The sequence below is a fragment of the Tachysurus vachellii genome, chromosome 13, assembly GCF_030014155.1.
Source record: "Tachysurus vachellii isolate PV-2020 chromosome 13, HZAU_Pvac_v1, whole genome shotgun sequence".
NCBI lineage: Eukaryota > Metazoa > Chordata > Actinopteri > Siluriformes > Bagridae > Tachysurus > Tachysurus vachellii.
In genome coordinates this window covers 16,978,710-17,122,888 of record NC_083472.1, presented here as the reverse complement: position 1 = coordinate 17,122,888, position 144,179 = coordinate 16,978,710, and the positions used below count along the sequence as shown (strand labels likewise).

At 37.4% G+C, this 144,179-nt stretch overlaps 7 protein-coding genes and 1 long non-coding RNA gene across 14 annotated transcripts; 3 read left to right on the top strand and 5 right to left on the bottom strand.

Annotated features, from left to right (window-relative positions):
- The first annotated feature begins 41,728 nt into the window (after positions 1-41,728).
- frmpd3 (FERM and PDZ domain containing 3) lies at positions 41,729-63,431 on the top strand. Its single transcript, XM_060884819.1, has 15 exons — positions 41,729-41,825; positions 43,167-43,321; positions 43,653-43,755; positions 43,935-43,980; positions 46,488-46,592; positions 50,492-50,599; positions 53,393-53,524; positions 53,714-53,833; positions 53,916-54,052; positions 54,534-54,660; positions 55,381-55,470; positions 55,551-55,730; positions 55,819-55,954; positions 57,882-58,727; positions 59,088-63,431. The coding sequence occupies exons 1-15, from the start codon at positions 41,785-41,787 to the stop codon at positions 61,841-61,843; spliced, it is 5,082 nt and encodes a 1,693-aa protein (XP_060740802.1). The 5' UTR covers positions 41,729-41,784; the 3' UTR covers positions 61,844-63,431.
- On the bottom strand, positions 54,321-73,985 carry znf711 (zinc finger protein 711). 4 transcript variants are annotated; one of them, XM_060884813.1, is made up of 10 exons: positions 73,680-73,985; positions 72,579-72,670; positions 72,376-72,473; positions 71,639-72,094; positions 71,341-71,496; positions 70,981-71,124; positions 69,524-69,661; positions 67,509-67,652; positions 66,403-67,419; positions 54,321-54,649 (listed from the first exon to the last, which is right to left on the bottom strand). In XM_060884813.1, exons 3-10 carry the CDS (start codon positions 72,452-72,454, stop codon positions 54,633-54,635), a joined length of 2,151 nt encoding a protein of 716 aa, XP_060740796.1. In that variant the 5' UTR covers positions 72,455-72,473; positions 72,579-72,670; positions 73,680-73,985; the 3' UTR covers positions 54,321-54,632. The 4 variants fall into 4 exon arrangements, with proteins under 4 accessions (XP_060740796.1, XP_060740797.1, XP_060740794.1 ...); XM_060884814.1 differs by having other exon boundaries at positions 54,321-54,646; XM_060884811.1 differs by lacking the exon at positions 54,321-54,649 and having other exon boundaries at positions 65,352-67,419; positions 73,680-73,984.
- Positions 73,986-75,225: 1,240 nt separating this feature from the next.
- Positions 75,226-94,443, bottom strand: zgc:66447 (SLAIN motif-containing protein-like). 4 transcript variants are annotated; one of them, XM_060884818.1, is made up of 11 exons: positions 94,232-94,443; positions 93,804-93,846; positions 91,131-91,669; positions 85,960-86,099; positions 83,376-83,507; positions 81,772-81,912; positions 80,106-80,390; positions 79,210-79,350; positions 76,595-76,892; positions 76,015-76,101; positions 75,226-75,835 (listed from the first exon to the last, which is right to left on the bottom strand). In XM_060884818.1, exons 3-10 carry the CDS (start codon positions 91,658-91,660, stop codon positions 76,056-76,058), a joined length of 1,713 nt encoding a protein of 570 aa, XP_060740801.1. In that variant the 5' UTR covers positions 91,661-91,669; positions 93,804-93,846; positions 94,232-94,443; the 3' UTR covers positions 75,226-75,835; positions 76,015-76,055. The 4 variants fall into 4 exon arrangements, with proteins under 4 accessions (XP_060740801.1, XP_060740800.1, XP_060740798.1 ...); XM_060884817.1 differs by having other exon boundaries at positions 75,226-76,101; XM_060884815.1 differs by lacking the exon at positions 76,015-76,101 and having other exon boundaries at positions 94,232-94,442.
- Positions 94,444-98,949: 4,506 nt separating this feature from the next.
- On the top strand, positions 98,950-103,805 carry LOC132855657 (uncharacterized). The gene is made up of 3 exons (XR_009649358.1): positions 98,950-99,128; positions 100,540-100,613; positions 101,104-103,805. It is a non-coding gene; the product is annotated as an uncharacterized LOC132855657 (long non-coding RNA).
- A 686-nt stretch (positions 103,806-104,491) lies between these two features.
- On the bottom strand, positions 104,492-108,860 carry tmsb1 (thymosin beta 1). The gene is made up of 3 exons (XM_060884791.1): positions 108,707-108,860; positions 106,520-106,629; positions 104,492-104,959 (listed from the first exon to the last, which is right to left on the bottom strand). Exons 2-3 carry the CDS (start codon positions 106,617-106,619, stop codon positions 104,919-104,921), a joined length of 141 nt encoding a protein of 46 aa, XP_060740774.1. The 5' UTR covers positions 106,620-106,629; positions 108,707-108,860; the 3' UTR covers positions 104,492-104,918.
- Positions 108,861-110,020: 1,160 nt separating this feature from the next.
- LOC132856153 (solute carrier family 25 member 53-like) lies at positions 110,021-116,714 on the bottom strand. Its single transcript, XM_060885608.1, has 2 exons — positions 116,598-116,714; positions 110,021-111,741 (listed from the first exon to the last, which is right to left on the bottom strand). The coding sequence occupies exon 2, from the start codon at positions 111,737-111,739 to the stop codon at positions 110,843-110,845; it is 897 nt and encodes a 298-aa protein (XP_060741591.1). The 5' UTR covers positions 111,740-111,741; positions 116,598-116,714; the 3' UTR covers positions 110,021-110,842.
- A 4,326-nt stretch (positions 116,715-121,040) lies between these two features.
- prps1b (phosphoribosyl pyrophosphate synthetase 1B) lies at positions 121,041-132,769 on the bottom strand. The gene is made up of 7 exons (XM_060885435.1): positions 132,439-132,769; positions 130,540-130,723; positions 126,050-126,148; positions 125,826-125,950; positions 124,097-124,270; positions 122,851-123,010; positions 121,041-121,891 (listed from the first exon to the last, which is right to left on the bottom strand). Exons 1-7 carry the CDS (start codon positions 132,558-132,560, stop codon positions 121,799-121,801), a joined length of 957 nt encoding a protein of 318 aa, XP_060741418.1. The 5' UTR covers positions 132,561-132,769; the 3' UTR covers positions 121,041-121,798.
- A 7,651-nt stretch (positions 132,770-140,420) lies between these two features.
- On the top strand, positions 140,421-143,635 carry kctd12b (potassium channel tetramerisation domain containing 12b). Its single transcript, XM_060885931.1, has one exon. The coding sequence runs from the start codon at positions 140,928-140,930 to the stop codon at positions 141,768-141,770; it is 843 nt and encodes a 280-aa protein (XP_060741914.1). The 5' UTR covers positions 140,421-140,927; the 3' UTR covers positions 141,771-143,635.
- Positions 143,636-144,179: the final 544 nt, after the last annotated feature.

The window sequence follows — 144,179 nt, the reverse complement described above, 5'->3', positions numbered from 1 at the left end:
GCATTGTGCTCACTTTGTCATAATTTGTGTTGCCACAATAAATAAATAGATACTGTATATAAGGGTGATATATGCAATGAAACATTTCTCTTTTTTGTTACCGCTGTTTGTTTGGTACAGAGCTTTATGGTGATGAATTATCCTGCCATTAAAAATGACAGCATTAAAAATTAAAGCTTTGATTCAAATGAAAATACTTTGAATGGATTAGAAACTTTAGGATTCATCTTGTTTACTAACATTTAAATTAAAAGAAGGCACTCTGTGTGCATTCCTTTGTAACTTTAATAACCTGCTTACTATATAGTGGAAAATAATTCTTTCTTCTTAAATCCGTTTTTTTTCACAGTATTTATTTTAGCACAACCTTGTATGCTTGTTTGTTAGTTTGGCATACATAACAGTTTCTTAATTTGTAAAACATCACCAATGGAGAGGCGATCCAGCCAGTGGATAGAGAGGGAAAAGGTCACGTCATGAAATACAGTAGTGTTTAATGTCATCTTATAGACCTTGAGCAAATGAGGGATTACAAGCATAACATTTCAATTTTGTTGAGTGAAGACTGAAGGAGTCATCTGAACATTAAGCTTCATAATATGCACACAACCTTACATAAAATTTTTGCTTTGAATGCTGGGTCTTACCAAAATAAATAATATCCTTTAAACAACATAATACAACATGAATACCATGTCAATGAATAATAGCTTATATTTATTATCCAAATTACTCCACAACACAGTCATTTAATTTACAGTCTCTTCCCGATGGTAAAAATAGTTCTGCTCATCTGTGGCAGTTCAGTGTCAATTCAAAAATTATCATATGTCACAGGGTTGAATTTTGGCTTTTCTGATGAAGTTTCATAAACAGAAATGATGCCTATTTTTCCCCTATCTTCTACTTCATCACTTTTGTTTACTTTTTAAGTAAAGACAACCAAATCAATGTATCTTTCATGATATCCTTGATGCATGATACACATGTGACTGATACGACTGATATAAATACAAATAGTCTATGACTATTAGTTAATGTCTTTTAAAAAAAGAAGAAAAACAGCTGCTGATTAAGTTTCATAATCTAGACACTCTGAGATGTATTGGCACTGGTCCCAGATAATTCAAGTTTTTCGAAAACTAAATGGAGTGGCAGTCTTCACAAACACTGTCTGAGTTGGCAGCATCTCTAATGAGACATCATAGCAGGTGATTGACCACCCTAATTAACTGCTGTATCCCTCACACATGATAATGAATTAATTGATTAATTTATATATATAATTATGGCTGGGCTTTTCCTTTCGAGTATTCTATTTTTGCCTTAAAACAGGGATTAGACGAAACACAGTAAAGCAGCACTGATGAGAAAATGTATGCATATTTGGTTTTAATTCTACTTTCTAGTGAGAGGGAATAGAGCTTGAAGGCAAAGAGAAGTCATTTCTTCCCTGGGGACAGGCTAGCCTTCCTGACACTGGATGTCTTTACATAGCCCCAAAACACTCCAAGGCAGTTTCACTCCATGGATCTTATGTCAGTAGGCTTGTAAATTGAGTATGTGAGAAGTTAGACACACAAGAAAATAGAAACAAAACACACACAGACACACTCAGACATGCACAAAAGCACACTCAGAAACAGAGACATGGAAAGAATTGGAAATCAGAAATGACAGAAGTGAAAATGTCTATTTCACACTGACTGAATCATTTTTATACACCTTTAGCAAAATGTTGATAATGACTGATATCTCTAGAAATAGTTTGCTTATGGGCACCTTTCAATAGTATGTCAACATATAAATTACTCAACAGTAATTTTCTGCAGTTGGGAATTATGTAGAATATGTTTAAGAAATCGTGTACACCTTTTGCTTGAAATCAAGTGCGAATGTTAGACAATAAGATAAAAATAGTTGAGAATAAAAAAATATATGCATAACATTGAGATATAATATAAGTTTGTTACAGTTCAATACTGTGTAATAGCTTGCACCCACACCAGCCCTTTGCAGATAAGATTGGACACCTCTGAACTAAAGGCATATAGCATAATAGCTTGCATACAGTATTATCTATAGATGAGGAAATTGATTTGTGTCCAGTGCAGATAATGCATAGCTGTACAATTATGCACAAATAAAAAGATGAATTAAAGTGCAGATTTGACTGCTGGCTGCCTGGAGTAATGACCTGTGAAAGCATTACTTCCTGCAGCTGGGCAAAGGCATTCTGCCTCTCAACATACTCCTCTGCCCCAGTGGTGTTTTATAGAGTGGGTGTGAGGGGTTCTTCGTGAACATTTGCCAGCATCACTCTCACTGCAACCATTTCCACTATGTCCAGTTTAGCTCCCAGGTCTGAGCCGGCCTTTCAAATGATCTTGTCAGTATGTCTGTGCTCTTCACTGAAATGCTGCAGTTCCAGCACAAACATAAAAGATTGTCTCAACACCACAGACTCATATAAGGTTCTCAGAAAACAGCCCTTCACATTAAAGAACCTTATCCTCCTGAGGACATAGAGTTCTGGATTTGGACCTTCTGTATAGCCTGTTCAGGTTCACGTCTCATCCCAACAGATCCAGTCCAATTCCCCACCCACATCTGTCTTGAAGTGACTGTATCTGGTGTGACATCAATGCTACAGGTCTATGGTTATTTAATTTCCTGGAGTTCTTCAATGCAGGAGCTTTTCCAACATACTGGGACCCTCTGCAGTCTCAGGTGCTGATAAGGCGGAATATGAAGGTGATCATCAAGGCTACCTGTATTTCCTGATGTATGATATGTAGATGTAGAGATCTGGGTGTGGAGGGGAGGGTAAGACGGTGAGGACTGGCCATCATTTTCAGCACAAGAGGACCCAAAGGGAGGGTACAATGCAAAGATGTCATGGACATGCCTATTTGATATGTGGCCAAATAGCAAACATACTGAAGAAGGTGTTCAGCTCATTTGCCTTTATACAACTCTCCCCAGCCTACTGATTTCGGGGCAGGCTGTATCCAGACACCTTCATCCCATTCCACACCTCTTTCACCTTCCTCTTTGAAGATCACTCTCACTTTTCCTCCTATAGTCCTCCATCCTCTCTCTAATCTTCACTAAATCTTCCTATGAATACTATTCATGCTATTCCTGTCACCTGCTATAAAGTCTTCTTCTTGCTCAGACAGGCATTCAGGGAAATATTGCCCCAAGGTTTGTTGTTTGCTAAACAATGCACCGACTTAGGTTGCACAGCAATGTCACACAGAAATTATAAAGTCTCTCAGACCCTCAAAAACCTCAGCATGGTGTTCACAAAGAACATCAGAGTCAGTTGTTTCAAAGCATCACTTCAGAGTATCCATAGCCTCAGGAGACCCCTTTTTGACTGACTTGGTCACCACAGGTTGCCTCAATACAAAAGGTTTCTACGGAGACCTTAAGTGCACCAGTTTGCAGTCCAAAGTACAGTACAGCTATATGCTTTACTCTATGCATGATTACTTAGAGGCTCACAATAAGTATTTTATAAACATGCATGTAACACAACATGTAAAGGCATACAGTTTCATGCACAACAGAAAAAAAATACTTTATAATTATACTTCCAAAGTCAATAATTATACTACCTAATGCAATGTATTGTCTGATTCATCTCTGATTTTGCATAATATTTAACCAAGAACTAATATATCAGCAGAGATCAGAGAAGATACCAGTACAAATAATTTTCCTTAGTCCATTTTTCTCCTAGATATCTCTTAAAAAACTGCAGTCATGAACAAGTGTGCTTGTGTGTAGGCAGTAAACACAGACCTCAGGGTACCTGTAGTGCAATACAACCTCTCCCTGCCTATTTTAGCACCACCTTTGGAACTATATGACGTGGCATGCTGGGAACAGATATATAGTGACTGTGTGTGCTTGTACTGAGGTACAATTTTTCTACTAGATACAGTAGGTATCTAATTTGGCAACTCGGTGAATGATATATAAGTATGAGAGATATTTATTTGATACATATACAATATAGCTTTATGTCATTATGTCATTATGTATTATGTTTGTACCACAATGTTCTCATAGGACTTTAGGTTTAGTTATGTTAGATGTACTTTCCAGAGGTGGGAGTAAGTCACACATGTGCAAGTCACAAGTAAGTCTCAAGTCTTAACCTTCAAGTCTCAAGCAAGTCCGAGTCATTTTTTGTGAGAGTCAAGTCAAGTCAAGTCAAGTCACTGCTTTATGTCAAGCAAGTCAAGTCAAGTCGTAGCTTGAGTCAAGCAAGTCACTGGCAAGTCATACAGATGTTTGATGATTTAACTAAATGTATATATTAAACAAAGTTAAATCTACAGTATTTATGAACTATGAGAGTTTTATTTGCAACAAAAATGATTATATGCATTTATTTTTAAAAGGTGTCCACATACAGGTGAGTTGTAAATACAGTAAAAATCTAAAAATGAATAAGAATACAAAGAATAAGATGTAAATGTAACTGAAATAAGGCCAACGTAAAAGCATGAAAAGTTTCAATATGCCTCAAACATGGCAGAAGACCATGGAAAAGTAGATATATAAAAGTACAATGGTTTCTATGCAACCAAATGGCATTTTTTGAACAGGCATTCCCTTTTAATGGGACATGAACACATCCTTAAATTAGATCCTTCCTTTTTAACAACAGAATAACAACAACAATCATGTCAACCAAAAAACGTAAATTATTGAATCCCACAAACCTTGAGAGAGAGAGAGAGAGAGAGAGAGAGAGAGAGAGAGAGAGAGAGAGAGAGAGAGAGAGAGATGATTGGAGTGAGTGTAATTTATTAATTAAAGGGATAGTTAAAATGAAACTAAATAAATAAAACGTTCCTAAAAATGAAAATTCTGTTATCTTTTTCTCACCCTCATGATGTTACAAACCTGTATAAATTTCTTTGTTTTGATGAACACACATAGATATTTTGAGGACTGTTTATAACCAAACCATTCACGAGCCCCATTCACTTCCATAGTGAAAAAAAGAATACTATGGAAGTGAATGGGGCTCATGAATGGTTTGGTTACAAACATTCCTTAAAATATCTTCCTCCGTGTTCATCAGAACAAAGAAATTTATACAGGTTTGTACCATCATGAGGGCGAGAAAATTATAAAATATTTTTTTTTATTTTTGGGTGAACTGTCCCTTTAAATTGAATGTGTGCGCGTGTGCATGCTAGACAAGAATATGGCTCTGCTTGCAACTCTGAAGTTTTTTATATTTATATTTATGTTTTATATATATATATATATATATATGCATCCCCATAAACGATCCATACGCTTTTCACACAAAGCCTAACACTGAAGACCAATTATAAGTGCTACTGCAAAAAAGCTGACATTTCCACATAAACGGTGACCAACCATTTACACTACATGGCGCTTACAAAAAATTTAATTTGATAGAACTTTGTCATTCAATTGTGAGCGATGTGGTCGCATACTGCTGTTCTTCTCTTCTCATCTTGCACAAAATCCCAGTACCCGAACTTAATTATTTTTGGTGTAGCGCCTTCCATGTTTCGTCACGACTGTTAAGGTTTATTAGTTAGTGCGCGCGCTCCCTCTGCTTGCCTGCTGCGTCACGTGGTTATATTACGCTCTTGCGTGCGTTTAAAAACAGATTTAAAAACAAAATAGACAAAAAACAAGTTATTTCGAGTCATTTAACTCAAGTCCGAGTCAAGTCTCAAGTCATGAATGTCAAGTCAAAGTCAAGTCGAGTCTTTTTTTAATATTTGTCAAGCAAGTCTCAAGTCTCAAACTTGCGACTTAAGTCCGACTCGAGTCAAGTCATATGACTCGAGTCCCCCATCTCTGGTACTTTCCTTTTTGTCTCACTATTATAGCCTCAGACTTTTTTATTAACCAGCTCATAATGTCTGTGTAACTGCAATAACTTCAGTTCTTCTTCTTCTTCTTCTTCTTCTTCTTCTTATTATTATTATTATTATTATTATTATTATTATTATTATTATTATTATTATTATTATATTTATTATTGTTGTTTTTATTGCTGTTGTTTTTATTGCTGTTGTTATTATTATTTAAAAAAAAGCTACTGAACTTCAATAACTACACTTTATTTAGAAACATGTTGAAAAACAGGCTTACTATTAACTTTTTATATCTTAACATTATTTAATTCTAGAATTTAGATTTGTAAATTCAATTAAACAACGCTTTTATTAAAGCCACCTGTGCTAGTCTGCATCAAAGATTATTAATGACCACTAATGGACTGAGTTTGCTGAGCCTGCAAACCACCATGAAAAAGATCAACTTCTTTGGAATCAGGAGGAACATGTTTAAATGAATGCATGCACATTCTTTTCTAATTAATTCAATGCCTGAGTGCACATATCTAAATAAACATTACTTTTTCTTCCTTTTCCATCAGTATTATTTTTTATGGATTTATTAGGTTTACATTACAAACATCCAATTAAAATGCAGATATTTTTGAAGTGTATAAAAATAAGCATCATATAAGCAGCAAAATGGGAGAATGGTAAAGGGAAGAGTTATGAGCAAGTAAAAACACTGACTAAATAGATAAGTCATTGACAAGAAATTACTCACAGATCCTGCACATATACCGTACCTGGTATATGAATAAATTTTAGTTTGTTTTTGTCTTTCTTCCATTTGGTTAATTCTATTAATAATTTCCTCCTATGCTTATATTTCTATTTCAACCCAAATCCATTCCAACTGTTTATATAGTTTTGCACCATTATATTTAGTTAACAATTCAAAGGAAAACTAATTCACACAGGAAAAGCTCCAACGTAGTTTGTCGGTCACAGCGGCACAAAAAGAGTTTGGTTTCAGTCTGGCTTCTAACATCAGGGAACAGTCGATACTGTAACTGCCTTGTCATTAACACTGTTTCTGTTATATGAAAACTTCATATCAAACAGCAGTTATACAGGATACAATGTTCTTAACATCAGTTAACAGCCCCTCACTGAGCAAACCAAAGCAGCAAACCCCTATAAAAACATCAGTATGTTTTTTGAAGTTGAACATGTACTTCATGAAAGAGCATACTCCACAATAATAAACCTAAGCATTTGGGTTCTGAACTGTGTATGTGTGTGTGTGTATATATATATATATATATATATATATATATATATATATATATATATATATATATATATATATATATATATATATATATATATGTATGTATACAGTATATACACCAAGCTATAACAAAAAAAAATAATATTCTACCCTATCCCCCAACTCACAAAATAGAAGTGTGCAAATTAATAATGCTAACCACTAAAACCACTATCTATTACTAACCACGAAAAAAGCTCTAAACAAACATTTTCCACTTTTGGAACTGTACATTTTTTGAATTAGCTTTATTGTAGTCATTAAATAAAATATCTACAAAATAATAGGTTTGCTTTCAGACAAATACTTCAATAATAAGCTGAGATTTCAAGCTAGTTGGCAAATTCTTAAAATATCTTAAAAGAGATAGTATTTTGAGAGTTTATTGCTTTTTCATTACCTAAAAAAGAAAATCAAAAACTATATCAGAATGTTTTAAACATACTTTTTGTTATGACCCTAACTGTGCTTAATGGTATATAAATTGTGACATTTCTACAACTATTAGGAACTGGGAGCTCAAGAAAGCTTGTGTCCTATCATGTCAGAGAGAGTTAGTTGAAAATATAAACCTAGATAATGAGCTGGGAATTTGCGGCGAGCCAGATTTATAAACTAAAAAAACTTTTCAAACAGCAGCATGGATGAACCAGGAACAGTAAGACTCTCCATACTAATTGGACTGCAACTCATAGCAGTAGTCATGAGGGCATTGATGCTTTGTTATGTCACTTCAGAGGTTTGATAGCTGATAGAGGTTTGCTGCCTGTATTTTATTTAAATACAGTCATACATATATTAAGCATAGAAAATTAAGCATGGTAATATTTGCAAAGATATACACATACTGTATATACTGTAAATAACAGATGTATATTGTGTTTCCAGAAGGTGCCTCCTTGTGTGTATGAGAGAGATTCAGTGATGCATGAAATAAGCTTTCCTCTAGAATGAGGGGAGGGGGTGATTGCTGATATCTCACACTATTTCTTAATTAAGACCATACCGCTCTCATATTCCTCCTTTTTCAGTCATCAAGGTCAGTCAATTTCCATAGACACAAATTTCCATTAAAATGCTAAAACATCTTGGAATGGACAAATCCTGAATGAGCTAAGATTATGTTAAAAAAAAAAAAAAAAAAAAAAAAAAGATTCCCACTCCAATTTAATCATCTTCAAAAAGAAATGATGACAATCTCAGGTTGTGCAGAGTGTTTGCAAGTCTGTGCTGCTGTAATTGTGCCCGGGTGTTTAGCTCTAGCATGTTGCTCTGACATAGTGTGGGAGTTGCATGAAACCACTAGCAGATAGACAGAACATCAGCATTAAGTATCTGTCTGTTACACTTCATCCTCATTTTTCCTCAGGGAGAAAGGCTTGTGCTATATGACTGTGGCAACATTTTGAGACAATTTTGCTGTCTCAGGCAGTTTTTTTATTTATGGCTAAATTACATGTGACTTGCACAGTATGACAAGGTAATGATGACAATTGCATTACATCATTACATTATTACACCACGCTGTAAGAGTTCACATAAAAGTTTTTGGCATGTCAGAAACAATGCCTTTAGTTCAGACGTGTCCAATTTTATCTACAAAGGGCTGGTGTGGGTGCAGATTTCCATTTCCATTTCCGTTTTAATCAGTTTATATGTGCTTTAAATACATGGGTCTGGCTTCTGCTTGGTTGGAATGAAAACCAGATCCTCATTGTTCATCTTCTTTGGCCTATCCTTTCCTTTTGAAGTTTCAGTGCATTAAAGAGCATATACTGCTTTCAGATTAAGAATGCTAGTGGTAGTATTGATATTTACATTTCTGTGTGAGTACCTGAATTGTGACGTGTCCTACAGACTGAGCTTTGTTGTGAATCTATTTTCACCATCACATTTGGAGATCAAGTCATTCAGCATGAGCAGAAGACAAAAGACAAGATTTCTCTTATTTTATATTGTAAGCAAACAGGGCCTGCTCTAGCATTTGGAGGTCCAAGCAATATATGAATACAAGAATAAATAAATCATTAATATATTAATTGGCATTATGTAAAATATACCTGCATTAATTATTGCATTCATAACTAAATTACAGCCTGTAATTGCTGTAACAATTGCACTCTCTATATAGTTGCTGTTAACTGATTAGTGCTCTAACTATTCAGATTTAACCCAAAGTGTGCCTAAATCTGTTTGTTTGTTTTTTGTTTTTTGTGGCACAATGCAATTCAAGAATTGGGCAGACTCAATGTAAGGCAAGAGAAAACTGTGCTAATTGCTTTGTGTTAAATAAACAGTCACAATTAAGATGTAGGTATTGCGTGTTAATTGGCTTGTTTCCTCATTCTCTTGCTTCTTCTAAAAAACACACATCTGCAACAGTTTATTTTTGTGAAATATGAACCTTGCCCCGTGCCCTCGGAAAAACACTAGAAAACACAGGAAAAGAGGAGGCATAAAGGCCACCATTTCAGCATTATCTGTGAATTTTAGCTATGACGGTTCATCAACCTCAGCCATGTATTCATAATTGGTTTCAACTAGAGATGTGCATGGAACTGTTTTTGATTCTGTTTCACACACTTTTTTTGTTTGTTTGTAACAGTCTATGATAGGTTTAGATGAATTAATTCAACACAACCTTGACTATGCAGTTACTAAGGATGAAAGCATGAATGCAATAATTGCAAGCTAATGAATGTGGTCCTACAAGCTTCTTGTCCCACAAGTTTCTTATCACACCTCTTGAAATGAAATCCCTATCGCACAAGTAACTTTTTTCTTATTCCACATATTTTTATATGTATTTGTGTCTGCTTAGAACACATTATCTGCTCACTCCAAATCACATATTTGTATTCAGAGAGAGTGATAAGTGTGTGTTGCAAGACCTGAGCTATATAGCTATATAAATTTCATCCATACTGTATTATAATCATGCAGACATAAACCTTTGCCTGCACTGTTCAAAAGGCAAATATGAGAAAATAAAAATATCAAATGTAAAAATTTACAGTACAGCTTATCTATACGTAGTTAATACAAGGCTTCACAGTACACACATCTTTGTAATATAAGGAAGGCATCTATAACTGTTTTTACTAAAAACTGTTGAACTGATTCCTATAAACAAATCTTTTCTACATTTACTTTGTAAGACCTTTTGACCAAAGAGTTAGATAATAATTAGTGAATTTAAGGCAGCAGTACCAAGCAGATATATGCACTGTCAATGCAATGGTTTCTTCTGATTTAATAATTAAATTAAATAAGTGCCCAAAAAGGTAAATATGGATTATTAGCTGAATATGTGATAAAAGGCTGAATTTAGTGTTCACAGACCAGCAAGTAAATGTTTTGGCTAGAGAATGTGATTTTAGGCAAAAATAAAAAAACTCTTCATGTATTGAGTCTAGGCCACTTCATTGGAGCACAAAGACAAAATCCTTCCACAGACCTCTATTTTCCACCCTAGGCTTAGCAACAGCAGCCAGCTTCTGTCAGCCAGCAAAGAGTTGGCAGTAGCGAATGAAACGTCTCGCTCTGCCTCCTGCAACCACAACGTTTAACTCAGTGAAAAACATTCATGTGAATGAGAAAGATGAGGATAGGAGGGAGGTATAGAGATGGAAAGGAGAGCTTTGCTGATAAACACAATGTTTATTTTCCGTGACAGGAGATGCTAATTATCTGCGCACATCCAGGCTAATGAAGAAATCAGAGTTGCATTAGGGGGAGTATTGGGGTGGAGGAGGTTGTATGTTGCCGGCCTCAGAGACTTGGTACAATCCGGTCTCCAGCTGAGTTTCTTCTTGTCATAATGCTTTCTAGCATATTACCTCCTAATGAACCCAATAGTTTCAACCCAGTAGTGTAGAACCCAAGGCACAGATGTTGAAACCCTGAGGTGAGTACTGTTATGGTATGAACATGACAAAACCAATTAGGCTTGTGTTGCAATTTTGACACATACTGAAAGAATCTAGATACTTATAATAAAAAGTTAAACATTAGGACAATATTACAGTGCTGTAGTATTATTAATTTGTTTACTTTGCCTTTTGGCATCACTTCAGAAGGCTAATTAGTAGCAACACTTTATGTCTTGGGGTGACAATGTTGAAACTCTTATAGCAATCTAGCTCTACCAGTCCAGCTTAATTCAGTCAGGACCACTTGAGTCAAAATAAAGACAATTCTTTGACATATATTTAAATTTTTTATTTGCAAGCTTATAAAATTTACATTTGCCGGTATGGCTCTGTTCTGAATTCCCCATCCTTTTCATGAGCTCCATGAAAGCTAGTCAGGGAACAGCAGCAGCTTCGTGGGGGGACAATCTCCCATTTAACTGGGAAAGCAGCAAGACAAAATCCCCCATTTAGAACAGAGCCTGCATCAGTGACAACAGAATGACACTGATTAAGATAAACACAAAGTTTCAAGGAGGAGCTAGTGGAGGAGGTGGGTTGCAGCAATGCAGAGGAAACAGCCAAGCAGACAGACTGAAAAATTTAAATAGGGCGCCCTGTTTGAAAGGGACCAATAGCACGCTTAGGAATCAGATCAGCTGATGGGCAGGGTTAGAAAATTGACATCAGCTGATAGCCAAGCTTGACTATGTGGCCTGCCTGAACTGACGCTGAACGCTATATAAATATGTTATATATTAATGTAATCTTTCTACAATTGAAATTCTCTTGCAAAAGAGAAACATCAGTTGCAATAAGCTATAAGAATTGTATTCTGTATTTGCTGCGTTCTCTGAGCAGGATGCTATAACTACTTGAAAAACATAATGTAGGATCATCTAACGTCACATATATTGCTCACTACTCTACAAGTTCTGTAAAGTTTGGATTTTAATCATTTAAGTATTAAAATCATTTTTTTTTTTTTTGGTATATTGTTTGCTTGTTCATTTGTTTGAACAGGTTGAATCAGTTGCTGCATAGTCCAGGGAAGTTTAACTACTGTGACCTAGACCTAACACAGAGTCAAGTAAAAGATAAATCTTTTAATTTACAGTATGTCTTGTCATGTAGCATGATGCTATACAATTCTATAATTTTCAGACTCAAATTGTTGAAAAATGGGTTTAAATTATTGTAAGTGCTAAAAAGACACAAAGACTACAATATGACATGCTTCACACTGGTTTAGATTTTCTCTGGATCTATCATTCCAGCCCTCTGAGGAAATTCATTCATTCATTCATTCATTTTCTACCGCTTATCCGAACTACCTCGAGTCACAGGTAGCCTGTGCCTATCAGACGTCATCGGGCATCAAGGCAGGATACACCCTGGACGGAATGCCAACCCATCGCAGGGCCTCTGAGGAAATTATAAACTGAAAACTCACATGACTACCCTTGTGGCTATATACATATAATGGTTACTCAAAATTAGAGTACAGACCTCAAGAAATAATTGTCATGCTGTAACAGATGTGCTGCCAGGAATTAATTCTGGGTGGGTGGGGATGAGGAAATAGGCAAAAATCTGTTCATCTGTTCAATTAAACTGATAAATGTAACATCATCCTGGATTTTGGGCGTATTCCAAACATTGAGTGGTGCTGGTGGTATTCAGAATTTGTTATATTATTATACATTGTCTTGCAATATTAATAATGTTCATAGGCATGACATTATCTTAATGACAGGTCCACCCATGCATAAGCATTTGGAACTGTCATAAAATCTTTCACACACAACATGCCTACTATTCAAGGGCAAAATATTTTCAAATAATTAATTAATTAACAGAAATCTTGACTGTGTATTAAAAGACATTTAAAGGTTTCCCTTTAAACCACTAAGTGTATCATTAGCATATGTTTAGGGTCATTGTCCTGCTGGAAGGTGAATCTGACCAGTTTTCCAGTCTCTGCCAATGAAAAGTGTCCCCACAGCAAAATGCATTAACCACTCTGCTTCACTGTGGGAATAGTGTTCTCAGGGTGCTGGGAATTGTTGAGTTTGTGCTACACACAGAGTTTCCCAGATGGCCAAAAAGTACAATTTTAGTCAGAGAATCTTCTTCCATGTGTTTGGGGAGTGTTTTTTTGGCCACTCTTCCATAAAGCCCAGCTTTGTAGAGTGTACAGCTTAAAGTGGTCCTATGGGCAGAAACTCCCATCTCCGCTGTGAATCTTTGCAGCTCCTTCAATGTTATGTTTTGATGTCTTTGTTGAATCTCTGAAAAATGCCCTCCTTGCACAGTCTGTGAGTACTGTAGTAACAGTAGTCACTGTAGTACAGTACTGTACAGTACTGTAGGTGGCTGTCTATTGCCAGGATTGTAGTACGTGCCATATGCTTTCCATTTTGTTATAATAGATTTAATGTTGCTTAATGGGATGAAGTTTGGGATATATTTTTTTAAACACTCAAGCCTGATTATTTCTCTACAATTGTCTCAGGAGCTCATTGGTCTTTACGTTGCCTGTTCAGTAGTGTTGCAGTGTCCTTTAAAAACAACAATTTAGACTATTATGTTCGGTCGATTACATAAAATCTAAATAAAATTCAGATTTAATTCCAGGTTGTAATGCACAAAACAGGAATGACACCAATGAGGGTGAATACTTTTGCAAAGGCACTGTACACACTGTTACCAGCTGATTTGATCAGCCCTCTGTTCTTTTGGTGCATTTAATAAATGAAACTGATGAGGCAGTCAAGCACTTTATTTCTCACACATTGAATTCTCAGAGCCCCAAGCCCACCTCTGCCATCATTATGAAAGCATAAATTCAGATTTGATTAACAGAACCTTTCATTGTTATGTACAGTACACAATATGTTAATATGATACATGCACATATTCTTCAGAGGTGCTGCTTTGTTAAAGCCCTCAAAAAAGAAGGGCTTAAGGATAAGATATTAAAAATGTGATTTGAGAGATTTGCACAAATGAGTTATGCAGTTTGGCATCTTATGTTCAGAATCAGTTAATTACAAGTTTAAATTTTGAAGTGTTCTCTTAATGAGTTGAAAGGCAATGTTGATGTTTCACAATATGGTGGAATGCATGAAAGTTTGGTTTGTGGTTGGTGCTAATTACTGTCACATTGTTTACACAGAGCCTTTGTGCTACAGAAGGAAATCTGAGGAAACTGCTGAACTGCATGCCACATTGATCAGTTAATGCTTGATAATTTGCCTAATCAAAAGTGTCCTCAAAAATCTGCAACACAAAACACTCAAACATTGTAGGTATCATGTTTTCTACTCATGTTGAAAGTAGATAATAAAACACACCAGTAAAATGAATATTGATTTCCTGTTTTTTCATCTTCCCAAAAGTGTACTTATAATTTTTATTTTTAAAAAATCAGTTAATTAAGAAATTAGGAATGAAAAAATTGTATTGAAATCTTACAGTTATTAAGTTAAGTAAAGTTACCTCATACTATATTTCTCATGACTTTATTTATATAAATTCCAGCCAAATAACAACTCTTTGGAATACTTGAAAGAAAGTGGACTATAAACTTTTATGTTCAACATTTTCTGTGTTTCTTAAAACATATTTGTACCAAAATACTATATAATGAATGGTTTGTATATTTCAGGTCTTTAGTTCTTAAACAATTATATTGGTTTTTTGCCTGGACACTTGCACTGTGTGGCATCTCTCCTCTCTGACAGAAAAGCGTGAGATCATATGTCCCTGAATCTCAGTAGTGACAGTACAAACCCAATTACCTCACACTTTTCTGTTTGCCAAGCTAAATGCGTTAATGAGATGCTGTGCCAGTGCCATTTTCATGAAAAAGCTGGGTATTGAGTTTCCTGCTTCTCACACACAAGCTCATTAGTGTTAGCACACGTATATATGTGTGAGGGTGTGTGGTGTGTGCGTATCAACTCTGGGGCAAGCCAGTCTGCTCAGCCTGCCAGATAATTGTGCAGTGGCAGGCTGAGTACTTGGTATTCTCAGCACACAGGAAGAAAACATACAGCCCAGATAAGGCCATTTAAAAAGGCCATCCATCACCCTCTGTGCTGTAACATTCCTCCAGACAGCCAAGACTTTGCCAGGACCCAGAGAATGTCACACAACCTACATAGTGCTATGGAATGTACTAGAGTTATGACCTGAAATTACAGTGCAGTTCAGGTTGTATGATGGGTTGCCATATGCATTATATCAACTGAGATACTCTTTAGTCACAGTATGTCAATATGGATATTACCATGACTCCAGACTGCATCTTGTTAGAAATATTTGTTGAAACAAAACTGTGAATATCACCAGTAGTCAAAAAAACATAAATATGATAAAAAAAAGTCTCTGCAAAGTGGTTTTACCGTAATTCCACAGATTTTAAAGATCACTAAATTTATTATATCTTTGTCTCTGTCTCACAAGTCTGATATTCACATTTTTCAACAAAGGGATTATTTTAAATAATTATTTTAAAGCAAGGAATTCAACTGGATTATGTGAAGGTCCAGCTACATAAAATCTCTTGCTTACTAGATCTAGATTAGAAGCTCAAATGACCATATGGCAACAATAGTTAGTTTTTGATTCTTAATCATTGGTTATGAGCATATGCACATGTGAAGTGGTTACATTTAGTCCAAATCACCATGTGACTAGCAGCATGTCATTTATTCTGAACCTGAGCATTTTCTAAATGTCTCATTCTGGTTTTGTCCATAGCTTTTCTTGTGTAAATGTAGAAAATGTCTCTGTAAACTTTAATAATTTACATAAATGCAAATACACATGCTGACCACAACAAGCCACAAATTCATCTTTTAGCTGAGATTTCATCAATAAGCACATTATTTCTGATTAATGTTCTGATTGGTAGATCCTTAGAGGCAGTTTTCTTATATTTTATAAAGCTGACGTCTTGAAATTTGTCAATGGAGGCAAAGCCTTTGTATTCTGTACATGTCTGACTGCAGGCAACACCACATAATTTGTAATCTTGGTCTATATGTTCTATGAAGGCAATAACTTTCCAGCAATTTAATCATTTTTTTCTGCAGTAAGAGGAAAAGCCGGTATATAACACTAGAGCTACTGAGTCCAGCATGCATGGAATTTGAATTGAAACAGTGACAAATTGAATAAATGTAATATTCATTTAAGGGTTATTATGTACAGAAAATTGAAATTCTGAAGCCAAAATTGAAATCATTAAAGATGAAGCAAGTTAAGCTTTTAAAAGGTCCATGCAAGTGCATGACTTTGCAGTGCATATATATTTTATGTTGACTTTCTCAGTACAAATTAAATGAAATGAAACACTTTATATGACACACTAGTTTTTCTAACTAAAGCATGAAATCTGTAATTATGCACAGCTGATATTGCAGCGCTGCATGCATGATTTTACATGATTCAATTTTACTCCACTAGACCTTAAACAATTCCTCAATTTTTCAGATGTGAGAAATTTTCCACTTTCCCATTGTGTCTTGCATCTCAGTGCTGCTGCATGTTCAGGGTAACCATATAACTCCATCACAAGTCAGCCTGTCACCTCACGGCTCAGCTATTATGAGCTGTGCTCAGAGTGTCAAGCAGTGGATGGTTGCCTGCCAATCATGTGTGGCCGAAGTTGACAGTATAGTCTGCCACAGTTCATGAAGAATGCTGGTCATGCATTTGCCAAGGAGAAGAGCCATGAAATGTGTTAAAAGCTGAATGGGAAAGAAGACTGCTCATGTCATTCTCACTCTCAATAGCATTATTAACTGTGACTTTGCTCTGAGAATCTGCATCATTTTAATCTGTTCTACACCAGTGCTTTACAATACTGTCACACAGAGCCATCATGTAGTAAACAAGATGGACAATGATAAGAGCATTCTGGAATGGGAAATCTACAGTCCTTCTCACCATTATTGGAACCCCTTTATTTTTTTGTATAATCTGTGCAATATCTTTAGCAATAAATGAACATGTACAGTACCAAAATTATATCATCAGGATTTTTTAATTGGAGGTCCAAAGTAATTAAACAAAGAATATTGTTTTTCAACTTGCATATAGTAATTTCAAAGAAGAAACAGGAAAAAAAAGGATTGGTAGCAATAAAGACACCCTTCCTTAATATTTGGTTGCACACCCTTTCGCAGCAATGACAGCCTTCAAACGTTTCTTGTAGCCATCTGTAAGCCTCTTGCATTTCTCTGCTGTTATTTTCTCCCACTCTTTCTTTGCAATTTGTTCAAGCTCTTGAATGTTTGCAGGGTTATTTTTTCCAATGGCAAATTTCAGCTCATCCCATACATTATCAATGGGATCTCATTGCTGGCCATTTAATAACAGTCATTTTTTTTCCTTTTCAACAATTCCTTGATGTTATTGGATGTGTGCTTTGGATCTTTGTCTTCTTGGAGGATCCATGATCTTTGACTCAAACCAAGTTTTCGTAGACTAGGTAGGATATTTTGCTCCAAAATCTCTTGGTAATTCTCTGATTTCATGATTCCTGTGATACCGTCAAGGCCTCCGGTACCAGACACAGCAAAGCAGCCCCACAGCATTATGGATCCTCCACCATGCTTAACTGTTGGTAGGGTGTTCTTTTCCTTATAAGATTCATTACATCGTCTGTAAGCAAACTGTTGGTGCGCATTGCCAAAAAACTCTATTTTTGTTTCATCTATCCACAGAACATTTTCCCAAAATGATTGTGGTTTGTCCAGATACCCTTTGGCAAAGACCAGCCATTCATTTTTATGTCTTTTCTTCAGCAATGGTGGTTCATTGGCCTTTGCCCATGAAACCCTGCTTGGTTTAGTGTGCGACATATAGTACTTGTTGAAACCATGACCCCAGATTGGCCTTCAGGTCTTTGGATGTTAGACATGGTGTTTTTTCCATGATTTGCACCAACCTTTGAAGAGTTCTTATCAATTTTCCTCTTTTCCCTACGTCCAGGGAGGTTCTTGACAGTTCCATGCTTGGTAAACTTCTTAATAACATTGTCTACTATTAAAACAGGGATACTGTATCTTTGGAGAAACAGACTTATTTGCCTTAATGAACAGGGAGTATTGTGGCTTTTTAAAACACTGAAGTCATCATTCAGTGGATAATTTTTGTCACATACAGTAGGACTGACAATTTATCAGAGGTGATTCTCATTTGTGATTTACACAGGTGAATCAAAATGTATTTTCATACTGATTTGTAGTAAAGGGTGCAGATACCAGTTACACAGCAAGATTTAAGTTTTTAAGTTTTTTTCCTCCTATTGTTTTTCTTTTAATTGTTTATCAGCTTTTTTGTATCAAACACAAGTTCTCTGTGGAAAAAAGTTGTTTCACTTGATTCATTTTTTCAGGAGATATTTTACATTATCTACATAACCATCAAGGGTGCCAGGGGTGATGAGCAGGACTGTACATCAGTCATTGATGTGGAATTTGTCCTTTCGTACATTTCAAAGTACATTACCTTCTTTTCCTTTTCCCCCTTTCTGACAACTAGCATTTGTTCTACTATTATTCCTCTATCATTTGCTGGTGCAAAAAAAACACTTATTCTCTGTGACAAATACATAGGCTTACTTGGTTTCTTCCATTTGCTCACCCCTTGGAAACATTTGTTCAGCCCTTGATTTTAAAGATACAACAGAGAGCTAATAGGAGTCGACGCTGCATTTAATTTGCTGTTTCATCAGTTGGACATGATTCTGCTGTGGGCATAAACCGCCGTGAGCTATGCTTCTCTCATCACTATTCTAATAAGGTGCTGCTCCTGTACCTCTACACCCTGGAGTGATTAAGCAATCCATATCTATCTGTCATTTATATGTGATTTACTAATGCAGGAGCAGTGCTAACCCAATAAAACACTGCTTTCTCACTGGGTAAAGTGGACTGTAATGAAACGAATAACTCTCAGCTCTGGTACTGTATATATCTTCCATGATTCAGAGGGACGATTAGCTCCAGTTTCATCAGGTGCTTGGGTTTGGAGTTAAGCATTTGTCAAGTATATTACACAATGAATGTATTGTAGGACATGCACAGAAGCTAAAACAGAATTTTTGTGAACTGGAAAATATGAGAAAACAAGATCAAAGAGATTCAGTAATGCTTAATGGTGCATTTCATTTAACCTGATCACATGAGAAATTCAACTGTAAAAAGGGAAAAATTAAACCTTATTTTTTCATTTGAATGATCTGGAGAATATCAAAATATATTCAAATATATCAAATATATTCCCTGTGTTCACATGGGCTTCTTCTGGGTTCTTTGGTTTCCTCCCACCTGCAAAATGCCAGTGTGTTACTGTAGCAAGTCACAAATTGCCACTACTGTATGTGTGAAAGAGCAGGTGTGTCTTTGTGTATGGTGCCTGCAATGGACTAGCATCCTGAGTGTTGGTTACTATCCTGGGTTACTGTTTTCCTCCCACTGTCCAAAAACATGTAAGAATGTGGGTTGATGACCCATGTGTAAATGAGAGTGTATATAGTTCCATGTGGTGATGTATTCCCACTTCAAACCTAGTTTTCCTGGACTTGGATTTAATGCAGCAATGACCAGGAAAAAATAGTTACTGAAACGAATGAAATAAATGAATGATACAATTTTGAGTTTATTGTTCACTGGAAGGGAATGATACAACATATTTTCATAGATAAATAACCAGTTTTAACCTTATTTTTTCATGAGTCATAGCCAATAACTGACACAATACAATCTAACTTCTTGCAGTCAACCTTTCAGTGTGTTTTGTTGCTGATAGCTGCTGCTCAGAAGGGTCCCATAAAGTTTGATGTAGTTGATTTCATATAGATAGTCTAATGATTGCCCCTACCAAGTACATATGATGCTTAATATTCATTGTTCTTCTGTAAATCATAAATAATATTTTTTTTTTTAACTGTAGACTTGTACCTAAAAACCTCTGCTGTAGTCCTAAAGACCTTGATGCTCATAATGAACAACACACTCATTACTGTTTGACATTATTGTATGTAATTGTGGAAGCATAATGACATTATAGAGATTCTTCCTGTAATCAAACACACTCCTTGTTTACTGGTTATATAAAGAACATAATAATGGTATATTGTGTTCATTGAGAAAGCTTGCTGATTGTTATCTTTTGTGTAGATCATTTTTATTGTTATTGGCTTATAATGTTTGACCCTTGCTTTTGGACCGTTTCTGTTTTTTACACCCGTAAAAACCTATATAAACTTCTTGCACATGAAAACCTACACTCTAGATTGTGTAAATCACAAAATTATTTGCAATACCACCCATACGACGATGAGTTTGGTTTCTCTAATCTCACTAAGCATGTCCTTGACAATATTGCTGCTTTTGAAAATGTCTATTGTTAAAGATGCTATATAATATTTTTAATTGATGTGGTGAGTTACAATTTACAAATCTCACCATGTAAGTGAGATCCTTAAAGAAAATCAGGGTCAATGTATCCTCTGTGTTGGTATTGCGCCAGATTGTGTTTTTTAGTGTAAGACAACAACAGTGTACATAAACAAGAAACCTAAAACTCCACAGGTTGGAAGTCTGCCTCTTCCTTCTCAGATTTTAGACTATACAAAACACTAATGTAAATTGCTGTTAAAGCATCTTACCATATATATTTTATAAGCATTCATGACAAGTGATATCAAATCTGTCTCATTATACTTCTCTCCATGTCCATCAAACAACTGATGAGTGAATGCACCATAGATTATTCCAACCAGTTACCTGTAACAGGATTGCTTTCCCATTAATAATGTAAGGTTGTGGGTTCTATATGAAGCACGTTTTATTTTTCATTCATTCATTCATTCATTTTCTACCGCTTTTCTACCGAGTTTTCTTTTTCTCTTTTGACAGGAGGGAATTAGTGTTGGGTCCATGGTGAACTCGGAGTTTGCGCTGACTCATTAGTTCATCAGGAGCTCTTGGTTGCACTATTAAAAACTATTGTAGTAAGGACATTATTTACATTTACATTATTTACTGCCCAGTGTACTGTCCAAATAAGGGTGGGTTACCTGGTTCCTCTCAAGGTTTCTTCCTCAAATCATCTCAGGGATTTTTTCCTTTCTGCCATCACCTTCGGCTTGCTCATTAGGGATATGGATAGATATATAGTATTTTAAATATTAAATTAATATTTTAAAATTAATTTTAAACTTTAAATGTATGTATTCATTTATTTCTTTTCTTCTTATTTTTTTCCTTATTATTAATATATATATTTATTTCATTTTTTTTCTCTCTTCTGTTGAATTTGAATTATAGTGAATATAGTGCCATGTTCTATCATTTTGGTGGCAATAAACAAGGTACATAAAATAAATCATGAATTATTGCCATAATGGCTCACTTGCTACCCTTCATTGAACCGGTGCTTTATCAATGACATGTTCCTGGACATGCTAGAAAAATTACCTATATAAATGCCATTCTTATCTAGTCTCTTTACCTCAAAGCCATGCCCATCACATAACTGCTCAAGTAACTGGCCCAAAAAACAATGGTCTGGCTCACCACCAGGGACCTCCATCAACCCCATATGTGAAAAAGTTAAGAACCCGGTACATCTGCCTCTTGAAGGTCATTAAGCAAGTATATGAAGATAGCTACAAGCTTGAATTTCCCCGAATCCCATCATACCTGGCAGCCCATACCTTGAAGAACCATCATACGTAGTCCCATAGTCAAGTCAAGAAGCTTTTATTGTCATTTCAACCATATATAGCTGTTGCAGTACATAGTGAAATGAGACAACGTTTCTCCAGGATCAAGGTGCTACATAGAAACAAAGACAGGGCTAAAGACTTGTAAGTAGTCTTAGCCACATAAAGTGCAACTGTGCAACCTGGTGCAAACAGTGCAGGACAAGACAAACAAGACAGACAAGACAGTGCAGGACAAAAGACAGTGCAGGACTAAAGACAGTGCAGGACCAGACAGTGCAGGACAAGACAGTGCAGGACAATGACAGTGCAGACACAAGTTACAAGACAATACAAAAAGTACAAAAAATGCAGTACACAAAAGACAATAAATAGTAAACAGTCACAGAAACAGTCACAGAAACAGCGCCGACCGACCAGTGTTAATACTGTATGTGTTAATATAGTATGTGCGAAATGGCTGAGATATTGTACAGTATGTGCAAAAACGGCTGAAATGTTGGGACAGTTTGTGCAAAAAACAGCAGACAAGGTGTGCAAAACAGCATGTAAACAGTTTGCTGGATTGTAAGCAGCATGTAAACAGTATGTTGTGTCAGTGTGTGTGTTTTGTGAGGGTCTATGCAGTCCATACAGATGATGTGTGTGTATGTTGTGCTCAGTACAGTACATTTCAGTTGTTGAGAAGTCTGATGGCTTGTGGGAAGAAACTGTTACACAGTCTGGTCGTGAGGGCCCGAATGCTTCGGTACCTTTTTCCAGATGGCAGGAGGGTGAAGAGTGTGTGTGAGGGGTGTGTGGGGTCATCCACAATGCTGTTGGCTTTGCGGATGCAGCGTGTGGTGTAAGTGTCTGTGATAGAGGGAAGAGAGACCCCAATGATCTTCTCCGCTGTCCTCACAATCCGCTGCAGGGTCTTGCGTTCTGAGATGGTGCACCAACATCTTCCCAGCCACCTCACCTGATCAGCTCTACATTGAGAGCCAAACCTCATAATTTTGATCCTGAACTCCTGTCATACAAACAGCTAGTTCAAATATCTCAGTAGGAGCAGATGATTTACAGTCCAGAGGAACAATGCCAGATAAAAGTGCAGGGGGATGCTCTTACTCACAATCACCAGATTTCTGGTTGGGCATACAAAATAATCTTTACATAGTAGATTTTCACTTACTGTACACACACTTCCACTTGCTCTGCATTTCTGACATTATTGAGACTGTTATCCTGTGTTTGCATATCTGTGTTGACCCGACTCTTGATTTTGACTTTGCCAAGTTTGTCCTGTTTTTCATTGCCCTCCTGACCAATGTCTCTTGACCTCAAACTTGCCTGCTGATTTGGATTTGTTTGCCTTTTTCTTCTCCTTAAAGTGTTATATTGCATTCATATCCATTTCCACATCTCTTATAAATAGCAATAAATAGTTTGGAAAACAAAGCATTGCATGACATAAAAAGACTTTAATGTTTCTAATTTTATTCTTACTGCCCTGTAAATGGGCTGACAATATCTACTGTTCAATATCTACAATATCTAAACATATCTACTAAGTTATGTGACCCCTGACAAGTTATTTGCTGACAATACTAAAAAGCATACATTTTTTTCATGGTTTGGAAAATGGATATTTGTGCTGTACCCACAAATATAGTGATTAGCAGAGGTCAAAAAGTCTGCCTCCACCACTGCAAACATGTTGGGGGATTTCAAATTGAACAACAGAAAAGAGTTCAACTTCAATCGTCAGTAGTTTGCAAGTACGAATCCTGATGATATCGGAGCCAACAGGGGCTAGAAGCCATATAGAACAAAATTGGGCATACTCTCTTCATGGGAATGACATTAATCGTAAGAATTTGACAGGAAGGAATTTGTGTTGGGTCCATGGTGAACTCAGAGTTAACGCTGACCCATTAGTTCCTGAGGAGCTCTCGGTTGCACTATTATAAACTGTTGTAGAAATTAAATTTTTTACATTTACATTATTTACTGTGGTGTGTCACCCATGTATATATATATATATTCCTTTTATATATTTCTTTTTTTTATCTTCTGTTTCTATACTTCTGTAAAGCTGCTTTAAGACAATGTGAATTGTTAAAAGTGCTATACAAATAAATTTAATTGAATTTCAATTAACCTGCACACCTGTAAGCTCCTTAATGGGGAAGAGGTAATCCTTCAGCATGAGCAGAATTTGAAAAAGATACAGTAGTCTTCATGTGCCTTTGTGAAAAAAAGTGTTTTTCTTAAAGGCAGTTGGTAACTTTCATGTTAGGGAAGACCTTGCTAGTGGGTGGGAAATGGTAGATGACCAAATCAAACCATTTCTAGATGGGATGAAAAAAAGGAAAAAAAATATTGTAAGACTTTTTTTTTAGGCTAGGACAGAGAAAATACAGTGGAATGGAATTAACCCAGGTCCCCATGTAAATTGAATCCTGTCTGAATGCAGCTGTAGTCTGAATTAAGAATTATTCCCTATACCATCTTATACAAAGTAAATGAGTTGTGAAAGGTCAGCTGTGAAATTGAGACAAGTCTAGGCTTTTGGGAAGAAAGTGGGTTGTAATGGAATAACAATTTTTTAGTAAAAGTGGAACTATAGTAAGAAATTACTTTTCTAAACAATAAGCAGCATGGGTGTGGGTATAGTTTAGCACTGGGAGGGAGGTGCTTGGAGACAACCTAGAGGGATGAAGACAAATGTGGTCACATGAGCCCTGTTGCCTATATATTTACAGTATGTGATATCTCTTTCCTTTGGCATATTATAATCATATTATTGTACATCTGGGTGTATATAAAACACTTCAAAGACAAATAGCTTGATTCTGTTGGTCAGACATTCCATGGCATGTGTCATAATAAAAATGTCAGCTGGTTATTCAAGTATCCTCAAGTATCCTCTTTCCCATATCCAAAAGAATTGGTATGGATCTCATAAAGCTATTAGATGAGCCAGCAAGGTGACATCGCATAGACTTTATGGACTATGTGACATGATCTCAGTTGTATGTCAAATTGGAAAATAGCTTTAGTCATAAAAGATAAATGTTAATCTTGAAGCAGTGCGTCTGAGGAAGTTTATATATGATTGGTTTAGCTAAGTTTACCTATGATTATATTATAAATGATTATAAATGTTTAGAAGGTCTATAATTTGCTGTCTGGGAGGTGCCCCAGGATCCATGGTGTTTTTTTTTGGGGGGGTCTTTATATAGAAGTAATAAAAATTACAGACAGGTATACCCAGTATAAATGAAGTTTGTTGCATGCTGGGTATGAAGGCTAAACACACTTATCAGTCAGATATTAATTGTCAGACATCATGGAAATATTTGCTAAAAAAAAAAAAAAAAAAGCTTAGAAATAGGCATGTCCCAGTGAGACAATTTTCACCAGAAGATAAAGAGCTTGTATTCTTCTACACCCCATATGAGAAAATTGAGGAACAGAACTATGCAGCATTGCGACTAGACAGGCTAATAGATTTACCACCTCAATCACTTGAAACAGTGGAGAGAGGCAGTTCTTGTTGCTCTGGCAACAGTAGTGGCAGAGAGAGATGAGTAGCAAGAAGAGTGTTTAATAACAATCTAGTTCCAATCCAGTACCACATGGAGACCATCTTTTACCAGATATCTGAGGCTGTCGAGACACAAGCCAAATTGTTTTGTCTTTTCTCCAGTGTTCAGGTGAACTGACCAGAGAGAACATCGCACTGAGACTCCTGTTATTATTATTATTTGCAGCCAGACATATTCTATATCTTTCCTAAAAACAAAAGAAAAGTGGTTTAAATTGGGGAATATGCTAGAGAGGGCAGTAGTAGCAGCCCAAGGTGGATAGAGTGTTAATTTCTGCATTGATTTCTAAAATGTGAATGCAGGCTTACACTTTTTATGCCTATCCAATGCCTCATATTGACAAATTCTTAGATTGGCTAGGAATTTTCTCCACCCTAGTTTACACCAATTTAACAGGCCACAATAATCTCTCTTGGCTTTTCAGTGCACATTTCAAAACCTGGACCAGATGCTATGGCTCCACAGTGTAGATGCCACTGCTTATTTACATATTATTGACATAATAGCTGATATTAATGATTGGCAGTGGCACAAAAGAACAATGGCACAAAAGAGGCCAGTCCTTGCGATGGTATCTAGTTTCATGGTATACTGGCATAGTGTATGATAGTGTGCAGTCAATAGAGCTGCCTTGCTGTGCCACAAACAGACTGGTAGAAGGTCTCCAGATGGGTGCAAACATTAAAGGACCTGATCTTCTTCCTGATCTTGATCTACTGCCACATTGAGCAGTAGATGGTTCCTCAACCACTCAAAAAAATGGTTACCACTTCACAGCTTATCTGGTCCTTATTCTCAAGCTTCCTAAATATTATTAATGGAGGACTGCTGCTTCATATTAGCAACAACTTTTTGGATTTAACTGACTTCACAGGCTAGGGAGAGTGATGGTTCCCTGGCTTACATCTGTAACTAAGGAATTCAGCAAAAAAGAACATGGCTTAGAATAAGTTTAGCATAGGACAAGCTAAACAATAAATAAATAAAAAAAAAAAGCTCTTCAGCAAAAATAAAAATGAATAAAAAGGAAAATAAATGTAGCTAGCTTATAAGGGAATGTTTAAAGATTTAAATCAAATCCAAAAAGAAACACTGACTGCAATTTGTTCAAAGCATTTAGATTATCTTAAGAAAGTTCAATGATAATTTTAACTAAGTCGAGTGCTGATTAATCTCATCAAATAATCTGATCTGCTAAAAAAATTGTAATCAGATGATTTTGCAATTATTTTACAGGCCAACTCGCTATTTTAAATTTACAAAAAACATTTGTTTATGATAGAACAAGCATTACTACAGTTTATTGTATCTTCTGCTATTGTTGCAGGGGAGATAATTATTTTAATTCTTTTTAGCCTTGTAAATAGTGTTACTGACAGTGCTAAAAAAAAATTCTCAAAATCTCGTATTCAGAATCGATTAGGCTTTTATCACAGAAACATTAACAGTTCATACAATCTCACTATGCTATCCTAATATAAGGATAGGAATACAGTGATGGGCTAGAAAGGACAGCAATGAAGAGACTTTACTACAGGTGCAGAGTAATACATGGTCATTATATGTACTTGCTTGTGAAGGTTGAGGAGAAAGGCAATCATATTAATATTTTCTGGATCAGTCAGTCTACCAGAGACTTGGCAGGAAATACATTTCGTGTTGTATGTAAAGGACAGTGTAAAATTGGTCTTCATATAAATGGTAATACTTATATGTGATATAAGAAAATAAAATCAAATGTGTAAGTAAATTTGACATGGAAATTAAATTAAATTAATTAATTCTTACTTAAATTGCTATTGAATTAAGACAATGAAGATTAACTTAAAATACGTATTAAAAGAGTTTATTATTAAGGGTTAATGGTGTCACACCCAGAGGAGTGTGAGGAAGACAGACCCAGATGCAGGATAGCTTCAAATAAATAGGTTTAATAACTTAAAATACAAAGAACAGGAACAAAGATGAAAACTACACAGGACATACTGTATACAGAAGCACATGGCCAAAAGTCCGGGCTGGACCGTAACAAATGGAGTGTTTTCTTGTCAAAAATTAAATGTGCCTTGGGCAATTAAAAACACTGGTGTAATAAAACAACTGATATTGGTTTACATTTATACATGTTTTTCATTCCATGTATGTCATGACAAGCAACATCACTAATATGTTGATTTCCAAATGCAATCAGGGCAATAAAGGCACTGTTGGAAAAGTAATTTATAATCGACTCTGACTAAGCAGTTGTGATCAGTTTGAGTTAACTGAGTTTGAGTTCGTACATTTTAGGGAACCAGTGCAAATCTTAATAATTTACAACAGAAATTTGCAGACACACCAACTCCAACTGGATTTTAGAAAAACTGAAATTGTTGATATATAGTCAAAATGTCTGAGCAGATGCTTAATTAATATACTTAAAATGGGTTTAAAATGGGTTTTTACTTTGTAACAGTCAGAAACTTAGAGAAGTTGGTGAGGGAATGTTTATAGATGTTATGTTATAATAGGAAGCGTTTTTCAGAAGCTCCATAATATTAAATACGGCTATAAAGGATAACTAAGTAATTTTGAGCATTGAAAAATTGTCAAGTAATAAGAGGAATAAAATGCTTTGGTATATGCTGTTATAGTTGTAGTGAATATACAGATTCAATTATGAGGGGACTTTTATTTTGACATGGGCGCCGCCATTTTGTTTTGCTCCAACGCGTGCACGAAAGATGTATGTAGAAGAAGGAAAAAGGGAGAAGAGCAGTGGTGAGCTTAGGAAGAACGTGTAGTTTATTTTGAACTTCTTAATCAGCATAGGAAGTTACATTTAGACTGATGACATGCATCAAAGCTACCTGACATGCTTTTAAGTCTCCGTTCGTTTTAACGAGCCTGTTATTATTAGCAACGTAGCAAGATTTTCATTGTGCTCATGAATGAGGCTGGACAACAGGCCTGTTAAGGTCATTTGAGTTATTCGGTGCGGAAGTTGAATACCCCCGTGTTTTGGGGTTCTTTTTGTGATTTACATCCAGATTTTTGTTAGTTCAAACGAACTCAAGGTGTAGTGGATGCTGTTGCGGGGACTATTGGCTGATTCGTGGGATGGCATCATGTGTTCGTTGTTTCCTCTAATTGATCACCGTTGGACGGGATTGTGGCCCCGTCGGGTCGTGCTGTGTCTTTCAGGATCACGAGGGCAATCGTTGGGGATCAAAGAGTTAAGGAAACAGTACCCTGCCTATCCGGACACCCTTCAGCGCTCCGTCCAGGACCCAAGGGTGGACCTCTCAATTTTAGTTGAATACCTCTGCTTTAGTACATACTTATTTAATGTGGCAAAAGTATTGCATGACAGGAATAAAGAAAAGATTGAATGGTCTTTGGCACCTCAACTATCTAACTTTCACATTATGTTCCTCTCAAATTTGTGATTTGCTTCCACCTGCAAATTGCTTTGTGTATCATATTTAATAAACCAATACAATTTAAATGTTTAAATTAACATGTATAGTCACACCATTGTAGCAGTGTTGCATGCAGTAGGCTATAAGGTAAGTAGTGATTGTTCATTTGAAGTTTACTCAAGTGGAAGAATGTAAGTAATAAACTTACACCTACTAGCACTATGCATTATATTGTGAAAAAGTAGATTATCTTAATATCAAAACCTTAAATTTTCTCTGGACTTAATGATAAATACATGTCTGACCTTTGGAATGAACCAAAAAAAAAAGAAATCGCATTCATGACGATTTATGGTGATTTTATTTCTTTGCCTACATTGACGCTAATGCATTAAGAGGAGGGCTTCCCCCGTACCAAGATAGCGGCTCAGTTGACGCATTCGCTCCAATGTACTGCCCTATACAAGGCGACATCTAGTGTATATATCTATGGGTGGTGATATATATCTATGGGTTTTTCCTTGAAGCTTGATAAGCAAGTTACCTTTTCTTTTCAACAAGTATCAAAACAGAACTGTGCTTTAAAGAAACTGTTGTTCGAGAAACTGACGTGGGTTTCCCACAAAAAGACGTATATATTTGTTGCCAGTCTATTCAGAGTATAATTTCCTCAAGATTTTCGAAACGAACTCTTTAAAATTTGAGGTGAACTGATTTAATTTAAACTAATTGTGAATGTGAACTTTTCAGTGTGGCAAAAGAACATGATTGTTTAAGGTTTAACTGAAAGTCACATTGTTTTTATTTTCTTTATGGTATATTGGTTTAATTCTGAGCCGTTTCATAAGATTAATGTTTTTTATTTAAATAAATATTTTTGTTTAGTTAAATTGAACGTGTGTAAGTTAACCTGAGTCCTTTATACTAAGGAGTGGGGCCGTCTCATCTATCCTGTTAGATCTGGGAGGGTGGGTTTTCCTGAGTATTCTCCACACTTACACACACTTCAGGCTACCACCATGAATAAGATAGATCCTGAAGCCCACCTCACCTTATCTGTAGTCCCACATGACAACAAGATAGACACCAACATATAACCACTCGTTATACTGAGACCTAAAGCATTGGGTGGGAGGACTAGGATCCTGTTGCCCACTCAGTCTTCCTTAGTCAAAGGTTTGTTATCTGCCCCACAAGGTGGTGGCATATTCCCCTCCGCCACATATTGACGTCACGAACAGGATCAATTCCTGCTTCCTTATTCAGTGCAAGTTTGAAGCCCTTGAGTCGACGCTATGGCTGAACTTGCTGAATTAAAGAAACAGTTTGAAGAAATGCAAAGACAGTTTAGTGAGCAGTCCGGCATGTTGGAGCAAGCCAGAGCTGAACAGAGAGAGGCACTTTTCCTTGCTAAAACAGTTGTGAAACAACAAGCTGCTGCTCAAAGAGCACCGTCTACTGTGTACATCCCAAGAGATCGTAAACATCCAGAGTTCAGTGGATGTTGTTCCAAGCCTGGCGAGTTGAGCATAGAAGAGTGGATAAGTTCAATGAAGTCCACCTTCAAGGTGATGAAAATTCCTGAAGAAGACAGAATTGAGTTTGTTAAGCAGTATTTAAAAGATGAAGCAAAGATGACAGTCAAGTTTATGCTCAAAGGAAAGGAGAAATCAGTAGATGAGATTTTCGATGCTTTGGACCAGACTTATGGGGACAAACTTCCCCTTGGCAGCAGGCTGAAAGAGTTTTATGACCGCAAACAAATGCCTGGAGAAACCATCCGTTCTTATGCTTATGATTTGCAAGAGAAGTTGAGTATCATTCAGAGCAGAGATCCATCTAGAATTCCTGATGCTGATGGCGTACTGAAGGAACAGCTTGTGTTAGGCCTCAAAGATGATTCACTATGGCGTGAAATGAAGAGGAGAGTTAAGGCTGAGAGAGACCTGACATTTATCCAGCTTATGCAAGAAGCTATTACTTGGTCAGAAGAAGAGGAAGTTCAAGTTCCAAGCAGTCTGAGATCCAGTACTCGTTCACGGGGTGTCGTTCATGTTACCTCGGCGACAGAGAGCTCTTCAGTCCCTCTCACCCTAGAGTCACTCCATGAAGCTGTTCAACAGATCACTGCCCGGCAGGAAGAACTGTTTCAGATGGTCAACAGCAAAGAAAAAGTGAAACCTTTTGTAAAGGAGAGCAAGATAAAAAGTGCACCTTTAAAGGATGGTGAAGGTAGATACATATGTTACACATGTGGTAAACCAGGTCACACAAGCCGACGTTGTCTTCAGAACAAAGAAACCTCCAAACCTCACACAGCAGAGAAGGAAAAGACTGCAGACCGAGACACCCCAGTGCTAGAGAGCCGAGGTCCATCTGTCATTCGAAGTCATACTGCAGACTGTGATACGGAGGATGTTTCTAAGTCCCTTTGTGAGAGTGCTTTTGGAGACTGTTTGACCATTGAAGTGAAAATTGCGGGTATCAGTACCGTCTGTCTCTTGGACACAGGGTCAGAAGTCACTACTATCACTGAGTCACATTTTAAGAAACACTTTGGAGAAGTTGTGTTGTCGTCCGAAAAACTGGGTCCGTCTTACAGCAGCAAATGGCCTGGACATTCCCATCATAGGCTGTCTAGAGGCAGACATAGAGTGCATGGGAAATATGTTGCATGGAAAGTGCGTGTTTGTGATCAAGGAGCGATCTAGAAGAGCAACAAAAGACCGACCCTCAAATAGCTCCCATCTACCGTGTTGTTCTTGAAAACAAGAATCTGAGCCCAGTTGAGCAGCGTAACATGAATGCTGAGATAAGGAAGCTTGCTAAACAATTCATACGACTCAAGCTTAAAAAAGGAGTGATGTATTCTGTCCCATCCTTGATTCTCGAGATGGCGAGGAAATTTGTCAACTAGTGGTTCCAGAACCTTTGCGTTACAAGGTGTACGAGAGTCAGCATGATCATGGTGGTCATTTCGGAGAAAGAAGCACACTGGAGCACATGAGGCGGGGCTATTACTGGCCGACAATGAGTAAAGATGTTCAACGTTGGATTCAGGAATGCAAGAGATGTGCTCTCGCGAAGGACGTCTTTCCTAAAATAAGAGCTCCGATGACGTGCATTAATGTCTCTGCACCACTGGAAGTCCTTGCTATGGATTACACAGTCTTGGAGGCATCTGTGGGAGGATATGAGAATTTTCTCGTCTTAACTGACATGTTCACCCGTTTCACTGTGACAGTGCCAACCAGAAATCAGACCGCCCACACAACTGCAACAGCCCTTGTGCAGCATTGGTTCGTTCATTATGGCTGTCTGGCACGACTACATTCCGACCAAGGTCGATGTTTCGAATCTAATGTCATCAAGGAGCTGTGTAAAGTCTATGGGATCGGGAAGAGTCGCACAACTCTGTATCACCCGCAGGGTAACTCCCAGTGCGAAAGATTTAATAGAACCATGCATGACATGCTGAGAACGTTTCCCCCAGACAAGAAAAGGAACTGGAAACAGTATCTGCCTGAGTTGGTTATGGCATACAATAGCCGAGTCCACACTTCAACTGGCTATTCGCCATTCTACTTAATGTTCGGTAGGGATGCCCGAATGCCAATGGATATCCTTAACGGAAGAGACGTGGAGGTCAGTGAAGTCGACAATCTTGATGACTGGGTGAAAAACCATCATGACCGATTGAAGACCGCTGTTGAAGTAGCTAACTCTGCAGCACGAGAAGCTTCAAGATGAAGGAAAAGAGCCTATGATCGCAGGTCCCATGGTGCACTTGTGAGACCTGGTGACCGTGTTCTGTTACGAAATCATTCACATAGGAAAGAATAAGATACAAGATCACTTGGAACCCTTGCCTTATATTGTGGTGAAACAGAATCACACAGACACCCCAGTTTACACTATTCACCCAGAGAATGGGGGTCCATGTAAGGTGGTACACAGAGATCAACTTAGACATTGCACTTTTCAGTCACCCCTACCATCTTATATATCAGGACATGGATCTAGGGCCCCCACAGATCAGGCACACACTGATTCAGAAGATCTCAATGTTCTCGCAGTCCCTGTTGTTACATTTACACCAGCTACACTTCCAGACACACAAGGTAGAAGGGTAAGTGGGGATGAATCAGACACTAGTATAGTAGAACATGATAATGAAATATCAGCTGAAGATTCAATTGACCAGTCTGGAGTTGAGTCTGTAAATTCAGGTGGTTCTGAAGCTGAGAGTGAAAATGACCTAGACGCTCACAGCGTTTGAACAAAGGTACTTTACCTGTTAGGTACAGAACTGATTATGTCTTGAAATAAGCTCATGCAAACCTTGAAACCTTAAGGTTTTGAAAGTCTCTGTTCATGTGTATCTTTATTTTACTGATTGAAAACTTTTCATTGTTGTACTGATGTTCACACTGACAGTGTTTACCTGCTATTCTCTGTTCTTTATTTTTCAGGACTGAGTCGCTGAAGGGAGGTCCGTTGGTATGGCAGGGTTTAGCAGGGGGGAATGTAGTGGATATACAGATTCAATTATGAGGGGACTTTTATTTTGACATGGGCGCCGCCATTTTGTTTTGCTCCTTGTTTTACATACATCTTTCACGTGCGCGAAAGATGTATGTAGAAGAAGGAAAAAGGGAGAAGAGCAGTGGTGAGCTTAGGAAGAACGTGTAGTTTATTTTGAACTTCTTAATCAGCATAGGAAGTTACATTTAGACTGATGACATGCATCAAAGCTACCTGACGTGCTTTTAAGTCTCCGTTCGTCTTAACGAGCCTGTTATTATTAGCAATGTAGCAAGTTTTTCGTTGTGCTCATGAATGAGGCTGGACAACAGGCCTGTTAAGGTCATTTGAGTTATTCGGTGCGGAAGTTGAATACCCCCGTGTTTTTGGGTTCTTTTTGTGATTTACATCCAGATTTTTGTTAGTTCAAACGAACTCAAGGCGTAGTGGATGCTGTTGCGGGGACTATTGGCTGATTTGTGGGATGGCATCGTGTGTTCGTTGTTTCCTCTAATTGATCACCATTGGACGGGATTGTGGCCTCGTCGGGTTGTGCTGTGTCTTTCAGGATCACGAGGGCAAACGTTGGGGATCAAAGAGTTAAGGAAACAGTACCCTGCCTATCTGGACACCCTTCAGCGCTCCGTCCAGGACCCAAGGGTGGTGATGTTCGTTTTTCCTTGAAGCTTGATAAGCAAGTTACCTTTTCTTTTCAAGTATCAAAACAGAACTGTGCTTTAAAGAAACTGTTGTTCGAGAAACTGACATGTGAGTTTCCCACAAAAAGACTCATATTTTCGTTGCCAGTCTATGGACATTTTGACTTGTGAATGGACATTTTGATTCATGAATGGACTGAGTATAATTTCCTCAAGATTTTCGAAACGAACTCTTTAAAATTTGAGGTGAACTGATTTAATTTAAACTAATTGTGAATGTGAACTTTTCAGTGTGGCAAAGAACATGATTGTTTAAGGTTTAACTGAAAGTCACATTGTTTTTATTTTCTTTATGGTATATTGGTTTAATTCTGAGCCGTTTCATTAGATTAATGTTTTTTATTTAAATAAATATTTTTGTTTAGTTAAATTGAACGTGTGTAAGTTAACCTGAGTCCTTTATACTAAGGAGTGGGGCCGTCTCATCTATCCTGTTAGATCTGGGAGGGTGGGTTTTCCTGAGTATTCTCCACACTTACACACACTTCAGGCTACCACCGGGAATAAGATAGATCCTGAAGCCCACCTCACCTTATCTGTAGTCCCACATGACAACAAGATAGACACCAACATATAACCACTCGTTATACTGAGACCTAAAGCATTGGGTGGGAGGACTAGGATCCTGTTGCCCACTCAGTCTTCCTTAGTCAAAGGTTTATCTGCCCCACAAGGCGGTGGCATATTCCCCTCCGCCACATAGTAATATTCATGACAGCCTACATCACTGATTGTTTTCCCATAACAGCATACCTTGTTGTGTTTTATGCTTTACATATCTGAACTTTCCCTGGTATAACACAGATGTCGCTGGGCAGCCACTGACATATCCCATATGTTAATGTGATTATTTAAATGTGGAAAAAATAGAAAGCATTTTACAAAAAAGCTCATCCAGTAGTCTACTATTTTTGAGTAATATGGTTGTTAATTACTCAAGCTCAGTGAAGATGTAATTTACAGTCAGGATAATTTTTCTTTTTGTCAGCAGCCTTGCATGGACTTCCATTGCAGGGCACAATCACACACCCATTCACACTCTATGGACAATTTACAGAACATCCTACAGCATATCTTTGGACTGAGGGAGGAAACCAGTGTACCCATACATGGTAAAAAATACTGTATGTTAGAGAAAAAAGCTCTTTTAGCAGTTGTTGGCTAGTATGTTTTTGATTACTCAAAGATGTAATTTTTCAGTCAGTATCTGAAAAGTCAGTAACTTTCAGTCAGTACTTTGAACACGTGCACAAATTTAGGGATTTTGTAGGATCAGAGTCAGGTGTATGATTAACCACTTATACCAAGCAGGTGCTTATGATCATAAATTGATATTATCATGTAGGTTGAAACACAGTCATTAACTGAAAAAAAAACCCCACTGTGTAGAAGGCTTAAAACTGGGTGAGGAACATCCAAAATCATCTGCTAAGTTGAGATTGTGGAGGTTTTATGTCACAAGTCATGTTCTTTGCAAGAATTATTTAAAGCAGCCGACAATCACAGAATATCTGTGGTTAGTTCTCCAAGATATTTGGAAGAACCTACCTTCTGAATTCCTTCAAAAACAGTGTGATTGTGTACAAAGAAGAATTTATGCTGTTTTCCAGGCACACAAGGGTGGTCACACCAAATATTGATTTGATTTTGAGTCCATTTACTTTCCATTTCTTTAATTGATAAAAATAACCTATTAAAGCCTCTATTTTTTAAATACAACATTTTTTCACACCTGAATAAAAAAACTTGCACAGTGCTGTAAACAAAGTTAAATTGAATTGAACATACATACATATATATAAGATCTTTAAATAATTATATATATAATATGCTTATATAATGGGTATAGCAAATGGGTAGAGCATTTCAGAGATAAGTCTGCCATTCACACATTTAATTTAAATTCACCTCTAAACATTAAGCAGTATAATCTATATGTGCACAATACCTCAGAGCTATATTTAATTCAATTCAATTTATTTATATAGCATTCTTAACAATTCACAAATCTTATTGAAGATACAGCAGAATTCACTATCTTAGATTTAAGACACTAATTTGACGTTATATTAATTACAATTTTGTTTGCATAATCAAATGTTATTTGCATTTATATTTTACATATTTTTAAGATATTAAATTTCTGAAGTGAGTGGTGGAAATGTAATGATGAAAATATGACTGACTTTAATAACTGGTTTCTATAAATATATCTTAATACAGTTTTTCACAATCAATGTGACATCTCTCCAAGGCAAGAGACTTTCATCCATACTTTCATCCATCACATAATGTTTCTCTAGCACTGCACCTGGGGAAAAATTATACAGAGAGTCTTGAATTTGTCTGTCATGCATTTGCCTGGATATCTCCACAAGCATCATTCTTGATGGCCTGTAGACATGTAAGTCTACATCTAATTTCCTTGAAGAAATTAAACCTTCTTGACTTCTTTTTTCTAAGTACAGTCATATATATTTTATATTTTTTATATTTCTTCTTCTCATTCGTCTTCATTCATTTGTTAAATTTTGTATATGCATAGCAAACTTTGAAAAGTGTGGGAACACAAATTACCCTGTTGCACTCTATTGTTTACTACCCAAGCTGACATTAAATTAGGAACAAATGTAAATAGTTATGTGAATGAGAAGATTGTATGTTGAAATTATTTGAACATTTTATACACAGTTCCTTAAAATATACCATTTTTTTTGTTAATTGGATATAAACTTTAAATAAATCACTCTACAGTAGGTATTTATAACTGTTTGTCTTTTGAAGTCATGGACACTTTGCTTTTGGTGTTTTGTGTGCAATGTTGGAGAAATATAGCATTTGTAAATTGTGCAAAACCATAAGAAATATGCAATCTGAACATTGAACATAGTTTGTACAAATGTGTTAGATCAACTGAGAAAAATCCATATCCAAGTATAAAAGCAATTTTTAGCAAAAGAAAATAAAATTCATACATGAATCTTAATTTTAGCATCAAAAATGTGTTTGGTTACCAGCATGGCACTAGACCATAAATAATGAAGTAAAAATATTAAATATTAAATAATAAAACAATAGCAAAGTTGTAGACCAGGATGTCAGATTTTTCTAGTTTCTAGCTTGTGGCACAAATACATATAGTGGCTCAAGCATGATTTGTGTAAATGTATTTGTATGAATACATAATTTGTATTCATCATCTTAAAATATTTCTTTATAATTTTTAAATAATTATAGATATTTTCTCTGATATAGCAGGTCTGAAAGTCTCTCAGTCTCACACAAGTGTACAATTTGGCTTAAGCTGATAGAGGTATATCCTAAACTGTTTTTGTTGTGATTGAGACAGTGGCAACAAAGTTTGAGCCAGAAACTGTAACCTCAATTTCACATTGAATTAACATCTTCTCAAGCAGTATATAATTTCCTCTTGAGTGCTTTCATGGCCCACCAGTGTTTATGGAAATATTACTTATTCAGTTCATGTTTACGTCAAGGCATCCAGTCATCCGGTATTATTGTCCTGGCAAACATCATAATGAACTGTGCAACTTCTAGTCAGACTAAACCCCCTCCACCGAAAACATCAATCACTGGTGTTAAGCTGCCATCCCTCACAAGTGAGGATTTAGTTAATGGCTTAGGCTAAATGGACACCATCTGGCATTAGCAGGGGATCAATTTATGCAGTATAGTGAAGAAGGTGAATGACTGCCATCTTCTAGCAGGATCCAGGCATGTGGTCTGATTTTTGGCCATGTTGGCTTTTGTTTGTCCTCTGTACAGATGTATTATAAAACCACCTACTGCAAGGATAGATAAAATCTAATGCTTTTATTTCTGCTTTGCCAGAGAGACAAATGCCAACCATAAGATTGTTATAAGGTGCCATACGATGCCAACCAGAAGATGAATCCTCTGAAGAAGGACTTTTGTGTACAAACAAAGAAGGCATCTCTATAAGCTTAAAATTGTCCACTTTAGTTTATATTATATATTTTCAGATATTTTTTAAGAATGCCTTTGACAAAAGAAGCATGCATTGACATCATTCTCATGGCTGAATCTGGAAACTGTCATAAGAGCGAGCTCTGGGCAAGCAAATGACAGTAGCCAAGCTAGGAGCCAAGTTGAAACAGACATTTGAGTGTGTTATATACACATAGGTTACACAATTATAATAAATAAATAAATTTATGCTAAAAAGTGTTAATTTCCCCTATGTATGGAGACTTTTGAGACATGCTATAATATAATCATAATTAAACCATAATAAAATACTAACTAATTAGACTACACTAAATCCTCTGCCAGTCCAAGTCATAACACATTGTGCCATTGATTGCATTAATGTGGCAAAGTTTGTGGCTAAATGGAATAAGATGATTTGCTTATTAAGATGTGATACGACAATCTGGCTAACTGAAAAAGTGTGTTCTTTATTTATTATAGCATTTAGTATACAATGCTATAATACTAGGGGTTGCCTTGTGTAGTCCAGATCAAACCAATCACTTAACAGAACTAATCACAGTTTTTCTGCACCTCAGGTTTTTTTTTTTTTTTACATTAATTATTGCATTAATTATTGTAAAGATTGCATCTTCTCAACTAGATCCTTTGTTTGCTTCTTGTTAAAGGTAATCAGATGTATTTATGTAACTTTTTTACCTGAAGTCAGCTCATTAAGGAAAGCATTTTCAGAAATGTTTCTTGATGATTCTTGCTGCATTTTATTTACTCTGCCTGGTCTGATTAGTGAAGTGATGCTATGGATTGTTAAAAAAAAAGCAGTTGCTACAAAACCAGAAGTTTTAATGACAGTTGGAGAGTGTGTGTGTTCATTCTTTAAGTGAACACACACACATTCTTTAAGCTCAAGTTTAAAATATATTATCTTTTCAGAGTCTGTACAAAACATAGTATGGTTACTTTAAAACTGTGTTAAACTGATCTTTTATTTCTAACCTTGAACAAATGGCTAATAATTGAGGATTACAAGATAACTGTTGCTTCTGGTCTTTTGTAAGCAAGAGAATTTTTTTTTTATGTAACCGGAACTTTACACATTTTAGTTGAATACCACTTGCAAAAATGTCCACTTTGTGTGGATGAGTGCTCATTCACACGTGTCCATGACACAGAATGCATATTAAATTGATTTATGTATGTGCTAATACTGCTACATAAATGTGTAAATGAACCTCTCAGTAAAAATCATGTGAGATTCACTCCCTTGTGTGCTTATTAATTTAATGGGACTTAATATATCAGGTCATCTGGGGAAGAGTCACTACTGTATGATAGTCTCTATGTAACTGAATATGAATAAATTTTCAAGTCATATCATCAAGGACTGTATAAGTCAGATTTTTTTAGCTCACACCAAACTGACTCAAAACCTGTTTCACTGTAATAAACATTATTATTAGTTGATGTAGAATTGAGTTGGTGTAAAATATGGTGCAAAGTTTTGGATTAATATTCAAGGGATATTAATCATTCAGTCAGTGACTACAAGACTGCTCTTTTGAATTTTACAAACTAATAATTGTGGGTGGAACTTGGATAGATTTGCAAGGAATTTGTAACAGTTAAGCTCACAAAAATTGTAATGTATTGGGGAGTTGCGATTTGTGATTTGACTTCATGGCACACAAAACAGAGAATCCCAGACGGTCAATGACTCGCAACAAATTGGACAGCATCTGGCTGTACAAGTTTATGTTTAGAGAAGACTGAACAGCTTGAAAAAGTTGACTGCCAAATGCATGAGTGCATTTGTATTCGAGAAGCAAAATTTCTATCTTTTACACATAAAGTATAACACAGTGCTTTAGAGAAATTCATACAAACGCATCTCTGTAGACTCAGTTACCCATGTTTTTTAAGAATTCTCTTCTGTTCAGGAAAAGAATAGAGGCCCCATGACTTGTGTTGTCTGAGATGTTAAGTTCCATCTCTTCAAAGTACAATGGGGCAAACAGTTCTTAAAGACTCTCTTTAGTGTGTCTGTAATGGAAACTGAAGCTATCATTTGAAGCAGTCAATTCATCATCCCTCACTTCCTATCCTGTGTGGTGGTAACCATGACAACAATCTGGCTATCTAGTGCCCTTGGGATGTGGCTTCTTACTGCAATAATTGGCCTGTGACTAAACTGTTTATTTCAAACCTTTGTGCAAGTATTTTCTTGAATACATAATGTAAAGATCTATGCTCAGGCTCTCTGCTCACAGAATAAGTGGGTGCATACCAAAACACTAATTGATGCATCTTTGATTCCTCAATCTAATTTAGTAGTCAAGAAATGAAGAGAGGATTCAATTAGGATAAGGATAAAGGATACACATGTGCTTTTTATTTTATAAGGGTTATTATATAAATGATCAAAAGAATTAAAGTACATGATACAAAAATGAACCACAAACTAAAACGTTCAATAAAATGAACAATGGTACAAATAAAATCCTTGTATAAAAGTCAGTAAGTGTCTTGCAGTAAGTGTCATCATTAATTTAATTTGAGTCACTTTTTTCTTGATTGCTCTTGTCCACTTTTCCTGTTTCACATACTTTGCCCACTGGTATAATAGTAGTTTAATATCGACTGGCACATCTGTCACACTCTCCAAAACCCCCAACTTCAAGAAACACCAAACCAAAACCACTTTCACAAGTTTCCTCTAGCTCACGAACATTCTGACTGATTTCATTTGTTATTTGTTATACCCAGTACTGTGGAATCAACTTGTACTTAACTACTAAGCCTTAATTATTTACTATCCATTCTCTATATTTGTGTATAAATTCTGCTTTTTTATTCTGTTTTTTACAGATGTTGGACAATTTTTATTTAGCTTTGTTATTTTAATTGCTTTTATGTTTTATGTCAATCTTTGTCTGTACTTTCAAAAATATAAATGAACTTCAAATTTGAGTAAAAGTGGCTAAAAATTATATTTCTTCCATGTAGACTTTCCTGTGTAGTCTAATTTTTCACTTTAATTTTCGTGCGCCATTCTTTTTGCACTCAGTTATTCCACTTATATTTTTACAAATGTATTTTTTACATGCTTCGTTTATTTTATGTTACATTTCACTATACCTCTAAAGCATATCAAATGTGTTTTTTTGTTTTGTTTTTTCATTTTTAAATTTACTGTTTCTGTAGAAATCTCTAATATTGGCGTCATCTCAGTGATAGTTATGTGGTCTCATCAGTATGGGCAAAAATGACCTGGCCCACACAGGATGTCTGGCTTTAAGGCACATATTGACATGGATAATAGATAGACAGACAGACAGACAGACAGACAGACAGACAGATCGCTCGACTGATCGATATGATTACTTTTCCGAAAGTGACCCAACATTACCATTACATGCCGCACATCACTTGTCTTAGGGTTAATTTTGGCCAAGCAGTTATCAAATAATTTAAACACAACTAAATCTACAAAGAAATCACAAAGGCACACAATCATGAGGGCAGGATGGTAGAACAAGGATGAGCCCAGCATTTTACAAAACTTTGCCTCAATATTCTACATGTTCGTCGCTCCTCCCATGCATTAAACTATGGCAGTATTTCTGAAATAAATCTCAATATAACATCTTCTTTCTTTGCTCTCTTTTTCAGGTGAATGAGTGCGAAACAAAGAGATCCTGTGGCAAAGAATCACTGCTCCATCCTGTCCTCTCCTCTCAGGGCATGGCCCAGGTCCAAGATGGACACACAAAAGAATGTGACAGGTGAGCTGCTTAGATAACATGTAAAGCAAAGTGAGTTAGAAGAGGCTAATTTTATAAGTCTTACATTCTCACAGTGTTGATGAGTGTGCCGAATATAAGCTTTGTAAATATCTTTCTCAACATAACTAATAAAGCAGAAGATGGCAAAAGAAATATATTTCTCGCTATTCAAACACTATGCCTTTCTACCATGGAAAGGTAATCATATTTGTGATTAAAATCTAGCTTGAGATTCTTTACCATTTTATTAAAAATGCTTACAGGTTTTATGAAAATTAAGAATTGACAGAATGCTATCATGTAATATTGCCTCTGCTACTAATAGCTTTCATTCACATTGAAGTGACATTAACATTTTATGAAGCCATCTATGCTGTGAGCTTAACAAGAACACTAGCAGGCTTTACACTGTAGGCTAGTACTGCTAGCTAGAATACTGCTAACTATGCTACTAACCTTCATTTCATGGAAGCCACATTAGCACTACCTGGTAGGTTTAGTCATTGGCACAATATGAAAAGATTCAAATACAGCATGCTGCTCTAAGTATTAATATAGCAATGAATAATTTTAACAAAAGATATTTGTATTCATTATAAACAACATAGCTATAAAGTATTCCATTAAAAGAATATATATTTTATATGATAGCTTACATAGAAAACAAATCCAAATTCTTTCTTTAAAATAATTAGACTATATCTCTGATATTTATCTGTAACTATTGCATCTGGATGGCGTTACCTTGGCACAATAGAGTCTAGCAGGACTCCTTTCCTGCAAGCCTGCATGTGCATGTCACATACATCAATATGACCACATTGTTGTAGAATAATATTTATAGAAAACTCTAATCAGTTGATGAATGTTGCTGTCCTTACCAACCCTAATGCTAATACTAGCCCAAAATGTAAAGACATCTTGTAAGTAGTATAAATCATATCAACAAATTTGAAAAGGCTAAAGTGGATATAAAACTGAACTGTATCTTTTCATGGCATTCCTGTACCCAGGATTCCCATTTAAACCTACTATTCAGATCAAAATTCCTTAATTAATAATTATCACTGTTAAAAATTTAGCCATTTTCTTTATTCGTTACTACATTACATCATGATACTCACTTTTTATATTTTAAGATTTTGTTCATTGAAATTTGACGCAGTCACACAAGCACACACATGCCGTCAGGTAGATCCTTGGGTTTGGATTTAACAATTATACCAGTCAGGGTAGTATACATTTCAAACAGACTTTATAACTATTTTGCTGAAGAATCAAATTCCTGGGTCAACGGGACATTGTTAAGTAAGGGTTAACTCTTATGCTGTTTTGTCCCAGTCCTGCAATGTTAGAGGAGAGTCAGGATGGCATGGACAGTGGTAGCCTGACGTCTGGCATAGCTCGAAAGGTCTGCATCCAGCGCCACCCGATCCACGGCTTTGGCTTCATTGCCGGCAGCGAACGGCCTGTCATTGTACGCTCTGTCTCTGCGGGTAGGACACGTGTCTCTAGCAGGACCTGGGGACCAGACGTCTGCAGCCCACTGGGACACAGCAGCCGTCTGCTCCACCAGGCCACCCAATCTCATCTACGCTAAAAGTGACTGCTTGTTTTATTTATACTCGTATTTGAATGTCTCAGGTGCACTTTGCAATGCACTTACACTCAATAACCCAAAGCTTATCATTACAATTCTAATTGAGTTGCTATATCATTAAGGTAGAGACGATCCAATTGGTGGCTTCATGAGCAGGTATTAAGAAAAAATGATTTCCCACAGTCGATCTGCATAAAATACACACCCTTTGTTCATTGACTTTGCAGACGGTCCATCTGACAGCAAGCTCTTTGCTGGTGATCAGATCCTAGTCATCAACGAGGAAAACGTCAGTGACGCGCCCAGGGAGAGAGTCATAGACCTTGTAAGGTAACATCCTTTATTGTCACCAAACGTGGAAGGGGCATTGTCATGATACATAACTGACTCTTTAATGTCCGACGGTTACATATTCTCTATGCTTGCATCAGACAACACAGTTTATTTCAACTATGTTCATTTTGAATTGTTGCATCTTACTCTCTTTCCTCCTATGTCTCTCTTTACAGGAATTGCAACGAGTCAATTGTTCTCACTGTGTTGCAGCCCTTACAGGTGATGAAATAATCCAATTCGTCTTAAAACAATATGCTTCTCACTCAAAAGCCACGTTCATTGCTAAGCCATTTCTTCAAACATTATTGGGAAATATTTTTTGGTCTGTAATTTAGGGGGAAAATTGCCCATTGTACAATAATATCATGATTTCTTTCTGCCAACTTTGCCAAATTATGTGGTCTTGTGCAATAATGCATGTAATGAAACTTTAATGTGAATTCATATAGCAGAATTATTGATCTCCATAATTATGAAAACCCCTTTTCCCCAGCATTTGTTTCATATGACTGTTCAGCAGAGATGGGTAGAATTTGCAAATTTCTAAGAAACCTCCATTACTTAAAAAAATAAATAAATAAAAATAAAAAAAATACGTACTAGAGTAATGGTGCAAAAGCATCAAGTGAAGAGCTTAAAGTCACATGATGCTTGAGATAATGATTAGTTTCATGATGATATCAAAACTATTCAGTATAAATAAAGACAACAATGTCAAATAAAGGCATTACCATACTTTATGTACAATGTCATATAAACACCACTTTAAATCTATGAAAAAATATATGCATATCATTCTTTGCCAGCTAACTTTTGTTAGATAAATCTTATAAAGCTAACTAGTTATACCAGATGAAATAAGCCCCTAATCAGTATAAAATCACATTTGACTGTTTTATTTTCACGTTGTATGCTAGACTTCATATTGGTTTTGTTGGCAGATTAGCAAAGCAAGCTAACATTCACCAGAGGCACTAACAACATTTGCTATACAGTGTATAACAACATTTGCTATACACTATAACCTTCCAAGCTATACAGTGTCACTTGAAACTTTGTAAACTTTTAGAAATGTCTATATTTCTGCATAAATTTGACTCAAAACATCATCAGATGTGGGAGACAAAAGTATATAAACCTCTAATTAGAGTCCCTCTGATTTTACTCAATGGGATGACAATCAGGTCTCTGTGAGTGCCCTTTTTATTTAAAGAACAGAAATATATCAAAGTCTGATGTTCTTGACACGTGTTTGTGGAAGTGGATCATGGCAAACACTAGGGAGATTTTTGAGGACTTCAGAAAAAGTGTTATTGCTGCTCATCAGACTGGAAAAGGTTACAAAATCATCTTTAAAGAGTTTGGACTACAAAAATCCATACAGATTTATGGATTTACATGTAGACAGATTTTGTACAAACAGAGTAAATTTAAGATCATTGGTACCCTCCCCAGAAGTAGTCAACCAACAAAGATCACTCCAGAAGCAAGATAAGCAAGACAAGAAATAATAGTCTGTTGGGTCAGAAAGGAAACCAGAGTAACCTCTAAGCAAGAAAATGCCACTTTTATTTTGGCTAATGTTAACGTTCATGAGTCTGCCATCAGGGGAACACCAAACAACCTTTTTGTGCAAGGCGAAGTTGCAAGGAGAAAGCCACTTCTCTCCAAAAAGATCAATGTTGATCATGAAGTTGGCTAAAGATTATGTGGAAAAGCCAGAAGACTATTGAAAAAATAGATTGTGGAGGAATGAGACCAAAACAATTTTTTTTTAAAATGAAAACATTGTTTTTGGAGAAAGGAAAATACTGAATTCTAGCATAAAAACCTTATAAACATGGTAATGGTAGTACCATGCTTTGGCCTTATTGCTGCATTTGGGGCAGGACAGTTTGCCATCATTGATGGAACAATGAATTCATAATTATACCAGTGATCTCTAAATAAAAATTTATTCAACATCTGTCCATGAATAAGAAAAATGGGTCACACACCAAGGCAACAAGAATAAGCAACAATCACAAGTCTGTCTACCAAAGAATGATTAAAGAGGAACAAATATAATGTTTTTTAATGGCCAAGTCAATGTCCTGATCTCAATCCAAAGAAGGACCTGAAGCGAGCAGTTCATGTGAGGACACCCACCAAAATCCCAGTTGTTGCAGCTGTTCTGTACTGAGAAATAGGATACAATTCTTCTAAGCCATTGTGCAGAACAGTTACCATAAACTTTACTTGGAGTTATAGCTGCACAAGATCTCACAACAGATACTGAATTCAAAGATTCACATACTTTTGCAAGTCATTGATATGTAATGCTGGATAATCTTTCTCAATAATTAAATGAAGAAGTATAATATTTTGGTTCATTTGTTTGATTTCATTCAATTTGTTTACATTTAGGACTTGTGTGAAAATCTGTTGATGGTTTGGGTCATAGTTACAGTATGCAGAAATATAGGAATTTCTAAAGGGTTTACATTGATCAGTTTGTCATTTATTAGTGTGAACAAAGTGTAAGAGTATCATTTGTTTAAAGGTACTCATGTAACTTGCATGTTGCATGTTATTTCCCACCTCTACTGTATATATAATATATAACAAATTAAAACCAAAAACACTTCTAACCAGTTTTTGAAATTCCTTAAAAAAATCTTTATGATCACATGAAATGAAGTCATTCACTTTTCTTCTTCTTTTTTCTCTCTGTTCTGTTCCCTTAGTCACCTAAATCTGCCTTCATAAGTGCAGCCAAGAAAGCTCGCCTGCGAACCAATCCCCCCAAAGTGCGCTTTTCTGAGCAAGTGTCCATCAGTGACCCAGACTCAGTATGTCCTGCTGCCTGTCACGCTCATCTTTTTCCCAATTCATATCAGTGGTAATGTGCTTGGGGTGGTTTCTGAAATGAGAATCATAAAATATTTACAGTAACACAGCACTGGGATACTGGGGAAAACCATGAAAGCTTTCGTCAATATTGTACACTCTCTTGTTTTTAACTGTCATGTGGCCCATGGCAGAATTATTAAAATTTGAATGTTAATATGTTCCCTAGTGGTTGGCCTTCACGGTGCCATGTTGCTATCATTTCAGACCCTACTCATCCCATTGCATCATACTATAGCTCCATTATCCAGGTGACCAAGCATAAATTCAGTCTCTGTGCAGACTCATTCCACCATACTAAGGAGCAAAGGGAAATGATATAGAAGCCTCTAAGCTCTTTTGACTCCCTCTTTTTAACCTAAGTGCTCCTTTGACTTTGAGCTCTCACAGTTCATAGCTGGAAGTAAACAAACTGCATATTTTCTTCAGGTTACATTAAAATATAGTCTTTAAAAAATGGCTTGGCTTAGGGTGTGGTTCCAGTGTTTCACTACCCAAATTCCATCTAAAAACATTAGGACTGATGCCAGAGAGGGATATTATTATAATTCGTGAATAACAAATGTGTACCTTCCTTCTGTTGTCCAGAAGGTCAACTGAGACCAAACTTCCACACAGCATTCACCACACCTTTAATGTACCTGGCACCAAAATTGAACAGCAGCGTCTGATGTCTATTAATTACATAATGGAATCATAAAGGCAAAATGAAGAAAGTTAAGAACCGTATTATGTGTAATCAGAAGATCATCAGAGAATCACTGCACCCAGCCACAACCTAGTTTTCCAATAGCACTTAATCTTGTTTCAAGGAGTCCATTCATTTGTAGCTTTTCATTTGCGCTAAAGCTACCATTCCCTCTAGCTGGACATGGACATGGGTCGATAGTGCCCATGTTAACATTTCCTTCCATGGGTTATGTCCTATAGAGTCTCATATCTGCCTTGCGAACAAGGAAGAGTGAACACAACACCCTCGGGTGCTGCGAACACCATATTTAAAAAGAGGAGGAATGGGAGGGGCGTGCAGCTCTCCTGGAAGAAGAAGCTCGCTGATCAGGCCTAGAGGGCCCAAATCGGTAAAGATCAAACCACCTCACCTGAGTCTCCCAAATCATTTCAGTCCATCTTGCGTGATTGGCAAATGGCAAACTAAGGGACTGTTTCATCTGACTTGCAAGTAGTCCTTTCTAGAGAACAAGAAACTACAAGGGAGTTGATCATGCTTCATTTTCACAAAATTCCATGTTTCAATCCTCACTTTAATCATCAGTTCATCTTGATATTCTTGACTATAAAGTGTTATTAGGAAACAGCTCACCTGCTTCATCACTTACATTCATCAGATGACCCTTAAAGATCTTCTGTATGTTGGTGGCACAGTCATGTCAACAGGGGCCTAAAATAAGGCACCTTAACAGAATTAAGCATGAAAAGAATCATTCTTGGTCAAGAAGTAGGGTCAAAGTTTCATGTTGTTAAAGAAATAATAATAAAATCTCTATAACCATTACTGTAACTTCTGATACATTTGATGAGCAGTTAATCCAAATCTTGTAGACAGTGAAAAAGATGAACTTTTAATATAAATAAATAGACATTAACAAATAATTGTTAGATGTTTCTCTAAACCACTATAACCTAAAACATCAAGTGAGGCAATCGATGCAAAGCCCAACTCATAGTGGCCCAACACATTTATAACAGACCTTATGCTGGTTTTTCCTTTAATGTGTCACCAGTATGTATTGTATAGTTAATGCTATATGTAAATGGTACTTACGTATATCACAAATTTCACATCTCATTGTACCATTGAATTACAATTGCATGAACAAATTAGCCTCAGAAGCTTAATGCATTAATACGTTTGTGACACTTTACCAGTGGAACTGAAATGAGGAGACAGAAGGCAGACTTGGAACAACTTAAAAAAAGGCTCTTTATTTTCGTCACGATTTCTTTCACCGTTCAATGATTAATTTATCTACGCTATATATAGCACACACACTGCTGAGCAGCTCTCACACCCCCCGTGCCTCTTGTAATATTCATTGTTATAAAAATTTTTTTTATAAAAATGCATTATTGTTTATTGTTACTGTTTTTTTTTTTTCCAGAAATTCTTAATGCAAAATGTATTAGAAGTAGACATTCTAGAAGACATTATTGCACTAGTACCATAGAAACACTGAATGTTTGCTTAGTGTTGCGCGCACACACTGACATGCATTTTTAAAAAATTAATGAAAAGACATTTGAATTCAAAAGTTGAATATGAGAAAATAAATGAGAATTTCAGTTTTTATTTACTGATATTTATATTATATTTACATTATATATTGTTGCATGTAACTGACCGGTGTTTCTTGTTGCCAAGGTGTTCTCTGTTAGATTGACTGTTTAAACAACTCTGAATGAGTTGTTTACTCTACTCTTGGTGTGAGTCCTGGGTTTTGCCTGTGAAGATTGCATTTGTTGTTAAAATGGATAAATAAAAAGAAGACCAGAGAGCTGTCTATAGGAGAAAAGCAAGCCAAAGAAAACAACAGAAGTTGATAAAATAAGTTGAGACATTCTGAAAGCTGTGAAGAAAAACAACAGTAACATCACCAAACTCCACAGGGAAGGGGTAAAGGTATCACAATCTACCCTTCAAAGACGTCTTCAAAAGCGGAAATCTAAAGGACATACAATAAGATAAAAAAAAAAAAAACACAAATCAGCAGTAAGAATCAGAAGGCAAGGCAGGAATTCAGAAAGATATACAAAGATGACCCACAAACGTTCTGGAACCAAGATTAACCTTTATGAAAGTGATGGAAAGGCCATGGAAAGAAAAGTGTGGAGAAAAAAAGGATCTGCTCATGATTCAATACATACTCAACATGCTGGAGGTAGTGTCATGGCTTGGGCTTGTGTGGCTGTTTCTGGAACAGAACTAGACTTTATTGAAACTCATGAATGGTAGCAACAGAATGAATTCAGAAGTCTACAAAACATCCCGTCTGCTAATATACAGAGAAATACATCCAGAAAAATTGGGAGGAACTTCATCATGCGGCAAGACAATGAACCAAAATACATTGTCAACACAGAGGATTTTATCTGAAGGAAAATGTGAAAGAATTTAGGCTGACCAAGTCAATCACCAGACCTTTTTTATATATATATGTCTGGTGATATATATATACTGTACACAACAAACAAAGTTGATGAATGAAAGTTGATGATGAAGTCGTCTTTTTCTGTTGTGATAGAAATTTTTATTGCTCAAAAATGTTTGATTATGAAAATTGATATATACTAATGTTATATTAATAATGTTAATATAAAATGACACCTTTTTAACCAATTAACAAGGTTCTTTTAGTAATATTAGAAAATATCTTCTCCAAATATTCAAATTGATGTGGATGTCATGGAAACAGAAGTAACCTTGAGACTGAACTCTTCAGCATGAATAAATCTAGCTCCATTGTCTGATTGTGCATACATATTAAAAGGTTGCACTGGAGAGATTAAATTGCTCTTTGATTGTTTCACAGTGTACTCCTGTAGACTCCAAAAGTATTGTTTTATCCTTTATTCTGGCATCACTGCTTCAAGGAATTTGCATCAGGGGTTGTTTATAGACCTTGTCCTTGTCTAACTGTTGTCCTATTAGATATTATGTTGTTCTCCCTTCTCTTTTTCAAGTTAGAATTCTCCCATTATTTTCCCCTTCCCTTACAACCTACTTAACATCCTTCCTGAGCATATACAGTCACCAGCCAGACTTGTTATTAATTCACTTTTCACAATTTCTTCTTTCTTTTTACTTATTCCTGCGGCCTGTTAGACCATGCTTAAGGACGACTCATTGCTACTCATACCCAACGTGCTGAAGGTGTTCCTGGAGAATGGGCAAATCAAGTCCTTCACTTTTGACAGTCGCACCACGGTCAGGGTAAGCCCGTTTTTGGATTATGTTAGGTTTCAAAGCTGCTTTTTATAACCATCAGGGCATTCATTGTGTGTGATTGATTAATGCCATACTTAGCTACATAAAGAGAAACTCAGAGAGCAGAAAGCTGCTACAGTAATTCCTTCTTGGACTTAGAATAAGTTGATACAATGTGCCAAGCTTCATAGATGACACATGATGAATAGCACAGCATTTATTTTTTATAAAATCTCAGTTTCTGAACTAAAACCTCAAACTAATTAAATTCACCATGTGCCTAATTCTTGGCACAGTAATGTGATTAATTACTGGTATTTAAATGAATCAGTCTTGTCAGTGGCACATGAGTGAAAGTATATGGATTAAAAAAAACATTAGTGTCTTTCAACTGACACATCAGGAAGACACAGACATATCATAGCTGACTCATTAGGCTACATTATTAGATATTAGATATTAGATTTAGTTTAAAATAAAAATGTATCACTTTGAACAATCATTAATTCAACCACATCTGCTCCAAAAGCCTCTATTTATAGAATGTTTTATGGATCATTGTTCTGAATGGATTCAAGCAAGGATGATGAACAATCAGGTAGAGCACAAGGCAGTGGAATCTAAAGCTAACATAGAGATCAGGGATGATGATATCTGAAAGACAAAAATTATGATCAAGACAACCACATTAGCATTAAGCTAATTGTTGTATAATACAATATACAATAACTATGTATTATATACTTTATACACACCATACTGCACATGGACACTTTAAGGACAATAATTAAAAACCATACGCATTTATGTATATACATTATTTTTCACTTATATTTTCACTCACTCACTCATTTTCTACCGCTTATCCGAACTACCTCGGGTCATGGGGAGCCTGTGCCTGATCTCAGGCATCATCAGGCATCAAGGCAGGATACACCCTGGACGGAGTGCCACTCTCATTCACTCACGCACTCACACACTATGGACAATTTTCCAGAGATGCCAATCAACCTACCATGCATGTCTTTAGACCGGGGGAGGAAACCGGAGTACCCGGAGGAAACCCCCGAGGCACGGGGAGAACATGCAAACTCCACACACACAAGGCGGAGGCGGGAATCAAACCCCCAACCCTGGAGGTGTGAGGCAAACATGCTAACCACTAAGCCACCGTGCCCCCCACTTATATTTTCATACTTTCATATTTTATATAGTTTCTTTTTATATAGTTTATACTTTTTATTTATCTACCTCCTTTTGGTTATATTACTTATCCCAAATTGCATTCCTTATGTTTGAATACCGGACAGATGCAAAAAGCATTTCACTGCATGTCGTACTCTGTATGTACTGTATGTGTATGTGACAAATAAAATTTGATTTGATTTGATTTGAACTAACAAGCAATAAACATTTGCCTTAAGGAAAATACATACAGGTTAAGATGTGATGCTCAGTGAGGATAAATTATGTTTCACTGAACCCAAACAATAGCATTGTCATTGATTTAGCCTTCAGTCAGTATTACCAAAACATGTTATCATAATTTGAAGGGGGGAGAGCACTCCTTTAGCATACCTGTGTGTTATTAAATGTGTGACTGTAGGCCAACCAAGTACACATGTAATTATTCACTTCACCTCAGTATGGATCCTGATGTACTAAAGACCAATGCAACTTTGCATAAGCCTCAAGAGGAAGCACTCAGGGGCTGTGAAGATAAAGCGTTTGCATACAACGCATGAGTCCCTCATTTATATTCCAAGACCTTTTAGCAAGCACAGCCATGAGATACTAAGGGCCCCCACACATCTGTTTCTAAAGATGAATGCTGAGCGCAGTCCAATCGATTCCACTGTTGCATTAGTAGAGTAACTGCCAAACATGTTTACTAGGTAAACACATTTCTGCCACATATTTTAAACTACATGGTTGCCTGGGAATAATCTTCACATGATGAATATTTTGATGTGAAATATATATAGATATATCAATCACCAAACAAAAGGCTATTTTAATACCTGCTTGTCTGCTTGCCCACAATGTGCTTACCTTTAAAAATTTCATTCTGACTGTGGTCCAGGAGAATCATGGACATTTTCACACCTGTTAACTAATTACAAACTCATTTGATTAGGCAGATATACATTTGTCTATGGCAAGTAGCTATCCAATAACTTCGTCTGACATTTGTTATGTGAAGAAATCACACTGAGCTTGCACAGTTTAATACGTCATTAGGCAGACTGACTATTTTTATCTCTGAGTTTGATAAATTGGCTCCTTACATGAAAGTAAATAAAAACATTTTGTTCAAGCATCTTTAGTACCCACTTCATCCTGGTAAGTGTTGTGGGGTATACAGAGCCTATCTCAGGAAACCTGGCTATGAGGCAGGAATATAAACAGGATGGGACACCAAACCAACACAAGGCACTATGCACACACATTCATATCTACATCACACATTCACACTTCATATCAGTTTCACATAGCCAGTCCACCTACTATAAGATTTTTTAAGAAATGGGAAAAAATCAGTGAACCTATAGAAATATATTTGGTGAAATATATTTAAAGTTGATGTGCATGTTCCGAAAACCCTGACAATCTGATGAGTGTGACACATTTTGTTTGGGTGAAAATGTGTAATATTTGTAACATATATGAAAATTGGGGAAGTACTTAAAATAATTATACTAGCATTAATCCATGATTTTTTTACGATATTTTGTGATACTGTTGACTGACCTTGGAAACAAAAAAAAAAGGTGATAGTTTCTTCCTTTCTTGTGACAGGATGTCATATCCTCACTACAAGACCGCCTTTCTCTACGCTATATCGAGCACTTTGCTCTGGTTCTGGAGTCTGGAGGACTCGACCATAAACAGAGACTGCACTTTCTGCAGGACAGCCAACCTCTCTCTCATGTGAGTCTGCCTTTGAGTTGGAAATGCCACATGCCACAATACCCATTATTCACAATATGCACTAATAAAACAACTATTTGAACATTTATTAACTGTTTTGCAGTTAAGGATGAAGAGTCTTTTACTCCATATTATTGATACAGAAAGATTTTTATGTTCTGGACCTTGCATTTTGTTTTTTTACTTCAGGTGGTACATAGAACCTATTTCCAGGGGATGCGTTGTCTATTCCGGATCTGCTTCTTCCCCAAAGACCCTGCTGATTTATTAAGGAGGGATCCTGCTGCATTTGAGTACCTGTACATACAGGTAGTCCTTTACTTCCTACAAAGAAATAATTCTACTTTGATAATTTGCTTGTCTAAAATGTTTCAAATATAATATTGAACAGAGTCGCAATGATGTCATCAAGGAACGGTTTGGAATGGACTGGAAGTCTGATGTGACACTTAAGCTGGCAGCCCTACACATTTACATCACAGTCTCAGTAGCGAGACCCAATCAGAAGATCTCTCTCAAGCATGTGGAGTAAGTCCTAAATCAAGCTCTACAAATGACCTTTACTATGTATTTTCACCTGCAAACATGGATATAGTGTACCTTTAAAACACTTAAGGTACGTACAGTAAATAGATTATAAAAGTAGAATAAGGCTTTGAAAGCACACTACATGTACCTTTATAGGTTAAAAGTACATATGAAAGGAACACTCTTGCACCTACCATCTCAGTTACTGGGAAAGGTAACAATTAGTTTAGAGAGTTTAGGGGAGATTTTGAGTAGCTTATCCACCTGTCGGCTAGTTTTTGGAGAAAACCGGAGAACACAGGGAGAACATGCAAAACTCCACAAAGACAGTAATCTGATTTCAGGATAAAACTGTGGAACCTGAAGCTGTGCAGTAGCAATGCTACCTGCTGTGCAAACATGCCACCTTTAAAAAACACATTGTTTCTAAAAATACATGCTTGTGAAAGCCATGAAAGCTTAACTGCCTTACCTTTTTCAGAAAAGAATGGGGTCTGGAACCTTTCCTTCCTCTTACCTTGTTGCCAACTGTCAAGGAGAAGAATGTTTGCAAGAGCCTTTCTCAACTTCTCAAGACTTATCAGCACCCTCCACCTGCTGGCAATAAGGTGCAGACATTGTACATTAAAGGTGATGGTAGTATTGCTGAAACCAAAATGTTCTTTGGAGATTAGGTAAACCATGTTTATCTTTCAATAAATAAATAAATAAATAAAAATAAAAGCATCAATACTAATTCAGAGTACACAATCAGAGTATAAAGTTTTTCGGAGTATATAAATGTAAATGAAAGTAATTAATTCATCAGATTGGGACAAATTTTTTTGACAAGGTTTATGCATTCCAATGATCTTTGTGCCAATTCAGTGGTGCAGACATGCTGCAAGTGTGTAGGTTGCAGAGGTGTAAGGTGCAAAAGTGTAAATGTAAAAATCAGCAAATGTGGGGAAAAAGCTGCTTCATTAAGTCCACATTTAACATCTGCAAGAAGGCAGAACTCATGTTTTGACTCTGAAGGCCTGAAGATTTGACTCAAAGACACAATTTCACTTTTATCCTTACTGAACTTGTTCAATCACAGCCTTGATAAAATTATTACACACTCTTTTGTAACGTTTGCTTTTCAGATCAAGTTCTTCAAATCAAAGTTGCATTTACTTTTCAATTTTCATAGAAACAATTTTACACAGAAACACTCATTAAAATCTACATACCATTTTAAATGATTCTTCTTGAGTCTTTAGTAAAGTTAGAGTAGAAACACATTGCCCCCTATTGGTCTGATTGTTTGATTTATTTATTTATTCATTTATTTATTTATTTTTAAGGTGCCCCCTCTTCAAGGAAAGTTACAGTACATACGTGTGCTAAATGACCTTCCACCATTTGGAGGCTTTTTATTTCATACAGTTGGACTGGTAAGAATATATTGGGCTTACTAAAAATTGCATCTTTATCACTTTTTCCATTTACAATTCTCCTCTTATCTCTCTCCAAGGATGAAAAACATACTGCCACTACACTGTTGGTAGGGCCAAGACATGGCATCAGTCACGTAATTGATCTGAAAAATAACCTCACAACAGTCTTGGCTGAATTCAGCCGTGTAGCAAAGGTGCAGCTGTTCCGGGAACACCAAGGAGTAGCCCGTGTAGAAGTGGCTATGCTTGAAGCTAAGGTATGGCAATAAACTCATCAACTTTTTTTTTTAATTAGAGAATTTATAATAGTTAGACATGTGAGTTATTTGTTGCTTAATTGTTCAGCCCCTGGTCTTACTGATGGAATGGCCAGATGCATCAAACTTTGCCTGTCTGATTTCTGGGTATTACAAGCTCTTTGTGGATCCCAAAAGGACCATCTACTACAAGACACCTGGTCAATCTCACATGATCAAGGCAGGTATGGTAGTACTCACATCCTTGTTATTATTTTTTGGTTTGTTTGTATGTTGGTTGCCATTGTTTTTAAATAAGGGCAGAAAACTCAAGCCTTTATATTGATATGTAGCCATGGAGGAGCAGAATTTTCATTTCAATTATTGTATTAAATTTTTATATTAAAGTTGCTGTAAGCATTTTTTAAGGGCTTTTGGTCTAAACTGTCTTTGATACACACCAGATCAGTCTCTTGTTGGTCACCTAGTCCTGACTCTAGAGTGTTACACAGCATTAAAATAAGGTGTCATGGCAATTTCTTTTGTTGTAATAGAATCAGTAGTCTTATTTTTTTTAATTTATAGATTTGTGTTGGCTTGTGTTCTTTTTTATTTATGCTATTAATATGAAATGACTGTGTTTCACACAATTTTCAGTAGTGTGTGTAATTATAGCTTATTATATTTTTCCAAACTAACAGAATTATAATCTCTTATTTAAATGTGCCTACAAATGATTTGCAAATATGATTGTTCATGTCCAGCTTTATAAATGAGGTTTAATGCGTCTATTAACTGCAATACTGTCTATTAAGTGGCAGAGATCCTATTCTGGTTCCACCATTGCTGACAGCAGCTTGAACTACAAAATACAAATATATATAATAATACTATGATAATAATAGATGAATGAGTTGAGAAAATAATGGAACTGATCTCTGAGACAAACAACAATGAACCTTAGTGCCACAATGTAGTGTTGGTGAGATGTAAGAACTCTGAAGGGCTTGAAAACTTGTGCAACTTGCTGTGCTTTGAGTTAACAGGTGGTTATGAACTCCAAAAATTTCAGAAACATTTAGTGTGCAAAAGTAGTTGTATAAAATAAACAACGATTACAAAGGTTCTAGAAACTTCCAGAAAAAAAATCTAAATGTATTATTTTACTAACAACCAGAAGCTGTTTTGTAAGATTACATAAAAGAAAGAAAACTTGCTGAAAGCATAGACTGCTGCACCTTAATGTCACTGATCCGCACTGGAACTCCAATTATATATTCAGTCTTTAATCAAATCTTTTTTTTGGTGAAGAACACTGTAAGCATATTTGGTGAGAAAGAGGATATAAGAAAAAAGTAAACATATGTTGGACCATACCTGTCTAAGCCATCGTGCAAAAAAGAAAGTACTCTCTCAAAGCAGGTTTCATCAAATATTCATAGTGTAATCATTTTGAAAACTATCGTTTTGCACCTCCAAAAATGTTGTCTTTGCTTAAATCATATCATAAAATAGGGCAAAAGCTAAAAATATCACTTATTGAATGTCGCATTTGCTTGATTTTATAAAGGACAACAAAGATGTGTAGTTGGCTGTAGATGTTACTGTGGACATAATGTGGCATTAGCTCATAAACTTTCCCTCTGTCTAACACATATGTATTCATGTATATATGCTACAAAACTAGCAACAACAACCAAAAAATTAGCTGGGACTACTTACAGCAACTTTAATAACAGGAAAAATATGCTGCTCAGTATGTTATCATACAATATTCCCTGAAGTGACATTTACTGTATGTTTAAAATTGACTGGGACTTCCATTAGTCATAAGAATCACTCATTTCTTCTTGCTGTTCTCGATCCTTCCATCTTCATTTCAAATTAATCCATGGATGTCTGATCCATTTTCTGTAAACTGAAACTACATCCTGGATTTATCCATTTCTCTGACCTAAGAACATACATCCATAATGTTCAGCCATACACTGGATGCTATCACCACCTACTCTGGTCTGTAGAGGATGACACCATCACATGACATTCCAAAAGACTTTTCTTCAGGTTCCATATCTGTGGTCTCCCTCGGCCTCTGCTTTTCCCATCTGGACTCATGCCCATCTACCATGTAACCCTTGCCTTTTCAACTCTTCTGATGGTTCTGTCCTTCAGATTACAGAAGCCCCCATCCTCATTCCCGCTCTGTGTCAAGTAGCAGTCGACGTGAAGAGAGGGATGGTTTGTCCAGAGAGACGTCACAGAAAATATCAGCACCACCACCATCACAACATCTTGGCCTCTGTCACATACATTTGAAAGAGCAGCAGCAGTTACAGGAGCTCCAAATGCAAGCAGAGGAGCAGCTGGATATTAATGAGAATTTTATATCCAAGTCACAGAACCGCTCACGTGCCAAGTCCGATCCTACCCTCAAAAGTACTGAATCAGTGGCTGATCCAGCGAGCCCAACACAGGACAGCTCAGGCTTCAGAGGCAGGGCTAAAACAATGGAAAACTCAAAGCGTACAGGGAAATTCTTCTGTGATTCTTGCAAGGCAAAGCTTAAGGCAGGGGGCATTATGACAGAAAAAGGCACATCTGGTAAACAAGCCTTGCAATGTGCCTCATGTGAAGGTGGAGCTGTTGATCTCACGGCTCTTCCTCCTCCTGGAAGTGAGGAGGATGAAGAGACTGAGGATAGAGGAGAGAAGTTGCAACCTCCTCCTCCTGCAATAGCAGCACCACCTCCAGGGTTTCGAGATAATAGCTCTGATGAAGATGATGCTAAAAAGAATCGTAAGGCTGCTCCCACCACTGGTGCTACCACAGCGTCAGCACCTCTGGCAGATACCCAAGAGAAAGTACCGGTCACATTAATTGATAATGTTGCCCCGAGGACAGTGCGAGACCATGCTCAGGAGCTAGATGACGCTTTAGTGTCCACTCTGCAGGCACTGGAAGCACTAGCTGCATCAGAGGACTACCCTCATCAGCAGCAGCAGACTCAACAGACAGCAGGTGGACATACCGAGTATTTCTAAGTGCAAGATGTACACAAACTACTGGTTGCATACATGTGTTTTTTGTATTCATGTATATATTAAAATCCAAAGTTTGTAAGTACAAGGTAAAAGAATTCAAAAAGGAATTCCACAGTATATATGTATATAATTGTTGTAAAATAAAACAACAATGTTTGGTTATATACAATTATTAACAATTAAATGTAATTATAATTCATGGGAGTTCTTTCTTTAACAGTGTAGTCTGAGAAAATATGTTCATTTAGCTATCTAAGGATTAGTTATACCCTCACATTATTATCACAATGTATGTCAAACATGAGTCTGATTGTGTCCTGTTTCTCTTCTCCCACAGGGTTGATTGTTCTGGCAGCCATTACTCCAGAGTCTTCACTTGACTCTGGACATGAGACCAACTCATCAGAGCTAACTGATGTGTCAGAAATGGTTTCTGCCATGAAGCACCATCAAAATCAGGCATACCTTTTGGCTCATCACATTAATAAGGAGCGCATATTTAGTCGACGTGACTTCCCTTTGACAATACCAGGCTGCACAACACAAGCAATTGGAGGAGGGGCTTTTTCTATGAGTCAAATTCGTGGTGGTTGTCCACCCAGGTCTGTGATCCTCAGTAAAACTGTGCCCTTGAAGGTCAGTCCTAGTCAAGGGACTACACCCTCTAGAGCTCATGTGGAGAAAGCTAAGACTGAAGATTTGCTAAAGAATAAACAAGATTCAGAGAAAACTAAAGAGTGCTCTGTAGAACATGTGCCTCTGGCAGGAGAGGACCTAAAGTCTCTTGAACAGGACGACACTTCCGATGTCAAGAAAGAGGAGAGATTAACATTTTCTAAAGAAGGTAAACTAAGCTCTAATATCTCTGAAAATATCAAGGAGAAAACTCCTAGCCACACAACACCAGAAACTACCAATAAAGCCTTACCTATTGCTTTGCCTGTAGACAAAAATACTTCTGCCAAGATTTCACAAACAACGATATGCCAAGATGTTGAGATTGCCTCAAGTGAGACAGATAAGCCTTCAAGTTCAAAGAGTCTACTGCCAGTTGATGATTTGTTCTGCACATGTCCAGTCCGATCAGAACCAGGGCAGCAACTGCGACTGAAAGATGCACCGGCCCAAAAGGTAGTGCTGCACTCATCCTCTCCCACTGATGATGAGCGACTCGGTGCCAAAGGACCTCCATTATCTAGCAACAAAGACAGCACAGCTAGGACCACTGAACTAAACTTAGCTAAGCCTAAAGCCCTGCCCCCAGTAAAGTACTCCCCAGTGGTGCCTGTGAAAATGGAAGGGAAAGATGTACCTGAGGTCACTACAGACAACTCCAAATGTACAGGCCTTGCTGAACCACAGAAAAACACTAAAGGTGTGCAAGTCTTAGTAAACACCACACACGTTTTACACTGTGGAGAAAAAGGGGCAACTATTCCAGGAGCAGAATATAAGAAGCAAGCAAACAGCAAAGGCAAATCCCAGCGTAGTGCTCCTTTTCTAAGTATTAGAAATCTAATTTCAGCCACATTTCCTGCCCGCCTACGCCGGGAGACAGATGAACGACGTGCACAGCTCCAGAAAGTGAGGCAGTATGAATTAGAGTTCCTTGAGGAGCTTCTAAAGCCTAAGGCATCACAGGGAGAATTCTTGTCCCAAGGGTCATCTCCCATCCCATCAGGTACTCCATGTTCATGCCAGCTGCGCACAAGCCCAGTGCAGAAAGTCCCTGGCATCTCACGAGAGCAGAGACGTAGCTGTGACTGCAAGAGGATGTGTAGGGCAATGCGCCTCCCTGATACTCCAGTAGGTTCTACAGTGGAGCACAGAGGCAGGGAGAGAACCATTTCCAAAACGCCCCCTGCAAAACCCAAATCTCCACACATTCAAGGGACTGCTACACAACCTCAAACTTTGGAAATCAAAACCACACGAATCCGTTCCACAAGCCTGGAGTCAAGAGAACTCAGTGATACACACACATCCTGTTTACCCACATGCACATCCCATTCAGAATGCACTGGAGCTCCACAGTACAAAAAACTACAAAGACGATATAGCATAGGGGAAATTGAAAATGACAGCACACCCCTTTATGCTGAGGTTAAATCAACCAAAACAAAAAGCCTAGAGAAGGAAATGGAAAGGGTTAGGGCTACAGGCCTACGACTACCTACTCCAGTAGAACCTATTCATACTCAAAGTGGGGATTCTAAAAAGAAAGGAGTATTCTTTATCCAGGGTGAAGAACTTGTTCGCCAGGGTCGAGACGGAACTACTGAGGTTCTACTTGGTTTAAGCGAAGAGAATGAGGACAGGGAAAAATGTTGCTCCTTTTGTTTCTGTTATCGCAAATGTGAGGCTGCTGATGAGAGCAGCGAAAAAGATGAACTTTCATATTCCATTCCCCTACAGGTCTTGCCTGGAATGCAGCTAGATTCAAGAGCTATGCCAGTTGTCAGCAAGACTTTGCAAGTACTTGATGCTGAGGACTGCAGTGGAGAGGAAGAAGAAGAGGAGGAGGAACCACAAACGCAGGAGATTGACTTACGAGCCTGTGGCAATTTGGAAACAAGCATGGCACGAGTGCAGACACTGCAGGGAAAAACATTCTGTTTACCCGATGGTTTCCTAAATGCACAACTTGATGCTAATGAATTGCTTTCTATTTTACGTCAGTGTGCCAACAGTGCCCAAATTGAGGGTGAACCGCGATTGCCACCAGCAAAGTTGGTAGAATACAAGCAAGAACTTGCAGTCCGCTTCAAAGAGTTCAGGGCCTCATGTAGAAGAGTGGCAAGTGTTGAGAAAAGTCCCTCACGAATGTTAAGTGCCGTCACAGCCAGCTTTGAGGTGTTGTGCAGCCTAACTCAGACATTCATTCGGTTGGTACGAGGTGTTCGATCCGAAGCCCAAAGGTTACAGCTCTTACGAAAGGTAGAAGAGGTTGCAGTGAACTACACTCTTCTACTCCGGGCTGCTGAGGAGGCAATGGGACATTCATGCAGCTTACCAACAAAAAGTGCAAGTCTCCCCACCGCCACCAACATGGGTTCTCTTACTCGTTCCATTAAAACCTTGCCCAGCAAGTAACATAGTTTTTGCACAATATATCACTTAAAGTAACTGAACACTCTTGGATGAGCTACTGTTTTTCCTTTTTTTTTTTTTTTAAACAATTTTTACATCCATGTCTACCAAATTACATAAAACTCCATGACATGTTTACAGAATAGTGTCAGCACCAAGTTGCTTAACAGTACCGAAAACAAAGGACCTCTGACTACCTTGCACTTTGTGCCAAGAACGAAGAACTACAGTACCATCCTTTGCCCTCTGCTGTATGGATGATCAACAGGGCTACATACTAAAAACGTACATAGCGATTGTCATTATCAAAAGACTGAAGTTTTATTTTTATGTTTAAATACATTCAGTATTACATTACCATGTAAAAACTAAAACAAATATTGCAGAGGAATAATATATAACAAAATATATACCTGGGGCAAAAATATTGCAGAGAAATGTTAAGTAGCAGATTCTGTGAATTAGATAGTGAAAGCGATGGTTATTTGATGTGCTTGTTTGTACAATTTTGAATGTTGTGATATGAGATTTAAGTATTCCCTTGTTGCAATATCATATTTTGACCTATTTGGAAAACTAATGTATACATTTGAAACAAATGTTCATGAACACACAATGCCCACTCTGAAGGTGGTGGAACAGAACACCTGCTCAGGGCAGAAAATGTAGCAGATATCCAAATTCACTATTAAAAAACAAAATCCTTTCTGTTTTCATCATAAATCACTGAGCTTTAACTCCCACCAAAAATTAATGATGAAAATAACTACTTACTTTGGCATGCACAAAACACTGTACATTCACGGTCACGTAAAATAAACTTTTCACCACACCTAGTTTTAGACAGATCAGTGTGATCATGAAAATCTGAGATTCAACAGCAATTTATTTATTAAATCAGCTCTACGATTCATGCTTGTATTGAAAACTTATCTATACATGTATAGGTGTTATTATTGCTAAAAGTTTCTAGTTTCTTGACGTTCAATCCTCTACTCTACATCAAACTTGAAATCACTTTGAATTTCCATGTGGTCATTGTGCACTTCAGAGTATATTAAAGAAGCCCAAATAAGAGCGTTTATATATTTTAATAAAATCAACAGCCTTTTTCTGTCTGAAAACTTCTGTCTCCTGCTCTTGCAATTTATAGTCTGAATAATATAAATCATACCGCTCGTATATCACTGTTTTGGTGTTTTGCATGTTAACACTTTAAATCCTTTAGTGTGAATTTACATGAAATGGACACTATAAAGTCAACAATTTGCTGGAAGACTGTTACTGAAGAAGACTGAGTATACAATATAGTGTTATTCAATGGAAACCCAAAACCAAACACTTGAAGATTTTCATGAAAGTGTTCCCTTAGTTAACGTGTAAACATGCTGTAAAGGACATGAGATGCAGCTTAAAACCATTTTGAAAATATTCTAACACTGCTACAGATTTATCCAAATTCTTCAGTTTTTTAAAGCAAAATAGTTTATAATTTATAGCAGTAATGTATCATAGTTACATAGTACATATATTTTATCAAATATATTCTATCTATATATGTATATATATATACACACAGCATGTGACATGTTTATTTTTATAAAAACACATTACAGTGATATTCACTTATGGTTCAGAAATATTTTTGAAGTTATGGCTTGGTTGCCTCGCCAAATATGGCTTGTCCACGTGTTTAATTTTTTCTTTATGTATATGTAGCCATCTTAAGTTCTTCTGGATCTGTCAATGCGTCTGCCCTCACTGTGTTCTGTCTATGTGCAAGGTCATGTTTAAAAGCAATAAAGAATAGTCAAATTAAATTCTTTCATCTAAGTTTTGCCAGCAGTATTTGAAATATTAATTTCTTCATAGCTTCAAATATTTAACTTGTAATAGAAGTCTCTTTTCAAAACTACATATAAAGATGATTTTTTATGAGGATAAAACAGGTAAGAGAGTCAAAGAGTAATTGTTTTGTGCTCTCACTCTCGTTTATATCATTTATACGTGGTGAAGCAAATACATAAAATATATTACCAATAATACTTCATTATTGAACGTGTTAATAACCTGGACTACAGCATTCAGCAGGCTGTAGGATCAATTTAAGATAATTCTATCCATTAAATATAGCACACTGCTAAAGGATGCATTAAAATGATCTGCCTTTATGTGTCTTCTCAGACAAATTATTAGATTTGTGGGAAAGTGTTTGAGAATGCAATGGCTTAAATAAGGATTACTAATATGAAGAAAAATCGTTTATGAACGGATTATGATTGGGTCTATAGTAGGGATGTTACAATGCACATAATTTAAACGTGATACAACACAGTATACATCTCGCTGCTGCAATTTCATTATTACCAGAATTATTATTCAGTCTGTTGAATGTATTTTGGTGCACATACATATTGAATGGAGAGCCTTGTATTGCTGCCAACAACCCACTGCCTTGTTACAGTCCTAGACTATAAACAAATTTTGGCAATGCAGCAATAATGTGTATCTACGTGAAGCACTACATTCAAGTTTTTTTTTGTTTGTTTGTTTTTTGTTTTTTTTCCAAATTTAAGTTTAATTTGATAGAGCACAGTCCGATTTAAATACTAATTCCTTCCATCCAAACTTATCCCATTTATTATGGAATAATTTTTTTTTTTTTACCTTTTTTGCAAAATAAATAAATAAATAAATGTAATACATCAATTATATAATATATATATATATATATATATATATATATATATATATATATATATATATATATATATATATATATAAATAAATGGTGCTTTCATATAATAGGGTCATTAAAAAGGCATAATAAAAAGATTTAAACTGGTTATTTCAGTTAATTTAAAAAACACAGAAGACTTTTTTCGTTAAAGACATTCAGTCCTGTGCACTACTCACGTGTGCCATTTTTTGCTTTGGTTGTACATATCTTTTTCAGATTATCATGTGCTGAAGTAAACCGTTGGTTATGCAGGAAAAACAACAGGAAAAAAATCAACAATGTGCAGAACCCCTGGTTTTGGATTGAATGATGATTGACAAGATGATTATTATATTATAAGATGATTAAAGTATCTCCTGTGCAAGAAAACATATTCTTCACAAGTAGTGTGCATGTGATTCCAACCAATGTCTAATTTAAGTAAAGACTTTTAAAAGCAAGCTGCAGGATACCTTCAGTCTTTGCTAACTTTCCCCACATTTTTGTTTTTCCTTTTCAACATTTCTAGCCTTTCCAAACTAGGAACAATACTGAAATATAAAAAGTATGTATGTTCTTTTGGAGTCAATGTTATTTCTGGCAATTCTAATATAATAATAATCTGTAGTTGTGTTGTAAATAACAAAGAAATTTGAAATATTTGTGCAAGCACCTCTAATACTTGGATCAACACTGGGTCAATTAATTTTTATGGCAACCTGTATAATAACTGACTATGCAAGTCAACAGGATCCTCCAACTAATAAATAAATAAAGTAGACAAATTAGTAAAAACCAATACTCTCTCTTTACTATGACTGCCACTTGCCACTAAACTCAACTATTAAATGCACAATTGAGACTTGTTAAAAAATAATCACATTCAATTTACTGAATTCAGTGCAAGAAAAATACAATACACGTAAGGCATGACTGCAAATTGGAATTCAAAATGACAATATGTGCACATTTGCCAGTTACATGTGATTATACATATACATTACTTGCAGTGTCATTCACAAGGGAGACAACTAAAAAGGTTTATTCAAACTAAAGTGAATTCAATCCTCGAAAATTTTGGGTAAGAAAATTGACTGGTTGATGTTACAATTCGTGTAAGTGTAAGTGAGCATGTAACTATACCCATATGCGCAAATATACGTGTCTACTTATGAGTGGTACATAAGTAAAGATAAAAATAACGGAAATAATTTTACCACAAATGATCAACTGAAACCAGTGACATGATTTTGACTGGTGTATTAAAAAATGTTAGCAAATAAGCTAGGCACACTAGATAGTACTCACTAAGGGAGTACACTGCAGCCCACACCAACATGGCTACAGGGAATCCTAAGGGTCATAATGGCCGTTTCGTTTCAACCACAGCATATATTTCAAGCTATATTTACCCAATTAACATGGAGGACATTATTTACTTGCAGCTATTCGGCCAGGTAAATACAAAAATATAATGATTTGAAACCCTGGCTGACCCTAGTAATCCTGCTCCAAGAATAGGGATAGTACTTTGAGGGTATTTGAAAAGCCTTTACAAAAACCTGAAGGGGTGGGGAAGTGGGGGTAAAGAGCAATTACCCGACTGAACTGTACCATTCCATTCTGATCATCTGTTGTGTAAATTAGGTGCTAGTTTATGAGGTGGATGGGACAGAGGAGTGTTAGATCAGTGTGTCTTTGTGATGGCGCATTATGTGCTGATTCTTTTCAGAGGGGCGTCTAAAACCCTTCTTGCAGTAGTCACACCTATGTGGGTAGTCTTTAGTGTGAATGGAGATTACGTGGCGTTTGAAACCCGAGGCGTCCGCCGTATTATACTCACAGTACTGGCACTGGTAGACTTTGCGGCCACTGTGAGTCTTCACATGTTTCTTGAGTTCGTTCTGCTGCCTGAAGCCACGCTTGCAGCGTTTGCACTTAAAAGGCAGCTCTTTTGTGTGCACGGACAGAATATGTCGACTCAGAGTGAAAGGGTCTGAGATTTTAAAGTCACAGTGCCGGCACTGATGCACCTTGTTCCCCCTGTGCGTTTCTGCATGCTTTTTGAGCTCTGATGGCCGATGGAAGCCTTTTTCACACACGTCACACTTGTGTGGAAAGTCCTTGGTATGCACAGAGATGATGTGGCGCTTCAGGTCACTCGAATTGGTGCTCTTGTGCTCACAGTGTGGGCACTGGTGAGTCTTATGGCCCTGGAAGACCTCCATGTGCCTCTGCAGGTCCTTGTCATCGGCAAATGCTTGTGGGCAGTGAGCACACTTGAATGGCAGCTCAGCACCATGCTTGCTCTTTACATGAGTCTTTAAGTTGGATGGGTCAGCACAACGGAAGTCGCAGCGCTGGCAGCCGTAGGGCTTCTCACCCGTGTGTGTCCGCATGTGCTTCTTGAGCTCAGACGGGTGGCGAAAGCCCTTAGCACACTCTGCGCAAACATGTGCAAAGTTTTTGCTGTGCACAGCCAACAAGTGCCGATTGAGCAGGCCTTGCTCAGCTGTCTCATATTCGCAGTATTTGCACTTGTGCAGCTTGGGTTCCTTGTCACGTAAGATCAGCTTGTTGGGGCTGAGTGGGCTCGCCTCCCTGTAGTGCCGTGTGTACTCTGTGTACTCTGGGACTTTCTCGTTCTTGACAATGAGCTTATGGCTCTCTAGGTGGTTGTGAAAGCTGACCTTCTTATTAGTAGTGAAATCACAGTCTGTACACTGGTACTTCTTCTTAAACATGTGGTCTGGGTGGTTCTTCATGTGCCGCTTCAGGAACCCACGTGACTTGAACTTTTTGCCGCAGATGTGGCAAGGATAGACCGTCAGTGGCAGGCCGTCAGGGCCAATTATTACAGCTGCAACAGAGAGGATGATTTACTTAAGTGTGCACACTTAAATGCTGTTTCTACAGCTTGTTCACTGATACCAGCTTGTTCGATCATACCAGTCTGGCACTGCCGTGTCTCTCCCTTCTTCCTCTTCTTGATCTTCTGTTTGAGAGCGCGGCTTGTACTGATGCTGTCACTGATTTGCAGGTACGGAGTGGTTGCACCATGCTTACTCTCTAAATGAGATTCCAGATTGTTACCTACAGTAAGAAATAGGAGTTGCAACATTTCAACTGTCCATTCATTTTATTAATTATGCTATAAAGTTTGGACAAAAAACATTTAAGTGCACAATGTAAAGAACCATGTGCTAAAATGTTAATAATTTACATTCTAGTGGTTTCCAAAGAGCTATTTGAGAAGAGCAAATCAAGAATTTGAGAGTAGAGACAGCAAATAGCTGATAGAGACCATGATGGATGAGCGGCAAATAGCTTTGCACACCTGTATCTACTATCACACTGATGCCAATATAACACATACACAAGTAACACTCGAGCAAAAAAAACATTAAAGAGAAAGCAAACTACCAGAAAGAAATGAATAACTAAACAATATATACACCTTATACACTGCACAATGCTACCTTGGGATAACACAGAATGGAAAGAATATACAAAAGACACAAAACAAATGCAGGGGAACACAAATGGCAAAATTAAACAGCTCACGTTAACCAAAGATAAGTAAGAATGGTCAATGGCTATAAAGGTTAAAACTTCTGAAGCTGAAGTCTGCCAAGCTGCTGTTTATAAGAGATCAATTCTACTACATCCTGCACAAAGCTAATACAGGACACAATGTGAAACATCTCTGCCCACTAACAAAACATGCAAAGAAAAGTCAAGGTTATCAGCTTCACTTATGCTGATGGTTGGTTAATGCTAAGGAATGGTTCAGGAAAACCTGAAACTGCAGCACAGTGTTGTTACAAAAGGAAAGAAAAACAGGAACACATATTAGGACACAATGAAGCTGACTAGCACCTGGGGACCAACAAAGTAGTTCACAAGGTCTCTGGTCTACAGTACACTTTCTACATCTGCCAAACCGTTCCCTGCGAGTCTGGTACTATACTGGCACACATGCTTGCAAGTAAAGGCCAATTTATAGAATTTCCGACAAATGTTTCAATCTTAGAAGCATGAATGTTTGTACTATAGTGATACTCAATGTTAACTGGAAAATGGCAAATAGACTTTTTAATCTCCACAGAAGGAATGTCTCCAAATTTAATACTCCCCAAAATATTATTGGCTAAGTTGCAGGTTTGGGCATTAGTTTTCCTATTAAAGTAAAGGATGCTGTTGCACTAGTAGAGCATGCTAAAAGCGTGGGTATGGACTTAATGGAAGGTTGTGGTGTGCCACAATTTTGTCTTCTTCCATCTGTGTTGCTGAGACTTTCATCTCTTCAACTATTTGCTAAATTATTGAAGATGATTTAATTCTAAACACATGGATATAAAGTTGACTACTCACCAATGGAAAAGACAATATGTAGTCATGATAGTAAAGACAGATGTAGTGTTTTTAACTCGCTGATTCAAAAAAATTAGCAGGTAACAGGAAATCCTTTGCACAGACAAAGAGAGGGCTACAGGACACTAAAAAATATTGGTAACCACTGGAATTGCCTACGTAAGAAAGGATTTAAATAAATGAGCAAAGCAAAAAATTTACAATATACAGACTATTTCAGATGACATGGATAATCTGTGAGACAAGGAGTGAGAAAAATATTTGCTTGGCCATTTAGTTTCCTTGTCAGTTATCAGTGTTCTTTGAGAAACATTAGCTAACATTGGCAAGTAAGTTATTATACATCATAGGTGTCAGTTAGCACAGCACTGGCAAGTTTAAAAGTGAAAAACTGTCCAGATTATACTATAAAATTAATTGTTGTGTTAATTGTTGTGTTTGCAATTCCCTTCCCCCATTGTTTCTCTGCATTAGAGGACTGTGGATTTTCTTTCTTTAACCTTGCATTATTGTAAACTGATAGGTATGGGACAATTGCATAAAAAAATCAAACATAAAAGGTTTAACATTTGAATTAAGAAATGACAAACCATAGGCAGCAGCCCATGCAACAGGAACAAATGTCTTATTAGAAGGTGACTCTTCCAATCGAGCTTCTTGTATGGCAGGAGCCTCATCTTCCCCAACAATCACCTCCATGTATACTTGGTCAGTCATCTCAGAAACATCTATTTACAAAACAAATGGCATGATTAATGGAACAAACCTTTGGCCTTACATTTAGATTTAGTCATTTGGTGGATGCCCTTATCCAAAGCGACCTACTTGTTCTCATTTATACAACTAAGCAGTTTAGGGATAAGAGCCTTGCTCAAGGGCCCAACAGTGGCATTTTGGCAATTCAGGAATTTAAACTCAAGACTTTCTGATCAGAAGCCCTTTTTCTATATCTGTGTGGTTGGCCCGGTAAGGTTTGCCTGCATTTTATTTAAGCAATTGTGACCTAACAATGGTGCTACTGTACTAGAATTGGCACGTACTGTATGTCAGTTGCAGCTTTTAAAATCAATATTAATAGACTCACTAGCCACTTTATTATGAAAATCAGACTAATAATGCAACCCCTCTCTTTACTCTCAGAACAGCCTTAATACTTCATGATATGGATTCCAGAAGTTGCAAACATTCCTTTAAGATTCTGATCCATGTTAACATTATTGCATCATATTACTGCTGTACATTCATCCTGTGAAATCCCTGATCTACCACATTCCATCTGGCAGGTGGAGACAAGTGTAGTACATTAATCTCACTGTCTATCAGACCGCAAATAGACATTAAAAGATGAGCAAACTGCAGCCATAAAATTGATGTGCATGGTTAGCAATATAACTCAGATGGGCTGTGGCATTAATACAATGCTTGATTGGAAATGAGGGGCCCATTGATTCATGTGGTGCCAAGAAAACAATCCCTTACCATAACACCATCACCAGCAGCCTGAACTCTTGACACAAGGCAGGATGAGACGTCACCATTTTCCAAGATGCTCTCAACTCAACTTATCAATTCTCAACTGTCCAGTTTTCTGTCCAGAGCATGTGCACAGTGTTCACTACAGTTATAAAGAGTGGTTATTTGAGTTACCTTAACCTTTCTCTAAGGTCAAACCAGCCTGGATATTCTCCTGCATGCTTTTTGTTTATTTACAATTCCATGTAATCTCTAAAAACTCTACAGAGTGTTTTATAAATCCTAACAGATCAGTGGAAACACTCAAACTTCATATCTGACAGAGCACCCAACCAACAACAATGCTAGACAATAAATTCTCTAAGATCATCTCACACACACAGACACACACAGACACCCACCCCGATTCTCATGTTTCATGTGAAAACTGCTTGGATAAGTCTGTGAATGCAGGTTTGCAGAGTTCCTAATAAAGTGACCAGTGAGCATAGATTTATGAAATTGACTATGAATTTGCCATTCTTAACTATAAATTTCAACACTGAATTGTGCTTTAAGAACAAGGGTTACTCACTCATATCTTCCTGTCCTTGGCTGGTATCCTTCACTGCCATATAAACCATTTTCTCCCTGGGCAGCCTTCCTGTGCTTGCTGTTGCCGGCTCTAACACCGCATGCCCGTTGGGGAAATCGCTCTCTGCAACAACCTCCGTTCCACCTACACCATGACCAGAAAAAAATTTAGAATTTTTTCCCAAAACCTCACAGCCATTTCTTGATTTATTTTAAAGCATTTAAACTTAATCTAAGTGTATGTGTGTGTTGAGTATAAATGAGTGAGTGAGAGAGTGAGAGAGAGAGAGAGAGAGAGAGAGGTACAACTATTCAACATACAAATTGTCATGTCTAGTTCAGATTTGTCACAAATTGTCACCTATTTCAACATCTTCATCCCCTTCGGCCTTAAAAATGTACACTTTGATAACCTCAGAGCCAAACTCATCCTCCTTAGATTCATCATCCTGGCCCATTTCCGTGCTGATTTTTATTGGAGTGTCAACGATATCCAACTTCTCCCCCACATCATCCACTGCAATGTAAAGACAAAACAATAAAAATAGGTGACTGCACATTCCAAGGCATATGTTAAACAACTACCTTTGTATTAATTAGAGAATGCCATAAAACAGTACAGGTATAACATTTCACTTATTAAATAACTACTGACTAACATGAGATCATGAGGTAGTCTTCCGAGGTGCTCTTGCCATCTTCGTCGTCATCAGTCTTAAGGGTCACACAGGGTGGTGTGGAATCATGTGCCTGAACTATGGCCTCTGTGTCCGCGACCATCACCTCCTCAGACACCAGATCAGTGTCCAGTGGATTCTCCTCATGCGTAGACATTAGATCAGTCACAAACACCTGTTCAGGCACTGTTTCTTCGATAAGTTCAGCAGCCAGGACATGATGGTCATTATCCAGAGACTCCTCGATGGCCACCTCTGCTCCCAGAATGGATTCAGACATGATAACATCTTGCCCAATACCAGGGCCTTCCACCACTTCAGCCTCCAGGCCATGCTCCAGCAGGATGCCCTCATCGGTATTCACATCTGATATCAGCACAGCTTCGGGTACCGATACCACAATGTGTTCACCGTCTATGTGGGCAATGCCCCCCATGCCTAAGAATGCAGAGTCGAAACAATGGCACATTTGCATTATACACAGACAGGCTGATATGCTGATAGGCCAAATGACATAGAGAAGAGCAGAATGGCCTTGTACATGCCTCAATTTTATTTTTATAGCACTTTCAAAAATGGACATGGTCATAAACCAGCTATACATGGATATAGACATCCAGGATATAACATTAATTTAAATGTATTCCTATATCCCATCTTTAGACAGAAATTATTAGACACTATTAGACAGATTGCAGACAATTTATACACGCCCTTACCAAAGTCTTGCATTATCATTGTGTGGGGCATTTTCAAATCCTGGGAGTGAAGCTCTAAGACCCCTCCTCCTTGATCCATTTTCTTTTTTTTCACAATGCTAAAATGAACCAGAAATAGAAATAGTCATGACTGGCTGTAATCGGGATGGGAAATTTAGATATTGTAATTGTTAACCACCTCCTAAAAACAAATGTAAACAAACCTTCACATTTGCTGACTGTATATTTACTACACATAAACGTGTCAAACATTAAGCAACACTGCGTGCGTGTCTGTCATCTGGGAGGAAAACACCTGAAAATAAATAACGTGTCGTTAATAACACGCCAGTGACAACAAGAAGAGCTCTAAATGTTGTTGTGCACACTGAATGATTATGGCACTGCAAAACACTAACACTTTAGTTCAGTGTGGAAAGCTTTTCGTGTATAATGTCACATGAAATACATTTTGCAGGGTGACACAGACCAGACAGCCCCAGAGATGTGTTAACGTTGTGGAGGGAATTTCCAAAATGACGTAATGACACCGCCTATAATAAACACAGGAAGTGTGTCTGCGCCCCAAAACAAGCGCATAAGCGTTAGCGTAGCACTTAAAAGCCACGATCACGTCTGTCTTCATTTAATATTTAGTGTCGTTGTATGTCTAAAAGATTTCATGTTTATTTTTCTCCCCCACAACACCCCACTCCCCTCCTCTCCCATCCCCTCCCTCTCTCCCTCCCCGTGTCTCTACCCATAGCCCTTTGCAGCAGCTGAAATCATGGCCATTGACGCTTTCCCGCTATTACGTGCGCTGATTCGCCGTTACGTCAACGCTTGGAATCTTTAACGTCGTTTTTTCGCGACTATATTAATAGCCATCAGAAACGCAAACGCCAGTGTAGGGCTTCTATATCAGCTCAGTGAAACCGAATACATCTCGTTTACTACTGGTGTATGTTAGCGATTCCTCTGTGTAGCGCTAGTTATACATTTGCCGCAGGCGCGTCCGCCATCTTGGTTAATGCTAGTTAGCATTAACGACATGATCAAGCAGGGAGGGTGAAACGAAACACTCGCACAACCGCGTTAGGACGTGCATTTAGTTTATGAACCGGTCCTCTGGGTATTCGTTTGAGTCGCGGAAATTGTTTACTCGACGAATATCTTACTCAAGTCCTCGAGCCGTTAGCGCCATTAGCTAAGTGGCTAAGCGGAGGCCCTTCGACGAGCTTTTGTTTGTTGTGCTGTCCAACGAGGCCCAAACAGGCCGCGGCTCATATTTTGATAACATCCGGACTGAATAGAGACCCTTTTACCTGGTCCGTTGATTCGTCTTCGGCGCGCCAACGCCCTTCTTATTGTACCGAATAGAACATAATCCGATTTTGGCTTTATTTTCCAGCCGTAGTGCATCTGCGGCCTGTACATCCAGAATCCCCGAGCAAGCTTTCGCAGGCCCGGGCCAATCAGGCTGCGCGCAGGCAACAGGGGCGGGAGGGGGCAGACAATACGCGCGAGGCCTCGCTCACCGCCGAGTCCGGGCCATTTACGTCACCCATAGAGAAACATAGCCGAAGCTATTATGTTATTAACTCGATTAAAGCTTCTGCAAGATATGAAATAATACAGTAACGCACTAAACAATGAACCATCATGACAAACATTCACACGTCGCGCCGTAACGTTCTTGTTTTTTTTTACAACGGAAGGTGTAAATCTGTGCACGTGTGATTTGTAACGAGGCCTTTGAGGCAGTTCTCCAGGGTCTTAATACACGGAATAGGAAATGCTCAAGTAAATTATTTTTTGATGGCCAATAGATGATTAATTACATTTAAAAAATCCACACACACGCAGGTGTTAAGATGCTTAAAAGGACATAGACAATTTTTTTTACAGATAGCTGCATGAAATGTATATTGGCCTATTGGGCCTATGTGTAGGCTGCTACTAAATACACCAGGTCTTAGTGACAAACACTCCACAGACCTGAGCTCAATAATTAGTACTTTCCTGAACATAAACTTCTTTTAAAGTCCAAAACAGTGGCCAACGCTGGCAAATAGTTCCAATTAAAGGTGTGATTTGTATTACAGCATGTAGTTTATTTACGCTGTAGACCCCATATCTCTTTACATACAGGATATAACCATAAATACATAAGAAATGTTCTACAGTACAGTAACAGAGTCTTTGGGAACAAGATTAAGAAGCACAAACGAGAGGAGACAACCTCACTATCACATTTACCTCACTAGTACACATTTAATCTGAAGAATGCCCAACCATATATTGGTAACAGACCTGCCAGCGGCATACTTTTGTAGGAAAACTACAGCTGTTAAGATTAAGTTTATAAATCTGAAGTTTGAAAATCAAATGAATAAATGGTGAAATGAAGAAAATAACCTGCAGATAAAATTTGTTCCAGACAGAGATAATCGTATTGTGTACACAGTACCATGTAGTAAAAGGTCATTGTTGAAACATTCACTGAAGAAATCCATAAACTTAAGTATCCCGAAGAGTCAGAATGAATTTTGAATTTACTTTAAAAATGTTTTTATAAAAATATAATTGTATAAAACCTATTTTTGGATTAAATTTAAACCAGAACCACTATGAAATTCTTGAAATAAAGTTGCGGCTCATATTTGTAATTCATTACTTTAATTCATATGATGATGTCATGCTTAAAATAAATAGAGGGGAGTGGGACAGATTTATTTTTTGGAAGGTCAAATTACAAACTAGAGTTCAAGTTTTGGCTTTCAACAACTTCATTTGGAAAATTAACTAACCATTTATAAGAGACTGTGTCAGAATAGTGAATAGAGACAAAACACAAAATGTTGGAGAGTGTTGAAGCAGAAACCAGTAATCTGAATTTTATTATAGCTTTTTTACTTTTTGAAAAGATGGAAGACTGCATAGACTGTATTTTTGTGCCATGGGTCAGATAAAATTTCACAATTCATACATATTTTCCTTCATTTCTTCAAGAACAAATTGAGAGCATCCAATTGTTCTGAATAAAGACCTAAAAACTTATTAAAACAACATATACATATGTTCTAGGTATTTTATACACTACAACACATTTTGTCCAACAACCTTTCCAGTTATACAAATAAAGCAGCTTGGCATTTTAATTTAAAAAAAAAAAAAAAAATCATTTTGAAGAAAAAAAAAAAATTGTCTCAAAGGTTTTCCATTAGCATTTCTCTGGCTGGGGGGGGGGTGACTGGGGGTGGGGGGTATTTCATGCTGGAGTAAAACTTTCCAGGCTTGGTGTGTATTTGTGCCTTTCTGCTTCTGGCAATATGTCCAACGTCCCTGCGATGTTTTTTAAAGGCAGCTTTTGTGTTTTGTGGATGTTGTATAGGAAAATGGCAAAATACTTTAGTAACAGCCATCCTTCCAGGAATCGTCTGTTATCGGGCCAGAGGTTTTTGTCATACCCAGAGACCTGCTGTGAGAAGATGCAATAATTACAGGAAATTGATTATACAAATCAAGCTTTGATTATGTTGAGTCAGTAATAAAGGCTGGAAAAACTGCTCACGTCAAAGCTGCATTATGAGAGATTATGTTTATCATGTTCATGTCCATCATTTCAATCACAAGGTGAAATTAAAGATACATACTTACTTTAGGTCTGAAACTGAACAAGGATTTTTGTCCCCGTCACATTACAGTCGTCTGTAATTTGCATTAACACCTGGACACACACCCACACTTGGTGTAGGGGTTTTTTGAGTATGAGCAATATGACCATATAATACTGATACAGTCATAGCTTTTGCTCATGTTTTCATGCTCAATTGTGCTTTGAGATCACAAAATATTTTTATAATATTTTTCTGTTTACTTTTTTAATTAACAATTACAAACCCTGATTTGAAGCAGCTGATATTACAGATTATTTTCTGTCCCTGTAATTGCAAAATTCTTTATTATATACAAATATATATATATATATATATATATATAAATGCCTGTACAGATTTTTCTTACTGTTTTTTCTAGATGTTTGGGAGCAAACCCATACATTACATTTTTATAGACATCATGTATCTAAAAAATGTAGTGATATATTCTGAGATATTCCTCTGTTTTCGTACTATATAATTAAATGTCAAACATTTCTTTGATTTCAAATACTAAACAAAACATCTGGGTGCATCTTCTTCAAAGAATTACAGTACAGAATATGAGAGTCAAGCACTACCTTCTAGGGGTCTGGGCAAGCCTGCTTTTTGAGGAAGCTGCAGCAGTAGGTGTCATGCTTCTGCCTACTGCTTGTTTTGGCGCTGTGCTAGTGGTCCTTCCTGCCCCGTAAGCTGCTCCGTTGGAAGGCCCTGGTGACTGCACCCTCCGTGCTCCTGAAGCATGTCCCTGAGCGCCAGCATTCGCTCTTGCAGACTGCCGCACGGCAGCCATGCTGCCCACAGGGCTGAGAGCTTTCACAGGAGCCCGCAACAAGAGCGGTGACTGGCCACTGCCTCGTAATCGGGTGGTGGACACTCCTAGAAGAGCAATTGACAGCCAGCACTTATAGGGAGATCGTACGGTTTAGACAGTGGTCATACTTATCATTCCTAATTTAAATCTTTTAAATGTTCTCTTTGGCCTTTGAAAGTTGTTTTGCATGCATAAACGTAGATGCCACAGATCCAAGATGGCACTGAGTATAGCTTCTGTGCTGCAAGCTCAGACACATCTTCTACTACAATACTTTCTGACTGCATACGATGTTTAAACTGTTACCAAGAATTTGTTTTTCCTTGCAAGAATACATTAATATTTTAAAGTACTGTGCAACATCTCCCACTTTATTATTGCATACATTACTTACAGTTTACTATTATTTTTACTTGCTTAGACCTCATTCATTATCTTGCATTAGCCTTTTGTTTGTGTTTACTGTTTATAGTTTGCTAAATGATACTTTTTGCTCTGGGTCTGGGTTGCAGTAAAATTCAGTAAATTCCGTTTCTGTATTCACCAGTAGAGGGCGACACATTAACAATAAATATAAACAACTGCACAATTTCATGATAAAAAATGACCGTCTAAAATATTACACACACTGAGGCTTTTCCTTTACACCATCAAATATCATAAATAAACGTTCCTAAATAATGTTGGTAAGTGAATGTTCTTCAAAGTTTCCCAACATTGAAATGAATGCAAACACAATCTGTTTGTGACCCGTAAACAAGTGGAAAACCAAGAAGAGACAGGCATGGCCACTGATCTGCAAAAGTCAAATTAATTCTATTCAAATTTTCAAGCAGTTAAAATATGATTCAGCTGAATTAAGGCCATATAAAATAATCTGGAACAGATGAATGTTTAAATTGTGTACATTCATAAGGCACAATCATACACAAACCTTGAACTTTTTGTCATGATCTTTAAATCGTAGCTGTACAATTTCAGTGTGTCAGAAAGAATTATCCTGCTAATACAGGTCACTGGCATGAGAGAATAGTGTTACTTGGTCTACAGCAATGTTTAGGTAGGTTGTCTATTTTATCCTCAATGCCAGGACCCATGTTTTCAATGAAACATTGCTCAGAGCATCATGCCACCTCTGCTGCCTTACCTTCTTCCTATCCTGTTGTCATATCTTCTTTAGATAAGTGAGCCACATGCACTAGATTAACTAGATAAATCAGACCAAGCCACCTTCTTACATTGCTCTGAAGGTAGGGGCTGAGTAGAACAGCAGGCAATGATGACTGTGTTATGGTACCATCATTATAGCCAGCATCATCCATTTCAGCTATTTGTGTTACAGTAGTGCTTCTATGGGATCAGAACACATGGGCTAGCCTTCACTCCCCACTTGCATCGATGAGCACTGGACGCCCATAATCCAACTGCCAATTATCTGGCTGTCCTTCTTTGGACCACTTTTGTTAGGTACTGACGAATGCATACCATGGGGAACACGCCACAACCTGCTGTTTTGGAGATCATCTAGCCATCAAATTTTGGCAGCCCAGATCCTTACACTTGCACATTTTTCCTGTATCCAACATATCAAACTGGAGAACTGACTGTTCACCTGCTGCCTAATATAATCTCACCCTTAACAGGTGCCACTGTAACAAGGTGATTAGTTATTCACTTCACCAGTTAGTAGTTTTAATTTTATGGCTGTTCGAGGTTCAAACTTCACTGTGGAAAGGATTTTTAATGAGATAATGACCAAAAACCTACCATAAAAACGGTTGACATATAAACAATACAGTATAAACTCATAATAATGTTTTAGAATTAAGTGAAAACCTGTGGTTTGAATTTAAGAGTAGAGTCTGGATAAAGTACAGGAGTAGAAAAGTGGTCCAAATTATTTCTCTAGGAATTATATGTCCATGTCCACTGTCCTGAAGCATATATGTGTTGTGTCAGAGAGGGGGTTTTATGGGTAAGATTTTTGAGTGAGGAGCTAGAGTAAAACCTTCCAGGCTTGGTGTGTTTTTGTGCCTTTCTGCTTCTGGCCGTATGTCCAACATTAATATGATGTTTTTAAAGGCAGCTTTTGTGTTTCATGAATGTTGTATAGGAGTGTAAAAGGAAAACAAAACAAAATACTTTAGCAATAGCCATCCTTCCAGGAATCATCTATGATTGGGCCATATGTTTTTGTCATTCCCAGAGAAAGACTAAGAGTTAGCTTTGTGCGAGGAGCTGCACTGACGGACTGACGTCCCCTTTCCTTTGTATCGATCTACATAACACAAATGAAATTGCATTCTGCGTGCACTCATCTGGCACAATCACACAAGAGTCTGATGGATGAGGGTGAGGCAGCAGGGGATGCTGTGTACCGACCTGTGGGGGATTGGGGCAGGCGGGACATGCGACTGCCTGAGCTGTGCAGGTTAGCCTCCATGCTGCGGCTGTTTCTCACTGCCTCCAGCGAGCGTAGGCTGGTGCGTGGGGCCAGGTTAGGCATGCTGTGTCTTAACTCCTCTGAAATCCACACACACACACACACCCCTCAGATTTGCTGTAAAAGGAAAATGGCTACATGCAGTCACCTTTCCTTTTATTAGTGCAGGGTGGAATGACATCTGGAATGCTTTCAGAGAGGTGTCTGAATCAAACCCTGGTGCCTTTACCATCAGCAAAAATAAGCAAAAACATTTCACGGGTGTTTCGCAACCTTATATAGCCCATCGTTTTTTAGTTCATTTAATTGTGTGTCACTTTAATTGCAACATTGTTAGCTCACTGCAGCTGATATGTTTGTACTTTTGAACTGTTTGTTAAATGTTTTAAATAAAAGAATAAGAACAGTGTTTGTACGCTACACTACTATCAACTACCCATAATGCAAAGTGTACAACAAAGTTCCTGTTTTTCAGAACTAATCCCTGCCTTCTCCCTCCCTAATCTCTTCTTTTCTAAGTATATATAAATGTGATCATTGCACACGCTACTGATGTGGTAGAGGGAGATTAGACTGAAAGACGCAGTATGCTGCAGTAGGCTACTAAGGTAACACAAGGCCCATGCTGTAAACACAGGAACATCTGACAATATAAAGTATTAAAGGATCAATTTGTAGAAATCTCTAATTCACGGAAACTGATCCATGGTTTCATGCACTGTATTCATCTTAATACCTTGTAACATCAAACCACTGCTGCTTTAAGCTCTAAATAAATATCTGCCAGGCTTTTTAAAACCAGGCAATTGTAAATGCATGTAGTGTTAAGTCCTACCCTCACTCCTAGTAAATTTGAGGAGCTCTGGTGCCATGCCCTGAAGCGAGCACCTGGGCACACGTGTGCCAGCAGCTGGTGATGGACAGCGAGGTGACGTGCCAGGAGAAGGGGAGTGACGGCGGTGGATGTGTGTGTAAGGCGTGATGTCTGCCTCTTCATCCTCCAAGCTGTAGGAGTCCAGCTCCTGATCGCTGTACGTGCCTCGCCTCAACGAGTGCAGTGAAGCTGCTGAGCTCCGCCGGGATGCCGAGGCCGAGCTTGAAGCGTAGTCTTGCCTCAGGCCTACAAATACAAAATTACAGATATTAACAAAAACACAATAAAGGTGGACTGAGTAGCTGGAGGCACAACATGGCCACAGAGATGAACATGGGTAAATTAACTCCGTACAGTATAAGCAGTCTGAGTAGGACCTGTTTATTTTTCACTGTTAGTTGTAAACTGTGTATGTGAAATAAAATCTTGACTCTCAGATCTTGAATTTTCACGTCCTGTACTCAGATCTCAAAGTTGCATATGAAGGTAAAGAAATATTGATCTTTAAAAGCTTCAACAGAATAGCAGTACAAAATGTTTACATTTGATTAATTTTTATTAAAAAATATTTAATCAAAATCATTTTAAGTATCACTAATTATAGCCTGTTTGCCAATTTAATGCTATTTAATGCTAATCACTTAATCTCTTAATTCTTGAATTTCCTCTGGGATCAATAAACTGTGTCTGTGTCGGTCTACAGCAAGTGACAGGAGATCAAAGTCGAGTGAAGTGAACTTTATGCAAACATGTTGGAATGACTACCAACAGGAGTGAAGACAGTAGAACGCACGTGAACGCACAAAGTTCTCACATTGCTTCTTTAAATCATGTGAAATCATACACATACGCACTGCTGAATTTTATATAAAAACACCAAATTCTTACAGAACGCTTCACTTAGGCAGCAGGAAAACTGATTATTGTCCAGTGGAATGCTAGAGGCACCACTCACTGATATGAAGCAACTTCATGTCAATCAAAATCATCCTCCTGTTAATTCACAAAGTCGGGGCCTTGCAGCGCTCTCAATATAAAATCCCTGTTGGGGAGGTTCATAGAGTATGAAAGGGAAAAAACAAAACAAAAGGACGATTTTCATTTTCTAAACAACAGATAAACAAAGGGCTTGGTGAAGAGTCGGACACGGTAAGCTAGTTTACACTTGTGAAGCTTCTGGAGGATAATACTAAATAAGAAAAATAAAAAAATAAGACATTTAAATAAGATAATAATGTACACTGATCATCCTGTTCAAAAGTTTACACCCACAGAACAGTGGGCAATTTCCACAGTCGCTACACCAGGACGGGTGAAGGCGAAGTTTTTTTGTACGGACTGAAATTTGGACTTTGTGTAAAATCAGTTCATCAAAACAGAGTTTTGAGAAAAAAAAATAAAACAGTTCCCTTTCGCTTTGTACCATGATGTGAATATACAGAAATATTCCAAGACTGCTTAGAAAATGAAAATGACATTTAAACAAGCACACACGATTTACTTGTCAAGTAGCAATAGTAGGTTAGTGATTGGGTAATCCACTGAAGAAGCTGCACTCACATGTTTCTTTACTTTGAAGCCTGTTTTAGATACATGATACACATATATTACTTGCATATCCACTCACTCTCCTCCTGCAGCCGAGCCATGATCTGCACGTCTGTCAGGTCCTGCAGCTTGTAACCCATTGAGATGGAATCGTCCGACGTGCTCAGCTCGCTGTCGATGGACGACTGGGAGCTCAGCGCCGAGTGCATGCTCATGTAACCTACAATCGTAAAACATCAAAACATGCAGAAACAGAAGGTCTGTAATTACACTCAAGTAAAGCGCCATGTCAAGACCTCATTCAAATCCATACACACAAACAGTTCTACTTGAACTCGCCCAGCACTTCTTTTTACGAATTTATAAGTTAAATGCACATGAATGGCACAATCTGAATTATGAGCTGAAAGCTCTGGATTTTCTTTATGCCTAGAGTTTCTAACTTGGGGGTCATGTCAGTCAAAAAATTGGTGAAATCACTGGATGCAGCGTCTGAATGCAGCAAATTATTAAATATAAATTTAACAGGTTAAACACACCTACAGGAAAGATAAAGTGTGTTATGATACGAAGAATTTGATTAAAACTGCATTTTTTGTTCTTCATTTTTCATTTTGTAGTTAAATAAAATCTCCATCTTGCGCACATGTGTGAAGAGCTTCAAAATCACTGACACTCACACTCGCACATGCTGATTACTACATAGTGAGTGAGCCACAGGGTGTCGAAAACTTGTATGTGATCGAGGGTTTATGAGGAAGCTGCCAGTCTCAGAGAGGTAATTTGATGAAGATTTATATGGCCTTCATGTGCAAGGAGACAACTGCACCATCACTATGGGAAATGACTTGCTGAAGCAAACAGCACACAATAACAGAATGTTGTATTTAATTTGCTTTGTAAAGATTTTTAAAAATGAATTTAATTTTATAAAATCATAAGCCGTTCACTATATAATGACATATCTTTAGTTATTAGTTCTTAATAGTTACAGAGTCTGTTGTATTTAATTAGTAGTAGAGTGATGGAGGGATTCTGTAATCATACTCAGAAGTGATCATTGCCTTGTTTGCCTTACGCTGAAGGATTTTTTTCCTTTTGATATTGTAGATTATTGTAATAAGCTCTGTGACTAAAAGTTTATGATTCTTACTCATTTTGTTTAAGATGCTTTCATGTACCTTTTATGGAATTTGAAGCCGAAATACAAAAGTAAAACTCTACATCGAGGAAATCCAAACGTAAATAAATCATTGTTTAAAAGAATTCTAGATCATATAGAATATTTCATGTGCCTAAAATGTAGCAGACATGTCCCTTTTAACAAATGATCTTCAGAGTAAAAAAAAAAAAAAAGTTAGCAGATACTATGCTACAGATACTTGTCACCTGAAGTCCTTCCCTTCAAATGCTTTAACTTTTACTTGCCATTTTTTCGAATTTGTTATTTACTCAGTCAACATAAGTTCTCTAATGGCAAACATTCAGCACACACCCCATGCATGACATCACATAAATACACAGAAATGGGAAGAAAAACAAACCTTAGCAGCTATACGAGACACCCATAAAGTGATCACAAAACACACCGATGCATGTTTTGTGTTTTTATAGTGCGAGAAACTTTAAAATGCACGTTTTTACGAAAGCAGGAGCAGCGTTTGTGTTAATGTCATGCCGTACCTGAGCTGCCACAGGTTAGTAGGGTTTTGTTAGTTGATTTGTGGTACCCAGGGGAATAAGACGAGCTGGCTTCGGCTAATGAGCCCGCAGAGGTTTGCGATGGGCTGCTGTACATGTTCCTCCATCTCGAGCCTATGGGAGAAACAAAGGGAGAGGTGGCATATAATTTTGCATCTGAATGAGCATAACATGTTTTTTAGGCACTGCTGCTCACTGTATACACTTAACGGTCACTTTAATATGAAAAGATGTGCTGGTTTGTGTATTTCAAAAATGCCTGATTTAGCACACACACACACACACACACACACACACACACACACACACACACACACACACACACACACACACACACACACACACACACACACACACACACACACACAAAATGGTGTGAAAAACAAACAAACATTTGTTTTCTGCAGGCTGAAACACCTTGTTGCTGAGAGAGATCAATGTGTGTTGGAGCAAGGGCAGTCAAGCGAGGAGACACCCTTATTAACGTACAATTCATGTACATTTATGGCATTTGGCAGACGCCCCTATTAACAGCCACCTACATTATTATCTCATTTTATACAGCTGAGAAATTGAGCGTTAAAGGCCTTGGTCAGGGCCCCAGCAGTGGCAGCCTGGTGGACCTGGGATTATATCTCAGTTAGCAGTCCAGTACATGAACCACTAGGCTAACACATCCCGTAAGGTAAATGTATTTACGTATTTCCCCTTTTTAACTTATAATCACTAATGCTGTATTTCCAAAAATAAATTCTAATCGAAAGGTACGTGGGACATTCACTTTCTCTAGCATGTAGCCTGTTAAGGACTCACAGAAGGTTCACATGAAAAGCTGGTAAAGTCAAAGCAGTGGTGTGGACCAGGAAATGCATCAGGGTGATAAACCTGAGACTACCTGTAAGAGGGGGTCTGAATTAGATTACCATGGACCTGTGCCTTGATTCTCGTGAACACAACTCATACTCAGGCCTGCACTTGTCCAGGAAATAAAGTAACCTTTTTATATATTAGATGTTCTTTTATATATTAGATGTTCTTTTATATATAAAATGCCTAGGACTGTAGAGTCAGCAGGCCATGAACAAAAACGTATAAAAATGGTATTAAGCCTTTAAGTTTGTTTATCATTTACAGCAGTTGAACTTGGAATGGAATCAATAAATGCAATTTTAACTGTAGGCACCAATTACAATTCAGTAAATTTTATACTGTATATACTGTTATACTGCATTAAAAATGTGAAGCATTTTCCAAGCAAAGGAGAAGGTACTGTTATCTTGAATTAGCGCCTGTCGTTTCTTTCTTCCTGTCATGTCTTAAAGGCTTCATAAAGATGCAAGCTGATCCTTTCTTTTACAGGGTTTTTCACAATGCTTTCACAACGCCTTGGATTATCAGCGTTCTAAACCTCGCTTTTAACCCTGTGTAGAGGAACGTGTCAATCTGTAATTCACAATTGGATTTATCATCACTTTCTACATGGAGATAGCAAATCATGCTCTGAATTTCACGGCTATAATCGCGAGCCTGGCCTATCAAAGCGTTCACTAAAAACATGAACATTGTTCATGTAATTTGAATATGGTGTATCAAGTCACTAAATGTGCCGGTAGACATGAAAAGGCACCATTGATGAAACAATCCATGGAAACAATCCATAATTTCCAAGGTGTAAATAATGACACTATTGTACTATTAAACACATCTTTCCATGGTTAAAAAAAAAATACAGATCATTTGCTCCTCTTCATTTTCCTTTTTTTGTTTCTTGTTTTTTTTCCCTTTCTCGTCTTGCCTTTGTACATCTCAGGAGGCTTAAAAACAGCCACGGAGGATTTATGCAGTGACACTTTTTTCCTTACTAATGCAAAGGCGTGAGACTGGCTGTTATTTAAAATGGGTTAATGGTGTATTTATCTAATCGTGGCTGCTGATGGAGCTAATATGCAAATACATTAAAAAACATTAATCCAGAGTTTAGGAATATACCATGTGAAATGCCAGATTGCAAATAGGCAGGATTTGTTGTTAGTAAAGTATGAGCATTGTGAAACATGAAACAAGATAAAACCAGGATTCTGTTTACAATGACCTAGAGTTAAATATTTCAAGTGTGAGATAAGCCTTTGTAACACTAGAGTAAAGAAAGCAAGCTCCATACAACAGGAAGCTTCAGTGGAACATGCTCAGCTGTAAACACACACACCCCATGTAGCTACACAAACACAGTAATAAACACAGAAATAACACCTCGTTCTGCAGACAGACAGTACAGAATAGTTCTCTCTTATGGTCTGTTCTCTTAAGTTGCACCATTTTCAAACAAGCTGGGTTCCTCAAACGCAAACTGCATTGCATTTTCAAAATCCTACGTTAACTGTTACTCATACTGACCTACAAGAAACAAAATTAATTTGCTTCTTTGTAAATATAAGGCAAGAATCCCCTGTTCCATCTCAGCCCCTGTTCCATATCTCTCTGTACACAGACATACCATCTTGTGTGTTAGTGTGTACTTGTCTAAAAGTAAATGTGTACACACAATGTCAAGGTGCGTAATGCATACTTTGATCCAGACGATTCAGAAGTGTCCTGCAAGCCACCTCGGTCTCAGGGCTCGGGTGATCAAGCACCTTCCGGCACCATTTCAGAGGAGACTCCGGGCCCTGCTCTGTTTGTACCTGCTTCTTTGGAGACACGTACAACCTACGTGTAAGAGAGAAAGAGAAAAAGAGAAAGAGAGAGAGCTGTGTTATAATTAAATGGACAAGTATACATGCTTATCATCAGGTGTGTGTACATCAAATAAGGCTCATGAAAAAAAAACAGAAGTGTGCAGACAGTGGTCAAATCCTTCACATTTGAAGACATCCAGCTTTTCACACGCTTCTAATACAAAACAAAAAAAAACACTACACCCATGATCACCCAAGCTGAAAAAACAGTCTCATGAGAACAGGTTTGTCTCAGATTTCTGATGATCAGCGATTTCACAGTGATCACTTACAACCCAAGGCTAAGTCGAAGAATGTCTCACGATATAAATGATACGCGTGCCTCACAGACAGAGCCAAAAAAACACACCTACAGCTAAAGAGTCATCTTTTTTTGTGTTCACGTTTGAAAAACACAGATAAAAACACAGTATAGATGTAAAAATAACATTCAACAGCTCAGATTGAAGAGAAAACAAACCTATTGACAGAAGCTTCCATGCAAAACAGAACATGTTCATAAAATCTAATGCTGCTTTCAAATGCTATCACAGAATTGATCAAAATATGGTGGATTATTAGAAATCACATAATGTGAGCTAATTTAAAAGACCTTTGTAAGATGTCTTGTCCACTAGAGTGTCAATCGGCATCTTTTTTAAGTGTCAGTGCCTGGAAGCCCTATCCTTCTTCCGCTAAGAAAGAAGAGTCCAACATTCCACACTTGACTTTTTCACTTGAATAAGTGCATTATGCTGGTGCCTGAAGTGCACTTCTTCTTAGGGGGAATTTTTCACCGTAAACACAATACTCACTACTATTTCTACTACAAAATAGCATAGAATAGTGGCATAAGCATGAAGTACTTATTTTGCTCAATCATCTCTCAAGCACAATCAAAAAATTTTAAATTTCTCTGAATAAGTGTGTCTACCTGTTGCTGTAAATGTAAATGTAAATGCAGGTCTATGATCACCTTCAGCGCTGTGCTTAAAAGCCAACAGCCTATGCCTCAGATGGCCCAGTTACCCAACAATCAACACTTTCTCTTGGCTCTCGCTTTAATCTTATCAGACAAAGCCCACAGGCAGAAGAGGAGGCGGTACAGCTCCTCTGATCTGCACAATTACTACTGCTCAAACGTAAACACTGAGCGAATCTATTGTAAGCCTTTGTCGCACTACAGAGAGAAAAGTTCATGTAACGTTTAAATGCTATGGACAGAGTAAACAACCCAAAAATAGAGACACAAAGGAAATAATATGACCTTCAACTCCCAGATCCAGTTAAGGATATCAGCTAATAAACTCGGTGTTGCTTTTTCTAAAGTTTGTCAGGATTCAGCAGGCTTTCCTATTTCCCCACGTGATCAGATTCTACATAGTTGAACATAAAGCCCCTCGTTGAGTCACCGCTGCTTTTGCATAAGCAGGATCACATGAGTGTTTAGTATGGCCATCTTACTGCCAAGCCCAGAGCTTATAACAACCCTGAATACCCAAGCAGGATAAACCGTGGGTTAGAATAGTCTGTATTAAGCAACCATATGGAAAAAAAAAGCATTACTGGTACATACCATTTTCTACTACAGACCACCAGACAGACTACTGGTCTTAATAAGTCTCATACACATTATTTATGTTTAATTTGACCATCTCAGACAATTCATAGGCAATCCCTAACCCAAGGTATCACTGGTTTACATCTGTGTGATACATCACACTTCATATATGTATACAGTTACATAAAAACAGAAAGCATTTTACCATCTGACTGAGATTTACAATGATCTCTTCACAATAAACCTTGCCATATAAAGTAAAAAATGTTTTAGACATCCACTTATATAGATCATCTTCCATATGTAAATTAATTAATGAATGGGGCTAAATTGTAATGATTTTCCCCTAACGTCACGTCATGTCTACAACTTGATAGCAATTCTTCAGCTTTTGTTTCAGCAGTTTTTCTACTGCTTGAATAAAATTGGCTGGATAAGCATACCTTCTGCCTGAGATGAAATATAATCTGTCATGACATAACAGCAGGAAGAGCACAGAGAGAAACAAACATTCAAACACAAACTGCCTTTCATAACGTTTCTTAAAGCAGGCAGTCAATTCACTGCCACAGTTGTATCACTTTAACAGCAATGCTGTTTTTAACAACACTTTTCAATTTTACTCTGAGAAACGACGGCAGCAAGACTTAAACAAAAGACAGGAGCAGCGGTTTGCTTAATGCAAACCAGTCCCATTCACTATCCTCCGGGATAGATTCTGATGTGCAGACAGGCAGAAGAAATGAAAGAACAGCCACAAGCACAGCAGTGCATCACAAATGCCTTCAATATCAACGCTGCAACAAGCCCGGTACTGAGGAGCACGGATCTTAGCCAGCTATATGATGAGACACTGCTCAGACTTCAGATATCGCCATATCAATCAGATATGTAAGCTGCAATGTATAACCTGATAATTATACCCGCTATTTATCAGCTGCATCAGAACCTGGAATCGTGCCCAGGGAATCTAGGACACAAGACAGGGGGACACCCTGGTCAGGGTTTAAATCACTGAGCACAATCACACACACATCAACATACATTCTAGAGAATTTAGAGATGCCAGTCTTCCCACACCACATGTTTTTTTTCTGGGGAGGAAACCAGAGTACCCAGAGGAAACCCCTGAAGCACAGGAAGAGCATAGCATACAAGCTGTGCATTCAGGGTAGAGACAGGAATCACACCCCCTGCCCGGGAGGTACGAGGCAATCATGCTCACCACTAAGCCACCATGGCCCCTCAAATTGATCATAATTACTTCCAAACTACTACCATAATTACATCATTTTACATAAACCACATAGTTCTTATACAGTTGATTACTTCCATGGTGATGTTTTTTTTACTTCCATTTCAAATAGTAAACCTTTAATACAAACTGCACATTAATAGCCAAGAAAGATCTGCAGTTAGTCACTTCCAGCCTTGGATGAGATCTCTCTGTGTCTCGTGTGCTATCTGAGGAAAGCTACCACCATGTGCAAAGAGCTCTTTTACCAAGTGCCATCAATTGTTTGCACTTCCAGGAGGTACTTCAGGGCCATTTCTGCCTGCACTCTCAGACTGAGGAACGGCTTTTCACCTCTCTTACAGAACAGACATTAGATTATAAATGCTGACAACACAAATAAAAGCCTTTTGGATAGTTGATATTTGCATAGCATAAACAATCGAACCTCCGAGGTCCCAGTGCTGGTTCATGGCCACGACAGAAACGTGTTTGTGCTTTATTTAATTGGTTTTATGTGAATTTCCCACATTACAGAAGACACATTTCTCAGGTCATATCCATCCATCTATTTTCTGTAAGGCTTATCCTACACAGGGTTGAGCCTGGAGTAAGTCTACTTCAGAAAACTTGAAGCACAGAGAGGGCAGCATCCTGGCCAGTGTGCCAACATGTCATAGGGGGCACACACACAATTTAGAAGTGCCAGACTGCCAATCCTTGGACTGACAGAGGAAACCAGAGGGGGGATATGTAAAGCACAGCAGAAGAGTGGCATCTGGTTTACGACCATTTTGTGTGCACAGACAGTTTCGTTGCAAGATACTGTACAGTACACCAACATTTCTTTAAATGGCTGAATACATTTTTACATAAACAAACAAGAGTTCCTGTTGAGAATGTTCAGCCTGAATGGAGCGATTGTGATACACCCTATAATACAACATACACAGTTGTGAATGCTCAAAACAAACACAGAGGTTTAAAACACAGAATATTATAGACTGTTGCTGCTGTTTATTCCAGCAAACATGACAGTGTGCAGATTTTCTAAACCTTGTTTAATCGTGGCATAACAATAATTTGACATTGGATGCGTCCCAAATTGCTTAATTATGCACTAACCTATGCCCTTTCATAGTATAAATAGTGCAAGTAGTGTGTTCCCACAAAAAACATTAAGTGCACTTCAAGTACACAGATGATGCACTTACTGAACTGAAAAAAATAAATTAATTAATTTAAAAAAAAAAGTGAGGACTGTTGTAAACTTCATACACAGCTTTGCTCACACAGTGGAACAGGGGCATAGCTAAGAGGCACTGAGCCTGGAAAAGGAAAAGTTGGCCAGGCAACACATTTTTAACATGATAAATAACCGTCTTTTAAATTAGCAGACATTGTGGGATTTCATTTGCAAGTTTTTACAGAGTCCTGAAGCTAGGGACGTCGGATTATATGCATCAGACATCTACCTCCATAGACTGGGAAAGGCTTTATACTTCCAGTTGGTAAAAAACCTTAGCGTTCCATTTGAGACGATACTTCACTGCACTTCTAAAATTCATAGATTTTCTTTAGATTTGGACAAGGACGTGTCATTAGATGTAATCACAACAAATATTCAGCCAAAGCCTTCTTCCATTCAAGTGTGTTGATCATGAGTACGGTTATATAAAGTAAATAAAACAACTGGTGGTAGTATAAAGGAGAAACCTTGCTTACATTTTTGCATATTCGAGTAGTTTGCCATGAAAAATCTAAAGTAGCGTCAAACATTTTTGGCTGCAACACTTAAAAAAACCCTCTGTGAAATCCTGGAGGACCTGCATAGTGCATAGTATGTCATTTGGGACATAGCTATTGTTGTCAATTGAATCAGTGATGTCCTTGAAGTTCCTGTTTAAGCCGGTTTTTGCTTCTGAATGTGCAGTGCAAAACATGACCTATATTTCAGTAGTGGCATTAATAAATCTGCTTCTGAAGTTACTGGATGCTTTTTCCAGCATGGAGAATTTAGTCGGTCATGAGGAATAAGCTGAAAACAAAATGTTCACAATGTAAACACGAAAAGACACACACGGCTAGTGATTGATCAGACTCCGGTGCATAAATGGATACCTGTAATTGTTTCTATTTGAAACATTACACCACTTTTTTAGAACAGCTGGTTTAATGTTTGTTAAGGCGAAACTAATACCGCAAAATAAAAAACACCAGAAACATACCAGCAGTCCTCGTCACCAATATCAGCACAGTCATCCAAATCGAGCACATCCACCTCGTCCAGCGCGGACTGGTCCACACCTGCATCGCTCCCACAGACTGTCTCGAAGTCATAGCTATCGGGAGAAGAGCTAGTGTGTGTGTGTTCTTGAGTGTGCCCTGTTGCAGAGACACAATGGAGATTAAAAACTGGGCTGTGCTGTTCCATCTCCTCGTCATCCTCTAGCCTCGTGGCTTCAGAAAGAGGAGACATGTCTTTGATGACACTTTCCTGAGGAGGAGACAAAGTCTGGACGTCTGTTGCTGAGCTGGTTCCAGTGTCCTCGCACAGTGTTCTCTCGTTATCATTCATGTTGTGATGCTGAGTGTTGCCCCGGTTGCGCAGGCTTTCGTTCTGCACTTCGAGACGCCGCACCAGTTCACGCAACTTGCGGACCTCCTCCAGCTCCACGCCGTCCTGTTCGTCTACAAACCCCGACACTGTGCCCCTGTCTGCCTGCTGAGCTCCGCTTCCACTGTCAGGAACCACCATTCTCCTGCTCTGTAGGGTAGAAACACAAGTTCAGTGCATGTGTAATTTTAATCCTAAGTACCAGAGCTGCGTCCCAAATGGCATATTAAACACATACACTATACACTATGTAACTATCATCTAGTGTATAAACTTTAGAAGGGTCTCAAGACTATTGTGGTTTAGTAAACAGAAATCGTCTTCTTCTACTTTTTCCTGTTAGGGGTTTCCACCTAACTTCCACCTAGCATCCTCTACTCTTGCACCAATTAACTCTATGTCCTCTTTCAGTACATCCATATTTTAGTGAATAGAGATATTACATGTAATTATTAGAACTATTAAAAAACATCTTATATTTCCCGGTCAATGACAAATGATGTCGCATGCACCAGTGCATCACACTAGACACACTACTTACACTATTTATACTACAAAATACTGTAAAACAGTGCATGAGCATGTAATTTGACATGCGCCTCAGGGTTGGTATGGATAAACCTAAGGATTAAAAGAATGACTCTTGTGTAGACTTCTAAAACTGAAAATATTCTTAGTTATAAGCTGAGGGTAAAACATGTTATAAAGATTGAGATGACTCTCAATTTACCTGGATGTAAATCTTAAATAAGCAAGACATATAAAAGCTGCTCGATCAACCACACTGCATTTCCATAGTACAAGCTAGTAAAAGAAGGACAGACACTTAAAGCACTCTGCTAGTGTCGATCACTATACATCTACAGAAAACTACTGCAACTCCTAGAACATTAACATATTAGGGAAGCAATGACAACGATACTTCTGCATATGATCTGAATGCCATTGTTTAAATCAACTTGACTCGGAGTGCTTTAGCGCTTTTGCAAATCTTTCTGGCAACTAAATAAGCACTTGCAAATGAGCATGGTTTCACCTCATCCTGTCCTATACAACCTCTCATTATATGTGGGGAGGAACAAAAATAAAGCCTGGAAGGAAGTAGCAGAGATTGTTGGCGCTACTGTTTAGCGTCCACAGCTACTAAAGTTAGCCTGCTTTGCTAATCTGCCTGTGAAGCTAGTACAAAGACTAGCATGGAACAATGTGAAACAAACAACATTGCCATGGATTGGTGCATTATTTCATTTGTGTTTAACCACATAGCTTTAGATTCCACCCCATAAGAGAATAAAAGCCACAAAAGTGTAGGGTTAGGCTGTAAAGGAGCAAGAGAAGGTTTCATGAATTCAGTAGGATTGAAAATGGAAATGATTTGCAAGTAAACTGGAAAGTAGAGATACCGTCCTACCCTGAAGAAAAACTAAGAGAGAAATGAAAACAAAATCCCTACCCCTAATCTATCTGATTAAAACATGTGCAGGGATTGTGCATGTTCAACACGTGTTCAATTGAGGCTTTTAATGGAAACTATTTAAGGTTCAGGGAGTCCTGTCCAATCAAATGTCAAACTTTCTTGCTGAGTTTTGAATTCAGCTGGAGAAATTCAACAATGTATTGTAAGTTTGTGTTCTATCATCTTTCAAAAAAAGTTGCTCTCTTTGAAGTTCACATCAGTTCTGTGCGTAACCAAAAAGCATAAAGACAAAAAAATCCTATTATGTCCTATTACATTCATATTGGGCTAGATGTCTTTGTTCTGTTGTTAGCTTTGATAACAGTGCATGTTAGGGCTGGTATTTGTTGAAAAGGGCAGGGTTTATGCTGTAGATAGTCTGGAAATTATGAATCACTGTAATACATGGTACATTAATGATGCTCACTTGACTTTAAGCCAAGGCCATTGTTACCTGCTGTACAAGCATTTGATATTTAAAGCATTTCGTGTTCACTTTCTCAGTGTCTAATGTGTTTAACATTAAGTAAGAAATAAACCATGACAGGGTAAGAAGTTACACAGAAATAATCGGCACTGTGATGTAATGAGTCCAGTCACAAACCTGAGATTAATTATTGTGAGATTATGTAATAAATGTGACCAATTACCACTATTCATTTATTAATGAATGACACGTCATACGGTTTTAACCATCTATAGCTAATTATGTATTTTTTATGTAAAAATTATGTAACTCATTACTTGAACTCTAAGTTAGTAGTAATAATAATAATAATAACAATAATAATAATAATAATAATGATAATGCACAGCATGTCAGGTTACCTGGAAACCGTAAAACGCAAAGTCCTCTGTGGTGTAGCTGTTGCTATAGAAACAAAATCGGATTAATATGGAATGTCTTTCCCCAGCTCCTTATATCTGCACGTAGGTCAAGCAAACGTGTCTCTAACACAGCTAAGCTAACCTAAGTCTGTAAATACTGGTGAAGACCAGGAAAGCCGCAAAACTGCTTCTCATGTTACATGTATTCTAGTAACCTGTACATTGCACGTCGTTGATATTTGTCTGAAGTCTTATATTGTCGAGAATTCTATTAAAATAAACATCGAGTCGGTGTACACCGCTACCTAGCAACGAAAAAACAAGCTAAAGATAAAAGGGGCCGTTAGCTAAACAGACAGCTAGCACTGTTGCCGGGTAAACAGTTAGCTACGTGTTTCCCAGTCTATAACCAATAATAAAGAACGTACCTTAAATTACCGACAGCAACATTTATATCAACATTTATTTACTGAATAACTACTTTCTGTTCCCAGTGGTCGATTTTCTTGCTGCAACCTTCGCCGGTTAGCTGCCTAGCTAGGTAATTCCCTGGGCTAACCAGTTTGTTGTGAAGCGCCGAGTAGCCCGACTCTAGACCAATCACATGAAAGGTCCCGCCCCCCTGTCTGTGGAGGTAACTACATACATCGCCGTTACCTTTGGATCGTACGGCTTGAATAGAACTCGCTATCTACAATATCATTGGCCAGTAGTTTCCAATCACAAGCAGTCTTTCTCTATTAGCCAATCCTAGCCAACCTAGAACGTCACAAAAAACGCACGTTGTGTTGTATTGGGATTTAGCGCTCCTTGCTGGATAATTTGAGCTCTATGCTCAGTGCTAATAGAAAACTGTAAATAGTGAACCACTCATACCACAGAAATCAGCCTACCACTACACGTTTTAATTTTTTAGTGAATAATTCAATTAAAATGTAATTGTATAGCGCTTTTAACAATGGACATTGTCACAAAGCAGCTTTACAGAACATAATAATCATAATACAAAAAAAATACAAAGATTAATATAATACAAAAATTCAAGGTTAATATTAGACTTCTATTTAAATGTGTTTGTATTTATCCCAATGAACAAGCCTGAGGTGACTGAGGCGACTGTAACAAGGAAAAACTCCCTTAGATGGAAGAGGAAGAAACCTTGAGAGGAACCAAACTTAAAAGAGAACCTCATCCTCATTTGGGTGACACTGGAGGGTGTGATTATAAATACACAGTCCAGCAATTGTGTATTGATGAGGAGATAGTTGTCCTCAGAATAACACATCGCTGTTTTTAACTGTTTCGACTCGAGTCCTCACAGAGTTTTCTGATTTTCAGTGTCAATAACAAGAAGCCTTTTTTTCTTGTACGTAATTTCTATTCCTATACCAGAAAATGACTGTTTATAGCTGCTGTAAGGTAAGTGTAACAGAAATTAACTTCTGGGTCGGAAAACTATGCTGGCATACAGGAGACAACTCTGCTAACGACTATTTTTGAGTATGCTAACTGGTACATATTCAGGAAGCATGCAAACAATAGAGATCATAACTACAAGACAATTTCACCTGCCTGTGAGAGTGATGCCTCACTTCCAGATGCACTGAATTATTTCTACACTTGAGGTGACGAGGAAGACAACCCATCCTCCCAATGATGATGTGCTTTGTTTTACCATAGCTGTGGAAAACTCTACCAGTTTTTAATCCAGGCAGGCTGCTGGACAGACAACATTCCTAATGTGCAGAACAACTAACAGATGTTTTCAGTTACGTCTTCGGCATTTCCCTAAATAGCCATTGTGCCAACATGCCTCAAGATTGTCAAGAGCACCAAATTTCATGGCGTTCCCCTGGCAGAGAACCTCAACTTGTCCCTCAATCAGTCCCTAAACCAACTGGTCTGTCTAGTCTGGTGATCATCACCTGAAGCACCTCTACTTTCTGCAAAGCCTGAGGAAAGCCCATCTACCACCTCCAGTCCTGACCATGTTTTACAGAGGGACTATGAGGAGCATCCTGAGGAGCTGCATTACTGCCTAGTTTGGAAATTGTACTGTTTAGGACCGCATGATCCTGCAGAAAATATTGATGACAGCTGAGAATAATCGGAGTCTCCTTTTCCTCCATGACATTTATCACACATTTCACCACATATTGCATCAGAAAAGCCAACAGCATTGTGGATGACCCCCCACACCACTAAACACACTCTGCACCCTCCTGCCATCTGGTGAAAAAGGTATTCAGTATTCTGGCCCTCACAACCAGGCTGTGTAACACATACTCAGGCATATTCAACTGTACATCTTTGGACTCCCACTGCATTTTTTTTAGTAATTTTTTAATACTGCTACAATCTCCAACTAACTGCCCATTTTACTCAACTTCAGAAATGTGTATTAGTGTGGTGCTGCTCTGTGTCCACAATTTATAGTGTTGTGCTGTCTGTCTTGCACATGTATCTGTCATTCCATGTCTTACTCTGTTTGCACACATGCAGTTTACATAGAAGTTGTAGAACTATGTTTATGTACTTAGTCCTTTAGCTCCTGTGTTTTATACACAGTGGTGTGAAAAAGTCTTTGCCCCTTCTGGATTTTTTATTTTTTTGCATGTTTGTCACACTTTAATGTTTCAGATCATCAAACAAATTTAAATATTAGTCAAAGATAACACAAGAAAACACAACATGCAGTTTTTAAATGAAGGTTTATATTCTTAAGAGAAAACAAAATCCAAACCTTCATGGCCCTGTGATAAACCACAGTTAAGTGATGTTTTAAGGGGCAAACACTTTTTCACACAGGGCCATGTGGGTTTGGATTTTGTTTTCTCTTAAGAATAAAAACCTTCATTTAAAAACTGCATGGTGGGTTTATTTGTGTTATCTTTGACTAATATTTACATTTGTTTGATGAACTGAAACTGTAAAATGTGACAAATGTGCAAAAAAAAAATCAGGAAGGGGCAAACACTTTTTCACACCACTGTAGCACTATGGTCATGGAGGAACATTGTTTCATTTCACTGTGTACTGCACCAGCTTTATATTGTTGAAATGACAGCAAAATCTTCTTGACTTGACTTGACAAGGTTAGAAACAAATTGATATTCCTAGTGCAGTTCAGTGACAGAAGTGACAGAAGCAATAGGATTTATTGCAGATACTGAATCCAAGACCATTTCTTCAAGGATGTTCAAGGAAGTTCATTCAGTACAGGTATTGGATCCAAGACTATTCCTTAAAGGATGTTCATTCAGTACAGGTAAATCAGTAAATAAGTAATATGTGCGTTTTTTTGTTTGTTTTTTGTTTTTTAATGCATGATTAGTGTTTATTTAGTTGCTTAATGAAGAGATGGGTCTTCACTGCCACCTGAAGCATCAAAGTAGTTTATATGACCAACATTTATAATTATAATGTTGTTTAGTGAATATAACTGTGGGGTGTGTTGGTTAGGTCAGAATTCCTTTAGGAGCAGGTCAAACCCAGCAATAGTTGTGGATAATTGGATGGACAGTGCAATGTGGGATTTTTAACACTGATATTTTGGCATTTTTTATTTTATATTGTAGACAAATGCCAGTGGTGGCAAATCAGCATGGAGTGAGATACTGGAAAATCCAGGAAGACCAGCTAGGATGAACACAGCAAGCACATCACATGTCACACTGTTGACAAACTGATAAATCATGTAGAATAATGTTTTGTAACTATATTTTGATAAAAAGTGTTAATTCATGTATATACTTTATATAAAGGGACATCTTTTATAGTCACTAAACAGTCCTTACACTAGGCTCTCCCAAGTATCTCTTTTTCAGCATTAAATATTTTCTTCTCTTTTTCTCACACTAAATACTGCCACTAATGAAAGTAAACAGGGAAACAAAAAACCTGTATAGCCAAGTAAAGATTACAACATGTGCAGAGAATGATGCAGAGGCTGATTATCCAATACAGCTTGGTTGTTAGTGAAGGGGGAAAAGGAGAAGGGATAGACAGTGACAGGGTTTTACTGTTTTAAGTGATGATCCAAGCTGAGATGATAAGAGATGTTCAATATGCAAAAATGCAAGCAACATGCTGGGTACCTGAACTTGTCTGAGAAATATCTAAATGTATCCAGGAGATGGCAGTAAATAATCCAGTTTCAGTTAGAATGCAGTACTAAAAAACATATAAACAAAAGTCTTATTGTGGGTGGGATGTTTGTGTTGGAAGGATTGAATCACATTACATCATACCATTACTTTCATTAGTGGCAGCATTTAATGTGCAAAAAAGGGAAGTAAAATTTGAAATAGAGGCCAAAGGATGCTGAAAAAAAGAGATTTTAGTGAGTATAAAAGATGTCCCTTTATATAGGGTATATAGGAGAGTAACACTTTTTAGCAAAATGCTCCCAGTTTGGCAACAGTGTGGTGTGTGATGTGCTTACTGTGTTTCCTGCTAAAGTCCATTGTAACCTTGCAACAGTTTCCTGATTCAGCCATGAGAATAATTTATTTCAATAGCTCTTCTTTTGGCAAAGTCATTCATAAAGGCTATCTGAGAAAATATATTTGTATTATAAAGTAAGTATGGAAAATTCTGGAGAAAAGTTTTCATTTTCAATAAAAATGATGTATCCACAGCATGCCTGTAAACCTGTAAAGCGTTAAAAACAGCTCCACTAAATGTACATGAGCCTATTGTCTTGGAATGTAAAGGGTTGCATGCGAATGTGTTTAGCTTTCTCGTGTCTGTGCATGTGAGTTTCTTCACCATGTTTCAGAAACCTTGCCAGCTTCTCTTGAATGTCAGCATATGAGTTTAAACCCGACAACCAAAAATAACTCTGATAATAATAATTTACGATAAGTTCCACTTCCATACATACTGACAATGGTACACACCTTCATGCACAGCCATGTTTATGCTGCAGTTTTCATTCTTATTGTAAGCTTTCTAGACCAGTTTGGCTTTTTCTTTAGGCACAGACTCAATGTTAATATTAATCATTTTACCAGCGTCTCCAGATAAGCAAGAGGAAGTTGGCAAGCACGCAGTGTAGTTAAGTGAGCCAAAGAATGCTACAACAACTTTAGTGTACTTTGGCCAAAGCGCTACGGTGTATTGGCTGTGTAGTAGAAAGTTTCTAATGAACAGCAGCAAGATTGCTGCACAGCTAAGCAAGGTCATAGTGTCTTTCAGTGAGAAACAGAAAGCAAGTCTGCTTCTATTTCAACAATAAACAGGCTGTTTATAAGTGTCCTGATTATGGCTGCTTCATGACCACAACACCAGGAATTACGATTATGGAAAGACTCAGATATAAAGGTACCTTAAAGAAAATCTGTACTTTCTTCACATTGTGCAATGATCCTATGATACTTTATATGGCTCAGATCAAATCTGGGCTTTGTTTTCTTCATGGGCAAGTGTTAACAGGTTGTAGCAGGTAAAAAGCCTCCTACTCAGGACTTGCTTTACAGATGTTTCCTTGTGAAAACATTTAATATGCCAGAAAATGCATGCCAAACTAATTTATCCGAAATTATGTCTAATTTCGGATAAATGAGTTTGGCGGGAATTTTCTGGCATATTAAATTTATAGAAACCCCAAAAAACATTTGAATAGTGGTTTGTTCAGAGAAAAATAGAAATGCCAAACACTTCCTCTTCAACTTGCACTACATATAAATTCAGCACACAATGTTTACTTTTATTTTGGTCACAAGGTTCTTGTGATCATATTTGAATAAAACCATAGGGTAATGCCTGTGATGCCAAGAATGCCTGCATTCAGCATTTATAACACAATCATAAGCATCTAGACCCACTGTATATTTTAGTATTTAAAAAAAAAAGTCAGATTATTTGCCTTAATTAAGATAATTGTTACCTATGTTAATAATCAGGTAATCACGTTTTTACACCAACTGTGATATGGCCTTATGAAAATAAGTAAACAAATTTACAGAGTACAACAAACACTTTCCAATTCAATACAATACAAAATGGCTTGTAAACACTTGAACATTGTGAAATTCCCAACCTCAAACCCGTAGCACAGGAATAAAAAAATACATCCCACAGAAGTAACGAAGCCTAATTCCATGAGAAAACCATAGCTCTGGCAAAACTCGTTATGGTGATTCATGGACTTTGTCTTTACACCCAATGATATCATATAAATCCATTTCAGAGTTAAAACAAAACCCTGTGGATCATTGCACAAGAATATAGAGTTGTTTCCTACAGTTGAATCGTAATAGATTTAAAAGTAGTCTTAGTCTAAGTATTTGCATGGAGCTGTTCTGATACTATCTGAGCAAGAAACTAGATCCTTTTTATGACCACATGATTTACACACCTAAACCACAAGCTTAGAAGACAATATGCCGAAGAAGAGGTATCCACGCTCCAAACACAATCAGATGTTGCAATGTGTTCAGGCCTGGGTGTGGCCCAAAATTCACACCAACATTCAGTTTATAAAAAGGAGTAAACTGTAAATAAATATAATTTATTCCAACTCATCCATTTAAAAAGTTAACACCTTTTCCCCACGCAAATGATTTAATGGTCATATATTAATCTGAGAATATTGCAGTTGCCATAATAGCTAGTATTCTAGAATAACATATATACAGAATGGAATGATAGATATTTGATTTTATATCTTATATGTCTCATGTCATATGTCTTCGTGTCTAGGCATTTGTATTGCACTGTGTGTTTTGTAAAGGTCCTGTGGCTTTAGTAATGAGACATCTGGTACATCTGCACACTTCAGGCTTCTTCGTCTGTCTTTCTGTAGAGGTACGGCTTCAAATAACCTCACTAAAGGCAGGAATGGAATTTTATTAACTTTATTCAGAGCGTTGTTTGAGTCACAATAATGATGAACATGAAGATGACAATGAGCTGAGCATGTAGCAAAAAAAAGACCATGAATGAAAGTTGTATTTCAAAAAGATTGTGTATGAGCTCAATGGTGAATGCTTATGCCTAAAAAAGACATTAAACTAAACACATTATTCATTTAACTTTTAACTACAGTTCAGAAATACTTTCAAACAAATAGTATATAGTTCATACATATACTATATAAGGAATAGTATGAGTTAGTGCCTCATGGTTTGTGTTGTCCTCAGTTCGAGTTCAATTGTCCTTCAGCTCTGAAGGCAGCCTACGTGCAAAAACAAGCCCTGTTGCCATGCTCAAGCAAGTCAAGTGCTGGGAGACATTCTTAGTGGTGCAATGGTCTGACTGCATTCTTCATCACCCACAGATATATTTGTGTTTGCAGTTGCTGATCTCCCTACGGAATTCTCCTCAAGATCTTCCTCCAGGCTAAGCCAAATGTTCTAATCAAATTGACACATTTGGTTTGATATAAGACTTTCACAAAGCAACTTGAGGTTATTTGAACATGCACACAAGCATCCGTATTGGTAGGAATGTTAAGTCATTCTTGTTGAGACGTGTTCAGAAGGGTTTGCAAAAAGAAAATGTGTACTGCATGACTTTCAGATTTGACTTAAAATATGATTTAATATAAACATAAAAACTGAGGGCAATTGGTATTCAACAACGTCTTCAAATTTTACTCAGATTTTAATTTGTGAATTTAAATAGCCATTGTAAAACTTTATGTATATTTTAATCCTCTTTTTTATATCTTTTCATAGCATTTTATTAATTCTGTAAATTCATCTCAACAGTTCAACAATTGATTGTAAATTGCTATTTTACAGAATGTCAAGTACAACACTGGAAGTAAAATTTTATGTATAAATATAGATTATTATTATTATTATTATTATTATTATTATTATTATTATTATTATTATCGAGCATTAATTAATGGTGCAAGAATTATGTAGAAGTTGTAGGATTATTATGTAGGATTTACTTTTCAAAAAGTATTTTGCTTCAAGTCTTCATGTGGTCTCTAGAAATCTTCTTGTGTGCTGAAAAAAACACTGCTTCAGTTCAAAGTTTGCTCTAGCCACACCTTCTGAATAACGATGTATGAAAAGAAGGTGTGGGCCAGACTCTTATCAGTCCTCTTAATAGTGTGATGATATAATGACCAACAAAAAAGAATACTCACAGTGTGGGACTTAAGCATCTTAACCCCTGGAAACTTTTCACATTTTCACAGACATGTTATGTATTGTAGCAGAGCTGATGGAAAGTACATGCAGGATGTAAAGCAGTAACATCATAAAACTTAATATTGTTTTATTATTATGCTTAATATTGGTCAAATAAATTCAGTTTAGTGTGATAAGATGCCAGTGCAAATGTGTTCTATGATCGCTTTAGGAATACAGGAAATGTACTTACAGTGTTAAAATATGCATCAGTGATCAGTGGTTGGCCATTAGGAATAGTGATTAGTGATTAGTGATTGACAGTGGTTTAAAATAATGGAGATCAGTGACTGAATCCCCACAAAGCATAGCTACACTGGCTGCCCTATCCTCTGCCTATATTTTCTCTCACTAACCATAAGAAACAGGCAGGGGTGGTGATACAGGTCTGCTGTTGTCATGGAAATGGTGTTTCACACCTCTCCCCTTGTCTCATCTAACTATCTCATCTTTTGAATGCCATGCAGTTTCAGTTACCTCTCCAATCAACCTCTTGATCATCAACATCTACTGCCCTGCTGGTCCCTGAGGAGACTTCATGTCCTTGGTGATTTCAACCTCTCCTCTGTCAAGCTTAAGTCTTCTTACCTTCTGACTCTTCTGAATTCTTTCTCCTTGACATAAAGAATCCTGAAGAAACCTGCTCTGTATCCCTCTACAGACTGGTATCATTTCTCTCTTTTCTTTTTAAAGTTCTTGAATCCATTGTTTATAATCAACTAACTATCCTAACCATTCTGTCCAAGCTGTCACCTGTCCTCATCCCCTTTAACCTTTTGGAAGCATTTGACAAAGAAAATCATTTTTCTGATTTGCTCTAAGAATAATAAATAGAAGGCAATATGTGTGTAAATTGTTTTGAGTGCTGGTTAGAAAAGGTAACCTTGCATGATGAATTAAAGAATAAGTCGATTCTCACTGTAAGCATTTCTGGTGTTTTTACTCATCTATACACAGCAGTAGGAAATGCCACTTTTATCAAATTATTTCAATACTGTTAATATCCAAAAGTCTATTAATCAGGAAGAGGTGGATGGCCTTTTTGAAATTTAAATTTTCATGCTACATGATTCTGTGGATGTAACATTCGAAGCAAACTACGAAAAATGTTCTATTGAAGATTTAGTAGCTTGCAGTTACTTTTAAATATTAATAATTGTCATTGATGGATTGAGAATGAATGCCACAAACATGCAAGTGTAATAAGCATATCAGTTAGGTAGTGTTTCAACTGCACAAAGCATTATAGCTAAACCTAATCATTAGCAAATTATTAGTCAGACAACTTGCAACAGTATTCTCTGTAGACTCCAGTCTAACATGTCTAACATGTTTGCACTATAATCTTCAGTTAGTGGAAATGTGGAAGAGAATAATTAGTAATTATTGGGTTAGGTTATTGTTTCTTCATGTAACTAAAATGCATATCTATAATACCACACCATGAGACTTTACTGTGTGTTGCATATGAGCCAGCAGTTTTTTTTCTATGCTAAGCTGCCACTAGGTGTGGATAATTGTGTTACTGTGATGAGTGCATGGTAAGGGTGTATCGAGGGTGTACTACCCTGACTCTACCTGAAGGCAGCGACTGAAGTTGAATTGAATGAATGATATTCATGATCATAGTTAAGAAAATGCAAAGAATATTATAAACACAATCATATAGAGTTGTGCTCAAAGGTTTGCATTCCTTGGGAGAATTTGCAAGTTGTGTATCATTTTTTACAGAAAACATGAGTGAGAAGACAAAACAAATTTATATTATTTCTTATAGGACTCAAGTTAATATGTAAAATAAGGAAATAATCCCTGTTAAAATGTTTGCATACCTTTTGTAATAATTGTGCATGAGGTCCTTAATTCTCTCAAGTGGTATAGCTGCCCATTCTTCTTGTCAAAATGCCTCCAGTTCCTGTTAGTATTTTTGGTTGTCTTGCACAAACTGAACATTTGAGATCTCCCCAAAGTGTCTCGATGATATTGAGGTTAGGAGACTGTGATGGCCACTCCAGAACCTTCACCTTTTTCTGCTGTAGCCATTGGAGGGTCAACCTTGGTTTCAGTTAACATTAGGTTTTAAAAAGGAGTCAAACAACTCTGTGATAATTAATGACTTCATGTGACCACTATCCTTAAATAATAAACAAATATTTTGCATTATCAAGAAGTCAAGAAGCTTTTATTGTAATTTTAACCATATGCAGTATACAGTACTGTAGCTGTTGCAGTGAAATGAGACAACGTTTCTCCAGGACCATGGTGCTACATAAAAACATAAAACAAGGACAGAGCTACGGACTTAGTAAGTAGTCCTAGCCACATAAAGTACATCTGTGCAACCTGGTGCAAACAGTGCAAGACAAGACAAGACAAAAAGACAGAAAGACAGTGCAGGACAAAGACAAAACAGTGCAGGAGGGTGCAAACAAAAATCAGTCATTTTCCAAATAAATGACAATGTTTAGCAATGTCTTTCAGGGTATGCAAACTTTTGAGCACAACTGTAAACTGCAATGAAAAAACACTGCTACAATGTATGTTTTAAACATCATTTATTTTAAACAAAAATATTTTTACATGTCCTTTACTGGATAATTCATAAAGAATGTTAGCAGATACAGAGGCATGGCATAGATGACAGAGTTACTGACTGATGATAAGACATTATAAGCTTGTGTTTGATTGCACAGCTGCTCCAATGCCACCTTTTCCACTCTCAGAATGCAAAATAGAAGAAACATTTAAAAATATGCATAGGTGCAATTATACAGGATTTTTACCACTTATCTGCCTCTTCAGCTGTATATCTCTCTGCCTATGGCACTATGAAGAGACTGTGATATGATTTTAACATGATTTTGGAGTGCAGGAATGGGTGATTGAGGAAAATGTACTAAAATGGAGACGGGAAAAGGGTGGGGATGTTAGATAAAGATACAAGAAGAATCATGGCAGGCAGGCTTCATTTTCCAGCCTCGGTAGCCTTCTTTTCTTGTTCAATGTCTGTTAAAGAAAAAGGGAAGTGCATGTAAGAATAAAGGTGATGCAACGAATGTTATAAAAAACAGATAATAAAGTGGCAATGTCGCTTAAAGGAAATATCAGTTACCACGATCAAATAATTTATTTAAGATAATTATAATGATATGATTTTTTCTTTTGCAATGCTATTATATTCTGAGTTTACTGATGACCTTGAGGTTACATTTATTGCTCTTTATTATTTATTTATTATTACTACTATGTTTTACTACTATTATTGCAAGATTAAAAAAGATTCCAGATTTTAAAAATACAGATTCAATAACATTTCGAATAAATCAAGGAAGACTTTATCCACTGGTGTCTGTAGGTGTTCGGAGTATTAGCTACTTCAGTCCTCACAGCTCACTGTTGATTCATTTACTAGTTTTTGGCCTAGTTCCATGTATCAGATGTAAATACTGTAATGTGACACTTGCATCAATTTTGGCTTCCTCAGGATAGACAAAGGATTATATGACAAAATTACTAAACACTAATAACTGTTGTTCATTTTATAATAATTGCTGGACAAATTAAATCAAAGCTAAGTTGGGATCTTCACTTCACTTTCATGAATAAAACCCCAAAAACAAACAAAAATGCTCATTCTGTCTGTTTTTTTTTTTTGTTTTTTTTTTGTTTTTTTTTATAAACAAAGTACATTCTTTGCTTCATTGTCCTTATCAAAGCATTTTGAGATAAACTGCTCATAAGCTGATCATCACTAACTGAAGACAAACTCTAGTATTCGTGCTGATGTTTGAATTTAGTTGTATAATACATACAAAAATATCCCAGGCCAGTCCTGGTTTTTCCTGTATTGTGTGTAATCAGATGCTATAAACTTACTTGTACATTAACTTGCACAAACTCTGAACAAGGAAATGTGGTTTGTGGTGTACAAAAGGCCTACAGCTATGATAAAGATCCCTCTGCACACATCAGCACACTTCTGCCCTTGTTATTCTGGAGACCGACAGCAATAATAATAGTAATAATAGTATAAACCTACTCAATGTTACATGTTAGTCCATGTTACAATATTTCCTCTGTCTGGGAAATTCAGAGGAAATAAGTTAATAAGTTAATAATAACTAAATGATATTATTCAGTGTTTTAAATTAATAATTAAATCATTATTACCGCAAAATTACAGTAATAAAATGATGCACCATGCAACAGGAACATTATAAAGAGCTAGACTGAATCTGTATCTGTAAATATTTGGCAGGATTTTCTGCTGGCTTGGAGATTGAAGAGATGTTTCATGTTCACACAATAAAAGGACATGCCTTTCTATACTTTGGATCCTTTACTTGGCAGTGTATTAGGCTACAGGTGAAGTAAGGACAAACATCCATTTCCACCATTTCCTCCGATTCTGTCCGAGAGCAATATACATCACATATCTGCTCTTACAATCTGTTGTTTCTGTTTCCTAATGTCACTTAACACAGAAGGTGAATGTGAGCATGGTTGGCATTTGCTTGAACCTGGGGGAAGAGTGGAAGCTAAATGAAAGCTTCCAGTTTTGCTTACCCTCCTTTGTTGGAAGAGTGTTTTTCTCTGCAGTGTTGGTCTTTTTTAGACACCTCTTGTCGAAGTTCTGCACCTCCTGCTTGATTGGGTGGTCACTCATTTTGGATGTTCTGTTGGAAAGAGATGAGTTGATGTGAATCTTTTAAATCAAACCGGAGAAACTGTGAGGTAAATCCAAGCCACTTGTATGACTGTAGACAAACTATGACCGAATAAGTGACAAGACTGTGATGAAGAAAAATTGTAGTAAAATACATTCTCTCACATTTTACATGGTGTGAAATTAGCTGTTCAATTTCTGCAGGTTGTTATCTATTAATTTAACATTAATGAGCTTTCATAGTTCCATACATCTATTTAAGGATGGTCATTAAACAATTTATTAAGAAACTCTTTGCAAAAATGGAAACCTGCTGATGCAAGTAGCAAATGTGTAACAGATTTTTTATTCTTGTTACAGCTCCTAAGCAGGCTTGTCCTGTAGACCAGGTCATTCCTTCTTCCTGTTACTACACGCCCTTAACTAATGCCTCTTTCTGTTGTCTGGACATGTCGTCAAACCCCACCCATGAAATGAACTTTCTCTTATCAGTGGAAGAGAAGCCTGTTGAAAAAAATACAACAGTCTTTTTGTACAGTTGCAAACTGTTGAGAATAGAGAACTAAAAAAAACTGAAGATTTTCACAAGAGGTTACAAAAACAGAACAAGACATTGCTAAAGGGATTTGTAACGTCTTTACATCATTTTGGTTGTTTTTAAAACATTAACAGGCAGTTGGTACAAAATAAACATTGGTGTGATCACCAGTTACTGTGAATTGTACTATCATAGTCAAGGATTAGAAATGCTTGAACAAAGATTTTAACGCCTTTCTCAAATAAATGCCAACGCCATGCTGAATCTGTCTTGAGGATTTCAGAATGTCCCTTGTTTCATCAGTGCTCATGTGACAGCTCAGCTCAGCCCACACAGTGTTGCGCATTACAAAAAGCCCACTGTTTTAAGTCTGTGCAGATCTGTTGCATATCAGCTTGATGCAAATCCAGTGTTTCTATCTGCACTCTTTAGGAAAGTACAACAGTGTTACTGACAGAGTTCCTTATCTACAGGTGCCATTGCACAAGATGTGGGTGTGGAAAACACACACACAAGCACACACACAAAGGGTTGAGTGTGCTTTTTAAAGACAAGCGGGCCTAAGGTAAACATAATAAGAAACACATTTGTCCACTTGCACTATAATTAAGGAGGCTTGAGTTGCCTTCGCTGCATGTAGAGGTTGCTGATCTGCTTTAAAAACTGTACTCCACCCAAAAAGTACATTGAACTGTTGTCAAGTTCACAGACAAATCACATGACATACCTCTAACTGGAATTTTACCTGAGCAAAAGGGATGGAAAAGTATGAAAAATATGATGCACATATGACTTACATCCATCACTTTATCTGTGCAACAACAACAAAAAATGACACTAAAACACATATAACACTGCAATTACTGCTCACCTGTTATTTGGGTCTATGTATCTAGTATAAATACTGCAACAAGAGCAACACAAAAACTGTATCTTTTGTAACTGTAACTGTATATTTGAGTCATTTTTCCACTACACCTGCACCACTACAGCATGCACCATAAGGCACTGATGTATTTAATCACCCCATGGTTATAATAACACATCTCTGTGTGTCAGTGCACAGTTTACGCCCTGCTATTGCGCAATGAACACAAAGTAACACAATCTACAGCGTGAACGCGTCGAAGAAGTGGATGTGCTTTCTTTATTCACTACATATAACGTTCATTAAGCGAGTATTAACACAATATGCATTAAAGGCAGCCAGATGAAGAAGTGATACTGATGGTACTAAAGGAGGTGAAAATGCAGGTGTATCCTGGCTCTTAGCCCACTAGGTGGCACTGAAAAACAGTGATTTAACTTCACTTTTAACCCACAAGCAGTTTTGTGTAAAATATTTATATGCATCATTAATTACTCCTAGTTAAGTTAAACTAATTATATATATATTTATTAAACTAATCTTGTAAATCTGATGTGAGCTATATTTAATTGCACCCTTGCAAATGATATCTCACCTTAAACGTTACAAACTGAACCGTCTGCATTAGAATTCTATTTCATATATGAGTTATATAGGAATAATACACACAGTACTGCTTACCTGAAGCTGTCCTCGCGCCGTTAGTACACCTATGAAGCTGTGTGTCTGTGTGCGCGTGTAATCCTATGACTAGCGGTTTAAGTAGGAAATCACGCCCCGGTCTGCGCGAGCGCGCTGCTAAACCCCTCACTCTTATTGGTCAAACGAACCTCCCCGTCCTTCCCCTGTCTGTCATCGCATACAGCTGAAGGTTGAGTTCCAAACAGCGCAATTGCGGATAAATAGAACATTATAAATTGTCCAGCGTGGGATTAATTAAGAAGCCGTTTGGGTTTCAGCTACAGTTAATCAGAAATAACAGCAGGAGACACTGCATCCTAATACAGAACATTACTTTCCTTACATAAGCAACATCTGTCTGTGACAGTGCTTGTGTCATGTAGTGCACTAAATGTGCACTAGCAAATAGATGCCTATTTCAAGCTCATACTACACGAAGTGATGGACACTGTACATCTTTCACTGACCATTTCTGTTCTGTTGGAGGAGTGAAACGACAGCTCCCTCTTGTGGTTACAGAGCACACTGCACAGTTGAATCATTTATAATTAAAAACAATTATACCACTCTGTATGATTTATTTTACAGCCTGTTGGTTTAATGTTTATTATAAGCTCTTGGTTAAACAAATAACAGTTATTGCTGAGACATAATACCACAGAGGGCACCAAATTAAGCCAGAAATCTCCTAATATTATGGGACATGGTAGCTTACTGGTTAAGGTGTTGGCCTACTGTTCAGAAGGATGTGAGTTCAAGTCCCAGGTTCACCAAGCTACTACAATTGAGTCCCTAAACAAGGCCTTTAAACTGCAGTTGTTTAAAAATTCAAATTGCATCCATTTTCTGTACTGCTTATCCTACACAGGGTTGTGAAGAGCCTGGAGCTTATCCCAAGTGATGCCAAAGTGCCCAGTAAACAAAGAAAACCAGCAAAACATGCAGATTCCATACACATGGGTTGGAGGCGGAACCCTAACCCTGAAAAAAAAAAATTGAAACAAATACTTAATGCATATGTGAAATGTTAAATGGTAACAGGTACCTCAGGAGACATCACCACAAAATAATTATATTTATATTTTTTTTGAGCAAGAATGAGAAGAAGTGAGCAAATGAAATCCAGTCAGTTGAGCGTTAGGTGGGTATTCATTCAAAAAGAATGGTGATCCAAAGCCAAGGCAAGGCTGATAAAAATTTATTTGATTATATTTAGAGTAATAGTGTATGAGGTTACATTCACAATTCACTTGATGGCATAAGAGATTCTGCTTCATCTAAGTAAAGTATAATGTAAATTTTGTTACTTAGCTTGTAACCCTGAGATTAATACCTACAGGTGATTAATGAATTATGTAATCTACATGAAATACTGTACACAAAAAGGCAGATTGCATTTTCAGACACTGTTTAACAATTTACTTTACCTTGTAACATCACTAAAACCTGAGCATGTTTAGGCAATGCACTGTAAACTGGTGGTTAAGCAATACCGTTAACTCACTCAAGATACTCAGGAAGTCAGAATGAATTGTTTAGATTCTTGTCAGAATGAGTAAATAAACAGGACTAATTAGGCCCCACAATAATATAATTTTAAAAATATGTATATAAACCAAAGTTAAAATGCATATTAAAAACAAGTAATGTGTCTTTCACAACAGCTAATGTAAATGTTTTAGAAAAATAAAGTAAAAGATTAATTAAAAATCTCTGTAGAGAAGAAAACCTCAGTATTTCTTGTCCCACTAAACCACACATCATCAAAATACTGTAATGCATAATATGTGAATTAATTTAATACTTCATGCTTGCAAAGTATTCCACAAGTTCATCCAAGTTACATCCAAATTTCCTAAGGATCATGTGAAGAAGAAAAGTATGTTCATTTTTTTATTATTCATTTTGAATGAGTGTGGTTATTGAGTGGCCAGGTCACCTGTCAAGTGTGACTGGTCAAGTGTTACAGGTCACAGGTCAAGTGTTACCCAGATTGTAGAGTGAAAGGAAATTATTCACACACATAAAATCAACAACAAAAAACATTTTAAATTAATCAACTGGAAACATTTTGTGGATTTGCTAATTCAATGCTAACAATATTACTCATTTAGGAGCGAAATTCAGACGTGTTCCTCAGCCTGAGCGTTTTGTCAGCTGGTCGTTAATGGCAGTGGTGATACCCCAGGTTATGCAGGAGCGCAAGATGACCAGCGATCCTCCACGGTAAAACAATACTAGACTTCGCTGTCGTTTCTGCCACAGCTGATGCCAGCTAGCTCTCACACCCAGGTTGTCACCCCCAACCTGGGCCTGCATGTTGGCCACCAACACTGACAGTGGATACAAGGGCAAGCTTATCATAAGAGAGCTGACCATCCCTGACACAAAAGATGATGCAATGGGGGGACAATCTTTCTCACGTAACACTCTGGATAACGGATCCTTAAGGCCAAAATAAAGACTGCTTCCTATTGCGTTGCGAGTAAGAGTGGGTAAAAAAGCTCGGTACCACCCATTTGTTAAAGTTTCTGACCGCATCCGACTGACAATTTTGCTAAGAGTGGGAAGGCTGCGGTCATTACTACTGTTTTGTAGGACACTCTGTACACGCTCAAAGGGAGTAAACAACAAACACTCCACTACCCCTGTCCCGAGCCCGGCCAGGGCAGGATGCATTGCTCGGGGAAAATATGATTCAGCCCAGGGGGATAACTGCTGCAGGAGGGTGTTCTGGAAGCCAAAGATGATGGTTCCCTGAAGAGTCTTCATCAGCAAGGGTGGCACTACTCCTCGATAAAGCTTTAGCATTCCTTCCTTATATAGCTGCACCACAGCCTCACGGATCAGAGTGCTGTGCAGCTGCTGCCGAAACACAGTTTTGTACACGGGGAAAGTGATGACAGTGCAGACGAGGCTGGACATTCCACCATTCATATAACTCTGGAAAAAGATACCCCGCTCTGAGACATCATGCTTTCCACTTCTGTCTGCAGGATTTTGCTGCATATCTCTTTTTGGTGAACAGCACATTGCTAGGGACAGAAAGAAACTAGATAAAATAATTATGCCTACTTAGTAAAACATCAATATATTGTTGTCACTTGAGTTCATTACTTAGCAATGGAAAATTAAAAAAATGTTCAGATCCTTGCAGGTATTTCTTATTTCCTATCTTTTGAAAAGGCTTTTCAGGTTTAAGAAAATTATGCACAGTTGATTAAAGTTCATTTGTGTTAAATTCAGCTGATTGAATACGAGAAAAACATACTGGTTTCCATCATATATAAATAAAAGAAGTTTGTAACCATGTCACCATGCAAACATAGATGGTCATGAAGGTGTCCAATAATACAAAGAGAACATGAGAGAACCAAGTGGAAGAGTACCCCAGAACATTCATACTGTATGCTAAGGTGCCTTCCTAATGTCAGGGGTGTGTGAATTTTTTAAGATGTATGTAATTACCACAGCAGGGTAGAAGGGCCATTCAATAAGCAATAAAAACACACAGTCTATGCTCAATTTCACAAGGGGGCGAAAACACAATTGATTTTGTCATTTCTGAAGTGTTTTAGCAAATATAGTAGGTTAATCAGCATCAACCCTGCACTGCACCTGTACAAACAAAATAGCAACATTACTATTTATCTGGATAGTTTTATTACCATTTAAAGAAAATGTATTTTATTTTTGATCATTTCTTCCACATAATCATCATCATGTTGAGTCACCTTCAAAAGAACTCAACTCAATTTCTGAAATGAATCACAATTTGCATGCTAAAAATATGTAATGAGGAGAGCAGCAAATTACAAAAGAATCATTTAAGAACTCTTGGTTAGAGAGCCCAAGTGCCTTGTGTACCTCTGCTTCAGCAGTAACAAAAAATATGGCACTTTCTGTGAGTTCATTTTATGCCTTGAAAGATTTATTTTGTGTGCAAAATATCAATCAAGAAAGTGCTGAAACATCTGAAAATATTACTTACCTACTGTTACCAACCTGGACTGCAGCTACAGAGACAATCACTCAGTTATCTCAAACCTCATCTCATAACATCTCAAGACATCTCAAAACATACACTATATTGCTAAAAGGTTTTGGGACACCCCTCCAAATCTTTGAATTCAGGTGTTCCAATCAGTTCCATGGCCACAAGTGTATAAAATGAAGCACCTAGGTATGCAGACTGCTTCTACAAACATTTGTGAAAGAATGGGTCGCTCTCAGGAGCTCAGTGAATTCAAGTGTGGTATCGTGATAGGTTGTCACCTGTGCAGTCTAAATTTCCTCACTACTAAATATTCCATGGTCAAATTTTAGTGTTATTTAGTGGAAACAATTAGGAGCAACAGCTACTCAGCTACGAAGAGGTAGGCCATGTAAAATCAGAGAGCAGAATTAGTTCAAAAACTGTGCACAGAGAGCTTCAAAGTATGGGTTTCTATGGCTGAGCAGGTGCATCCAAGTCTTACATTACAAAATTATACAATGCACGAGTTTCACTATTTTAGTTGAATTACTGAAATAAATGGACTTTTCCATAACATTCTAATTTATTGAGATGCACCTGTATGTATTATGTTTACTATAATCATACAATACAAGAGCATACATTTGCATACATTCTATATTGATTATAAGTAAAATTTCTATTTGCACTCTGTTTTACTCTGCTGTATTAGCTACAACCGAATTCCAGAAATGTTGGGACGTTTTTTTAAATTTGGGTTGTAAAAAGGGTTTAATTAAAAATCATCAGTTTCTGCAGATATTCAGGTGTGATATCCTCTAAGACCTTCTGCAGCACTCCTCAATGGTCTGCTGTGCTGGCTAGGCAGCGCTCCTGACCTCTCATCCAGCTTTTGCCACACCAGCTTGATGGGGTTCAGTCCACAGGACTTGGTTGCATTCATCTAAAGCCCACTGTCTGTGCATCTTGGCCTACTGCAAACTTTTATTCTGATTTGCCAACATCAGTAGGGTTTTTTTCTTGGCAACTCTGCTGATGAGACCAGCTGATCTGAGTCTCTTATGTGCTGTGTCTATGCCCAATGATTTGTCTCTTGTTTTATGTAACGATTCAGCCAATTCAGGAGCAGTGAGGCATCTGTTTCAGAAGGAGGACACTTGAAAGTACTTGTCTTATTGGACAGATTGAGCCATACAGTTGAACCTTCCACTACGTCTTTTTTTCTGATTGAATAGTTTTGTAAAAGGTCTTTGAAGTTTTTAGATGGTTGGCTTGCTGATTAAATTGTTTTTTTTTGTGTTTTGGTATTTCATTTCATTCATTTATATTTGTGTAAATATAAAATAAGGGGGCACGGTGGCTTATTGGTTAGCACGTTCGCCTCACACCTCCAGGGTTGGGGGTTCGATTCCCGCCTCCGCCTTGTGTGTGTGGAGTTTGCATGTTCTTCCCGTGCCTCGGGGGTTTCCTCCGGGTACTCCGGTTTCCTCCCCCGGTCCAAAGACATGCATGGTAGGTTGATTGGCATCTCTGGAAAATTGTCCCTAGTGTGTGAATGCGTGAGTGTGTGTGTGCCCTGCGATGGGTTGGCACTCCGTCCAGGGTGTATCCTGCCTTGATGCCCGATGACGCCTGAGATAGGCACAGGCTCCCCGTGACCCGAGGTAGTTCGGATAAGCGGTAGAAAATGAATGAATGAATGAATAAATCTAAAATAATATCTTGGTATTTCCAAACTTTCCAGTCTTGCCAGTGTATGAGATGCAAAGTGCCAGTGTATGCAATTCTTTTTTAAAATTTGTTAGTTGATTTATCTGTGTTTCTGTCATGGATTGTAGGCTAGCTAGTATATTTGTTTAAATTGTTCATTTTTTAAATTGTTAATTAAGAAGTCATAAGACAAACTGCATATAGGACATTAAAAAAAATAAAAAATTGCTTATTAATTGAGAGTTACAACAATAACAAGCTACTTACATTTGTAGAAGAAACTGGCTGAAACTCATCTGACATTTTTTGTGAGCTGAGAGGCTTCAGAATATATGATGTCATTTTCAGTAAGAACTCACAGTATGCATTGATGCCTCCTGGTTTTCATATATTGTACATTTTCAATACATCTCATACAATCCCCACATGACAAGAGGTAACAGACCAGGGAGCAATCAAGAGTTCGTTTCATCTTAAAATAGGTACTAAATCTGTTGGTTCCTACATGGTTCATGCATTTTGTTCTGAGTATGACTACAGAGAAGCATCATACATCCTTTTACACTTTCCTGTTACATCCTTTACATTTGCCATAGCTGACTTTTGAAAAATACACAATGGAGAAATCTGGTTGTTCATCTCATACATATTCAAGCACTAGTTTTAAGTGGTTGGTTTAAGGTGGTTGGTCCACCTGAGTTCAGTACACCAGTGTGCAGTGTGGCTTATTGGTATGAGGATCCAAAATCTACTGCTTGTATCTCTGAACTGCTTATGTAGCTCAAAATCTCAGTGAAATCCAAACAAATCAAGAATGTATTAATGGACAGGCTGTTTCAGGGGTCTGCTGGAAAAAGTGCTTTTTAATAGGTAAAGTATGTTGTTTATACTATAGGAGTGAGTTATAAACATCAACAAGTTCTATCTATGCTGTTTTACTCATTTTTCTTTTGTTTCATTTTTATTTTTGTTTTGTTTCTGTCAGTTGTACCCCACTGGATGTAAGAAACATTTCTCAAGGCACTTTAGTGGCTGGAAAGTAGAAAGTTTGCGCATTTGCAGCACTCCCCATTGAAGGACTTCTAGATAAGACTATGTGAATGTGAATATGAATGACTCTCAGTTGCTGTAGTTTCTGTGTAACAAATTTTACTCAGCATATTCTTGTTTAGAATATAGGATTTCCTGTCTGCCAGCAGTAGATATGTGACCCAGAAATGTGGCAGATGGTAAAACAACAAATATGAGAAAACATTTCTCATTCTCAGATAAAAATGTCATCATTCAGAAAACACACACACACACTTCAGTTCTTAAAGATGGGCAAGAAGCAAGAGAGATGATAAAGTATAAGAATCTGAGTGACCATGGTTGAATACTCAAATGATTAATCCGCTACATGCAGCCAGTTTCAGTCTTTTGTGTAAGTCTTTTGTGAAGTTCAAGTAGAATGAACTTGTCTTGGCCTTGCTACAAATATGACCAAGCTGCAACTTCCTGATTATACCTTAATGTTTAAATAAGGGAAATAATTTTGTTAACACAGGATGTGGTAGCCTAGTGGTTAAGGTGTTAAGCTACCAATTGGAAGGTTGTGAGTTTGAATCCCAAGTCCCCCAATTTGCCACTGCTGGGCCCCAGAGCAATGCCCTTAAACCCTCAATTACTCAGTGGTATAAAATGAGATAATTTACGTTGCTCTGTATAAATGTGTCTGCTAAATGATGTAAATGTAACAGGGTTGCATATACAGTGTGGGTTTGGTTATTTATTTTTAATTTATTATAAAAAATAATGCTTTTAACAAGAGATTTCATGTAAATAACTGTCATTTTAGTGTTGCTTTATTTTTAAGAGATTTCTACAAGTGTGAGTGAGGTGGAACAACCCAAAATCACAATTTTTTTTAATTTTGTGAGTTTGTGTGATCATTTAAAATGATCATTTTAATCATTGTACTTTAATTTAAAGTAAAGAACCCTTCAGTATTCAAAATAAATAAATACATAAATATAAACAAACTATATACCCCAATAGGCTCCCTGAAAAACAGGAGGTTTAAAATCAATTTAGTGATAAAGTAGCATAACGCAAATGAACGTTTTTTTTGTTCTACTAGAGAATCACAAAGTGCAGTAGATCATATTATTTTTTAAACCAGCATATAGAAGGCAGAGACAGGAACATTTACCATAATATTCTTACCGTTAAAGAACTAGGTGGTGGACGGAACAGAAGGGTGGAGATTCTTTCGGATTTTATGCACCCGGATTAAATAACAGGGTGCACTTTATATATCTGTCGTCTCTCTCTGTACCGTACGAGCATCTCCTTCCTTCTACTTCATAATAAGGTTGTGTAACAGCTGCACACATCCCCCAGCATCAGCAGCAAGCCAATCATAAGGCGCCGTGTGACGCCCCTGGGCGTGTGGTGGGGTGTCGATCTGAAATCATCGATACTTTCGATGTTGATGTATGTAAAAGATCGATTTCTACATATCGCTGCTTTTACGTCTCGTTTGCACGGTACACGTTGCTCCTCCATTCGTGGTCCTGACATCACGTGACTTACTGCTGTAAATAAAAACATTGCAAACTGTTTTATTGTGTGTAGCAGGTCTGTTCAATACTGTGGCAACACCACGAACTAATGATTTGCAGCATTAGTTCATGTTCATTTTTAAAGTGAAATGAGTTAGTTATTATAGTTTTTTTAGCAGACGTTTAAAAATAAATACATTCATACATATTTAGCCAGTGTCTAAATAAATTAGTTTTAACTACAATTTAAAAAAATGCTGAATACATTACAATTCCTATATTTAGGCTAGTTATTGTGTTATTTCACCTGGGTGACCTTCGCCATTGCACTTTTACTTTTTTTTTTTTCAGAAACAATTAGTGTGCACTTTGTTTATTTAAAAAAAGCCAGAGAAGGGTAATGAAAAGGATATTTTATTTTGTGATATTATTGTGTCAGCTTCAGCATATTAATGATAATGAAGTTCACCTATAAATAATGACAAACTGCTCTCACTATGCAGGAAAGTACATTAGGTTTGAATGGCTGCTTTTAAAAGAAAAAAATTAACTGTATTGCTATTAGTATCTGCCTTGTTATTTACTTGGTATCAGATCGATACCAAAATTTACAGTATCGCCCACATAATAATTATTATCATTATAATAACTTTCTCAAGGAAATGTAGGTACTCAGAAACCCAGGTCAGAAACAATGAAAAAACTAGGTTGAAGTTTGTGAGGTTAAAAGAATAAAAACAAAACAAAAAAAAAACCCTGATGTATGTTTCTGTAACCTCCCCTCATGTGCCGACATCCATTTGCTAAAACCATGCATAGATAAAGCATCCTTCTCGTTGGCAGTGGCATATCCTCGCCCCAATTTATCACCTGTACACTCATGCATATATTCAATCAGCTATTCACATGGCAGCAGCATAATGCATAAAATCATGCAGGGATCATGTAGACGAAAGAGTTAATCATGACAGTGCTAATGAGAACACAATACATTAAGATCTCAAGAAATATATTTATGAATTCTTCCCCTTAAGACTTTAAATGCAGGCATCCTAATGTAATATTTTGAGCAGAAAAGGTCACCAGTTGTCCCAGCTGTCAGGAATTTGAATGTGAAGAAATCACATAAATGACAACGTTAATGTTGAAAAGCTTGTGAATACTGACTTTCAGGTCTGTTACTACCAGCCATTTTCATACTGAGCTAATCAAACCTTAATCATTTTGTGTCTCACCATGGCAGAATGATTTATTTACTTAAACTAACAGAGGTACGAATCCAAATGTCAGATGAAGAGAAATGAGTGTTACAAACATACATGTCAGAGTCTGGACTCCTACTTTTAGTTAGGAAGACAATAAATAACAGGGTCATTGAAATGAATGCTAATAACCTTCTACTTTGTCATTTTTATTTAAAAATACTTTTTTAATATAATAAACAATGTTAAAAACTGAGCTCAGGTTTTTAATGTTCATTTGCTTGCAATTAAACGAATTTGGCATACATAACATCCTGCAAAGTAATGAAGGAAAACACATGGATCAGTTTGGTTTTCAGTTGAATTACAACAGAATAAGGGGAATACTGTAGCCACCTACTTTTCAGCCTTTCACATCCATATGTGTGGGGGTTTGATTCCTGACTATTCCTGTGTATGGAGTTTGCATTTTTCCTTGTGGTTCAAATGGTGGTTCCCCTAGTCTAAAGACATGCATTGTAAGCATGAAATTGCTATATTAACTGTAGTGTGTGATTGTACCTTGCCATCCTGTTCAGTGTATCCCCTGTTTTGTCCCTTTGGGATAGATTACAGACTCCCTGCACCCCTAAGCAGTATAAACAGTACAGAAAACACCTCAACACTTTGTGCAAGAGGCAGTGTTTCAGTATGTTTCAATACATGGATACCTTTTAATGCAAGCATGCACACATTTTAAGACTTTTGTCAGTCATGTGGTGATTTTATGACATTATAAACATCCTTAATGGCTGACATTCAGTTTATTCTTCTCGCCTCATCCATGCTGTGCATTGAGCTATGTGCATAAAAGCTTGTCACTACGTGGGTTTTTCAGAGGAATATTTGAGAATGGCAAACAGAGCACTTTTGCCCCTCGCCTTACCTGTATGATCCCAAGTATCATGTGTTTTCTTCCTCACTGCATTTTCTGAAAGGTTTCCTTTGAAATAGTGTTCTTGTGGTAAACAACTAAAGCAGTGGTTCCCATAATATTCACAGCTCAGCTGAAAAAAGTAAAGCATTATAATGTAAGATTCACTCTTGCACATATGGACTCTGATGCTCGAATCTCCTCCTTGGTGTGTTCACCAGACAGATGCACACTGCTCAAGAAGTAAGCACAAGTGCTTGAATGATATTTTGGCTTTTGATATTGCTGTGCATTGGATCTCCAGCTGGCACTCACTGCTTCCTCGATAAAGAAGCTGATTTAAACTGTACTCCTGGCAGTAGGACACTTGGGTCTGGAACAACTTGCTCAAGGGCCATCGGCAGCTATGCTGGCACAGTCAAGCCTAACTAGTGGGTGCAAGACAACCATAAGGAACCATGGGATCACTGAGATCCTCCACTTAGGAGCCCATCTAGCACGTCAAACAGAAATTATTTTTTTTGCTAACTCAGGAAAAAGATGGACATTTTTGTCTGATTCTAGACTTTAGACCCTGCAACTACACTTTAGAGAAGAGTACTTTATATATAGTTATAGAAGAGAAGTTATTTATTGTCACACTAATATGGCCCAGAGGAGTCTGGTTCCTTTCAAGGATCCTCCTCATATCTTCCAAGTGATCTTTTCCTGGCTATTGTCAACTCTGACTTACTCATTAGAAATAACATTAAAATTTACTGTAAAGCTGTTTTGTGACAATGTTTATTGTTCAAAGCACTATAAAAATGAAATGAAATCAAATTAAGGGCAAGCTTTCCAATTCACAATATTCACAAGAAGCAAGCAGGCAGAAACCGTCATCTCTGATGGAAAGAGCTGCAAGGATACTGCTACATTTGGATGATTGGCTTGTGTTTGCTCCTAGCTGCAAACCAACTAGCTGAAACACAGCCACCATCTGAGAATACGCTGTTGCACAATGAGGTCTCATTGTACACTGGAAGAAAAGCTCTCGAGCACCAGAGCAGATGGCACAGTTCATCAGCAAGGGGCTTGGTTCATCAAGAAAGCTAGCCAATCTGGCATCCAAACAAGTGATGAGCTTCATTTCACATTGTGCAGGCCAAAATGTTAGCTACTGGCCCCTGATAGACACACTTGAGTTGCTAACTGTTGCTGCAGCAGCTATTCCCTCAGGACAGCTCGAGGCCACAACAGTGTATCATTCAAGTGGAAAATCTGGGTGCTGACAAGCCTAATGTGAGCCAAGAGGCAGCTTCCAGGGCATCAAAACACCTGCAAAACTTTTACTCCCCCTACATTGTTAGCTCAATCATTTTTATTTAAGACGAATGCTGGGTTCATTTTTTTGAGGGGGGAAAAAAAACTACTATACTGTATTTTTGTTGTTGTTGTAACTGAGGTTATTTGTTTACAGAAGATGGTGAGAACCACACAGTTGTTATTTAGGCCCTGATAAATAAATACATAGAATTAGGAATAAGGAGAATGTGCTTTCTCTTTCCCCCATTTCACAAAACTAAAACTGAAATTCTGATTTATAGGAAGGTAACTGGGTGTCAAAACACTGCCCCTGGAGGTTATCTGGTGTTCAGAGAACCACGTTTACAAGAGTGATAAATTATCATCAGCATGACCTTCAACAGTGTCAGTTTCTGTATTGCATGGTTACAATATCCAGTGATGCTTATTTCCAATTATATCATCAAATCGGTCTACCATTAAAAATGTTCTCTCGTCTCAGCTGACACAGGCTCCCTTGATTTGGAGGGAAGGGAAAAATAAATATAAATAAATAAATAAATGCCCCAGGATCAGTATAATATAGAGCTATTATATTTAACCAATGTTAAATACACACTTGCCCAATGCTAAAGAACAAACGCTTTGATAAGGATGAAAACTGACCCAAAAATATTAAAACAGTTCAACAACCAATAGTCAAAAGTTAATGATAATTATTAAGTGATTAAGTATACTTTTTTTGACAAACACCTCTCCTGATCAAGTAACCCAAGTCATATGCCTTGTTCCTTTTCACAATTGTTTAATAAGAACAAAATTTAGCAATACGAAATGGAAAAACAATGGAAACCCAACACATATAAAAGAGAAATAGAATTAGCATTTTCATGATGGAACTTTCAAGAAAGTATGGCTAAATCAGTTCGGAAAATACATTCAAATTTAAAATAAAAAAAGTAGAGTAACGTAACGTAAAGAAAGTGTGGGAGAGGGATGAAATGAAAACAAATGGAAGCTCCAGCCTGCAGAGACCCAAAGCAGAGACCCCAAGTTACGATCCCCAAGTGTTTATAAACACAAACAGAAACACAAAGAAGAAGGAAAATAGACTCATTCAACTTTACATTTTCTGCTTATGGAGATAAACATCTCGCAAGTTACTTACTTATACAAATTAAGCCCAAATAAATTAAAGTGTAATAGGTTGTCACCCGCAATCTAGTCACACAAGGTATTAAAATGGAGGTGTTTAAGACTAGAATCTAAATGTCCACAGTCTTATTGAGTGAAAGCATTCGAATCCTCAACTAGAGATGAACAGCTCCAACAGGTGGACAGGGTGCTATGATTTCCTAGAATTCCTTTGGGGTCTCAGCCAGGTACATCTTACTGAAGACTTGGGGTCAGGCTCCCTTTGTTTTGGTACTAAAGCACAATAAAGGGACACGCGCTGAGAAGAGGTTACAGGGGAACGTGGCTGAAGAGATACGAGACTGACTCGCCGTTGTGGGTTCTCCGAATAGCCTCTGCAAGGATCATTGAAATGTCGATGACCTGGAAAGTGGAAAACAACAGTAACAAGCACTTTAGTAAACAAAGTCTAGTAACGTTCATACGTTTTTAGTCTATAAAGTTAGAAGAGGCGGAGATAAAGGTATCGCTGGTGTAGTTATACCCACATCAGTGACAATTTTTTAGCTGTACAGAATCGACACGTTTGTTGTGAAAAAGAGCACAGTGGCCCAAATATAAAAAAAATAAATAAATAAACGGCTACATAAGATAGAACTGAGGTAGAGGGTGTGGGAAAATAATTTTAAGACAAAGTTTTATTTCAAGTATACTTTTTTGTACCATGCTGAAACCAAATCAGGTTACAGTGCTAGTTAAATTCAAACTTTACATTAGTCTTGTGGTTCCTGTATCTCCTTAATGTGAAAGGAAAGGGCTAGGTAACTCAGGATATCATCTGTCCCTTTGTGACATTTGTCCCATTGTTTAAGGTGGCCATTGGTTTCAAGGTCTGAGTCAAGAATGAATGCCAAGCATTAGAGGTGAACTCATTCGTATTATAATGAAGTGGTCTGAGAAAGACTGTTATGTTAATGGGATTAAGGGTGGGTGAAAGTCCAGGATCTGGGTGGGGCTGTTACATCCTTTTGTGCTTTGATTGCCACCCGAGTGTTTTGTATCTATCTGATGGGACTGGCCCCTAAAATGTGTATATTTACAATGTATTACAACTTTAAGTCAGACTTGATGACTGCAGCGCCTGTGCCAGTACGCTCTGACTTGAAGACTCACGGTCATCGTGTATCTACAATAAAGACTTCTGCTCAAGGAAATCCAAGTCTCCTGGTCTTATCTGGGAAAGGTTTACAAAAAGGGGAGGAAAGCCACTCTCCTTTAACCTTGCTTTTCTGTTTTATGTTAATTTGTTATGTAGAATCCTAAACCTGTACAAATTCTGAGCACTGATCCTCATCTATTACGCTATATGTTTGGCATCCAACCTGTATTTTAGGACAATGCTTCATCTTCTCTTCCTGTGGAATGGTGTTGGTCACAACTACAGCTTCAAAGCAGGCATTGTTGATGCGCGATATGGCAGGCCCTGAGAAAATGCCGTGGGTAAGGATGGCATACACCTTGGTGGCACCGGCTGATAATAGCCTAGAAACAGGAGAGTGAGAGAAAGAACACTTGCTCGGTTTCAATTTATTGTGCACGATATGTAGTCTCATGTACACATGTAGCCTGAACCACAATATACTCTATATATGTGTGTATGGATTCAAGGTTGCCAGATTGGATGGAGATTTTGGTCAGTGTAATGTAGAGAGGTGCATTGAGACCAAACAAAAATGTTTTGTTGGACTGAAAAGATATTACACCCATGCAAATAAGAGCTGGAAAAATGCCATGCAGTGTGTTAGGTCTGATTCAGTGTGTCTGCAGCTTTTAGAACATGAGCATCAACAAAATACCTCTGAATTGGTGAAACTAAGCACAGGATACTTGTTTTAAACTATTAGCAGTGAAGACATATATTTAATTACGTTCTATGATGGATGTACTTGTGTTCAACACACAAATGGAAGAGGACTTAGGCTGACTTGGCAAGTCTTTGCCCAAACCTGGGACTAAACATTACACACTTACCACATTCATTCATTCATTCATTCATTCATTCATTCATTCAATGTACATCATAAAAGTACATTATTGAACCAAACCAAGATTGACAAGATTACACAAGCTTTCTGGGCGAGACAGTGCTGAAAAGCTGGTCCTGACTGCAGCTCTACTGTACTGTTCTCCAAGAACACACCACAGAAACTACACTGACTATAAGTATTAAGATAAAGAATATTTACCAGTCATAACTGAGTTTCTAGCAAAAATGTAGCTTGCCTGTGAAGAGCAGTTATTAAATGGAAAAAAAAAAAAAAAAAAACAGGTTATAAAATGGCTGGAGATGTTCCAGTGTATTATTATTAACTATTTATATTTAGCATTGTGTAGTTAATCTTGGAAAAATATTCCAAATATACATTTTTGTCAGGCAAAAACTCTTTTTTTAAGTGGAAAACTAAAGTGGGCAAATATTTTAGTTCAGCCAAGTATGACAATAAAATTAAAAGTGACTTGTTCTGTCTTGGCAAACTAATTCAGCTCATGTTCTAAAAGGTATGATGCAGAACCTTAGTCCTTATTACAGTCTTAGTGTAAAGAGCAGCAGTAGAATGTAGTAGTTACTTGTCAGCAGCATGGCAGGTGGTACCACACGTGTCGGCCATGTCGTCGACGAGGATAGCCACGCGGTCCTTCACGTCTCCCACCAACACCATGCGATCCACCTCATTAGCCTTCTTCCTCTCTTTGTGAATGAGGGCAAAGTCAACATTCAGCCGGTCTGCTATAGATGTGACCCTGCAGGTGGAAAAACACTTTCAATTTTTAAAATTTATGTCAACAAAAGAATAAAATGACATTGTGAAAAAAACATTTTTAAAGATTTTTTTTTTAACCAAAAAGCATATAGCTGAATTGTCAGTGGAATAAACACGCAAGTCTACATGTGCACACAAAAGTTTGTCTTCTGACAAACACGGAATTATCTTATGTACACCATTCAATAAAAATTCACATCCTGTTCAAAAGCTACCCCTCTGTGCCTCTCATTGTATCATGAGTTTCATCATTAACTGCTCACATGGTCAATAACTTGTGTTATAGTTGTGTACGAGTCTTTCAGTTGTCCCCAGTGTGAAAAGATGGATGTGAAACTTAAGCCTTCTGTTGGAAAGGCGTCAAATATACAGATGAGGCTGGAAAAGCAAATGATATTTAGCATTTATTTATTTTTTTGTTTTTGAAGAACAATTGTGAAATTGAACTGTTCCAACAAAAAAGGAGATCATGAACTTTGATCATCTACGTAACAACACATAATAAGAATTGAGGGGATTTAAACTTTTGAACTGGTTCATTTGTGTAAATTCATTGTCTTATGGACTATATGGAAAAATCTGTTAAGTAAAATAGCTTATTCAGGGCAGAACAAACTAAAGGAAAATGCAAATTTTATGATCCCTCTTTTTTTTTCCTGATGCAAGGCGTATCTAAATTTATGACCCCAACTGCAATGGTTGCAGAATCTTTGTTTCTGTCAAGTTTTTGATTCCTGTTTTATGTCTTGCAACATTGAGAAGTGAAGCAAAGTAAATTTCCATAAAACAAATGTTCAATGTTCATCTTTAGCACAAAATCTCTCAGCAATAAATATTTATCCTGTCCACTGAGGATAACTGATCGATGGCATGACTTAGCTTTACAATAAACGCGGCAGCTAAAACTTCATGCAAGTAAGAAATAAAATCCCATCATTTCTAAGACGACAGTATTTGCCGTCAAGTTAACATAACACTATCACAAGATGGAAAAAAAAGGTCTTATGAGAAGCTTTCAAAATGGCAGAGAAGACCTTTTGTGGAAGGGAAGAGTGTTCCAAAATTCAGGACCTTTTAGAGGTTTTTGGTTACGAGCTCTGATAGAAGAGTATAGGTAGAAAAAGTCGATTAATGTACTGTGGAGCAGGACCAGAAAAAGCTTTGTGTATATAAATACCTTTAATATTCAAGTCTGAACTTGCCAAAATAGGAGAAATATGATCCATCTTTTTGGTCCCTAGCTGCTGAATTCTGCACAAGCTGCAGGTGAGATTAGGGCAGTTTGAGAAAGAATAGAAGACAAAGTGTGTATTGAGAGTGTGGAGAGAAACTGCTAACTAACAAGGCCCTTAACACTCTACTGCTCAGCTCTATTAAAAAAAAAGAAAAAAAAGAAAGAGATAAAATAAGTTGCTCTGGATCAAGGCATCTGCCAGATGCAGTAAATGTACATAGCGTGATTTGCAATGAATGCAAAGGCAGAATAAACTGCGAAAGCGTCAGTCTTGATTTTAGACGGAAAGAGCGACACAAACCTTTTAGCTCCTCCGGCATCTGGAGACACAATGGTGCAGTTCTTCCATTCAGGGATATTTTCTTTAATCCACTTCAGCACAGCTGGCTCAGCATACAGGTTGTCCACAGGAATATCAAAGAAACCCTAAAAACACACCACCTTTAGAGAGCAGCATTACAAGTCCAGTCAAATATTAAATTTGCGCATCAATCGGCTTCAGAGGAATCAGTTCCTGAGCTTCACCTGTATCTGAGAGGCATGCAGGTCCATGGTAATGATGTGATCTGCTCCTGCGACCGACAGCATGTTGGCCACCAGCTTGGCAGAGATTGGAGCTCGGCTCTAATAACAATAATACTTTCGGTTAATAAACTGTTTTTCTCTGTGCATAAGTCTACACACACAAAAAATTATGTTCTTTTACATACCTCACATTACAGTAAAATTGAAACCTTAAGGTTTTTTTTGATTAAAAAAGGTTGATTAAGACTCACTTGATGTTAAGAGTAAAAGAAAAACAAAACCACTAGATATTCATTCTGATGGGTAACGTGACTCTGAATGGAAAACAAAATGGAAAAGAAAAAAAATAATAATAATGTGCTTATAATGTGCCATTTATGGTAAGTTCCCTGGTGTTAGTTGATACCCAAAAATGGATTCCTTTCCAATAACAAAATATCCTGAAGTGTTTTATTCATCTATTGGTTTTTGTGATTGTTGCAGTGAAAACAGCTTAATTTTGGTGCAGCTTTTACAAAATCTGTGATGTATTTTGTGAGTTGTGTTTTTTTGTTTTGTTTTTTTGAAGAAAACTACTCTAATTGGTAACATTACAAGCACATGATTCTTCTTTTAAACTACCACCAGTAAAAAGACACATGTAACTACTTTCTATGATATCAGTACTCAGATTTGATCCATGCAAACTCAAGAGGCCTTTGGCTGAAAGCGTATTTTGGAAATCTTTTGTCATCTTGATATTGCAAACGCTTCTGAATATTGTTGTTTGCTTGATTTTGTGTTCATTTCTGTGATCAGATTGATTTACACAACAGCAGTTTTAATAATGAGCAATATAAAATCTCCCATGCCAGAAAACACACTGTTAGCAAAATTATGAAATATTTCTTCTTACAGAAAACTTCATGTTCTTTGTTAAAAAAAAAATGATTTAAATACTATTATTATTTTTGAAATGAAATGACTCAGACTGCTACAAAAAACTGACCAATCACTGACCTATAAAAATATTATCAGCATACTGTTAATACTCATTGCAATTTAAAGCATACATATACATGTACCTACATCAAGCTTTTTAATGTCTTGTTGAAGTGCACAACTTCAGCTGCGATTCTACGAGCAGCAACAAAATTCAAATACACTTAAAATGATGCAAATTAGTCAGGAGTCAAGGAATCAACACTCTAAACAATCCGCACTATCCACAGTCACCAGTTTATACTTTCACTTTCTACTTCTGGATGTGAGCTTTATATTCAACTAATAAAGAAGTTAAAGCGAAACAAGAAAGACTCCACATATATATTCATGTTTGGAGTAATCTTGCATTTGAGGATAGTTAAAGGTGTAATAAACTTTCCATATGGCATCAGTGACTCTTTTGCTCAAATTATTGACGAGGTTTTGCATCCAACAGCTTCTTAAATTTGAACTGGGATTACAAGCACTGCGCTGTGGAACTCTCGACTGGTCTGACAGGCTTGACTAAATTAACCTAACCTTTTCTTGTCCCCCTTAAGGGCAATTTGTTTTGCAGGAAAGGAACACACCAAATACAATGACAAACACACCAATTAGGTATTAAACATGTAATAAACATTTAAAAAAAAAATAAAAAAATAAAAAAAATAAACTGCACTAAGCTAAGTAATGAGGTAAATCTATAAATTCATACAAAGACCCTAAAGGCAAAGTCTCAAATGCGTCATGACGGGGAGGAATTGAGATGAGTCACACAGAATGGAGTTTGCTTTCGTAAGCACCTGCTTAGTAAATAAATCTGACAACGCAGCTAGATTGCTGCAAATATTTACAACCCCCACCAGTGCTTTTACTGTTTAATGTTTAAAAAGGCAATGAGAATTTTACAAAGGATTCAATAAGCTCTAGAAAAACAGTCATCAATGTGGGATTCAGCTCTAAAAAAGCAGTTCAACTTAATATCAGCAGGTCCAACTGCAGCATTAATATTAATGTGCTATTATGGAAGTGTTGCTATAGTAACATGTAATTCAGAGTGACACTTGCCGTATGGCTCCAAGTAATCTAATTAGCATTGTTATATAGCTTTCCGTAGAAAAAAAACACAACATTTATTTCATATTAAAAGGAGGTTCCTTTATAAAATTCTGATGTAAAGCTGCTGCTTTACGTGAGCAGACACAGGAAACTCCTCAGGACAGACTGCTTGTTGTTGGTTCCTTGGTAACAAGCTGTATTTCCTGTTTTCATTAACTTCAAGAGAAAGTGAGGGGGAACAACTGCTTTTAAATGGAAAACAGGAATTAACACGAACATATATTCCACTACCACTTGAACTGCTGTTAGTAGATTGGTGTGGTTTAAGATTAATTTCAAGACGTTCTGTTAGTGGAAACAATGATGAGCGGTTAAAGTAATTCGATTTTGCTTTAGTCAATTATGGTTTTTCTACAACAGTCAGTTGGTCATAAAACTTTTCAACTGAAACTCTTTCCAGAACTTTTGTAGGTGAAAAAGAAAGAAAATTCTTAAGGAAAATTCTTTACTCAGTGCAAAGTTAAGCTCTAAATCTTTATAATACCTTATAATCTTTAGGATAGAATATTTTTGTAGAAAAAAGAGGTTTGCTCAGATGCTACAGTACCATTACAGAAAGTACAAGTAAGCATTGTACAGCTTTACATTTGTTCCATCATCTGAAATCCTGAAACCTTGCATTATATCTTTACTTTAGAAAATATGGAACATCTGAAATGTTTATTTACAGAATTCAACATTTATCCTTAGACTAATCTGCAAAAGTGGCAAGGCCGATTCTTTTGTTTTTGCTTCACACAATAGCCGTTAATTATGAGCTGATGGATCAGAAAGTCAATCTAGATGAGAACTTAGAACAGGACACCTTTGCTGACAGACCACCCAATTTTTCCGGTGAGATAAACAATAAAAGTAAGTAAATAACACCATTTCTGGTTGTATATCCCTCACAATAACTGCATCATGCTAGTGACCCAGTGACATAACTAAATGGCTGCATTCTTCTTCTAGGTTGCTTTTCCATGTTTGTACCGAAAGCTTCTTTCACTTAGTGCTTGTTTTGGGGAGTCCGTCCCTTTGGTCTCCTCTTCGGGAAGAGAAATGCTGCTCAATTGGGTTAAGGTCCACTGATTGACTTGGACAAACTAAAACCTTCCACTTTTATCCCGATTAAGAAGTGCTTTGTTGTGTTTTGGTTCAAAATGATTTTGGATGTATTTCTCTGTAAATCGGCAGACAGAATGTTTCTGTAGACTTCTGAATTCATTCTGTTGCTACCATTCATGAGTTACATCATCACTAAAGTAAATAAAGGTAGCCTGTCCAAGAAGAACCCATCAAGCCCAAGCCATGACAACACCTACGCCATGTATGACTGATGACCTTGTGTGTTTTGGATCATTAGCAGATTCTTTCGTTCTCCTCACTTTGGCCTTTCGATCACTTTGGTAGAGGCCCATTTTGGTTCCAGATTTTTGGTGGTTCATCTCCGTTCTTCTTTTTGGGTTCCATTCTTGCCTTCTGCTTCTCACAGCGGATCAATGATTTTCATTTCTAAAGAAAGCCTGTTCTTTAAGAATTTTTCAAAACAGTGGATCGTGATACCTTTACTCTTGCCCTTTGGAAGTTGGTGGTAATGTCACTGACATTTATTTTTGTCGTGTGTACTAGTGGTTTCTTTCATAGGACATTCTAAACTGGTATTGTATTGGGTTTGCAAATTGCTTGTGTAGTGACAGTGATTTTCTTTCTTTCCTGAGCTATAAAATGGCTTGTGTTTCTCCCATAGACAGCTCTATTGCCTTCATGCTGGTTTATCCTATTTAATAACAAATTCAGCCTTCGCAGGTGATAACCAGGGCTCAAACTAAGACTGGACATTCAGAGATATTAATAATTTAAGTGTCAATCTAAAACAGCACAAATCATCTTTTGTTCTCAAACCCAAATGTATTCAGTGTATATGTAAGATGTGGCCTTGCTGTTCCAGCACCTTCAAAAGGAACTGAATGTGTGGGTTTTCAGTTTCATACGCGAGTAACAGGAACTCTAGTACAGGGAAACCTGTCATTTTCAAATTCAAATTCTTGTCCATGGTAATGACATATACTGTATGTTATATAAATATTTGAATGGAATTACTTGAACCATACAAGGAATATGGTATTACATTGTTCATACATTTTTTAAAAGCCTTTGTGTTTAAAGACTAAAATTTGTCAGAGAATTTGGGAAATGTTTTTTCTGCTCAAAAGAAATCTAGAAACCATTTAACATGTTTATGAATCCTATTAAGTAATCTACAAACATGGAGGCAAGTGAACAACGTGTAAAAGTTGGATTTTTACCTTGAAATTTACTGCTCTTTTCACTGATATAGGACATGCACCTCACACCTAAAGTCAATAGACTGTGCAAACATCAGGACATTTGCATAGCACTTTTTCTCCACCAGACACCAGCCTCACCTTGTCCTTTTTGTCTTGACGGGCATAAGGAAAACAGGGAATGACTGCGGTGACACGGGAAGCTGAAGCTATCTTGCAAGCGTTGATCATAATCAGCAACTCCATCAGGTTGTCGTTTATCTCTCCGCAGCCACTCTGTACGATGTATACATCCTCGCCACGTACACTCTCTCCAATCTCCACACTGCGCAAAAAAAGTGTCCAAGGTTTAGCACACAATGTTGAGTAGAATTTGAACCTGGTAAAATGGTTGTAATCTGCTTTCCGTGTTGTGGATCAGTGTAATCTGAGAACATTGGCAAGAGGCAAATTTCTGCTGATCTCCAGGGATTTTCACACTTCATATGTCAAGAGTTTACACAATATGGTGGGAAAGAAAAAAGACACACACAAAAAACGTGTGTGGAGGATCTGCAGACTGAAACACTTTGTACACGACAGAGAGCAGAGGAGAATGAGCAGACTAGTCTGAGTTTACAGAGATTCTATAGTAATTTAGATCATCACTTAGATTGAAAACATTGAGGTGGATGAGCTGCAATGGAAGAAGATGGCAACGAATTCCTCCTATGTCAAAAACAAGAAACTGAGTCTATCCTGGGCACAGACCCACCCAAACTGGACCGTTGAAGCCTGGAGCAAAAAGGGCAACATTATTTTTTTCTAATATCTTCAACAGTCCAGTTTTGATGAGTTTCTGCCCATAATTGCTTCAGATTCTTGTTTTTTTTTCCTGACAGGGGTAGAACCTGATGTGGTCATCTGCAATTCGACCTCAAGATTTGACATTTGTGTACGCTAAGACGAGACCTAATCAGTCACTGAAATATCTAAAAATGGACACAATCTAACTTTTATAGCCTTCTAATCAATCAATGTTGAGTTAATATATACGTTGGCTTTTACCACACATCAGAGGAAGTCAGACAGCTCTCTAACAGTAGAAAAAAACACTTTAATCAAGGAGATGTCTCTTTTATGAACACTGAAAGGTGTATGATAAGATTCTGTTATGACATATTAGGGATGATGTGTGTGTGTGTGTGAGGAACAGACCAGAGTCACAATCACACAGAACACACAGGTGTTTCACACAAAAGGGTTATATTGTGCAGTCTCCAGCATGTGGTAGAAAATTGGGCATCTTTTTTTATTATTTAATAGTATAATACTCGTAGGTAAGCATGATATTAGTGTGGTGTGAGAGGTAGTGGGGTGTGATTAGTGTGAGATGTAGTGTTGTGTGAGATGTAGTGTCGTGTGATTAGTGTGAGATGTAATGTGTGACATGTAGTGTTGTCATGTAGTGTTGGGTGAGACGTAGTGTTGTGAGACGTAGTGTTGTGTATCTTAGCAGTAAAAGTGAAAACACGTCACCGGCTGCGCGTGACATTCGTGATAGTTCCAGTGTGAACTGAACACAACAGGCCACAATCAAGACACAGTGATATTAAACTCCATTCTAATCAAAATCTACGTGTTTTATACAAATAAAATCGTATTCAAATGCAAAACCTTTTAGTACATCTTATTGAAATACTTATTTGTCCGAATTTAGCCTGATTATTTTCACTTGAACCTGTTTATTAACTCCCAAAACCATCAAACCAGGCTAATGCTAATAAAACCGATACAGATGAACAATAATACAGTATAAACATAATTCATGCACGCACGCGCGCGCGACAGCACCAAACGGGTTGCCGTTAGGTAAACGCGTCCCGCGGTGCATTCTGGGAGTTGTAGTGTCCGCAGCCCCACGTGGAAGGACCGACTACATGACCGGAACTACATCCTCCGAGTGCAATCGGTTAACGGCATCTTGACAAGATGCTCGTAGGCAATATAACCCGAAAGCAACACGAGACAATTTTACAAAGCTGTGGGGTTTTTACTCACCATGTTTCCTGGTTGCTGAACTTTTTTGTGACGACCTTCCCCAGCTCAAGTCCGAGCCGGTCGGCGATTCTCTGAGACAAATCCTGGTGGGAGCTTCCGCTGAAAATCTTAATATTAGGCATCTTTTCGTGTTCTGGGGCCTCTGGCGTTGCGTCTTTGCACTACAACAACGACTTCTGTTTGAGCAAATGCAGGCTGGTGTGTCGGTCAAACCGTAGCTATCTGACGCTGAATCCCCTTGTTAGGTGGAACGTCTTCACTACCTTTCCGCCATAGTTGATCTGTTGAGTGTCCGATGGCGATAGCGCGCGAGAACACACACACACCGTTCCTGCGCGATGACGTCACGTTCCCCGCCCACGAGCTCCGACGTTCCATTTGGCGCGCTTCTTCTCTAACACAGTAACGGATAGGCAGCAAACGCTGGTTTTATTCATTCGGTGTCAAATATGAACGTTTAATATTGACAGACTAAAAAATAGTGGCATGTAATTGGTAAGCTTTTCCGACTCTGTAGTAAAAATAAAGCGATGTGGGTGTCGTCACCACGTCACGCTGAAATTCTCGAATCTGATTGGTCAGAACGTGTTTTAATCATTTTCTATAACAGCAACTTTGATAATTTAACAGACACTTTTATCTAGAGCAACTTACATTATCTCATTTTTATACACCTGAGCGTTAAGGGCCTTGCTCAGGGGCCCAACAGTGGCAGCTTGGTGGACCTGGGATTCAAACCCATAACCTTCTGATTGGTAGCTCAACACCTTAATCACTAGGCTACCACATGCTTTTATATATATAAATAAATATCTATAAATTCCAAGTTAATATTCTTCAATTAAACTTTAATTGTATATATTCATTTATTTATGTTTATTCTTATTTTTCTACTTCTTATTATTATATATTTATTTCTTTTTTCCTTTTTCTTGGCAATGTTTTATGCCGGATGCCCTTCCTGACGCAACCCTCTCTATTTATCCGGGCTTGGGACCGGCACAGAAGTCACTGGACTGTGACCCCCATGGCTAGATTCCTTTTTCTTCTGTTTCCATACTTCTGTAAAGCTGCATTGAGACAATGGGAAGAGTTAAAAGCACTATACAAATAAATGTAATTGAATTGAAACTTTTGAGACTTTCTGAAAGGAGAAGCTTTATGTAACATGTATAGCAGGCTAGTCTGGCATCAGTGCTGTCTTTCGAGCAAGAAAAATAAAAGATGAGAGAACAACAGTGTATTGTGTCTGTAATGTAATTTAGATCAGGAATCGGTATTGTGAACTTTCCACAACATGAAATGTAGAAATAAAAGGTTAGAAGGTTAGAATAAAAGACTTCATGATGTGTTGTTATAAGAAAATAATCCACTTCAAGGTGGTATTGCATCAGACTGCATCACACGACCAGGGTCATAGGTAATTTTCTACCGCTTATCCGAACTACCTCGGGTCACAGGGAGACTGTGCCTATCTCAGGCGTCATCTGGCATCAAGGCAGGATACACCCTGGACGGAGTGCCAACCCATCGCAGGGCACACACAATCTCATTCACTCACGCACTCACACACTACAGACAATTTTTCCAGAGATGCCAATCAACCTACCACGCATGTCTTTGGACCGGGGGAGGAAACCGGAGTGCCCGGAGGACACTACCGAGGCACGGGGAGAACATGCAAACTCCACACACACAAGGCGGAGGCGACTTTTAATACAATAATACAATATAAATATTATTGCTGCTTCTTCATCTTTGAGAGAATATATGAATCATAGTGACAAGAAGGTTATCTATTTTGTATATGGGTTACATGAATCATATAAAGCACAGACTAGTATGCATTAAGTTTTATTAATTTCAACAGCAATTACTGGAACTTTGTTGCATTTACATAACAGATAACACATTAGACACTTGAGTATAATCTAAGGGAGTCTTATTTATTAATTGATTTATCGATCAGTGGAAAGGGAGCACCACTGATCACAAATTCTCTGTTCATAAGTGACACTGTGACATGGGACTTTATGTGGTTCCAATAAGAGTGTACAAAACACAGCACCAAATTCTGTGATTTATAAACACCTCAGTGTCATATAGTTTGAGAACAGTAATCTTCCAGAAGCAGAAGGGCCATGGTCAGAACTGACGCCACTGAAGGTTACAGAATGATTGACAACACGGTGCATGGAAAAGGCCATTTTTAAACTCTAACCGTATACCTGTTAGATGATTAACATTGAGTGAGTCGAATAAAGTGACCAGTAAGTGTACACAGTGTTCAATTATATCAGTGCACAGTTGGCACAGGTGGTGTAGTGGGAAACATTGCCACATCAAATCTCCAGGGTCTTCAAGTCAATCCTTAACTTGTGTTACGATCTGTATGGAATTTTGCATGTTTTCCTTACATATGCATAGCATTTAGTTTCTCTGGGAGTTTTCATTGCCCCTTGATAATAATGTACACATAGGTAAATTGTTTAAATTCACCACTAAATAAAGCGTAGGTGTGAATGAATCTGTGAATGCGGCTGTGTATGATGTCATTATCTTTAACAATATTTAAGTTATTTAGGATGTCTATTTTTTGTGTGACGAGTAATTTTACAGACAGATTGTAGCACTTTTAATAGGCTTTATCACAATTCCAGTGAATTCAAAGTTTAACATGCCTTTAAATAGCTTGGAAAATTCCACAAAATGGTTTTAAGCCTTTGGGCAATTAACCAGTTAACTTCTGTTTATACTATACACATATTCTGACATCAGTTAGGGTTGATGGTGGTGTGGAGTGGGGAATGATTTTTAAACACATATTGAGCCCTTTAATGTCAATCAAGTGTTAGTTGAGCAGCCTGAGCACTGGTGCTGACCATGTGCATCTGTCTATAGCCACAATTCACAATTCTTTCTTATAATGGCTACTTCGTGCATGAAAATGAGGTATGCCAACTTAAACAGTCTGTGATGCAGTCAGAATGGTTCCACCATTGTGGAATACCACAAATAACAGCAGCTGTCCTGAAACCTAATCAGTGTCCCAGTGGTTTGTTGTTGAATTAACTGATTTGAGAGCAGGAAAACGTGTCATATTTGTGTAGTAGACATAAAATGCCACAATTATAACCACAAATACTACATGCAGGTCTTATTAACTTGTCAAATAGTACAATGTATGAAGACATAAAGAACTGGCAGAACAGGAAGATTCTGTCAAAATGTCTCTGGAAGTTTCAGTTAAATATCTTCAATTATATAATAGGTTCGTTTTGGCACATAGACAAAAAAAAAGAATTCAATAAAATAATTGAATCTTATTTGTATAGCATTTTTTACTAATGGACATTTTCACAAAATAGCTTTACAAAAATATCAATTTATCCCTAATTAGCAAACCTGATGTCATGGTCGCTTAATGAGATGATACTAGGAAGAAACCTTACAGGAAGAAGACACAAAAGGAAACTAATCCTCATCTTTGTGACACTTGATAGTGTGATCATAAATTATTCCCTATCTATAACTGTATACTCTATATCCAGAAAGTGCAATTGTGTAACCAGGAAATTCATTCTCATTCTAACATGAAGTTTATATTAATGAAGTTATCAACTGATGCAGACTTTGTTCTTTGGCAAGCAAAATCCTGAAGCTTTCACATTAATTGTAGTCCTAATCCATCATAGCAAAACCGCTCTTTTAAATTACAAACCAATCCATCTTCATGGTCTCTAGGTTTTACCATCCACAGTAGTCACATGCATTTCTATTCTCAGAGGCAGTGAGTGGTTTCCAAGAAATGACTTGAATTTCACACACATTCTTTTAGTTTTTTTTGTCCAAAATGTTTTGGGCTGCAGATAATTTAATATCTCAGGCAACTTCTGTGGGTTTCATGAATGTCATAAATTTCTGTTATAAAGTTTAGTAGTGTTTCAACATTTATCATGTTGTTTCATCTTCCATTTGGATACACCAGCTTCCATCTATTGACCTATACTTATACTTAATCTCAGTTTTACTATATTTTAAATAACAAAATACATTTTTAGACAATGTCTTTATATTTCAATAATCTTCATAGCTTAAAATGTTTACCAACTGACCTTAACAAGGGTCCCAAAATGCTGTATATTAAATACATGGCTGTACTCACTGTACACATATGACTGTGTGGCCACTTCCAACTCCACCACCATCATCGAGTTTGCTGACTACACTGTTGTGGTGGGCCTGATCTCCAACAATGACAAGACGGCCTACCTACAGGAGACTAAAAACCTGGAGAGATGGTGCCAGGAGAACAATCTTCTCCTGAATGTCAGCAAGACTAAGGAGTTAATAGTGGACTTCAGCCAAAGCAGGAGTGGTCATACCAACTGCTAAACATCCAAGGGACCCCAGTGGAAAGAGTGGACAGTTTTCCGTACCTAGGTGTTCACATCACACAGGACCTGTCTTGGTCCTGTCACATCAACACCCTGGTGAAGAAGGCCCGGCAGCGTCTGTACCATCTGAGACGCATAAGGGACTTCAAACTACCTTCTCAGGTGCTAAAGACTTTCTACATCTGCACCACTGAGAGTGTCCTGACGGGTAGCATCACTTCCTGGTTCGGATACAGCACCATGCAGGACAGACGAGCCCTCCAGAGGGTGGTGCGATCAGCTGAACGTACCATCCACACCAAGCTCCCTGACCTGCAGGACATCTACAGCACGCAGTGCCGGACCAGGGCCTGGAAGATTGTAAAGGATCTCAGCCATCCCAACAATGAACTCTTTTCTTTGTTGCGTTCAGGGAAACGCTTCCACTCCTTGAAAGCAAACACAGAGAGAATAAGGATAAGCTTCTTCCCGCAGGCCATTCGGAGTTTAAACCAGGAAACACCCAGGATCTAGTACTGGATCTCACCCTCCATCTTCACTGTTTTTCTGCACACCTTTTTTGCACCTTTTTTGCACTATGACACTTATAACTCTGGACTGTCACTTTAACTCTGGACCTGCACAGCACAGTGGCACTTTATACACTCTATACACACACCATACTACACATAGACACTTTAAGGACAATCATTAAAAATCATATGCATTTATTTATATGTTTATGTATATGAATATACATTATTTTTTCACATATATGTTTTTCATATTTTCTTTTTTATATATATTTCTTTTTTATTTTTTGTATATATTTATACAAATAAAGTAAATATCTTTACTTTATATAGTTTTTATATAGTTTATACTTTTTATTTATCTATATCTCCTTTTGGCTTTGGTTTTATTTTTTATCCCTAAAAAGCATTTCACTGCATGTATATGACAAATAAAATGTGATTTGATTTGATTTGATATAAGAGATATTCACCATACCAACAGGAAAATCGCAGCTTCTTTTGTGTAATTCTTTAAGATCATTAAAATGGATCAGTAACCAGAAGTGCTTATACTATAAATCAAAAAATAATATAAAGGCTGAAAATAAAGAACAATGAAAAGGCAATCTGTGCCATATATTAAGTGTAAGCACTAAGAAGATGCTTACATTCCACCCCCACTTCCGATCTCTTCTTTATAAGATTAAATAAATATAAGGACTGACCTGAGCTACAGAATTAAATCTAGAGACTCTGTAGGGAGAGACAGAAGAGTCAGAGACAAAATGAATATATACTGTATAGGTTTGAGACGTTTGGCTTCTCCAAAGCCATTCATCAGATGAATATGTCATATTCAATTTGATTGTGTGAATGTAATTAAAATGTGATTAGATTATTGAAACAGTGTGTATGATGTCATTCACAACATTGCTATCTGATTTAGTGTCAGCAGCTTTCATGCTTTTTCATGCAATGCCCCTTTCATGAATTTCTGTATCTCTAAGATGTCCTCATCAGTTAAACCCAATGACAGTGATAACACAATCAACCAAGCAATCATCTTTTGTTATCTATACCTGTAACTGCCTCTATTACAACAGCAGTACATGACAAACCTCTGTATTCATACTGAGATAATTATGACATGTTGGGAATAAAAAACAATACAGGCTGTGGTTTTATGGGAAAATAATCATCGGTGGAGTGGTGTGGTGTGATTGTGGTCTAGCACAACGTTGATAATTTTCCCAATTACGCCATATCCCAGAGAGGTTTGGTCTTCCAACACAGCAAATTGCCAATGATTATTGACATATCATTATTATTACACATTATTATTATAATTTTTATTTAATAATTATTGACACATCATACTTATAACATCTTCTCATTATCATGTCATAGCTCTTAAAAGAAGTTAATAATACAAGCAAATAATAAAATATAGTTTGTCATGTTTTTGTAACATCATAACATCAGTCCTAGGTCCTGGTTTGGAACAGGAAATTTCACCACATCAATGTTTGTACAATTGAATCTGTTATACATCAGTATATTTCTTTAAAAGCCCATTTAATATTATGTGTATTGTTGCTGATTTTTATTTCCACATCTGAAGTTGTAGCTTTTTAATAAGACTTGATCAATTGTACGATGCTCCAAAACAAAGTGAAGACAAATCTCCTGTACAATTTCCTCTGGTCTGCTGATCATTGTCAACAGCACAATGGCGCAGGTAGCATTGCCACCTTGAAGATCCATTGACTGTGATTTAATCCAGAGCTCAGGATACTGTCTGTTCTTGCCTTGGCTTTGACTGTGTCTTGCAAAATCATAAACACTAGGTTGCACACTTGGCAACCTGCAGTAACAGTATAAACAAAAGGGTTGGTGGAGGCAGCAGCGGGAGAGTTATATGATATTAGTAATATAATCAAATGATCCAAAGTAATTTCCTAAAACTTTTTAAGAACAAGCTATAATTAAGAATAGGGGGCATGGTGGCTTAGTGGTTAGCACGTTCGCCTCACACCTCCAGGGTTTGGGGTTCGATTCCCACCTCCGCCTTGTGTGTGTGGAGTTTGCATGTTCTCGGGGTTTTCCTCCGGGTACTCCGGTTTCCTCCCCCAGTCCAAAGACGCATGGTAGGTTGATTGGCATCTCTCGAAAATTGTCCGTAGTGTGTGATTGTGTTAGTGAATGAGAGTGTGTGTGTGTACCCTGCGATGGGTTGGCACTCCGTCCAGGGTGTATCCTGCCTTGAGGCCTGATGACGCCTGTGACCCGAGGTAGTTCGGATAAGCGGTAGAAGATGAGTGAGTGAGTGAGTGAGTGAGAGTGAGTATAATTAAGAATTAAGACTAAGAATCAAATAATCTCATGAAACTGAAACTCCAATAGGATTCTTTGACAATGGTGTGTGTGTATGTATGTATGTGGGTGTGTGTGTGTGTCTGCATGCGTGTGTGTGTGCTGCTTCTGAAACCAGGGTGTAACTTTTCTTTTCACATCTCACGTACAGTGTTCCACAGTCCACAGCACAGCAGCCCTGATCAAGTTAATGCTGTTCCTGACGAATAATGAATGAATTACATAAACATGATACTCTAACACTAGAAGTAGCCAGTGTTGACTTGCAATACCCAGTAACGCACCACATTATTTGTCCACTAGATGTCACTGTTGCAAATAAAATGCTGCTGCTTGCTCGCCTCAGATTGGAATGATTATGAAGAAAAAATGCAAGCTTAAAAATACACATATAGAGCAAACCACATGTCTTCATATCTGTGTAAAAATACGTATGTGATATTTTGAGTATTAGAATATCCTTTACATCGCTTTCATTTTCGAATGTGTTTCTACTGAAAAGACCGGGGAATGGGTTTAGAGTTATAATAGTCTTATTTTTTTTTATAATTATGAATTGAAAAATGAACATTTCCACTGATTAAATCGTGACATTAATGGATTAAGGAAGTTAACAAGTACACTATGTACGTGACGTGCCTGGGATGTGGGCGGGGCTAAGAGGGGGAGCGAGAGAGAGAGAGAGAGAGAGAGAGAGAGCACAGAGGCAGAGGAAACAGAGCTTCAGTCTCAAACAGCATCAGTTATGGAAGGTGCACATCCCGGCGTGTTTGTTTATATCATTAATTTTTCACGGTTTCCCTTAAGATTTTTTTTCTGCACTATATTTCATGCTGTCTACAATTGAAGTTCAGCTGGAGAACTGTAAAAGCAAGGGGATAGTAATGGACTTCTGAGAGAGCTGTATGTAAACATTTCTTTCTTTATGAGTGAAACTACATAACAGAAGGACGGATTCTCCAATCCCTGTTTTACAAATTTCTTCTCTTCAAAGGACGGCTGAATTCAAATTACTCTAAATCTGCTGTTGTGAAGTAGATCATTGTGCATTTTGTGTAAAATCCTAATTTTATTTGTGTAGGTTTGAAAAGGAGCTTCTTGTATAATTTATTTCTTATCACAGTGTGAAATTCTGCACCAGGAGGCAAGAGGCTTGGGATTCATACTCCACTGCAAAGTTTTTTTCTCCTGAAGGTTTGCCTCAACAGCTAATTATTTCATCAGCATGGCTTTGCCTGATAATACTGGTGGCATTTCAGAGGAGCTGGCCTTTCCAGAAATTATTGAACTCAATGTAGGGGGCCAGGTATACATAACTCGTTACTCAACGCTCACAAGTGTTCCTGACTCACTCTTATGGGAGATGTTCAGCCAGAAAACTGCTAAGAGTCTAGCACGTGACACCAAGGGCCGCTTTTTTATTGACCGTGATGGTTTTCTTTTTCGATATATCCTGGACTACATGAGAGACCAGCAACTTGTTTTGCCTGACCATTTCCCAGAGAGAGGGAGACTACAACGAGAGGCTGAGTACTTCAACCTTCCTGAGTTAGTGAAACTTCTGGCTCCAAAGATCACCAAGCAGAACTCACTGGGCGATGATGGATGCCAGAGTGACCCAGAGGAATCGTCACCCAGTGCTGATGCTAGCCGAAACCTGGCATCTTTGGGGACAGCGACCTGCAGCAGCCTAACAGCCAGTGATGGCAAGCGCACTGGGTTCATCACCATTGGCTACCGAGGCTCCTACACTCTGGGCCGTGATAGCCAAACCGACGCTAAATTCCGGCGTGTGGCCCGGATCATGGTGTGTGGGAAGACGTCATTAGCCAAAGAGGTTTTTGGGGAAACTCTAAATGAAAGTCGAGACCCTGACCGGCCGCCCGAGCGGTACACCTGTCGCTACTATCTGAAGTTCACTTTCCTTGAACAGGCTTTCGACAAGCTGGCTGATGCTGGTTTTCACATGGTGGCATGCAACTCGACAGGCACATGCGCTTTCACACATGACCAAACTGATGACAAGATCTGGACCAGCTACACGGAATACGTTTTCTACCGTGAGTGAGAACAGACCTGTGTTCCTGACCCTTCTCCTCCCAAACCTACTTGCCTCTCTTTGAGATCATGCTCCCTTAGATGCAGACACTTCTAGCTAACCATCCTTAATCTCCAACCAGACTTGCCCTTGATGCTTCTTGTTATGGTTGACCACTTCCCCTCTCTTCAAACCAACTCTGTCCCCTCAGCTAGAAACAGCTCTTTATACTTATGTACCCATTTTTGGCCTTTGTGAAGTACTGTTTCATGCTGTTGGGTCTTTTTGCTTTTTTGGTGTCTGTTGTTTTAATCTGGAAAAGGCCAACTGAAAGGGCTTGGATGGGGCCTCTCTGTATCTCCAAGTAGCCTTGGCACCAACCTATAACGATAGCATTCTTCTCACCTGTCCATCACATAAGTGGACAGTCATTGCTTGAATGTTGGTTATCTGTAACATGACAAGTCATTTAGTCATTATAATAAGCTAAATATTATGGGACCAAGCCATTAGGATACCAGCAGGTAGACAGAATAGGCGAATGAACCATAACGCTGAGAGACACACAAATCATTCTCAATCTGCAGTGGGACTTCATGTAAAGATTTGCCACTATGGCACGAGGAGGTCCAGTGATCTGACATGTTTAGTTTCTGACAGTACACAGCATAATGTGTTTATAAAAAAATAAATGTGTGTTATGCTGTTGTAATTCTAACTAGCACAAAGTGTTACACTAGAAGGGGACTTTGCCTTCTTGCCAAAGCACATCAAGGGCTGAACACTGAGCAGGAGGCTGTGGAACACAGACAAAAAAAGGATTACGGTGTTGCCCGAAACCTGTTTAGTAAAGCCTCATGACATTTATTCATAGTGACATGAACCATTTTGTGTTCTGCTCTTTTGTGCTCTAAATAGAAATGTTGTCATCACAACATGTCATCCCCTTTTTAATATTTTTGTGTCTATTTTTCAGGATTTTTTATTATTATTTTCCTACCATATTTATGTAAGCTTACACCATTAACATTTTCTTCCTTGTAAGAAACAGATCTGCAGATATATTAGCATATTTTCTTTTATAACAGCTAGCTGAGTTGATTATTTAGCAGTTATTCGGGTGATAAAACATAGATTTATGCACTATGAAAGTCAGGAAAGTTTAGGTTAAAACATTAGTGACTGTAGTTACAATGTTAGCAACACGGCAAATTCAAAGGAGAATAATTGGGTGTGAATACAAAACAACTGAGAGAAGATAGAAAATACATTTTCAGGTCCACCCTCAGGATTTGCACAGCAGTTGTTACCTCAGATCTTCAGAAAGTATTAAGGCACAAATAATGAAATGGTCATTTTGAGTAAAACTTTTCACTTAATGCTTTCATTAGCCACATATGTGCTATTGCCTGACAAGAAAATGTTTACATTGAGCCACTCATATCCTTAACTTGGATATCCTGTTATCCTATTCATTTTCTTGTGAAGACATTCTGTGTTGTTAGCAGCAAGTTAGAAAAATTAAAGTGCTAAAAAGCAGCATGAATAAATCAGCAATGTCTGTAATGTGTGGTGAATTTAAGTAACAATCAGTCATGTATTACTTTTTTGTAATCACAGTTCTCCGTATCTAATGACTGTAAAATTGTATGAAGGAAAAATAAACAATTTGGTAAATAATTTAGGACCAAGATGTGAAACAAGACCAATAGGTTTGATGATGTTGATGATGTGATCAACTTTGCCTTGATGATGATGTTGCTACAGTGTCTATGTAGTTAATGGTGGAGATGGAAGAAGTATTAAACTGGATTATCATGCACATCTCTGCTGAACATATGCCTCCTATTTGCAATGTGCTCAGCACTTCTCAAGCTTTCTCCTGCTTATCTCTCTTCTCTTGGCTTATCATTTATTTCTGTGGTGACTTCAAAAGCAAAATGAAGGAAAGGACAGAATAGCAATGGGGGTAAACGGATAACGGGCTTCTTTGAAGCATATCACACAACCCTCATAAACAAATTAATGAAACTGTAGATTCTATGAAATTGCCATTACTTCATTTGATTTGGAGTAGAGACAGCATCGTAGTTCAGTTCCCAATTCACTATACTGGGATCCCATCCAGAGTGTGTTTTTGGTCACAAAGCAACTAAAAAATTTAGTCAAGTAACAAATTATACCAAAATAAAAATATTTCATGTTAATGTTTAAGCTTAATTTTTCCAAATGGAATACAACAATGTCATGTTTTCATGGACAATTTCGGGTAGTCTTTTATTTAGGCCCATTAACACAGTTTATTGTAGACAAATCATTCTAGTTTTTTGCCAGTTAACACAAATATCAGCCACTTTTCTTATGTCAAGAATGAAATCCGAAATAATAAAATCTTGTTTATTCATTTCAGTCATTTCTAAACCTTTGGGCAAACAGTCA

Bases quoted from the DNA above. Each gene is read 5' to 3' on its own strand.
- tmsb1 (XM_060884791.1), bottom strand. From the start codon at position 106,619: ATGAGTGACCACCCAATCAAGCAGGAGGTGCAGAACTTCGACAAGAGG. The intron at 104,960-106,519 runs GTAAGCAAAACT...TTTCTTTAACAG, and splicing joins CACTCTTCCAACAAAGGAGG to ACATTGAACAAGAAAAGAAG.
- zgc:66447 (XM_060884815.1), bottom strand. From the start codon at position 91,660: ATGGTGGTTCCTGACAGTGGAAGCGGAGCTCAGCAGGCAGACAGGGGC. The intron at 86,100-91,130 runs GTATGTTTCTGG...TCTTACACGTAG, and splicing joins ATTGGTGACGAGGACTGCTG to GTTGTACGTGTCTCCAAAGA. The intron at 75,836-76,594 runs GTAGTGCTTGAC...ATCTTCTCACAG, and splicing joins CTTGCCCAGACCCCTAGAAG to CAGGTCTCTGGGTATGACAA.
- kctd12b (XM_060885931.1), top strand. From the start codon at position 140,928: ATGGCTTTGCCTGATAATACTGGTGGCATTTCAGAGGAGCTGGCCTTT.
- znf711 (XM_060884811.1), bottom strand. From the start codon at position 72,454: ATGGATCAAGGAGGAGGGGTCTTAGAGCTTCACTCCCAGGATTTGAAA. The intron at 72,095-72,375 runs GTAAGGGCGTGT...CTGCATTCTTAG, and splicing joins AATGATAATGCAAGACTTTG to GCATGGGGGGCATTGCCCAC. The intron at 67,653-69,523 runs GTTTGTCATTTC...TTCTTACTGTAG, and splicing joins TGCATGGGCTGCTGCCTATG to GTAACAATCTGGAATCTCAT.
- prps1b (XM_060885435.1), bottom strand. From the start codon at position 132,560: ATGCCTAATATTAAGATTTTCAGCGGAAGCTCCCACCAGGATTTGTCT. The intron at 125,951-126,049 runs GTGAAGCTCAGG...GTGTGTTTTTAG, and splicing joins TGCATGCCTCTCAGATACAG to GGTTTCTTTGATATTCCTGT. The intron at 124,271-125,825 runs GTTTGTGTCGCT...TTCCACCTGCAG, and splicing joins GATGCCGGAGGAGCTAAAAG to GGTCACATCTATAGCAGACC.
- frmpd3 (XM_060884819.1), top strand. From the start codon at position 41,785: ATGGCCCAGGTCCAAGATGGACACACAAAAGAATGTGACAG. The intron at 41,826-43,166 runs GTGAGCTGCTTA...GTTTTGTCCCAG, and splicing joins CACACAAAAGAATGTGACAG to TCCTGCAATGTTAGAGGAGA. The intron at 46,593-50,491 runs GTATGTCCTGCT...GCGGCCTGTTAG, and splicing joins CCATCAGTGACCCAGACTCA to ACCATGCTTAAGGACGACTC.
- LOC132856153 (XM_060885608.1), bottom strand. From the start codon at position 111,739: ATGTGCTGTTCACCAAAAAGAGATATGCAGCAAAATCCTGCAGACAGA.